This window comes from Choloepus didactylus, chromosome 14, assembly GCF_015220235.1.
Source record: "Choloepus didactylus isolate mChoDid1 chromosome 14, mChoDid1.pri, whole genome shotgun sequence".
In the NCBI taxonomy this organism is placed as follows: domain Eukaryota; kingdom Metazoa; phylum Chordata; class Mammalia; order Pilosa; family Megalonychidae; genus Choloepus; species Choloepus didactylus.
This window is the reverse complement of record NC_051320.1, coordinates 37,612,483-37,756,661: the sequence shown is the minus strand read 5'-3', so window position 1 is coordinate 37,756,661 and position 144,179 is coordinate 37,612,483. Positions and strand designations below refer to the sequence as shown.

General features: G+C 37.5%; 4 protein-coding genes across 12 annotated transcripts; 3 read left to right on the top strand and 1 right to left on the bottom strand.

The window, feature by feature from the left end:
- Positions 1-17,674: 17,674 nt before the first annotated feature.
- CHMP4C (charged multivesicular body protein 4C) lies at positions 17,675-46,221 on the bottom strand. 2 transcript variants are annotated; one of them, XM_037803466.1, is made up of 5 exons: positions 45,889-46,221; positions 24,270-24,447; positions 21,990-22,104; positions 20,190-20,343; positions 17,675-20,006 (listed from the first exon to the last, which is right to left on the bottom strand). In XM_037803466.1, the coding sequence occupies exons 1-5, from the start codon at positions 46,076-46,078 to the stop codon at positions 19,945-19,947; spliced, it is 699 nt and encodes a 232-aa protein (XP_037659394.1). In that variant the 5' UTR covers positions 46,079-46,221; the 3' UTR covers positions 17,675-19,944. The 2 variants fall into 2 exon arrangements, with proteins under 2 accessions (XP_037659394.1, XP_037659395.1); XM_037803467.1 differs by having other exon boundaries at positions 24,270-24,444.
- Positions 46,222-59,015: 12,794 nt separating this feature from the next.
- Positions 59,016-91,793, top strand: ZFAND1 (zinc finger AN1-type containing 1). 6 transcript variants are annotated; one of them, XR_005211679.1, is made up of 9 exons: positions 59,016-59,108; positions 62,000-62,042; positions 62,972-63,011; positions 64,968-65,095; positions 65,178-65,269; positions 65,997-66,118; positions 89,896-90,051; positions 90,178-90,369; positions 90,636-91,793. XR_005211679.1 is itself a non-coding variant. In XM_037803315.1 (9 exons), exons 1-8 carry the CDS (start codon positions 59,054-59,056, stop codon positions 90,318-90,320), a joined length of 807 nt encoding a protein of 268 aa, XP_037659243.1. In that variant the 5' UTR covers positions 59,016-59,053; the 3' UTR covers positions 90,321-90,369; positions 90,636-91,793. The 6 variants fall into 6 exon arrangements, 5 of the variants coding, with proteins under 5 accessions (XP_037659243.1, XP_037659247.1, XP_037659246.1 ...); XM_037803315.1 differs by having other exon boundaries at positions 90,150-90,369; XM_037803316.1 differs by having other exon boundaries at positions 59,097-59,205; positions 90,150-90,369.
- A 5,292-nt stretch (positions 91,794-97,085) lies between these two features.
- SLC10A5 (solute carrier family 10 member 5) lies at positions 97,086-101,063 on the top strand. Its single transcript, XM_037803105.1, has one exon. It carries the CDS (start codon positions 97,253-97,255, stop codon positions 98,561-98,563), a length of 1,311 nt encoding a protein of 436 aa, XP_037659033.1. The 5' UTR covers positions 97,086-97,252; the 3' UTR covers positions 98,564-101,063.
- IMPA1 (inositol monophosphatase 1) lies at positions 97,552-133,592 on the top strand. 3 transcript variants are annotated; one of them, XM_037803107.1, is made up of 10 exons: positions 97,552-97,568; positions 102,238-103,800; positions 106,790-106,852; positions 107,251-107,384; positions 117,899-118,003; positions 119,690-119,735; positions 122,022-122,130; positions 124,013-124,121; positions 131,293-131,444; positions 132,156-133,592. In XM_037803107.1, the coding sequence occupies exons 3-10, from the start codon at positions 106,790-106,792 to the stop codon at positions 132,269-132,271; spliced, it is 834 nt and encodes a 277-aa protein (XP_037659035.1). In that variant the 5' UTR covers positions 97,552-97,568; positions 102,238-103,800; the 3' UTR covers positions 132,272-133,592. The 3 variants fall into 3 exon arrangements, with proteins under 3 accessions (XP_037659035.1, XP_037659034.1, XP_037659036.1); XM_037803106.1 differs by lacking the exon at positions 97,552-97,568 and adding an exon at positions 101,106-102,117; XM_037803108.1 differs by lacking the exons at positions 97,552-97,568; positions 106,790-106,852 and adding an exon at positions 101,106-102,117.
- Positions 133,593-144,179: the final 10,587 nt, after the last annotated feature.

Here is a 144,179-nt window from a genome sequence, read left to right as displayed (position 1 = left end):
AACTCAAGACACGTATCCTCCAAGAGGCCATCCCAAGGCCTCCAACGCAACATTGAAATACGTTTCACATTGCATTGCACTGTCTTTCTGTGTCTGCCTCTCCCCCAACTAGAGTCCTCAAGGTCAGGAACAGTTATGCATTTTTTAAAATCTAATGCCTTATAGAGTGGTGGTTGTGTTGTTGGAGAAGCTGTGGCCAACAAGATAATTTAGAACACTTTGGGGCTTCTTAGCATGTGCCTGGCCCTAGAACAAACCTGTTATATGTATTCTTATATTTTATCTTCATATTGACCCAATGAAGATCATTTTTTTTATACCTGTCTAGCAAATGAAGAAAATGAGGGTCAACAAAGTTAAAAAATTATCTAAGAACATTGTAGTGAAAGTTGTGTTGCACCTTCCAAATACCCTTCGGGAAAAAAGGACTAACTGTCATCAGCTTGGAGTGCTGTCTGTGGCACTTTTCACCCAAGGTTACACCCTCTTTTCAGGGCAGCCACATTCAATGACTGATCCACACGGAGGATCCACTCAACTCAGGACATCATGCCAAAGCAACCCATAGAGTAAGCTAAGGCCTCCTTTGACATTGAATTACAGCTCAACTTCTCCCTCTATCCAATCTTGCTTTCTTCTCTATCTTTTGATGGGTGTTCATGCCAAAAGCTCTCCTTAGTAAACCTCCTGCACCCTATTCATCTCAGAGTCTGCTTCCCAGGGAACTCAACCTATAACAGTTGCATGACTGAAAAATGATCGAGCTAATATTTATTGAACCAGACAGTCTAAGTCAGCAGCTATGCTCTTAACCCACTAGATGGTACTACCTCCTATGATAAACAAGCCTTGTCCTTGCTTATGTTTGTATCCTTGGTACGAAACATGGCATAGGTACTCAATAAATAGTTGTCAATTCACTTTTGTCCTGTTTTTTTTTTTTTTTTTGGTTGGTTGGTTGATTTTATTTTTTTATGGTTCTTGCCCTCAAGAACCTCACAATCTAGTCTATTGCCAAGAAGAGGCAGGCAAATTATCTCAAAAAGTTCATGATTTTAGAGTCAAGTCAATAAATGGTATGTTTAATTACTTCAAACAGTATACAAACATATTGTTAATACTGTTTTATTTATAAATATTTTTAGAAATCCAAAATTTTAGCAATTATATTTCTACTCCTTCAACACAACCCTTATCCCAGTCTTATTTATTTAATTTTACTAATTACCTTTAAAGCCATCAAAAAACAAATCATCTTAAGAAAAGAAGAGCAAAGGTGTTCACAAGCACATAATGATTCCAGATCTTCTAGGGTGTCCATGTCACAGGTTTAAAATCCCTGCACTTTGAAGGCTGAAACCTTTCAATAGGGCAAGGGGCTGTAGATTCTGCCAACAACCGTCTTCAGGAAAGAAACCAGAGTAAAAACAGTTCCAATTCTATTCAACCTCGGTTTAAAAATATGATCTTGAACCTTTAGATCTTGACTAAGAATTAAGCTACAGGAGGGTGAACTTTCAATGGGGACTGGGGGGAGGGTCATTCTTTTCCAATATTTAAGCTGTTGTTGGTTTCATATTCTTTTTTGGCTGGGGTTTGCTTTCTTTCTTTGCAAAAGGGAGGAAGTTTCTTTTTAAAACCTTGTCATTCTGGCTCAGTTTCCCAGGAGCTCATTATATAGTTTTAGGCCTCTATAATTTTTCATTGTCCAAAGTAAGATAACTTTCTAAGAGAAACACTGGTGGAGTGTAATTTACTTTATGAAACACACTCCTTTCACAGTTCATCTCCCTGGGGAACCTGCCCTGCTGGCTCTCTGCTGCCCTCTACTGACAAGAATAGTAAAGAAAGGATAAATTCTTTCTGAGGTTCTACTGGTCTGGTACTTTGTCCTTAAGGATTTCATGCCTGTATTTGTGAGGGAAGCACTGGTACCAGCAAAGATGCAGGAAAATGATTAAGGATTTAGGTTTTGGACTCAAGGAGATCTGGATTCAAATTCTTTGTCTACCATTTAACAATCAGGTGACCTTAGGAAATTGTTTAATCTCTTGGAGTCACTTTCTTTTTTTTTTTTTTTTTTTTTTTAATCTTCATTTTATTGAGATATATTCACATACCACGCAGTCATACAAAACAAATCGTACATTCGATTGTTCACAGTACCATTACATAGTTGTACATTCATCACCTAAATCAATCCCTGACACCTTCATTAGCACACACACAAAAATAACAAGAATAATAATTAAAGTGAAAAAGAGCAATTGAAGTAAAAAAGAACACTGGGTACCTTTGTCTGTTTGTTTGTTTGTTTCCTTCCCCTATTTTCCTACTCATCCATCCATAAACTAGACAAAGTGGAGTGTGGTCCTTATGGCTTTCCCAATCCCATTGTCACCCCTCATAAGCTACATTTTTATACAATTGTCTTCGAGATTCATGGGTTCTGGGTTGTAGTTTGATAGTTTCAGGTATCCACCACCAGCTACCCCAATTCTTTAGAACCTAAAAAGGATTGTCTAAATTGTGCGTAAGAGTGCCCACCAGAGTGACCTCTCGGCTCCTTTTGGAATCTCTCTCTTGGAGTCATTTTCAAATGTACTATTAAAGGCTACTTACAGTAACACCTATTATACTAATACCTACTTCATAACCATGTTTTGGGAACTAAATGAAATACTACATAAGACCCTTTGCACTCAGTTGGCATACGGACAGTACTTGACAGTTGGTGATAATTGTTTCTTCAAGTGCCTCTGTGGCTTTGAGAACACACAAGAGCAAGAAGGAAGCACTTATTAAGCACTACATTTATACAGGTTACTGGATTAGATTTGTAAAAGTGTAAGTATACCCATTTACCTCTCATGACAATCAAATGAGGTCAATAATAATATTCCCTATTACAGCACTAAAGAATTAGAGCCTCAGAGAAATTAAGAAACTTGCCCAGAATTACATAGCTAGATTGTGACCTACCTAAGAGCAGAAACTGTGTCTTGTGTAAATTCACTGCATTGCCTGTTATCAAGTCATCTTTGGTGAATGACATGAACACATGAAAGACTTGAAGAATGTATAAACCAAAAAGACTTATTTCCCACACAGTATAGACTTTGCATAGGTCACATTCAAAGAAACTGGAGTCTGACAAGCTTTCAAGAATCATATAGATTAGTATTATAGATTACTAAAGGTACAGAGAAAAAAGACTTATATACCATTTTACACAGAAACCCTTCTTTAATCTGTTTTAGACATCACTTCTTTTCCCTGGAGTTTCCCACTCATGGAAGCAACTACAAATCTCTTTCTCTCCATACTGCTCTCTTACTACCATCCTGCCTTTCCATTCCTTCCTTCTCCTTCACTTTCCCTCATGGACTCTATATCCCTTGCAAAAATCCTTGTTCCCTGTCTAGGACAATCCCCCGAAAGATTAAGATATTTGCCTAGAGTCACACAGCTAGTAAGTGATAGTTCTACAATTTAAATCTGGGACGGCCACACTCCAGAGCCTGAGCTCTTCCTTATCCACTCTACGACATGCCTCCTTTTAGCCTGAGCACTGACCCAATTCCTACTCTGCAGGATGCACTCAGTTAATATGCTGAATTCAGTATGTATGTGCATGGGGAGTGGAGAAGAGAAAGGAATTTGTGTTTCAGTGATGAATGCAAGAATGATGGTTCTGCAGGAAGTAAAACTTAGCAAAATGTAATATTTAAGGATTTAAAGATGTTGATATTGAGTGATGGCCATGAAAATGATGAAATGAGGAACTCCAAAAGGCTGCTCCTCTGTAAAAGCAATAACAATCTGGCAGGTTCAACTTTTTTGGAACTCTGGAAACTACCCAAAAGCTTGCAGCAACACGGGAGTGCTTATTACAGGAAAATGGCTGAATAAATAATTACAGCAAGCTTTGTGGCATTTTAACTTATCTTAGTCCTATCCCCCCCTCCCCAGCTCAATGGTGTCCTTGAAAATAACAGCCCACATTCCTAGTACCAAAACAGGAGGGAGTAGAATGTACCTCATTTGCAAATTGTCCTTAGTTCTTCTGTCTATTAGCTCTCTGGGAGACCCGCTCAAAAGCCTTTGCGTCTCTCTCTCATTACTGGAACTTGTTTTCTGCTAAAACCACTACCTAGGGGAGTTTGTTGAAAACATTTACAGGTGAATGTCTTAGTACTGCTGCCTGAAACAATGGATAACAGCTGGGACAAACAATAGACTAACCAAAAAGCTCGGGAAGAAAGGCTGGAGAGTGAGATGCATTGGGGAATAAGAGCTTTAAAAAGCTCTGACATGTTTCTAGAGAATCTAGAAGGCCATGTGTATTCCCAGGGCTGTAAGCATGCAAAGGAAAGACTTGAGAAGGCCATAAACTTTTACTTTTGGCTGATTCTGAGGCTTTGTGCAAGCAGGAAGTGAAAGTAGGGGCAGCATTGTAAACTTCCCGGCTCAGTGTTGAAGGTGAGCCCTAAAACACACTCAGAACCCTTCTGCAAATACTGCGATATTTTCTCATTCCAGGTGTTTAAGGACATTTCTGTCCAATTATTAGTTGACTAGTTAATGGAACAGATTTAAGTGGCTACAAACAATAATGAATACCAACTTTACAGAATAAGTTCAAAAAAGTCTCTAAACAAACAAACCAAAACCAAAAGAAACAGAAACAACAAAAAACCCTGGGGAGGGAAGAAGATATGATTTCCAGAATTGTCACATTACAGTATACAAAATGTCCAGTTTTTAAGAATTATGGATTTTTTTTTAAAGTGGTGAATAGAAATTGTCCCTGAAGAGGCCTAGATGTTGGACTTAACAAAGACTTTAAGCTATTTTAAATATGTCCAAAAAGCTAAAGGAAACCATGTTTAAAGAACTAAATGAAAGCATGAGAATGATGTCTCACCAAGTAGAGAATATCAGAAAGAAAAAGAAATTATAAAAGGTATCAAATAGAAATTATGAAGTTGAAAAGTACAATAATTGAAATGAAAAATTTCACTAAACGGGCTCAATAGGAGATTTGACTGCAGAAGAAACAATCTGTGAACTTGAAGATGTCCATCAAGATTAACCAGTCTAAAGAAGACAAAGAAAAAGGATGAAGTACAATGAACAGAGCCTCAGACACCTGTGTGACACCATCCAATGAACCAACATACAAATAATGGGGGTTCCAGAATATGATGAGAGAGAAAGGGGAGAAAAGAATATTTGGAGAAATAATGCCCCAAACTTCCCAAATATCATGAAAACATTAATCTATACATCTAAAAAGTTCAATGAACTCCAAATAGGATAAATTCAAAGAGGCCTACCTTAAGATATATAATCAAATGGTTAAAGGCCAAAGAAAAAGAGAATTTTGGGATCAGCAAGAGGGTAGTGATTTGCATGCGTAAGATGTCCTAATAAGATTAGCTGCTGGCTTATTATCAGAAACCATGAAGGTCAGAAGGCAATGGAGTGACATATTCAAACTGCTGAAAGAAAAAAAATCTCAAACAAGAATTCTGTATCTGGTCATTTTTGAATAATAAATGAAGGAGACATTAAGACATTCCCAGATTTAAAAAAAAAAAAAAATACAAAAAAAATAGTTTAACTGCGAGCTCATTGTTAGCAGACCTGCCCTACAAGAAATGTTAAAGGGGGTTCTTAAGACTGAAATGAAAAGACACTATACAGTAACTCAAATCCACATAAAGAAATTAAGGACACTTGTAAAGGTAACTAGACAGGGAAATATAAAAGATAGTGTGATGTATTTCTGCTTGTAACTCCTCTTTTTTTTCCTATTTAATTTAAAATACAAGTGCAGGGGAGGCGGGGCAAGATGGCAGACTGGTGAGCTGTATGTTTTAGTTACTCCTCCAGGAAAGTAGGTAAAAAGCCAGGAACTGCGTGGACTGGACACCACAGAGCAATCTGTCTTTGGGCATACTTCATACAACACTCATGAAAACGTGGAACTGCTGAGATCAGCGAAATCTGTAAGTTTTTGCGGCCAGGGGACCCGCGCCCCTCCCTGCCAGGCTCAGTCCCGGGGGAGGAGGGGCTGTCAGCTCCAGGAAGGAGAAGGGAGAATTGCAGTGGCTGCTCTTACCGGAAACTCATTCTACTGATTCAAACTCCAACCATAGATAGACTGAGGCCAGACACCAGAGACTCTGAGAGCAGCCAGCCCAGCAGAGAGGAGACAGGCATAGAAAAAAAACAACACGAAAAACTCCAAAATAAAAGCAGAGGATTTTTGGAGTTCTGGTGAACACAGAAAGGGGAAGGGCGGAGATCAGGCCTTGAGGCGCATATGCAAATCCCGAAGCAAGGCTGATCTCTCTGCCCTGGGCACTTTTCCTTAATGGCCCTGGTTGCTTTGTCTATTAGCATTTCAATAACCCATTAGATCTCTGAGGAGGGCCGTTTTTTTTTTTTTTTTTTTTAAATCCTTTTTGCTTTTTCTAAAACAATTACTCTAAGAAGCTCAATACAGAAAGCTTCAAAGAATTGAAATTTGGGCACATCAAGTCAAGAGCAGAACTAAGAGAGCTCTGAGACAAAAGGCAATAATCCAGTGGCTGAGAAAATTCACTAAACAACACAACTTCCCAAGAAAAGGGGGGTGTCCGCTCACAGCCACCATCCTGGTGGACAGGAAACACTCCTGCCCATCGCCAGCCCCATAGCCCAGAGCTGCCCCAGACAACCCAGTGTGACGGAAGTGCTTCAAATAACAGGCACACACCACAAAACTGGGCGTGGACATTAGCCTTCCCTGCAACCTCAGCTGAATGTCCCAGAGCTGGGAAGGGGGAGCAGTGTGAATTAACAGAGCCCCATTCAGCCATCATTTGAGCAGACTGGGAGCCTCCCAACACAGCCCAGCAGCCCAGAACTGCCCTGGGGGGACGGCACTCACCTGCGACATAGCACAGTCATCCCTCAACAGAGGACCCGGGGTGCACAGCCTGGAAGAGGGGCCCACTTGCAAGTCTCAGGAGCCATACGCCAATACCAAAGACTTGTGGGTCAGTGGCAGAGACAAACTGTGGCAGGACTGAACTGAAGGATTAGACTATTGCAGTAGCTTTAAAACTCTAGGATCATCAGGGAGATTTGATTGTTAGGGCCACCCCCCCTCCCCGACTGCCCAGAAACACGCCCCACATACAGGGCAGGCAACACCAACTACACACGCAAGCTTGGGACACCAATTGGGCCCCACAAGACTCACTCCCCCACTCACCAAAAAGGCTAAGCAGGGGAGATCTGGCTTGTGGAGAACAGGTGGCTCGTGGACGCCACCTGCTGGTTAGTTAGAGAAAGTGTACTCCACGAAGCTGTAGATCTGATAAATTAGAGATAAGGACTTCAACTGGTCTACAAACCCTAAAAGAACCCTATCAAGGTCAGCAAATGCCACGAGGCCAAAAACAACAGAAAATTATAAAGCATATGAAAAAACCAGACGATATGGATAACCCAAGCCCAAGCACCCAAATCAAAAGACCAGAAGAGACACACCTAGAGCAGCTACTCAAAGAACTAAAGATGAACAATGAGACCCTAGTACGGGATATGAAGGAAATCAAGAAGACCCTAGAAGAGCATAAAGAAGACATTGCAAGACTAAATAAAAAAATGGATGATCTTATGGAAATTAAAGAAACTGTTGACCAAATTAAAAAGATTCTGGACACTCATAGTACAAGACTAGAGGAAGTTGAACAACGAATCAGTGACCTGGAAGATGACAGAATGGAAAATGAAAACATAAAAGAAAGAATGGGGAAAAAAATTGAAAAACTCGAAATGGACCTCAGGGATATGATAGATAATATGAAACGTCCGAATATAAGACTCATTGGTGTCCCAGAAGGGGAAGAAAAGGGTAAAGGTCTAGGAAGAGTATTCAAAGAAATTGTTGGGGAAAACTTCCCAAATCTTCTAAACAACATAAATACACAAATCATAAATGCTCAGCGAACTCCAAATAGAATAAATCCAAAAAAACCCACTCCGAGACATATACTGATCACACTGTCAAACATAGAAGAGAAGGAGCAAGTTCTGAAAGCAGCAAGAGAAAAGCAATTCACCACATACAAAGGAAACAGCATAAGACTAAGTAGTGACTACTCAGCAGCCACCATGGAGGCGAGAAGGCAGTGGCACGATATATTTAAAATTCTGAGTGAGAGGAATTTCCAGCCAAGAATACTTTATCCAGCAAAGCTCTCCTTCAAATTTGAGGGAGAGCTTAAATTTTTCACAGACAAAGAAATGCTGAGAGAATTTGCTAACAAGAGACCTGCCCTACTGGAGATACTAAAGGGAGCCCTACAGACAGAGAAACAAAGACAGGACAGAGAGACTTGGAGAAAGGTTCAGTACTAAAGAGATTCGGTATGGGTACAATAAAGGATATTAATAGAGAGAGGGAAAAATATGGCAAACATAATCCAAAGGATAAGATGGCCGATTCAAGAAATGCCTTCACGGTTTTAACGTTGAATGTAAATGGATTAAACTCCCCAATTAAAAGATATAGATTCGCAGAATGGATCAAAAAAAATGAACCATCAATATGTTGCATACAAGAGACCCATCTTAGACACAGGGACACAAAGAAACTGAAAGTGAAAGGATGGAAAAAAATATTTCATGCAAGCTACAGCCAAAAGAAAGCAGGTGTAGCAATATTAATCTCAGATAAAATAGACTTCAAATGCAGGGATGTTTTGAGAGACAAAGAAGGCCACTACATACTAATAAAAGGGGCAATTCAACAAGAAGAAATAACAATCGTAAATGTCTATGCACCCAATCAAGGTGCCACAAAATACATGAGAGAAACACTGGCAAAACTAAAGGAAGCAATTGATGTTTCCACAATAATTGTGGGAGACTTCAACACATCACTCTCTCCTATAGATAGATCAACCAGACAGAAGACCAATAAGGAAATTGAAAACCTAAACAATATGATAAATGAATTAGATTTAACAGACATCTACAGGACATTACATCCCAAATCACCAGGATACACATACTTTTCTAGTGCTCACAGAACTTTCTCCAGAATAGATCATATGCTGGGACATAAAACAAGCCTCAATAAATTTAAAAAGATTGAAATTATTCAAAGCACATTCTCTGACCACAATGGAATACAATTAGAAGTCAATAACCATCAGAGACTTAGAAAATTCACAAATACCTGGAGGTTAAACAACACACTCCTAAACAATCAGTGGGTTAAAGAAGAAATAGCAAGAGAAATTGCTAAATATATAGAGACGAATGAAAATGAGAACACAACATACCAAAACCTATGGGATGCAGCAAAAGCAGTGCTAAGGGGGAAATTTATAGCACTAAACGCATATATTAAAAAGGAAGAAAGAGCCAAAATCAAAGAACTAATGGATCAACTGAAGAAGCTAGAAAATGAACAGCAAACCAATCCTAAACCAAGTACAAGAAAAGAAATAACAAGGATTAAAGCAGAAATAAATGAAATAGAGAACAAAAAAACAATAGAAAGGATAAATATCACCAAAAGTTGGTTCTTTGAGAAGATCAACAAGATTGACAAGCCCCTAGCTAGACTGACAAAATCAAAAAGAGAGAAGACCCATATAAACAAAATAATGAATGAAAAAGGTGACATAACTGCAGATCCTGAAGAAATTAAAAAAATTATAAGAGGATATTATGAACAACTGTATGGCAACAAACTGGATAATGTAGAAGAAATGGACAATTTCCTGGAAACATATGAACAACCTAGACTGACCAGAGAAGAAATAGAAGACCTCAACCAACCCATCACAAGCAAAGAGATCCAATCAGTCATCAAAAATCTTCCCACAAATAAATGCCCAGGGCCAGATGGCTTCACAGGGGAATTCTACCAAACTTTCCAGAAAGAACTGACACCAATCTTACTCAAACTCTTTCAAAACATTGAAAAAAATGGAACACTACCTAATTCATTTTATGAAGCTAACATCAATCTAATACCAAAACCAGGCAAAGATGCTACAAAAAAGGAAAACTACCGGCCAATCTCCCTAATGAATATAGATGCAAAAATCCTCAACAAAATACTTGCAAATCGAATCCAAAGACACATTAAAAAAATCATACACCATGACCAAGTGGGGTTCATTCCAGGCATGCAAGGATGGTTCAACATAAGAAAAACAATCAATGTATTACAACACATTAAAAACTCGAAAGGGAAAAATCAATTGATCATCTCAATAGATGCTGAAAAAGCATTTGACAAAATCCAACATCCCTTTTGATAAAAACACTTCAAAAGGTAGGAATTGAAGGAAACTTCCTCAACATGATAAAGAGCATATATGAAAAACCCACAGCCAGCATAGTACTCAATGGTGAGAGACTGAAAGCCTTCCCTCTAAGATCAGGAACAAGACAAGGATGCCCGCTGTCACCACTGTTATTCAACATTGTGCTGGAAGTGCTAGCCAGGGCAATCCGGCAAGACAAAGAAATAAAAGGCATCCAAATTGGAAAAGAAGAAGTAAAACTGTCATTGTTTGCAGATGATATGATCTTATATCTAGAAAACCCTGAGAAATCGACGATACACCTACTAGAGCTAATAAACAAATTTAGCAAAGTAGCGGGATACAAGATTAATGCACATAAGTCAGTAATGTTTCTATATGCTAGAAATGAACAAACTGAAGAGACACTCAAGAAAAAGATACCATTTTCAATAGCAACTAAAAAAATCAAGTACCTAGGAATAAACTTAACCAAAGATGTAAAAGACCTATACAAAGAAAACTACATAACTCTACTAAAAGAAATAGAAGGGGACCTTAAAAGATGGAAAAATATTCCATGTTCATGGATAGGAAGGCTAAATGTCATTAAGATGTCAATTCTACCCAAACTCATCTACAGATTCAATGCAATCCCAATCAAAATTCCAACAACCTACTTTGCAGACTTGGAAAAGCTAGTTATCAAATTTATTTGGAAAGGGAAGATGCCTCGAATTGCTAAAGACACTTTAAAAAAGAAAAACGAAGTGGGAGGACTTACACTCCCTGACTTTGAAGCTTATTATAAAGCCACAGTTGCCAAAACAGCATGGTACTGGCACAAAGATAGACATATAGATCAATGGAATCGAATTGAGAATTCAGAGATAGACCCTCAGATCTATGGCCGACTGATCTTTGATAAGGCCCCCAAAGTCACCGAACTGAGCCATAATGGTCTTTTCAACAAATGGGGCTGGGAGAGTTGGATATCCATATCCAAAAGAATGAAAGAGGACCCCTACCTCACCCCCTACACAAAAATTAACTCAAAATGGACCAAAGATCTCAATATAAAAGAAAGTACCATTAAACTCCTAGAAGATAATGTAGGAAAACATCTTCAAGACCTTGTATTAGGAGGCCACTTCCTAGACTTTACACCCAAAACACAAGCAACAAAAGAGAAAATAGATAAATGGGAACTTCTCAAGCTTAGAAGTTTCTGCACCTCAAAGGAATTTCTCAAAAAGGTAAAGAGGCAGCCAACTCAATGGGAAAAAATTTTTGGAAACCATGTATCTGACAAAAGACTGATATCTTGCATATACAAAGAAATCCTACAACTCAATGACAATAGCACAGACAGCCCAATTATAAAATGGGCAAAAGATATGAAAAGACAGTTCTCTGAAGAGGAAATACAAATGTCCAAGAAACACATGAAAAAATGTTCAGCTTCACTAGCTATTAGAGAGATGCAAATTAAGACCACAATGAGATACCATCTAACACCGGTTAGAATGGCTGCCATTAAACAAACAGGAAACTACAAATGCTGGAGGGGATGTGGAGAAATTGGAACTCTTATTCATTGTTGGTGGGACTGCGTAATGGTTCAGCCACTCTGGAAGTCAGTCTGGCAGTTCCTTAGAAAACTAGATATAGAGCTACCATTCGATCCAGCGATTGCACTTCTCGGGATATACCCGGAAGATCGGAAAGCAGTGACACGAACAGATATCTGCACGCCAATGTTCATAGCAGCATTATTCACAATTGCCAAGAGATGGAAACAACCCAAATGTCCATCAACAGATGAGTGGATAAATAAAATGTGGTATATACACACGATGGAATACTACGCGGCAGTAAGAAGGAACGATCTGGTGAAACATATGACAACATGGATGAACCTTGAAGACATAATGCTGAGCGAAATAAGCCAGGCACAAAAAGAGAAATATTATATGCTACCACTAATGTGAACTTTGAAAAATGTAAAACAAACGGTTTATAATGTAGAATGTAGGGGAACTAGCAGTAGAGAGCAATTAAGGAAGGGGAAACAATAATCCAAGAAGAACAGATAAGCTATTTAATGTTCTGGGGATGCCCAGAAATGACTATGGTCTGTTAATTTCTGATGGATGTAGTAGGAACAAGTTCACTGAAATGTTGCTATAGTATGTAACTTTCTTGGGGTAAAGTAGGAACATGTTGGAAGTTAAGCAGTTATCTTAGGTTAGTTGTCTTTTTCTTACTCCCTTGCTATGGTCTCTTTGAAATGTTCTTTTATTGTATGTTTGTTTTCTTTCTAACTTTTTTTTTCATACAGTTGATTTGAAAAAAGAAGGGAAAGTTAAAAAAAAAAAAAAAAAGAAAAAAGACAAACAAGGATAAAAAAAAAAAAAAAAAAAAAAAAAAAAAAAAAAAAAAAAAAACGATGTAGTGCCCCCTTGAGGAGCCTGTGGAGAATGCAGGGGTATTCGCCTACCCCACCTCCATGGTTGCTAACATGACCACAGACATAGGGGACTGGTGGTTTGATGGGTTGAGCCCTCTACCATAAGTTTTACCCTTGGGAAGACGGTTGCTGCAAAGGAGAGGCTAGGCCTCCCTGTATTTGTGCCTAAGAGTCTCCTCCTGAATGCCTCTTTGTTGCTCAGATGTGGCCCTCTCTCTCTGGCTAAGCCAACTTGAAAGGTGAAATCACTGCCCTCCCCCCTACGTGGGATCAGACACCCAGGGAAGTGAATCTCCCTGGCAACGTGGAATATGACTCCCGGGGAGGAATGTAGACCCGGCATCGTGGGATGGAGAACATCTTCTTGACCAAAAGGGGGATGTGAAAGGAAATGAAATAAGCTTCAGTGGCAGAGAGATTCCAAAACGAGCCGAGAGATCACTCTGGTGGGCACTCTTACGCACACTTTAGACAACCTTTTTTAGGTTCTAAAGAATTGGGGTAGCTGGTGGTGGATACCTGAAACTATTAAACTACAACCCAGAACCCATGAATCTCGAAGACAGTTGTATAAAAATGTAGCTTATGAGGGGTGACAGTGGGATTGGGAATGCCATAAGGACCAAACTCCACTTTGTCTAGTTTATGGATCGATGTGTAGAAAAGTAGGGGAAGCAAACAAACAGACAAAGGTACCTAGTGTTCTTTTTTACTTCAATTGCTCTTTTTCACTCTAATTATTATTCTTGTTATTTTTGTGTGTGTGCTAATGAAGGTGTCAGGGATTGATTTAGGTGATGAATGTACAACTATGTAATGGTACTGTAAACAATCGAAAGTACAATTTGTTTTGTATGACTGCGTGGTATGTGAATATATCTCAATAAAATGATGATTAAAAAAAAAAAAAGAAAAAAAAAAATACAAGTGCATAAGCAATGTTTATAAATCTATGTTGATGGGCACACAATGTATAAAGGTGTAATTTGTGAAAATAATACCATAAGGGGGGGATGGAGCTATATAGGAGCAAAGTTTTTGATATTAGGTTGGTATCAATCTGAACTAGATTGTTATAAATTACGATGTTAACTATAAAACCCAGGGCAACCACTAAGAATATAACTCAAAATATATAGTAAAAGAAATAACAAGGAAATTAAAATATTACACTAGAAAATATCTATTAACACAAAAGAGGACAGAAATGAAGGAACTGAGGAATAGTAAAGACATAAGACATGTAAAGCTGATAGCAAAATGGAAGATACAATAATTACATGAAATGTAAATAGATCAAACTCTCAAATCAATAGGCATAGATTGGCAAATGGATAAAAAAAAAGACCCAATTTTACACTGTCTTCAAAAGACTTATTTTGGATTCAAGGACACAAATAGGTAGAAAGTAAAAGGATATGAAAAGATATTCCATGCAAATACAGTGAAAAGTGATCTGGAGTGTCTATGCTATTATCAGACAAAACAGACTTTAAGACAAAGATGTTGTTATTGGAAAGATGTCAGAAAAAAACTGGAGAACCCTCTAGCTTCTAGAGCTTGTGATAAAGGACATGTTTAGAAATAGACATGAAAATTGGTATCATGTCTTATTAAACTTTAATCCCCATACTCAGCTGGGAGCTCAGAATATAATAAATGTTTAATAAATATTGGTTGAATGAATTTTTGTATGAACTGTAAGTCATTCTCTTATAAATGACAGTTGAAGCTAAAGTTGAAAGTGAGATCTATGAAGAGCATAGAAGGAAAGTAAAACACAAATAACTGGATCATGAAAATATAAGGCAGGAGGAACATTGAATTAGCAAAAGAGAAAGAAAAGCAAGGGTTGAGATAAATGAAATACGGGAAAGTAATAGAGGGAAAATAACAGCAGACTTTCAAAAGAGGGCAGTACACATATTGTATTAATATGGAGAGTACATATAATTTGTATCTAAGCATATACAGATTATCTACACACACACACACACACATAACAGGGGTTACATATCATTGAAATAACTAAGCGCATACATGCCACACATTCAGGGCTCCACAGAGAATCCTAAACTGGGGTTTTTTTTCTGACTACTTAAAAAGAAACACTGAATCTTCCTGATGTCATAAATAATAGCATATATTTCACTTTCAAAAACCTGTAAATACTAGAAATGTTCAGGAGAATCATTCATAATCCAAGGCATTTCCTACTTGCTCAGATCTGCCCACCTCTTTTCTAGATAACAACTCTGTTGCTTTTCCCTGTTTGTATTCCTTTAATGCATTCTAAGTCCTTTCCTTCTGAAAAGTAGCTCAAGTGACTTGTACATAATGAAATAAAAATTCTGGTACACCAAACAACAAATGATAGCAAAGTGACTTTGAAGTTGGAGGAGGATTTCAGCCATTTTAAGAAACACTTTCTCCAAAGGAAACGTTAACATCTGTCTTACATTAAGATGGGGAGAAAGGAAGTAGAGAAATAAAATAAGAAATTGACTAACATTTCATCATAGGGCTGTAATATAATGGTACAAAGATATTAGTCCTAGTTTCTCTGAGTTTTTCCTTTTTTTCCTTTCTTCTTGCTAGGATTGATAACTCTGAAACATCATCCAATTATTTTTAGCAAGACATATGCCATTTTGGTGTATAAACTATTTGCTACTCCAATTTCCACTTAAGTCAGTGTTTAGATATAATGTTTGCCAAGAATAGGAAAACACTATATTTCAGGATTAATTAGTCTCAGTTGCATGGACATCCATTGTCTTTAGGTGGCCAACATACATTACCCCATCTTCTGGTAGAAGCACATCGTTGATGCTTTAAGCAAAACCCCTTTCTTTCTCTCAACTCATTGAGGCTCCAGGTGGCTGACTCCAGAGCCAAGCAGGCCATCCAATGCTCTAGCTCTGGAATTTGAGCAAACAACAACTTGCTCAAAATAGTTAGTAGTTCACTTTTCCATATACCTGGCTACTCGGAAGGAGTTCCTGCAGCAGCAAGGAGCTCCAGAGTCTCCCTAGTTTCTGTCCTTCCTAAGACTTGCATTTTAAACACTTCCTTTGATTCTGGGAGCTATCCAAATCACTTCCAATAAATCAATGTTTGTCTCTTCAGTTAGCTTGAATATGTTTCTTACAACAACAACAACAAAAACCTAACTGATATGTTGGCTAGCATTTTATTTAAACATACAGAACACTAACAGACAAGATAACCAGCACTACCCACCCACTGTAAAGTAATGAGACTGATTTTTAGCAACCATCTAGAATTCATAACTTCCAAAAAAGTTTTCCCATTCTAAGTATGCCTTGTTGGAAACACATCTTGACATCTTATTAATACCCTTATTCTTTTTAATACCTCTTCCATCTAATAATGAGTTACTTTTACAACTTTTCTCTCATTTGTTGCATTTCGTACTGCCTGTCAACATGATTTTATTTCAAAGGGTTTTATTTCTTCTCAGAGTGAAATGTCACCTTATGCAGGAATTTCTTTTATAGTTGATACTTAACATTTTAAAACTTTAAATCATATATTTTCTATACACTCACTGATAGCAAGGAGTTGGCCTTGTCCAGCACTAACCAATAGAAATATAATGTGAGCCACATACATAATTTAAAATTTCTCAGTGGTCATATTAAGAAAAAAAAGAAACAGGTAAGATAAATTTTAAAATTATATTTTATTTGACCCAATACATCCAAAATAACATCATTTCAACATGAAATCAATATAAAAATATTAATGAGATATTTTACATTCTTTTTTCATACTATGTCTTTGAATCTCAAGTGTATTTTACACTTGGAGTACATCTCAATTCAGATGCAAATTTCCGTCAGAAATACTTGGTCTGTTTATAGATTTCATAAATCTTACAGTTGAAAAAGTAGATTCACCTACCCAAGTTGTTTCAAACATACTTAAAGTTTTCTAATAATTGAATCAAGCAAATTTAAATTAACTAAAATTACATGAAATTAAAAATTCAGTTTCTCAACTGCACTAGCCACATTTCAAATGTTCTTTTCATGTGGCTAATAGATACCATTTGGACCATGTGGTACTAGCCAAACTGGCTAAGGGATGTAAGTTTAACTAGGTCAGAGAAGATGCTCAAGCACCTCTCAAACCTCACACACAAGGTTTTGACATTTTAATATTCCACAATAACTTTTGTTATTGAAAGATATAAGAATTCCTCCTTGAAGTTGTTGAGCTTCATCGAACTGTAGGTTTGCAGTTTGCATCAAATTTAGACATTTTGTGCCATTATTTCTTCAATTTTCTTCTGTCCTGTTCCATCTCCCAAGTCCCTCCACCCACCCACCCCCGAGCCCACAACCACCATGCTGGAACTTCAGACACCATTCAGTTACCTGTCTGTTGGGCTGCTTAATATAATCCCACAGCACACTCTTGCTGTGTTGATTTATTTTTTCAGTCTTTTTTTCTCTCTGTGTTTTATTTAGGGTAGTTTCATTTGCTGTGGCTTCAAGTTTACTAATCTTTTCTTCTGCAGTGTCTAATCTGCTGGTCCCATCCACTGTTTTGTATTTTTAATTTCAGATAATGTATTTTTCATCTCTGGAATTTCACTGCAGGTTTTTTTATATGGCACATTTCTCTCTTCATCATGATCATGTTTTCCTTTACTTTCTTGAACATACAGAGTTTATTTTGTAACTGTTTAATGAACATATGGAGTGTATTTATAATAGCTGTTTTAATATTCTTATCTTTTAATTCTATCATTTATATTATCTCTGAGTCAGTATCCACTGATTGATTTTTCTACTGGTTATGGGTTGTATTTTTCTGCTTCTTTATATGTCTGGAAATTTTTGACAGGATGGCAGATTATGAATTTTATGCTATTGGGTGCTAGGAGTTTTGTTGTTTTTGTTGCTGCTGCTTGATTTTTTTTTTTTTTTTTTTTAATTCCTTTAAATATTGGTGGGCTTTGTTCTGGAATGCAGTTAAGTTACTTAAAACATCTGATCCTTTTGAGGCTTGCTTTTACGCTTTTTAGGGGAGATCCAGAGAAGCCTATAGTCTAAGCTATTTGACCCCACTACTGAAGCAACGCCCTTCTGAGGACTCAACCCAATGCCCCATGTATTAGGAGGACTTTCTACTCTGGCTGATGGGAAACAAACTATCTGTGGCCCTGTTTGAGCTCTGGGGACTGATCTGCTTACTGTTTCCAGTGGTTCTTCCTGGTTTTGGTACTTGCCTCGTACACACAAGCAGATCAGTTCTCAGCCAAAGACTTGAGGGGACTCCTCTACAGATCTCCAGAGTTCTCTCTCTGTGCAACTCTCTCCTTTCCAGAATTCAACCCCACAAATTTTCCTCGGCTCAGCACAACTGCCAGACTCTTTGGGTTCTCCTTCCCTGAGAAGGCAAAGCTGTGACACACAAAGGCCTCATTTTACTTGTTTCCCTTCTCTCAGGAATCACAATCCAGCATTGCCTGTTGCCTGCTTTCCAATGTCTTGAAATTGTTTCATATATTTCGTCTAGTGCTCTAGTTATTTGAAGGTAGGAAGGTAAATCTGCTCCCTATTGTTCTATTATGGCCCCACCAAAAATTTAATAGCCATTCATTTAACACATATTTATTGAATGCCTCCTATATCGGGGAAACTATGTTGAGTGCTGGGAGTGCACTACTGAGCTAAAAGAGACACAGTCCCTGCTGTCATGGTCAAAATGGTCTAGCAGGGAAGATCAACAATAACTAAGTAATTGTTCAAGCAAATATGTAATTATAAACAATAATAAGTGATATGAAGGAAAGCAGAGGGCTACGAAAGCATTTAATGGGGATAAGTGAATTAGTTTAGGCAATCAGGGAGATGTCTCCCAAAAGAAGAGACATTTGAACTAAGATTTAAGGAATAAATAAGATTTGTTATCTGTATTGTAGATGGGAAAGACTGCCAAGCAGAATAGCATATGCAAAAGGCCTGTGGCAGAATGGACCCCTTAGGGATCAAGTCCAACATTCAGATTTCCCAATGAAGAAACAAAGGCCCGGAGAGTTTGTGACATGCCTGTCTTACTATGTCAGTACAGAGCAGGGGCTGGAATTCAGGACTCATTAGTGCTGGTCCAGTGCTCTCTCTACTCCATTATATTGCTAAGCACATTGAGGGACTGTTATAACCTTTTATATCGTGATATTTTGTCATTGTGGTGTGCACAATATATTACGGGCAGTGCATAAATATTTTTGTAATTTATTTTAATTTAAAATAATTATGTCAAAATCTTATTCAAGACTTACTTTTAATTGGCTATATTTTTATGTATTTACAAGGAATATGCTATAAAGTGTAAATAAAGGAACAAGAGAGGACAAAACAGAAAAGAATGAACACACTCACACATTTAGTACGCTGAAGCCATAACAGCACCATAATGGCCAGGGAGTGTTAACGTCGCTCCCTAAGTGGCTAAATTACACCCAGGAGATTCTTGCTCAGCAGTGTAAGCTGTTAGTGCTTTCAGACATTTTAGGAAATGAATCCATTGCCCCATTTCAAGCTTAACTGGCATAATAAATGTCAATTAAAGCTCCTTTAAGATTTTAAACTGCTAAACTCAAGTGAAACTGTTTATGTATAGACTTGCACAAGACTTCCCTACAGGAGACACTGTGCATTTACATTTATCTTGGCCTACGTCTCTTCCAACATGAATCCACACAGCAAACTTGCATTCACTTAGAAAAGGAAGTTATTTTGCCCAGCAATCTCAAGCATATCACTCCTAAATGGGTTATAAACTGTGATATGTCTTATGTTAGTGGAATTCAGTTTTCTTTCAACAAGCATGTAGTGCACACCAAGTATGTGCCAAGACTGGAATAGGAAGGTAGACATGGCCTCTCCTCTAAGTCTGGAAGGGTCCTTTAAGATGCTACCAGAAAGTGTCTTCCCATCCCTGATTCCATGTCTACACACCACTCCTTTTGAGCTTTTACTCATGAGGCTTAAGAGGCAATTATTCATTCAGTACAAAGATAAAGCAGGGTCTCCGTTAACTTCTGAACTTGGCAATTTTTTTATATGTCTTTATGTCTAGCTCATTCATTTAGGCGTCAAAAAATTCCATTTTAATTTAAGTAGCCCAAGCTGCCAATTGTTTGATATCATCATCATCTTCTGTTCTCCTAGAAGATGCTGGAAGATAAAGGGATAAAAATTAGAAATTGGTGAGATTCACACTTTCAGCATAGGAAATAAGTATGAATTATGTATTTAAAATATGTATATTTATGAAATCTCGAAAGCCCTAAAAGTGAAGAGCCTCGCTGTTATTTCAGGCAGCTATCCAGTGACAGGTAGTTGAGATTGGTAACAGACCTGCTCGGGATCGATGTGCGGTGGAGGACGTGCTTGGCAATCTCTGGGGCTGTGCTGGGAGGGAGGAAGAAGGCACATTTGGAAGTCGAATATTTGTCATCTTCTTATTTAATTCCTCCTGCTCCAGTTCTGCAAGTTCTGCCATCAACTCATCCTGAACACAGGAGAAAAGAAGAATTATGGAGTTAACGTTTCAAGAAGTGGGTTTCCTCAAACATAACAACAAGAACATCTGCTACCCAATTGATATGTGAGAACCCAGTGAAATGGAATATTTCTTTTCCAACTAAGTCTTTTTGCAACACTGATCACTGATTAAAAAAATGAATGTTTTGGGTATTGCAAATTTGTTGTAGTTAATCTTATAATGCTTCAGTAAACAGTCATTCAAGTCATTTATGCTAGCTGAATATAAAACCTCCACGGTTTCTAGGGAATTTACACCTTGATTGTCATTTTTCCAATATAACTTTTCTCCTTTTGAAAATTAAGAGTTTTTGAAACAGTCTTAATGACTTTAACTGGGTAACCAGGGGAAAAATAAATATTTTATTTGGGCTAATACTATTAAAAATAAAACTAAAGCAGATACACAAACAGCTTAGTATACCAAAAGTAAAACAAATCATAAATACTATGGTTTTAGTTATATCACCAAAGCCAATATAAATTGTGTTGTGTGTTTGGACTGAGAAAACTACAACTCAAGGTCAGTGTACCATATTTCCTTCTTTTAGCAAATATCCAAAAGAGTCTGGGTTAATACGAATCTATTCTCTGTCCCAAGAACCTAAGGGAGGCAAGACTAATTTGAGGTCTTAAAGATATAAATCATCATACGACAGATCTGAGAGGACCTGAGACAGTTCAGATCTAACTGGTTCCATGAATCCTCAGGTGGAGTCCAAGCCCAATCAGAGGCTAAATTTGTCAACATTGAAATTTTGAGGTCATCAAGATTAGAAGAGACTGGGACCTTCTTCTAGTCAATCAACTATATAATTCATTTATTCATTCATTATTCAACAAACATTTAATGAGAACTGACTCCTTACCAGGTGTTGAACTCAGTACAGGGGAGGCAAATTTGAATCAAAAGTCCCTACATTCAAGGACTTAGGCTCAAATGTAGGAAAGAGGCAAATAAACAAATAATCACCCTGTATTAAAATGAGGAAAGAATACATACAGGAAGTCAGATTCTTTGCCACGTTAATCTAAGAATTGGAAATGTTTCAAAATGTGTACTTCCTACTTGTGTGTACTTTGAGCAGAACAATTGAAATTCACAGTGCAGACACCACCATTATACTTACAGTCTATATTACTGGACTGATTAATCCAAATGGAATGTGTTTGTTAATAATGCCACTGCACATTTATTTTGTTTCATAGTCTGAGTAATAAACAGAGGCAGCCTAACCTCTAATTTAACAGCTACAGAGCATGATATGTCTGCTCCTTGCAGAGTAGCAATCTGCTTTGTTTTGCCCAGATGTGCAAGCACTCGATTCCTCATAATGGGGCTACTGAGGCTTCAACCATTACAAGTCACTAACTTTACATAATCACATGCTGCTTCTTCCTTAATAGCTGAAAACTTAATTAGCAGGCTATTTGCCAAACTGTATCAATCTTTCCTTTAAATTAGAGCTACCAACACTTAATTTTCCTCTTAAGAAAGGTATATTTCTAACAAATATCTTTTATTATTCAACTCTTTAAGAAGGGAACCTGCCTGCTCTATATGGTGGATTATAGTAGCCACATATACTGCATTCTTTATATTATGTTACCTACCTCATCAAAGCCATCACCAAATCCAACCCGTTGAGAAAATGCTTCTGAGATTTCTTGGGCGATATCCTGTTGCTCTGTGATGTCTTGCATCAAATCATCTATTTTGTTCAGATCCCTGAGAAATATTTTGTTAAACATTTCAGAATTTCAGTTTAAAATTATGAATTCAGAGATAATACCCAATGAAAAATGAGTTAATGTAACATAAACTCTTAGCTACTTCAATAGGATAACAAAAATTCCTGGTACTGATGACTTTTACTTGAAAAAAAAAAAAAAAGACTCCTTTAAATCAACATTTATTTTCAATATTACGTAATAGCCACTACATTTGGGAGTCACCAGAAATGAGAATATTTTATGATTACATTTTTAAATTTTGTCCAGGAGGGCATACGCAAAATTTAAATACATGCTGCTGTGTATCGACTCTGCAGAAAATGGTGCCACAGCCCACCAAGGACCATCACAACTATGTTAAGCTGTGGTAGCCCTCAGGAACCCCTATCTGACAGCAGTTTCTTATAAAAGCTAAACTCTGCAACTAGAGACCTAATTTCTAGGATGCTAGTAACTCTGGGATTTTGGCTCCTTGAGGGCTTTCCCACAGTTCCTGAAGCTCTGGAAGATCACTAAAGAGTACAGGATTAGGCCTTGTAAGACCTCAGGAGAATCAGCACCTGCGGCAAAGGAATCCAGGTAACCACAGGCCCAGGATGGACAGGTGCTTTGAGGGAAGTTTCTAACACCTGAGCCCCACAGGTCCCTAAATACCAGCCCAGGCTCACAGCATCTAAATGTTAGGATCTGAAGGGCTTATATAGTATCCTGTCTCTGAATCATTCTACCAAATCTGAAACTAAGCCAAACAGAGAACAGAATAAGAGATGTGATAATTTTCCTCATTATTAAGTAAACTAAACACTAAAACTTTGATTCCCAGCAGATTTAATCTATGGGTTTCCTAGACTCTCTGTAGGTAAAAGCTGAGTATTTTGATACATATATTTTATGAGGTAATCAGAAAGAATATATTACCACCCTCCTACCACCCTTTATTTCCAATTCTTAGTAGTGTTTACAATGAATATACTGTGAATATGTTTGTAAAAAGGGGTATAAGAAAGATACAGCTGAAGTTGGGCCTGGGAGTGAATTTTCCCAAAAGGAACACAATGGGATGATGCTGTTAAGCTACCTGAAGAGAAAGCCTATGGATTCAGCAATACATTTTAGCATACTGTTTACATTAGAGGATTCTGACTCTGATAATGGATCTAATGATCTTTAGGAAGCTGCCAAAATGGCATCTGATTGTTAATAAATTATCAAGGTAAGAAAACGTTGGCAAAGGTTGTCTTCATTGACCACATCCTCCCCTTTTTTTGACCTTTTCCCATCCTGTGGAAACTTCTCTACATCGCTAAAGAATGCAATGCTCTTTGGCATCCTTGATCCACACTCCACTATCATGTTTAGTATCAGGAAATAACCAGGTCTCGGGACTATAATTCCCAATGTGAAGGTAAAGCAAATTGCCACCAGTCCCATTATTGCTATGAATATTGATTATTGAGTGCCAGGTAATATGTTAAGTGCATTACATCTAATATCTCATTAACCCCACAATAACCACATGAGGTAAGTACTACTATTATCTTTAATTTCAGATAAGCAAACTGAATTTATAGATAACAAACCTGAATTTGTCCAAGGAATATTCAACAGTGGAGCTAGGATTATAATCCAGCAAATCTGACTCCCAAACCCATGCTTGTATTATTCTATGTCCACGATTCTCAAACATTAGTTAGTATCAGAATCACCTATTGGACTTAGATAAAAACAAAAAGGCCCAGGTCCTGTCTTGCTTTATTAGCTTTCCAGGTGATTCTGATACCTGCCAAAGTCTGACAACTATTCTGTGTTGGTTTCTAACTCTCACAGGTATCTATTTACATTTAAGCCTTTTTAAAATTATAAAATGAAAGTATTTACCGGTGGAGTTTCATGCAATAGTGAGGTGTCTGGGAGACATTAAGGGCCAAATGTCTTTCATGGTCTCTCTGAAGCCACTATAGCATTTTTATGGGGCATGGGCAGGGGTGGGAGGAGAAGCACCATAATTTCTAATCTTTCCATGAGAGAACATTCTACTCAAATATTTCAAACAGACTCAAAAGAACAGACCCATTCCTGCCGAAATTATCACACAATCTCAAAGGCTCTTTCCAATTTGGGGGGAATTTATGACTCAGTAGGGAGACCAAAGTCACTCACATGTTTTCATGAACTGCTTTCATCGCTTTCGCTGCAAAGCCCATATTCCTTAACACCTCAGTGTTGGTGTGCGAGTTTTCCAAGGCCTCTCTCTGGAACTCAATGGTGGAAAGTGTGCCATCAATCTGAGTGAGCTGCTTCTCAAGCCTCTTCTTTCTCTTTAGTGCCTCTAATGCCGCTAAATAGGGAAGAAGCCATGTTTATAAGGAGAGAGCTCAAGTCACTCAAGAAACATTTGCTCAGCTCCCAGTATGGACTCAGCATTGTAGATACCTAAGACTATGCCCAATAAGCCTGAGAAACAGAGGGTGGCATCTGTCCTCTTCATCACTTACTGCCACTCCCGTAAATATTTTGCTATTATTTTCTTCCAAAGATCTGGCAAGGGTAAGAGGCCAGAAAGACAATTTTCATATTCCATAAAATACACCACAGAAATGTTTGTCAATATTGAACTTTTTTTTAAATTTTATTTTGAAATAAATTCAAAGTTATAGGAACAGTTGCAAAAACAATACAAACCCCATACACAGAACTCCAGCATACCCTAATCCCCCTCCCCCGATACCCCGATCCACCAGCTTTAACATCCTGTCACACCACCCTTTCTTTCCCCCCTCCCTCCCTCCCTCCCTCCCTTCCTATCTATCATCCATCATCTATTGCTCTGTCTTCTGAACATATGAGAACAAGCTGCACACATCCTTGAACAAACACTATAATTCACATATACAATTCCCATGAACAAGAACATTCTTTTATGCAATCCCATTAAGCGCAGCTAAGAAGTTTGAGAAATTCAACATTGATACAAAGCTTACATTCTATATTTCTTTTTTTTTTTTTTCCTTATGTCTCAACTGTGTCCCTTTGAGCTTCCTGTCCTCCATCCTCATATCCCACCCAGGATCATCCTTGGCATTCAATTGTCATCTATTTAGACTTTTTTTTTTTTTTTTTCAATTGTGGAAACATACATACAGCCTAAATCTTCCCATTCCACCCCCTCCCTAGCATTCCATTAGTGGGATTAATTACATTTAGCATGTTGTAATGTAATAACCTTCCCACCTTCCATTTCTAGAAACTTCCCTTCACCTCAAACAGCAACCCTACACTCATTTCTTAACTCCCCATTGCCCTTTCCCTCACTTCTCATAACCCATACTCTACTTTTCATCTCTATGGTCATATTCTCTGATAATTTCTTTGTGTTTACTATGGGGCTTAAATTTAACCTCTTAAATCCATAAAAATCTTGTTTTTCTTTGATACCAACTTAACTTCAATAGGACATGTAAACTATGTTCCTATACTTCTCCATTCCCCCACCTTTATATAGTTCTTGTCAAAAATTACATATTTTACATTGAGTCCAAAACCACTGATTTGTCGTTAGAGTTTGTGTATTTTATATCACGTAGGAAGTAAATAGTGGAGTTACAAATCAAAAATTATTGACTTCTATTTGTATTCCATTATGGTCAGAGAATATGCTTTGAATATATTCAATTGTTTTTTTTTGTTCTTTTGTTTTTTTTTTTTTAATTTATTGAGGCTTGTTTTATGTTCCAGCATATGGTCTATTCTGGAGAAAGATCCGTCATCACTAGAGAAAAATGTGTGTCCTGGTGATTTGGGATGTAAGGTTTTATATATGTCTGTTAAAATTCTCTTTATCTCTCTCTCCTTTCTTTCTTTGTCTATCGGTAGGGCTCCCTTTAGTATCTGAAGTAGGGCAGGTCTTTTATTAGCAAACTCTCTCAGCATTTGTCTGTGAAAAATTTAAGCTCTCCCTCAAATCTGAAGGAGAGTTTTGCTGGATAAAGTATTCTTGGCTGGAAATTTTTCTCTCTCAGGATTTTAAATATATCATGCCACTGCCTTCTCGCCTGCATGGTGGCTGCTGAGTAGTCACAACTTAGTCTTATGTTGTTTCCTTTGTATGTGGTGAATTGCTTTTCTCTTGCTGCTTTCAGAACTTGCTCCTTCTCTTCAGTATTTGACAGTCTGATCAGAGTATGTCTTGGAGTGGGTTTATTTGTATTTATTCTATCGGGAGTTCACTGGGCATTTATGCTTTGTGTATTCATATTGTGTAGAAGGTTTGGGAAGTTTTCCCCAACAATTTCTTTGAATACTCTTTCTGGACCTTTACCCTTTTCTTCCCCTTCTGGGACACCAATGAGTCTTAAATTTGGACGTTTTATTTTATCTATCGTATCCCTGAGATCCATTTCAATTTTTTCGATTTTTTTCTCCATTCTTTCTTTTGTTCTTTCATTTTCTGTTCTGTGGTCCTCTAGGACTCTGAGTTGTTGTTCACCTTCCTCTAATCTTGTATTATGAGTGTCCAGAGTCCTTTTAATTTGGCCAACATTTTCTTTTATTTCCATAAGAGCTTCTATTTTTTTATTTACTCTTGCAATTTCTTCTTTATGGTCTTCTAGGGTCTTCTTTATGTCCTTTATATCCTGTGCCATATTCTTCTTCATGTCCTTTATATCCTGTGCCATGCTCTCGTTTTTTGATTGCAGTCCTTTGATTAATTGTGCCAAGTACTGTGTCTCTTCTGATATTTTGATTTGGGTGTTTGGGATTGGGTTCTCCATATTGTCTGGTTTCATCATATGCTTTAAGATTTTCTGTTGTTTTTGACCTCTTGGCATTTGCTTTGCTTGATAGGGTTCTTTCAAGTTGTAAAGAATACAACTTGCGGGGCGTGTGTCTGGGTGGTTAGGGAGGCAGGGCAGCTTTAATAATCAAACCTCCCAGGTGTTCCCAAAGATTCAAGGCTGTTGCAAGAGTCTAAGCCTTCATTTCAGTTTTGCCCCAGATTTTCTCTGCCACTGACCTACAAGTCGCTGGCATTGACGTAGCATCCGTGGGTTTTCCAAGTGGGCCCCTCTCCTCAGCTGTGATCTTCCAGGACCTCTGCTGAGGGAAGGCTGTGCTACATCACAAGTGCACATCATCCCTCAAGGGAAGCCCCAGGCCGCCGGGCCCTGCAGGGGCGTTACCAGCCTGATGTAAAGATGGCTGAATGGGTCGTCTCAACCCCCCACTTTTCGCATAGCTCTGCATTCCCAGCTCCGGGACAACTAGCGGTGTATGCACCCAAGGCCACTGTCCAAGGCCACTGTCCATGGCCGATATTGTGGAGTATGCGTGGTGATGCGGGATATGCTCCCCATCCCACTGGGTTTCTTGGTGCGGCTCTGGGCTGTGGGTACAGCCCTGGAGAGGAGTGTCTCCAGCCCGCCGGGAAGCTGGCTGCAAGCTGCATGGTTTCTTTCTCCTTTTGGCTCTCCCCTCTGCCCCCTGGCCCTGAGGGAATCAGCAGCAGTCTATCCTCCATGCCAGATACCGAGAGGTTGGCACAGCCCACTCCTGCCATGTTTCACTGCGCGGTTCTCACCGTTGTAACTGCAGCCACTCCTGGGTTTTTTTGTTTTTTTTAAAAAAAAAGAACTAGTCTGTCTCCAAATGCCAACCCCTGGTTTCCCCACACTGCAGCATGGCCGTGGGGCTTTCAGCCAGCTTACTCACTCATTTCAGAACGCAGACTCCCCATTTCACCAAGTGCACGGTCCCTGTGGTTTTAGCAGACCTTGTCCAGCTGGTGCATCACTAAAACTGGTTTTCTGGGTCACTTTCTGGTTTTTATCTAGTATTTTTCACGGAGGTGTCTTTTTGCCCTGTCTCACCTAACCGCCTAAGTTCTCAATATTGAACTTTATAAAAAGGATAGATAAATAGGAATAAAAACCAAGCAATTGAAAAATAAAATTTAGAATAGGAAAGGACCTTAATGACTGTTGAATCTAGTGTAGTTTCCTTATTTCAAAGATGAGAACATTTAGACCCAGAGAAGTTAAGTGACTTGCTTGAAGGGGGGCAGCTAGTAGAAGCTGGAACCAGAACTTAGGATGTTGAGCTGCATGCCTTGGTCTGAAAAGACTATGAGATCCAACCATGACTGTCATGAAACCAACACTCCTTGAGTCTCACTCATAAGGATTAGATGGCATAGGAGTGAGAGAAGAGGGTGCTGCCTTCAGAGAATAGATATAAAAATAATCCTGCCGTTAGCACTTTAGCAAGATAAATTTATCTGCTTCACAGTGAAGCCACAAAATGAATCAAGTCTTTCTAACCTTTGCACTGTGGAAGGCAACCTGGGGCGGGTAAAAGGCCTTTAGGCACTATGCAGTAAAAGAGCAGCAAAGAATGTTAATACAAAGATAAATAATAATTAAATGGAATTAGCAAAAGAACTCAAATAGTTTTGTGGTTTCAGAGTAAAGCATGTAAATCTCAATAGATATTTCTGAAATAAGTCCCTCTTCTAACTGTTTTGGTCCATTTTTTCTTGTAATTCCAACAAATTTGGTTTATTTATTCCAGTGCTTTTTGTTTGGTGCAAAGATTCATTTCCATTATAATTTCTTGGTGGATTTTATTATGATATGAAATATTGCTCTCTGTCCCATTTAATATGTTTTGCCCTAAATTCCATTTTGTTTTATATTAAATTGACATTTCTGCTTTATTTCAGTTGCAATGAGCCTATAGTAATTTTTACCTGGACCTCTATTCAAAAATTTTTTTTTTACTTGCTCTCTTTTTGGTACATATGTTATGAATAGCATATTCCTGGAAGGTTTGTGTGTGTAATTGTTTTCAACCTATTCATGATAGTCTCTACCTTTGAATGTAAGATTTTAACTCATTCTCATGTATAGTGATAACTAATATGTTACTGTCATCTCTTTTGTTTTTCTATTTAAGTTTTTTTTGTTTGTTTTTGTAAGGTGGTTCAAAAGACAGGCAAAAGCCAAATGGGCAGGTAACAAAAGTTTTCTTTGAGAGAAGCCTCAGGGCAGGCCCCACTGGCAGAAAGGGGAAAGCTCGCAGTTGGGTGGTGAGATTTCTTTTTATAGGTCTTTTCACCAATCAGGAGGTTACAGGGTGTAAGGTATGTGAACTTTGGCCAATGGGGGTTACACATAGTTTATCTTGTAACTTTGGCAATGCCTGGTTTGTACATTTGAACAGGAGAGGTGAGGGTGGAGGGAATAAATTTGTGAGGGCAAGGGAGGGGGGCAGTGATGGGCAAGAACAAAGAAACTGGCATGAAAATGGGGAAAATGGGGCAGCACAGGAGGCAGGATCTGATCTGCAGCCTGGTTTTGCAAAATAGGGAGATGGGGGAAGGGCCCAGGGCCCAGACTTAACAGTTTTCTTTTTGCTTTCTTGTTTTAATGTAGATCAAATTTTCTTTGTTCATTTTTTTCCTTTAATTAAGTTTATTCTCTTAATGGATACTCTTGTATTAAAAATACACACATATAATTAAACTTTTCTATCCATGTTTAAAATTAATCAGTATCTATAATTTACTGCTCCCAAACAAGACTCCCTTCCCACCCTAAACCCCCAATATTTGATTGAAATAATCTGCAATTTTAATCCCAGAAGATTACCATTTTTTATTACCCTATCAATTTTAAGGACACTTTAAATAACAATTGCATTAAGCTTCATAGACACAATTTCAACAATTATTTACACTGAACTATAATGTTTACTGACTTATTTTTATACTTATTTTCTCATATCCAATGTTGTCCTCTTTCATGGGTAGTTTTTTTTTTTTCTTTTTTTCATCTGACTAGAGTAAATCTTTAAGTATTTTAACAGAAAATGTACAGAGATATAAATTCTCTCAATATCAGTTGGTCAGAAAATGTCTTCATTTTGTTTTGAACCTGAGTGATAGTTTAAATTTTATAGAATTATATGTTCAAAATTATTTCAAAAATTTTAAGGTATTGTTACATAGTCTTTGGTTATCCAACAATTCAAAAGTTTGATAATACTATTCTCAATCCTTTAAAGATCATCTGCTTGTTTCCACTCTGGAAACCTCTAGGATTTTCTTTTTCACTTGAAGATACAAAATTTCATCAGTATAGGTCTAGGCATGTGCCTTTTATTTTTTGCTTTTTCTAGCTTAGCAATCAGTGAATATTTTTATTCTAAAGAATCAAGTCTTCCTTCTTCTAAGGGAAACTGTATTCTATTATTTCTTTTAAGATTTTCATTCCCCTCCATTCTTTCTGTTTACTCTCTATGACATCCCTATTTATTTCATTATCCCCTTGCAACCAATCTTTCTGTATTCTCTCTTTGGAAATCCTGTAAGAAGGATGGTGGATTCCTTAGCTTTGTTCTCCAGTTTATTAATTTACCTCTTTGTCTTTTTGTTTTATATTTGGGAAGAATTCCTCACCTTTATATTCCAGACCATTAATATAATCTTCAGCCATCTTCACTCTACTTTTCTGCCCTTTTATTGATTTTTGTTAAAAAAAAAAAATTTTTAATTTCTATGAAATTTTCTTTGTTTTCTAGTTGCTCATTTTTATGGCAGCCAATTCTTGCCTTATAGATGCAGTATCCTCTTGAATCTCTCTTACGATAATAATACAAATTTTCTTTTTAACATCTTTTATTCCCACATTATTTTTCTTCCTTTGGGGTCACTTTGCTCATTTTTTGTCTTTCTCTTTCAGGTTTTTCTCAAAATTCTTCTGATCTATTACAGGTACATATTTATAAAAGAATAACTAGCATAGTGTAAATAGCTGTCATTGGTGCCTCTAAAAGTTGTGTGGTGTGTTTTCCCTGGGAGGACTCTCTCTTGAAACAGAAGGCTGCCATGGCTCTTTGTAAGAAGTGGGTGAGTGTACCAAAAGGCAGGTTTCTTTCCACAGGTCAAGAGCAAGCAGACAGCCTGGGGATTCTTACAGTCACCAAAGGCATTGCTTTGGGTGGGAACATTTTAATATAGTTCCCCACCCTTCCTGTCACTGCAGAGGTCCAGGGTTACCTAAGGCTCTGCTTTGTTTCTCTCTCTAGCAGCAACACCACAATTTGGGCCCTTGCTGAACAGCACTTACACTTTAATTACAGAACAGCTCTCATTTGTTTAATGTGTCCTGTAGAAAGAACTAAAATGATTTTTTTTAAGTTAACTTGCATAAAGTCCTTCTACAATATCGCATCTTCCATCGCTTAAGAGAGGCTCTGGTTTTACCACATACATGACCAAAGCTGTATAAGGAATTTCTTACCCCTTCTCAGGGAGAATGGCCAGCTGACCCTCTGTGCTATCACTTTGCCTACATTTGTAATTACTTATAACAGTATGTGTAAAATCTATGTTCCTCCCTTCCCTACTCAGAGTTATAAGCCCTTTGTGGAAAGATGCAACCTCCTATGTACCTGTTTTCCCACATTTGACCCAGGTCCTAGTACGTGAACAACATAATACATTACAAAAACTTACATTTTTGAGCATTTGCTATATGCCAAACTGGGGCTAAGAGCTTTGTGTATTGTATGTGATTTATGGAATTTAACTCTCACAATAAGCCCAAGAGTAGATAGTATTAATGGCTCATTTACAGAAGACAAAATGAATGAATAGTAAATGAATAAACTGGATAGTTTTGTGTACATAGAATAATGACAGCATAGTACTGTGGAAAGAGCAAAGAATGTGAATCCTTCTTCCATAACTTAATAGATGTATCTGCTCTTAAGTCACTTACCTCCTTTCAGCTTCAGTTTCCCCATCTGGAAATGGAGATATCATCCCTAGCAGGCTGGATGATTGTAAGAATTAGCATAATTTATGGCAAACACATGGAAGGGACTTAGCAACTAGATATTCCTGATAATGACATTTATTAATTGAGATTATATATTTTATTTCTGAGACCATTCAGCAACAAATTACCCATTTTTCACCATAACTCACCAGAGCAGGATCATAATAGCACAAAACATCTATTTCAACTGGTAAAGTAAATAATATTATTCAGCAGTGTCATCTTCAGAGGCTAAACTCTGAATACACATCTCCACCCTACATACCCAGCAGTGGAATGTTCAGCATGAGTCTCCTCCCTTTCTCGTCAGGCTGGTTCAGTGTCTATATTTATTTGGAACTTAACTGATACCCACTGACCCAAAGTATTTTCCATTTTTTTGAGAAATTCTTGTAAATTCCCCACGAAAAACTATGCCATGTTTCCTAGTGTGGCAGCCCAGGCCCCGGGCCCCCTCCTAACAGGAATGAAGCCCCAGGCATGTAACAGTCTGCATGTCCAGGACACAGGTCAAGAAAGAAAACAAACTCCCCAGAGGGAAAAGAATGTAATCATGGATGTAAAGGGACAGGAGCAGGACAGCACTGATTGTATCATAGTCTTAAACATTAATCTTAGTAAAACATCAGGTCTTAAGCCCCTTTAGTCATTATACTAGAGGCCCAAATGTGCTCATGCTATATGGAACACCTTTGTTCTAAAATCACATCCATATCCCCCCTGCATTCGTGCCCCCTGCGGGGCGCTACCCCTCTGGACCACTGCCACTGGGACTGTCTCCTCTTTGTAAGTCCTAATAACTCTATGCCTGCTTCTGTGCCTGGTGTGTTTTTCTGTCACACAGCGGCACTGACCCATACTTTGCATGAAATCAGTCTGGGCCTGAACACTGAGTAAAAATTAATTTTAGATTACTTTCTAAAAATCCAGAGTCACTAGACATATTTTAATCCTACATCTACTATTTAAGAGCTGTATGACCTTGATTCATGACCTTAACTCCTGAAAGTGACATTCCCTCACTTGAAGAACAACACATGAATACCTAGAAGACAAAGATAGAAGCTTGTGCTCTGAAGTCAGATTATCTGCTTTCAAATCTGTGCTCTAACTCTCCTTAGGTATGTGGCATTAGATAAGTTGCATACTGGGGAAAGGGGATAATAGCTCACTTGGTTGTTGAGGATTAAATGAGATAACATATGTAAAGTGATCAGTGCAATGCCTGGCACATAATGAGTGATTACATACTGATCATCATCATCAAAATCATCATCATCATCATTATCATCTCCTTCAAGGGTTGTCAGAACCCCATGGTGGGAACCACATGGTAGAATGCCTGGCCTTGCAAATTAATATTAAGTTCTGGTTTTAACAAAACTAAAATTATATGCTAACATATAATTTCTGTCCTTCAAAATATTTTGGGGAAATTTAAAAATTCATCAAGAGTTGGAATCCCAATGTACACTACATTTTTGATACTGTAAACTATGGATTGGCCTACACCAGAGTTCCAAATTCAGAGGCAGCAAGGCAGGTGATGAAATAAGTGAAGCAAGGAGTAAGCAAAAAGGCTTCCTTTGTTTCCCACATGAGAGAGATATAGCTACAGAGAGATGTTTCCCTATATGACAATAAAACCAGTGGAAAGGTAATAATTAATGGCAGCTGACACTGGCCTCAGTCTCAGGGAGTCAACAGGAAGAGATGGGAATCCCGGTGACCTGAAGAGCATAAACCTGATCTACTGGGAGCAGAATGGCTCGGCTCCCACCGATGGCTGCTACACAGACTTGCAGGCCCAGGGCTGCCAGACCTTCAGATGTTCAAAAGAAGCAAGAAATCTGGATTTGCATGAAAAATCACCCAATTTTAAATGCTGATTTACAATTTCAAGAAACACTGTGTAAGCCAAACTGAAGGACACCTGACACTTCTTGCGACTTCTGTCTGACACGTTAAGCTTCTGTCAAACATCAAAAACATAAAAGGCTTCTGTTCCAAATAGCCAAGAAGCATATGTGAGGAGTCTCCCCATGAGCTGTTTCTCATATGAAATGAGGTCATAGTCTCATCATGAGTCGGACATGCCTTGACTTGTTTTCTTCTTAATAATTTGGGAAAGAAGCAGCTGTGTTTTCCCAAAGACATGCAAAAAATGCTGCAAATCAAACATTGCTCCTGATTTGGCCAAGATGGACATTTTTCGAGCTATGTAATGAAACCTATGTAGAAGGTGCAATTCGAACTTTTCAAACTTCTTTCTTGATGTGGTTTTAAGCAGCTGGTAAGACCAGGACAACATTTTTTTTCAAACAAAGGTATCTTCTATATTCTTTGGTGGTATCTTCTTTGTCTCCTCATATGACAGTGATGTTCCCCACCAATGGAGCTGCCGAACAATATCCTTTATGTACTGCTGCTAAAGGGACACATGAAGAGTCCTCACTGCAGCCTATTGAGAATTGGGACAGAAAATTTAAGAAATACCCACTTGAACCAAATTTAAACTATGCAACTCTACCGGACTATGCTGCCAGAGAAAAAAGACTTTCAGTCGTCTGTGCCAGATGACTTAAAATAGCAGAAAAGAGTTGGCAGTGTCATTGCTCATAAAATATAAAGGATGCCTTGGTTTCAAAGATCAATCTTTTGTTCTTTTGCTCATTCAGAATACAAAAATATAGGCACTGTAAATCCATTAGGCGGCAAAGAGGAAGAACAATTTAGGAATCCTAAATCCAGTGAGTATAGACAAACCTGTTGGTGAAACATGAAACTGCATTACCACAGTACTTCTCTCATCCAGGAATAGATGATCTCCAGAGAAGGGCTGAAAGATGGGGCTCTGAAGAGTAAGCCCTCTTACGAGAGTGCTTAAGATACATGTCACACATAATTGAATACATTATCTTTTGCTTTTATCTGGGAAGTCTCTGACCATGTTGTTTTATTTGATGATCTGTAATGTCAGATCTGTTCTTACTCATATTCAAGTCATCTCATTAATTAAACAACACCTTCTATTTTTGGCACATTGTTTTAGCTCACAAAAAGCACAATCAGAATAAGCATCATCATAAGCATTTCACAGATAGAATAAAAACAAAATGTTTCTGTTCAAAGTCACAGGTTAGATTTGAAACAGCTGGGGGAATATGAGAAAATTCTAAAGTCATTTGGCCAGGGGCATTTCCCTAGCATTCTTCACTTTTTTAAAAAATTATTCTATATCCATTCATTTTCAGTCACTACAAGCATTTATTGAATGTCTACCACATGCCCGGCATTATATTAGGCACTGCAGGGACAAAGGAATAGGCTACAATCTCAGAGGAGGAAAGATATGAAATGGACATTCAAGCACAATTCATCATTCAGCCAACATTTATTAAGTACCTACTATGTTACAGGCACTGTACCCAGGGGTACTAACTAACATGCACAAGTTAAATCCTTTGCCTCAAGTAGCAGACAAGACATGGAGGAGAGTAATAAGAAACATGACAAGGAGCAGAGGAAGCCCAGAGGAAATTACAAGCTCTCCCTGGAAGGTAAGGGCAGGCTTCACGGAGGAGACAACATCCACGAATCCAGGTCTACAGACATACTCACTCACACTGATCACTGAGGAACACAAATGATGAAACGTATTACACAGAAGATTCCTTCTGTCTCCTACAGACATTCACCCCAATGGCAAATCTCATACTAAATGATGCAAAGTTTCTGGCTGAGATATATTAGAAAATAGGAACTGTAAACCTTAAAATAGAGCAAATCACACCAGCTTGCCTCACCAGTTGAATCTTATATGTAACCCCATATTTTCTGATGTCTCACCAATATTAAATATCATAAGAAAGGTAAATAGACAGCTTAAAGTACACCAGAACACAGCCATGATGTATAGGGTTATACACTGGCAAAGCCTGAGAAAACAATAAAAAGGAATTAGGTTAGACAAATTAAATAAGAGATGTTCTTTGAAGTAGAATATAGCTGTAAGTAAGCCAGTAATATTAGACTGAATTTTGTGTTTAAAAAATTGTAAATTATCTGGCAAGCAGAATTAAACTATTATTGGGATAACATACCAATATATTAATTAAAATCTACTTGATATTCTTTATAAACATGAATTTAATTAACACCAGGCAGGATATATAACTAATTGAATGAATTTTTTTGTACTTGCCACTAGTATTACTGGTAACTTCACAAATTGGTAACCTTTGTCTACCTGCTCTTGCCTAGAATATAACAAAAACAGTATGAATTTGTAACCAGCAGACAGTCACAGAAAAATCCAGAAAGAGGTGATTATGATTAAATCCACAATTAGATATGTATGCCAAGGTATGTAGTTTTATATCATCTCCATATAATAGGGTTCTATCTTCTATTCATAAAAGAAGTATTCCTTGTTCATATGATGTAGCAATAATTCATGGTATTGCGCAAACAGGCCCCTGACTTCTTGTACTCCACCACCTTAAGTTTAAGAACCAACAAACTTTGTCCCTATAACCCTTTTCCGCTCTCCCTGTCTACGATTCTGGACTATTCGTTTGAGATCCTCTTATACAAAAGATTCCTTTCATCTCCTATAGACATTCACTCCACCGGCAAATCTCATACTAAATAATGCAAAGTTTTTGGCTGAGATATATTAGAAAATAGGAACTGTAAACCACTTATGGTCAACAAATGTTGGGAAATAAAAAGTTACAATCCTCAAAGGGACTATTATTTGAAATCCTTTAAGAGTGGGTTTACTTTGAAATTGGTGTTGAACTATATTGTTCTTTAAGTTTTCAAGTAAAAATGGGAGAATACTCAACAAGTCATGATAGGTTACATTAAAATTTTTCAAACTCTTCACAAAATTATCAAACCTGGGCTCCTGTATATATGACCTTTAAAAATATGTACAAATTGGTCTAACATAATCGTAATTCTTTTGCTGCAGTTAACATAGGAGAGGTTTTAAATTAGGATAATATCCTTTGTTCAAACTCCAAAGCTACATTTACTTTCACTTTACAGCTATTAAATATATGGAAAGAACTGGTAATGTAAATAGTACTGCTGAGAAAGACCTGTCGAACAAAGCTATTGCAACAGCATGTGAGATACACCCATCAGGACTATGTAGTATATAACACCGTATGAAGGAACCTGAAAGATTGACTAGAAATTCATGTTTTAAAAGAGAATAAAACTTCTCTTTTTGGTTGCAAAATTTTATACCTCTAAATTTATATTTAAGCCAAATATAAAATTATAAACTTTATTTCATTTAAGCTAGATGTTGGCATTAAATTTTAATTTTTAAACAAAGAACTTAACTTCTATGCAAGGATTCCCAAACTTCTACAAAGAATGATCTATTTTTCCTTTCCTGTAATTTTAAAATCACCATTTTTGTTTGCTTACTTTGGGGGGGGGGGGTTGTTTGGTTTTGATCTGTTTTAAAGGAACTGAGTATGTTGGTATTTTAAGTAGTAGATTGGGGAAGAGTTGGTGGAGGGTGCAGAGAGTGGGGCTTCTAGCTATTTATTCCCCATCCTCTCCCCAAAAATAGCCACAAGTTTGAAATACCTAGAAAAACGTTTGGTGGTGGCTGCTAAGCCTCCCATTGACTAGGATGGGCTTTAACAGTCATTGGTCCAGATGTAGGAGCTCTTACTACTTTAAAGCCATGACCATAAAGATATTGCAACAAACAATCTTCTACTAGCACCACTTGATTGAGATAAGGAATCAAAATCTTTGGTATAGCAAAGTCAATTATTCAAGAAATGGTTTGTTATGTACTTTTTTGTTTAATCCATAGTCTTGCTTTGTTTGTTCCTTCTCTTTCTGCAAACGTTTAAGCCAATCATGTGTTTGTTAGAACTCCTAGGAAATGCCAGAAAAAGTAGATTAAAATTACCACTGTGTACTAAAGGTTCTGGTTCTGGTTTTACTAAAGCAGAAGATTGACAATATGTTTTAAAATTAAATCCTCAATATTATCTGTAGATTTCAGGTATCTATAATAATTTTGTACCTTAAAATTACAAATAGATTCATAGGTACTTAAGCATATTACACAAAAATTAATACCAACTAGAGCAATCATTTTCCTTCCAAAACTTAACCCCAAAGCAAAGCACTGTAACTAAAAAATTCAACATTGGATCTCTTGTCTTATATCTCATTGGTTAGAGTACCGCATGTATTTCTTTTTTGTTATCCTGAAAATGATCTTAACTAAGTAGTACTAATACTGAAAAACATACTTGTAATACTAAGTACATCTGAGAATAAGAGGTACTCTTCTGCCATAGTTTCTTGGAACTGCATAAATTATATGAATTTGGCATAGTTTTGGTATTATAGACTTTCTACTTTATTCTAATTTATTGTGGATTATTTGACAAATATCAAAATAGTATAAATCAAAGAAAATCATATATCTATGCTTACTATAAATATTTCCCAAAATGTGTTACTCTCCAATTTAAAAGGCTGAGCCCTCGATCTTGGGGCTTGCCCTTACAAAGCTTGTAACTGCAAAGGAGAGGATAAGCCTACTTATAATTGTGCCTAAGAGTCACCCCCAGAGAACCTCTTTCGTTGCTCAGATGTGGCCTCTCTAAGCCAACTCTGCAGGTAAATTCACTGCCCTCTCTTCTACGTGGAACATGATTCCCAGGGGTATACATCTCCCTGGCATCATGTGACATGACTCTCAGGGATGAGCCTGGACCCAGCATTGTGGGATTCAGAAAGTCTACTTGGACCAAAGAGGGAAGAAAAATGAAACAAAGTTTCAGTGGCTGAGAGATTCCAAATGGAGTCAAGTGGTCATTCTGGAGGTTATTATTCTTATGCATTATATAGATATCCCTTTTTAGTTTTCATTGTATTAGAATAGCTAGAAGGGAATACCTGAAACTGTTGAACTGTAATCCAGTAGCCCTGATTCTTGAAGACGACTGTATAAGTAAATAGCTTATACGGTATGATCGTGTGATTGTAAAAATCTTGTGTCTCAGACTCAAGATGAGTCAAAAAATAAGGACAAAAAAGTAAATGAATAAAAGTGGTGGGTGGGTGGTCTGGGATGTTTTGGGTATTCTTTTTTACTTTTATTTTTATTCTTAATTTTACTTTTTTTTGAGTAATGAAAATGTTCAAAAATTGATTGTGGTGACATGCACAACTATATGATGATACTGTGAAAACAACTGACTGTTTACTTTGGATGAATGTATGGTATGTGAATATATCACACTAAAATTGCATAAAAATAAGTGAAAACAATAAGCAGAAATTGAACAACTCTAAATGCCTTAAAATTTACCCTAGAACCAAATTATTCAAATTGCTAAATTTTCCCTACAAATAAAAGTAGTGGTTTTTTATTTAAAAAAAATATATATATGGTACTCTATTATCCAACCTAGTGGAATTTACTTGCAGTATATTAATGATGAATGTACCAATATTTATCATACTTCTCCAAATTCATGAAGGGGAAAAACCCAACATATTTCAAAACTAGATATAATGTTTCATAACCTAAGAAACAGTACCAACTAGTTTTCTAGAAGTAGCTACAGCACATCACCAAACTGTCAAAATCTATGCCACCGATAACTGAGAGAATGATTCGAGAACAGAAATACTCTACATTCAGGCTTCAGAGGAATTAGAAAAGACCATGATTGCTAGAAGCCACTAATGGTTCACTAAGATTAAAAATACCAAACTAATAACATATGTTTATTCTCTTTGAGTTACTGGATGCTGAATTAAGGAGAAACCACAGACCATCCACTTGTCTTCTAACCTGACTGAACATCAGAATTACACAAAAAGCTTTGAGGACTACACTCCTGAACCATATTCCAGATCTCCTGAAAGAGAATCTCTTGATGTGACATTTAAAAAGCTCTCCAGATGAATATGATGAAGTTAACACACTATCATTTCATAAGACCAGCATATGTAAGGCAGAAGTATGTAGAGATAGTTTGGATTTAGGAATATAATGCACAAGGCCTATTAGAGTATTCTTGGAGAAAAGTGAAAAGGTTGGAGAAATAAGATGACATAGGCTAGAAATATGGGTTGGGTATATTCACAGCTAGATGAATAACTGAACTCATTTAATGTTGATCTGTCAAACTGGGAATCATGCCTTAGCTGAATCTTAGATGAAACACTCTTGCTATTATACAGAAGTTATCCCAGAATGAAGTCTCTAGTGTCATGCCATAAGTCTCTGGTCCTGTCTTATTAAATATCTTAAAGACCCTGATAACAACAAAAAAGGCTGCTGATAAAATTTTTGGCTTTCTCAACTAAAAGAAATACCTCATTGATAAGAGAGCAAAATTAGAATTCAAAAAAAACTTGATAAATTTTAAGACTTCACTGAAAATAAGACGATGTTCAAAAGAAAGAAATGTAAAATACTGAATGCAAGCTTAACATATATATAAATAAGGGGCAGGGTAAATCTGGCTGGGTGTTTTAACTGTTTCTAAATTCAATGGGGAAAAAGCAAATGATATGGCATCTGAGAAAGCATATGCAAATTTAGGCTGTATTAATAAAACAAAAGAGACAATAAACCCTGGGCACTCTGTGCTGGTCAGAACCTAATGTAGGTAACATGAGTGAAAGTGTAAGTCTGTGTGGGATTCTTGCCAGGGCTCAGAGGGGAGAGGGATGTGGGTGGGAAAGCAAGTAAAAAAACTACAGCTTACGTGAACAGGGCTCCCAGGACTGATTCAGATGTTTTAGGTTCTCCCTTTATGGTTTGACAGGCCAATGGGGAGCTCTTGAGGTGAAGGAAGGAAACTGGGAAGAGAGGTTGAGGGGAGGATCACATTTCCATTGATCCATCTTTTCCAAAAGAAAGACGGGCAGTACACTGGAGAGTAAGGCCTGGCCTAGATATTGGTTGTTAATGTCCCAGGCACAGATCTCATTCTTTTCCCAGGTCCCAGAATGCACAGAGTGTGGTACAAAATATATATATATCAGATGATCAGAGGCAAGCAGGACAACTTACTACGATGTCTGGCTGTAATTTGAACACTGGATAACTCTGAGACCCTTCATAAGCAGTATGGAGTTATAGAACCATATGACCTTCCTGAAAGAAACCTAATTCAGGTGGCTAATGAGGACCTGTCAGAAGCTCCTAGAATATTTCTCAAGGAGGAAACAGAGGGGAAGGTGTGTAGATATTTTTCATCTCAGTCTCTAAGTAACAATGGAGGAGGAGAAAACAATAGGAATCGATTGAAAGAAGAAAACAGTTTAAAACTCACTGAATAAAACATCATAGGTTTTCAAACAGTAATGGGCATCAGAATCATTGACCTATTTGTTTAAAGTTCAGATGTCTGGACCCTACACCTAACCTACCAAATTAGAATCTTTAGGAGCATACTGAGTGCACATTTTAACAGGCACGCTCAAGGAATTCTGATGTAGGTTATCTGAGGACCACATTTTGAGAAACTCTCTTAAGAAAGGAGGTCACCAGGTAAGTTACACCTCCCAGAGGAACTTCCATCAAGGTCCTGCAGTCTGTGGCTGTCTTGTATTACTTGAGCCATGCTTCTGCCCTCACTATTTTGGCATTCAACTGGCTGATGCTGTTGTGCTTGTCTTCACTCAGGCTTTCTGGTCCCCAGTGTCTAAGGGCTGCAGAATCCAGCTTTATGAGAAGTATAATAAAAAGGAAACCCGAGAGGCCACAGATGTTCCTTCCACTGAGCTAAATCAGTGGGACTATTCACAGACCCTTACCACAAGGAAAACCAACCCTGCATCATGATTCCAAGGGCAAATTCATCCTTACCGAAAAAAAACAAACAAACAAAAAAAAAACAGGCGAGGCTTCAAAGCTGAGTCGCTTACACACTGGGGAAGGTCTGCCTCTGTGACTTGTTTCACCAGACACCTGATGAAGAGGTCCATGTGCCTCAGCACCACATTTTCACTGGAATCAAGTGTAATGAAGCTGAGTAGGGGTTTGGGGGCCTGCTGATAACCCCAGACCGGCTCCACCCCTTTTCACAGAATTGCACATTTGGAGTTGCTGCTCAGCCCAGGGCAAGGTAAGCAACAGGGCCAGAGCTAAGGTGAGGAGAGAGTCATCTAGGGTGCAAAGTTTAAGAAGCATTCACTCTCAGGGTTGTACAGGTGTGTCCTAGCCACCTCACTCACCTTGATTTAGACCAGCCCTGGTGAGCAAGTCTCAGGGTGCTAAGGGGTTAACTAGGAGGTGAAAACGGTGAGATTGAGGAAAGGAGACTTACAGAAGTGGTTGCTGTCCTCAAATAGGTGAAAGGCCTTCATGTGACAGTGTAGACTTATTCTGTGTCACTCCAGAAGACAGTTTGGACAATGATTGGAACTTACTAGGAAGCAGATTTCGGCTTTTAAAAAATACTAATTGTTACAACATACCCTACTAAGTGATTTACACAATAATGTTAATCCTCACAACTCAGAGGATCTGTGTTATCATCATCATCATTATGCAGATGAGGAAACTGAGAATTAGAGAGACCAAGCAACTGGTCCAAGGTCACTTAGCTTCTCAGTGGCAGGGCAGGGCTGGAATCAAATCCAGGAATGTCTGCATTGAAGCCCAGGTTCTTAACTGTAACAACAAGTTACTTTCTAACAAATGTGTAAAAATTTAAAAGGGACATTATATTTAAGCAAAAGCCCAATGACCTCTTAATGATACTCTTAAAAGGCCTCATAAGGGAGTTTGGGAAAGATGACCTCTAAGATGTGCCACCAAACCAGGGTGGCAGGAGGAGTTTTCAGTGCTAAGATGCTGATACACTTCAGTTCTTGAGGTGACCAGCTTGGGGCATCCAGAGTTCCCCTCTGCTTGTCCCTGGTTACCCCCTGGTTATCCCAGTAAGACAGAGAAATAATATCTTTGCCCATGGGTGCCATGATGTGAAAAAGTTCAAAAGCACTGCAAAACTAAGAGATCTCGTGTTTCTATTCCATTAACGTAACTATGGATTTAGGTTTCTGATCCTTGCCCTGGCCAGAATCAGCTGAAGAGTCTTTTAAGAAATACTGATGTCTGAGTCCAACCCCAGCCAATTATATTAGAATCTATGGAGACAGGACCCATGCATCGAGGAGGCTTTAATATGTCAGCCAGGATTAAAAACTGCTCTAGCTGGCAGTGCTCAGAAGCAATAGATAAATAATTGATATGTATAAGTAGTTTACTTTTCCACAAAGTAGAGTTAGCAGCTATAAAACAGGAGTTGTATCATAATAATTTGAATAAACTGCATTGAAGAATCTCTGATCTCCTGAAGTTTTTAATAAGATTATAAATCTTGCTACAACTGTTACTCTTTTAGACAACAGGACATTGAAGAGCATGGCTGTTGCAAGCCAGTTTGGTGATGCACACTCTTAGGTTCTCTATGGCAGGTGGCAGTAGTTGCAAAAAAAAGTTTGAGGTAAGGAAAACTAGCTACCCCTGCACACTGAATTATAATGACAGTAAGTTTCAGACTAAGTTCTGCAAATATACTTATTACACAAGCGAACATTTAAAAACAGGCTAAAACAGTTCACTAAACCTGTTCTGTCAGCTCAATGAAGTCCCAGCTCTATGTCCTTTTAGGTGCTCTAATGCACCTTGTATGAAAGACTCTCTGAGGCAGGTTTCTGTGTCCTCAATCAGAAATCCACCTGAGTTGGTAACCATGTAAATTACAGTCATTCTAACAATGGTATTGGGTAACACAGAGTCCATTCAGTACTAAATACATTGGGCTTTATTTTACTATGTGCGTGAAAATACTTCTGGATGCCTAATGGAAAACCATAACTACGTATATATGAAGTCATCTGATTTATCTGGAAGATGAAGATGCTGATATTGACAGTGCAATCAATACATGGCCCTGTGACTGAACTGCTTCCAAAATTTAGATGACACAGGACCTCATGCTAACCATCCTCCTCCCTATCCCAGGGCCACTGTAAACCCAGGCCTGAGTTAGTGCCAGCAAAGCTCCCAAGGATAAGTGACAAAGAACAAACGGTTTTTCTAATACCAGTTGGCTATTTGCACTTGGTACTTGCATCTGTAACTTCCCTAATCATAAGAAGTTTACAGTGATGCTCCTAATTAGTGTTGTCTTTAAATATTTTTGGTGTCTTTATATTTTTAAAGTCTGTATGTGATACACTTTATTACATTGCCAGCTGGAAAACATTTCTGGAAAAAAAATCCATAATATCCATATTATTTTTGAATTTTTTTGTCAAAAAAAGACATTTTTACCTCTTTCTAGAAACATGTTCAATTTTCAAATTTTTTAAACCATTATTTACTGAGCAACCACTGTTGATAAAACTATATATGGATTCAAAATGGATGACAGAATAAAGGGAAAAATACATTTGACCAATAATAAGCAACTGTCAGAGTGCAAATCAAATTAAAGAGGAAGGGCTAAATATCAGAATAGCCAATAATTTTTTAGCATGCCATAATGGCTCTTTATAAAATTGCCATTTAATAACTTCCCAAAATATTTTCGGTACAGCAAAAATAGAAACCAATATTTAGTTCTAAAGAAGGCTACACTATGGACAAAAGTTATATGAAGTAGCTGAGAAAAATGAAACTTGACCTTTTTATGGTCAATAGTAAATGGGTACAAATGCAACAGGCACACTTTTATGGGAAGAGGCAGGGTTTTCAAGTTCAGCTCCAGGAGACATCATTTCTTTCCTGCGTTAAACAAAGGCAGCATCGTTTAGGGTGAGCTAAATCTTCCCAAGGCTTCTTTATGACTAAAGAAGCCCAGCTGAGGATGCAAATGGCCAGGGTTTGGAAGTGAGCAAAATTTAGTATTGCCACTTGCATTTTGAACTGCTGGTCTATTTTGACCTGCTGTTACAAGAGCAAATCACTTCAACATCTGACTGGGTTTTTATATGTGCCAGGGATACTGTTTTGATCTATTCTCTATTTTAGATCGACTCCCTCTAGAGAGAGCCATATACTGAAGAAACCAATTAAATCTGGCAATGTACGAAGGGTTCAACATGCACAGGAGCACCAAGAATCATTACTGACTAAAAGTCCCCTGTGTGTGACAAAGGCCAGTGATAGGAAAATTAATTCCACAACTTTCTTTTTGTAAAAGACCTGAACTACACAGCAACCAACTAAAGTTTCCAACAGCTGAGGAGCAAGTTAAATGAGGATTTACAAGAATATGCTTCACTGGAGATTGACATACAAGTTAAAATGTGTGGATCAATATACAAACATACAGCAGAAAGCTTGATATTTAATGCTGGAGTGTGCAGGGTCTAAACTCAGTGAAGTGAGCTAGGAGCAAAATTTAAGAGGGCACTAAGAAGTCCGTAATCAAAATAAATAATATTTTAATGCAATTTTTTAAAAAAAAATGCAAAACCAAATCCATGATGAACAAAACATCAACATTTTAAATAAATAAGTGTCTTAAGGGGGGATACTGGAGCCAGGGACAAAAGAAAAAAAATCAACAATATGCATCCTGACTTTAGGATTTTGATATTTTGTTCATCACGGATTTTTTTTTTTTTAATTCTGAGTTTCCAAAATATCTCATTCGAATATTATTTATCCTGATTACCGAGTTTTTTTTGACTCTCCCTTACAGTTTATGATCCAGGCGAGTGCCTCGCTCAGCTCACCCAGTCCCTGCCCTGGGGGTCGGTACCAGTTCCTAGAAAGGCTGCAGGAGCAAAAGCTGAAGCAGGTTCCCACCTGGCCGCCTGGAGGGTGGGGGTGCTGTGGGCCCGACTGTCTCCAAGGAAAGCGCTGGAAGTAGGTGGGTGAGAGCTCGCGCCTGGGAGCCAGACCCCGAGCCTACCTCGCTTATTGTGCGTGCCGTGCTTCTTTGCCAGGGTGAGCTCCCTCTGGATTCGATTTTCCAGGTACTCTTGTTTCTTGCCCAGCATCTCCTCAGTCTCCCGAAGTCGGGCCAGGGCCTCCTGGGGGCTGGGAGCAGCTCGGCTCTTAGTAGAGCCTCTCGCTTTAAAGAACTTGCCCAACTTGCTCATGGCTGCCAAGTTAGGGGGTCAGCGGTACCGGGGGCGTCTCCGGAGCTCCCCGGGGCCGCGCCTGGAGGGACAGGTGAGCGAGAGAGTCTGCTGGGGGCCCCAAGCTTGGAAGGTAGAGCTCTTGAGTATCAACAAGTGGTTAAGCGCAGGTGACTCACATTCCTGGGCATTTCCTGGCCGCTGCTCGGCCCCGCCCCTCGGCGCGGCGACCCGGTGGGGAGGGCACCGGAGTCGGACGTCGGCAGGCTGGCGCCACTCCGCCGGCCCTTGGGAATTAAGGACAGCGTAGAAAGAGGTGACAAGACCTGAAAGCGGCAAAGCTGCTGCTTTATCCACGCTGGGGACTCATCCACGGATGTAGAACAAGTTTACGAATGACTCAGAGAAAAAGCAAACCAGCGTCCCAGGGATCTTGTGCCGGGCCTGTGTGTAATAAATGAGCTTTGCTACGTACGCAGATAAGCAACATGCTTTATTTCAAGCATGTGGAGCGTGTGTGCGCGCGCCCGTACACATGCACGCATAGTGTTCCTGTATCCTGGTCTCTGTCCTTGTGAATAAGAATATCCAGATATTTTCAACCAGGTGCCATGTCGTGTGCATATGAGTGTGTGTGTGTGTGCCCGCGGCACTTCGAGGACAGTTGTCTGCCACTGTAAAGAAGATACGTGGGCAAGTAGTTTATTCTAGGAGCAGTTTGTCTCACTGGGCTTGCTTTGCTTGTGTAGAGTCAAGGAAGGCTGCCAGGTGGCATAGTGGATTCTGGATCATCCTTACACAGATTTGAAATTGGTGGAAGAAGGTCATCATCTCTCTTCCTAATGTCAGGACAACTGAACAAGTTTTGTGGTTGCATTCAATTCAGTAATAAGGAATCCCAAGCCTTAAATGTGATTGTCAGTGTATCAGAAACCTTTAATGGGGCTTCCTTGTGTCTGGATCCTTGTCAAATGCCTTTACAGACACACCTAAGTAATTTGAAGGAAAGAATGTCCTAAAGAAAAGAAATAGTCTTTAGTTTATGCTCACTGTCTCACTCCCATCTATTTAAAGCTGGAAGCAGAGTTTGGCAAGAGGACAGCAATAGGTAATGATTACGGATGATGCAATACAGTTGAAAATCTCTGCCAAGTATGCTACAATGGAGAAAAATATGGAATATGTGTTATTGCTTTAGAGGACTAGCCCAGCTGTTACAGCCCTAATTTGAGCAAGATTATCCAACATAATCAGATCCCATTACTAACCTTTTGCTAACCACAGATTGTTTAAAAAAAAAAAAATCCATTACTATGATAAAAATGCCTTGATACCCAAGATCAATGATCAATAACCCAATTTTGTCTGCCATCATACTAGCTCAGAAACTGCAAGTTGATCCACTTTATTCAACATTAGTACAGCCAGCATCAAATTTTGCCTTAGAAATTGAACATTTTCATAGGAGGCTTATGGGTACATATCTTACACACACACACACACACACACACACACACACACACACACACACGAACTTAACATTTCCCAATAACTGTAGTCAACTACCTCTGATTTCCTGCTTGACCATCCAAAGCCCTTATGATCTGTAACATATTTTGTTCTATTCTTGTATTATTATATACTGTAATAAATATAGTATTATTTATCTAAATATTTCATGAATACTTTTCTCAAGTACATTTTAAGTCCTTGAGAGTCAAGAAGTAGCACATATTCTGCTACAGTTCCCATTGCTGGTTAGTTTGACCAGGCTTGTATGTCTACATGTATGGTACTGGAAAGCAAGTAGAGCCTGCCTTCTAGATAGACACCTTCTAGCAACAGTAGTAACAGCTGCTATCTTTTGACCACCTACTCTGTGGCAGGCACATTACATGCATTATCAATAATCCTTACATAAACCTTGCAAAATAGCTATTGTTATTTTTATTTCATAGATGAAGAACCTGAGGCTCAAGTGGCAACTTGGCCAAGTTCACACAGGCAATAAAAGTGGAAGAGATCTTTTTGTTTTAAAGCCCGTGGTCTTTTCACTATTCATGTGACCTCTTTCCCTCTGTGTGGCTTGGTCCAGGGAAAAATTCATTAAGTAGCTATTGAATTAAATAACTTGGGGTGAAAAGGTTATTATGAGGCATTAACTTTAAGAGATTCTAAGAAGCATTATTGAATTTATGAAGTGGTACCTTTAAGTAAGAACTTCTCTAGCATATTAAAACAGTCCTTTGCAATTCACTAAGTACTAAGTCTTGTTGGGAGAACATGGAACAGGTGAGAGAACAGAGGACTTTATTTCTCCTCCAAACATCCATCCATGTTTTCATTCAAGAGCTATTTATTGAGCATCTCTGTGTTCCAGGCATGTGCTAGGTTTTAGGGATACAAGACAGGTTTTCTGGCTCAACATAGCTACAGCTTGGGTTAGGGGAGAGACAGAAGTCAAACAAATTATCTCATGAATAATAGACTATATAAATTAAAGTTCTAATAAATGCTATGAGGAAATCCTGGGAACTAAAAGAAGAAATAATTGAGGAACCTGATCTTGTCTTAGGGGTTCAAAGAAAGGAGACCTGAGAAAGTGACATTAAGCTAGAATTTGATGAATAAAAGGAATGAAAGGAATTCATTCACTCATTCATTCATTATTTTTTCTTGTGAGTGTTATGCCCAACACAGTTCTAGATGTTGGAGATTTGGCAATGAACAAAGACAAAAATCCATGCATTTGTGGAGCCTATTTTCTAGTTATGGGAAGACAGCCAATTAATAAATTAAGAAAATAATGTAATGTATGTTCCATATGGAAAATATAAAACAAGGAATGTTAGAGAATTTAAATTTCAAACAATATGTGCAAAAATCTTGAGGCTAGAGGATTTGGGTTTGAAGGAAGGTCGGCATAGCTGGGGCTTGGAGATAGAAGAGGAGAGCATGGTATAATGGTCTTTAGAGGCAAGCAGAGACCAGGTAATATAGGGCTCACATGATGTGTTAAGGATGTTGTATTTTATCCCAAGAGCAAATGAAAATCAATCATAAATTAAAACAAAGACTCTAATCATTAATTTATAATTCAATGGGAAAATAACCCATTTTACACAATTTAATGTGTAGACCACTTTCAGAAACACTAATGGTATGCAAAGAAAGATATACCCAAATTAAAAATTACTTTCTTCCATTAATATATAAACTCAATAGGGAAAAGATAATACTTGCAAGCAAGCAAACTACCCAAATATATATTAGTGTTTAATGCAGCAGTGGGATAGAAAATAAATTTTTAATTCAATGATTTAGAAGCTGAAAATAACACATTAATCTTCATTCAATACTCATCCTACAAATGTGGTTTCATAAAGAGTTCTCAGCATCGAGTGTATTTTTCATTTTCTAATCTCAATTGATCTCAGCTAATAAGGAGGCTGATGTTCAAAAGAATGATCTTGTTCAGGATGATTTACCATGGTTAAGATGGCAAAGGAAATTGGAAATTTATAGATCTGTTAAAAAGGCCTAGATGTCAGGCTAATTGATACATTTTGGCCACCCCTTGAAATTACATCCATTTTTAGAATGCCAAATGAACTTGCTAAAGCAACAGAAAAATTACCCTTTCAACATACTGCAGAAGCATCATCAAATAGTTATTTATTAAGCAGCTAAACAAGTATGTACACATTCTTTTCATCAGCAATTCTTTGTTTCTTAGAGCCAAATATTCATTGTACATAAAATTCAATCACAATAATGAGTACAAAAGTAGTCATTATGAAAAATAATAATTTTGCAACAATAAAAGTTTTATTGCCGTAATTCATAATGAAGAAATATGGTGCCTATAACTGAGTTTTGTCTGCATAGCTCTTTATCCATGTTTTCTTATGCCTCTGTCCATCCCTGATTAAAAAGAAGTCAAAGAAAGGTGAAATCACTGCCCTCCCCACTACGTGGGATCAGACACCCAGGGGAGTGAATCTCCCTGGCAGCGTGGAATATGACTCCCGGGGAGGAATGTAGACCTGGCATCGTGGGACGGAGAACATCTTCTTGACCAAAAGGGGGATGTGAAAGGAAATGAAATAAGCTTCAGTGGCAGAGAGAATCCAAAAGGAGCCGAGAGGTCACTCTGGTGGGCACTCCTACGCACACTTTAGACAACCCTTTTTAGGTTCTAAAGAATTGGGGTAGCTGGTGGTGGATACTTGAAACTATCAAACTACAACCCAGAACCCATGAATCTCGAAGACAGTTGTATAAAAATGTAGCTTATGAGGGGTGACAATGGGATTGGGAAAGCCATAAGGACCACACTCCACTTCGTCTAGTTTATGGATGGATGAGTAGAAAAATAGGGGAAGGAAACAAACAGACAAAGGTACCCAGTGTTCTTTTTTACTTCAATTGCTCTTTTTCACTCTAATTATTATTCTTGTTATTCTTGTGTGTGTGCTAATGAAGGTGTCAGGGATTGATTTGGGTGATGAATGTACAACTATGTAATGGTACTGTGAATAATCGAAAGTACAATTTGTTTTGTATGACTGCGTGGTATATGAATATATCTCAATAAAATGAAGATTAAAAAAAAAAAAGAAGAAGTCAAAGAACCTAAGGTTCACCAGAGTTAACTGTAAAGTGTTATCTATACCAACCATTTAATGGATATAAAATGAGATGATCCTTCTACCTTAATGCCACCCTATTGTATAACCTACATAGCTTTTCCCAAAGTAGATTCTTATACCTTCCTTTACCTCCAGACTGAGTACAATTACATAAAATTTTGTACTTACTTGAGGAACACACAAATTGTCCCCAGTCCAGCTCATCCTCCTCTTAGTTAATGATAATTCCAGCCTTCCTTTTGCTCAGCCCCCAAATCTTAGAGTCATCCTTGACTCCCTTCTTTCTCTCCCACCGCACATCCAATCCATCAGCAAATCCTATGGCTCTAACTTCTACCAAAACCTGATCACTTGCCACCACCAACACTACTAACACCCTGCTCCAAGGCACTGTCACCTCTCATCCAGATTATTGCAGTGGAGTTCTACCTGACCACCCTATGCCACCTTGACCTTGTTACAGTCGCCCTGAACAACGACTAGAGTAATACTGAGTAAACTCTCCAAGAGCTTCCCACCTCACTCTAATTAAAAGCTAAGGTCTTCAAGCCCCCACATGAAGGATATCCCCACGTCCCTTTGCCCAGTACTTCCCTGTCCACATTTCCTACCATTTGCCCCTGGTCCACTCTGCTCCAGCCATGCTAGCCTCCTCACCTGGACTGCAATACACTAGCCACATTCTCACTACAGAGTCTTTGTACTGGCTGCTCTCCTGCCTAGAAACCTGCCCCTAGATATCTATTTTGCTCACTCCCTTCACCTTCTTTGGGTCTTGATATAAGTGTCACCTTTTCACCCACCACCTTATTTACAATTACAACTTTTACCACCCACCAAATTCCTATTCCCTTTCCCTGCTTTATTTTTCTCTATAGCACTTACCACCAACTATCATACTGTTTTTGCATTTATAATTCTGTTTCCCCTAACTAGAATGCTCTCTTTGAGGGCAGGGATTTTTATTTGTTTTGCTCACCAGTGCATTCCCAGTTCCTCAGACAATACCTGGTACATAATAGGCATTATGTCACATTTGTTGGACAAATGAATGAATAAAAGAATAAATGAATGAATGAAGAAATACCGCATAGGCATAAAATATTCAAATGACAGTTTACCATATGGAAATATTGTGGGACACATTTCCTACCTCTGGGACTCTGTCATCATTCTGATTCAAAAGAGGCACTTTCAGTTCTAAGCATTAAATTTCTGAGATCAGTTTGCAAAGGCTCCCTCAAAATTTCTAGCCCATCTTAACTGGGATGAAGGGAAATCTTTGGACAGATGTTGCACCCAGCATCACATATTGTAAATGTACTCTGTAGAAACTAATTCATATTTTAAAACATTTTATTCCTTTTTAATGATAGGCATTTCAAAAACATAGTAGTGGCTGTTACTGCCCCATCAAAAATTCCTATAGTTCATTAAATTAATTATACTTGAATATTCAATTCATGCCAATACATAATTTAAACCATCATTTCAAAATAATTTTGTTTATACCTTATCAGGACTACTAAAATTACTTCTCAAAAGAATAATTACGTGGGAAAATGTTACAAAGTTTCTCCTGGGGAAAACTGGTCCTAAAAAAGATGATACTTTTCAAAACACACCCAAGCAGCACATTACACACACACAACCGTCACCGTGCTAATAGTGGTACTGGTAGCTTTGATGATGGGTTTTTCTTTGCTTTACAATCTTTCTCATGTCTTCGATTAGGCCCTCAACATTATAAACAGTCTGGGTTTTACATCATACTGCTTTCAATTGCCTGCCTTTGAATAGACCCCAGTTTGCCTCTCTTGCACTTGAAGTGTGACACTCAGAACCAAGCACAGTATTTATTCCAGGTGTTTTTGACCAGAGAGGCAGAGTGCAGCAAACAGTCATGTTCATGATCCTTATTCTGAAGATCATATTTTATTAATGCTTATTAAGATTATAGCAGCTAGATGTTAATTTTGAATTATTCATTCATTGATTCATTTGACAGATTTCTTTAGGTCCTACCATGTGCCAAGCACTGAACAATAAACTGGTGATATACTATTGAATAAGACATAATTTTTTCCTCAAAGGAGAAAGAGGAGACAGATATTAATCATAAATCATGCAAATACAGACTTGGAGGCTGTGATAAATGTTACGAAGAAACAATTCCAGGAAATATGAGAATGTCTATTGTGATAGGTAGAATAACGCCCCTCCCCGTCCACCATATGTCTTTGTCCTAATTCCTGAAACCTGTGAATATATTTCCTTACATAGCAAAAGATACCTTGCATTGTAATTAAGGTAATGATCTTGAGATGGGAAGATTATCCTGGATTATCCATGTGATCCCATGTAATCATAAATGTCCTTATAAGAAAGAAGTCAGAGGGTCAGAGTCAGAGGAGAAGATGTGATGATGGATAGAGAGGTGAAAGAGAGAGCGGGAGAGGTGAGGGAGAGGGAAAAGGACTAGGAAGGGCTTAGCTGGTTAGATCTGCCTTAGGTTGTGGTTTGGCTTACCTTGGCTCCAGATTGTGGGTTGGATTCAGATCTGCTCCATATTTGTCCATTCTGGGGCCCAGATTGAAGTGCAGCAGCTACTACATGTTCTTCTCATGACGGAGCACCAGAGAACTACAGCCAGGCCAAACCACTGAAGCAGTTTAAGGAAGGCCTCTGCCTAGGTCAAATCTGTCAACATTCCACAGACCCAGGCGTCACATGGCCAAGCCCAGTATCAATGTGGTGGTGAAGGGAAGGAGAATGAATATTTGCTGAACAATAATTCAAACTATCACAGCCTGCTAGTTCACAACAAGTTGTAAAATTTCATATTGAGGAATAATAATCTCAATTAACAATTGATATTTTCTATGTTATCCACACTTAGTAATGTACTTCACAGAAATTTTGAATAATGAAGTATTTAAAATCTATGCTATATTTCCTTCCAAGTCTACTTACCTGCATTCTAGTATTTTTCTTACATTATTTTATAAGAGCTTTATTGAGATATAACTCATATACTGTAAAATTCACTATTTTAAGATGCATAATGCCATCGGTTTTAGTATATTCACAGAGCATGTAGCTATCACCACTGTCTAATTTTAAGAAATTTTTCGTCACCCGTCCTGCACCTCCAGAGACATTGTATCTGTTAGCAGTCACATTCCCACTCCTCACAGTCTCCCATAACTACTAATCTACTTTGTCTTTATGGATTTGCCTGTTCTGTACATTTCATAATAAACAGACTCACTCAATATATGAAACAAAAATAAATAAATAAATAAATAAAATAAAATCTATGCTATATAATACAGAATTTTTAAAATAAACCATGCCACTGCAGTTTTCAAAGCTATAATAATAGATTTCATTCACTTAAATATTTTAAAGATTATTATTAAACAATGTAATTTATTTTTTTAAAGAGTATTTACTAAGAATAACTACAAAGACTAAGTTTATGTTCTTAATCACATTTTGGTGTTGCCAAAAAGTTCAAGCCAGAGTTAATTCCTATTTTAACCAACTAAGAAGCAGAACAGGATATCAGAATACCAAACAGATGCCATGAGTGAGATTTTTAAAAACCTTATAGCATTAAGTGAAGTCATTTAATTTCCAAATGCCTTTCCTAAGTGTGCCATACCTTTCACTAGAATAATCTCCCATTCTCTAGCATATTACTTTTAAAAAACATTGTTATTGCAAAATATTTAAAATGTACAGAAAAGTGCATAAACTGTATAACTACATCCCAGGTTACAAAATAGTATGTTGCCAACATCACTGAAGTCCCCACTGCCACCCCATCTATCCTGTCCTGATCAAAACCCCCTTCATCTCCTGCACAGGTAGTCATGCTTCTGAATTTCATGGTAATCATTTTCTTGATTTTCTTTATAGGTACAACTGTATGTATAGACCCCTGTTTTAGTTTCCTAGGATTCTCAAAGCAAATATGATAAAATAGTTCAGTTTAAATAATGGGAATTTATTCACTCACAGTTAAGAGTCCAGGAAAATGTCCAAATCAAGGCATCACAAAAGCAATGCTGTCATCCCAAAGACCAGCTACCAGCGATCCTTGGCTCCTCTGCAACATAGCAAGGCACATGGCGTCATCTGCTGGTCTCTCCCTTCTCTTCTGGATTTCCATGCTTTCAGGTTCTTGCTTTCATGGCCCTCTCTCTCTCTCTCTCTCTCTTTCTCTCTCTCTTCATTCTGTTTATAAAGAACTCCAATAACAGGATTAAAACCCATCCTGAATAAGGTGGGTCACACCTTAACTGAGGTAGCCTTATCCAAAGATCCTACTTACAACAGGTTCACACCCACAGGAATGGATTAGATTTAAGAACATATTTTTCTAAGGCCCATACAGCTTCAAACTACCACAATCCCTAAACAGTATAATTTAGTTTTGCCCCTTTTGGACTTTATATAAATGGAATGACATGGTATGTATTCTTTTGTATTTCCACACAGTGTTATATTTTTAAAATTCATTAATCGCGTTGAATGCAGCTATAGTTCTTCATTTTCTCTGTGGGAAAATATGACATTGTTTGACTCTACCATGATTTGTTTATCTTTCCTACTTTTCATGAGTATTTGGTTTATTTCAAGACTGGGTTATAATAAATAGTGCTGCCATGAGCATTCTTGTTTATTTCTCCTATGTTAATAGTCCCTCAGGTGTAGAGCAACATTACTCTTTCAGGCGATGAGACTGCAAGCACTTTTCCGTACTAAAACTTGAGAAAAATTACTCTGCTGTCATGAGGTATAAAGCAAAAGTCTAAATTTCATTTATTTATGTCACAAATTTATACCAAATGTCTATTATGAGGCCTTAAGGTGTCATAGTAGATTGGAAGAATTTACAGTGATGAAAAAACCACAAATCCAGTCATCAAAGTGTTTATGGCCTAGAAAGAGAGAAGATATGCATAGGAATAATTATAATGAAAGTTAGAAGTAACTAAGTTTAACAGAGATATACAGGTAAAAAGTAAAGAGTCCAGAGGAAGGAGTGACTCCTTTACACAGTGGAAGGAATGAGAGAAAGACTTGGGGAGGAGAGGAAGTTTGAATTTGGTCCTCAAAGAGAGGAAGAAATTTGATTTGTATAGATGGGTGAAAGGACATTCCATGGCCGAGAGAACAGCACAAAGACACAGAGGTGAGGGAGCCAGGGACATAAAAGGAAGCCTCTAGGAATTCTACTTGGCCAGTGCATAGGAGAATTAAGAATATTTTTCATTTATTTATTCAATACATATTTATTTAACATCTGAAACATAAGCTCAGAGCAACTGTATATATACAATGGACAAGAAAAACAGCCATAGTCCCTGCCCTTATGAAGCTTACAGCGTACTGGAGGAAACAAACAATAATCAAATACTTATACAAATATCTGCAAAATTAAGTCTTGGACAAATGCTTTGAAGGAGAAAATGTTAATGTAATGATAGCAGGATTTGTCCTAATCAGGGAGAACAAAAAATTTCCTAAGAAATAAACACTTGAGGTTAACACTAAAGGAAATGCAGAAATGTCCTAGATCTAAAGGGAGGAACAGCATTCCCAGTAGAAAGAACAGCATGTGCTATAGCGAGCATGAAGTATGAAGAGGACTCTGACAGTGAAAGAAAAGTAGGTTGGGCCATGATGATAAATAACTTTAAATGCTAAGCAGAGACATTCTCCCCTTAGACTGTGTGAGCTGGTTGAAGTCAAGGACCATTTCTTATTCAATTCCGACCCAGAGTAGATGTTCAAAACATTTGCTGATAATTAGCAGATATTCAAAACATTTGCTGATTTTATTTTGCAACTAACAGAAGCTACTGAAGACTTTTTGGTCCAGTAAATTATAATACCACCTGGCTAGGGCTAACAATAAGTGTGAAGCAAGTGCATTAGAACAGATGACATATCCTGAAGGACTGAATTCTGCCTGGGCATGCAGTGGGAAGTGAAGCCTTCCCAGATGAAAGGACAACAGAAGTACATTCTGAAGGTGGAGTAAGAGAGAGATATATTTCCCAAGCTTCTCTGATAAGAATGAATGTGTTAAATGCACTTGTTAAAAATATAGTTTCCCAGGTCCCATCCCACAGCCACTAAATCAGACCCATAGGGGATTGGAATTTCTCAATATGCTTTCCAGATAATTCTTATTCTTAAGAAAGTTTGGAAAACTGAAAAATAGAGAGCACTTGAGGGAAAAGTAAAGACGTGCAAAAGCATGGGCATATGCAGGTCCAGAAGTTATATTCAGGGAATTTGAATATTCAGTGTCATTGGACAATTGAGAGCCTGAGGGCCTGAGGGGAAGTGGCTGTTGCTGAGGCTGGAGAAAAAATTGAGGCCAGATTGTAAAAAGCTTTATTGGGCAAGCGAAGGAAACTTTTGACTAATGAGAAAACAATAGAAGATCTAATGCAAGGAAGTGAGTTTTATTTTGGGGAGTTGGATAACTGGAATAATTGGAGAGTATAGATTTGAGATACTTTTCCAAGGCAGAATTGACAGCATTTAATGGCTATGCCCATGAAAGAAGTAAAAAAGGAGAGGTGGAAATGAATCCAAGTTTTCTAATGTGGCAGACTGCCTTTGTTAGGGAGGGGATGATATGGTAGAAAGCATTCCATTTTGGACTTTTAAGTTTTACATGACAACTGACACCAAGTGGGTAAGTCTGACAGTTGGAAACAGAGACCTAGAGTTTGAGAGAAACTCTCAGGACTGGGAGTCTGTGGGAGTCTCTGAAGCTGAAACAAAGGAAATCTCACTTGAGTAAACATGTAAATTCATAAATGGGCGAAGGACAAAAATATGGGGAAACAGACACATTTAAGTAGCAAACAGAGGAGGAAATTAGCAAAGGAGACTAAATAGAGAAAAGGAGGAACTAGCAGCTGTAATGTTAGCTACCCAATTCATTTAATGCTCCCCATATCACCTGGCTAAGTGGACTGGAAAAAAAAATCCATTATTAGACTGATAAAATATATGTATTTGCTACCTATCTAGAACACTCAGTAAAATTCTTGAAAACTTGCTATTAATTGACCCAATCAGCTAAAGTAAACATACAAAAAAATCCAGGTGGGCTACTGATTATTAGATTCGAGAACCCCAGAAGTCTTTGATGCTTGGGTTTTACTCCTGGCTCTTCCACTAATTTGGGCAAATCATTTAACTTCTAAGAATTTGTTATCTTAAACAAACAAACAAACAAACAAAAACTAAGGAGGTTGGGATAAGATATTGGTTGGGATAGAAAGGCAATATCTTAGGTTGCTTCCTGCTCTAGAAGCATTTCTCCAGAGACCCAACCAATTCTGAGATGGAAATCTTAGATTTATTCAGGAGCAAAACATTAAGCACTGATTTCTGTTTCCCAACCCCACCCCTCCCCCTTCCTCAGTGACTACTGATTTGGGAATACCCAAAGTTATATACGAGGCACTGAATACTTTCCAGTTCCTGAAATGAAAAAGTTGTCACTTATCCAAGTTAGTTGTGTCTGGTGTCACGTCAGTGGAATGTCATCCATTTGTACCCCACGGAAGAGCCTCTCCTTCCTCAGTACCTTTAAAATGACTCATCAAGCACGACCTCTCCTAAGCCCTGATGTAATCACCATTAGCTTTCTTCAGGTCCTTGTGTTAAATAAGTATGGGCTCTTGAAGACTGAGGAACTCTATGCAGTTCAGGATGCACTGGGATCCGCAAGAGCTAGATATACTTTGTACCCTGACAGAATATTAAAAAAGGAGGAAGGAAAGGGAGAAGGGGAGGAAAAGGAGAAAAAAAGAAACCTTTACTTAAGCCTAATGACACCATCTCAAGAGGTATTTACTTTAAAACTATATAATCAAGTAACAGCGGGATGAACGATTTAAGAACTGGGCAACCAGCGTCTGTCTCTTTCAGTTGTTTCTTGCAATCCTCTGTGCCAGGCAGAGGAGTTACATTAATTAACAAAACAAGTCCTTGTGAGGCCGTTCCTCATTCTGGTTGCTGCAAGAAAGGAACCGGGGTGTGCAATCTTCCAGAAAGGAAGCTGGGTATTGCCTTAAGGATACGGCGAGGAGCATCTGCTACCGGAAAAAGGCGGATCAAGCCAACTCCTCCTTCTTATGCACCTGAACCTGATTTATTCTTGGCCGCGGGAACTCAACAGAACTCAGCAGGCTTCCGGTCTGTGCACCTCCCCACCCGCGGGCTCGGCCCCCTAGGTCCGCCAGGGTCCCAGCAGGCGCTGCGCGTGAGGTCATATTGCCCCGCCCTCGCCGGCTTCGCCAGCGCTATGGCCGAATTGGACATCGGACAGCATTGCCAGGTGGCGCATTGTCGGCAACGAGGTGATTGGGGAGTCCTCATCCCGGGATGCGGGACACCCAGACTCCGCTCCACCTCCGCGGGTGGTTGAGATGGCTGAGGGAAGGCCGCGGGGCCCGGGTGAGGTTTGAGGAGGCGGAACAGGTGCCTCACTCCTGGATCTGCACTGATATGTGTTGGTGCTTTTTGTGTTGCCGCTGAGCCTTTGAAAGAGATTTGTGGTCTCTGAAGCGAACCCTGCATTTGCTGAAAACATACCTTCCAATATTCACTTTGGTTTTCGCTTGCGCCTTGCCCTAGAAGTCCACGAAGGGCACTGCTGGGTCGCGTATCACCCACTGTTTTCCGATGAGCATGAGAAGGTAGATATTGAGGTCTAGGAGTCGGAAGACTTGGGTTCCCCTCTTGTCCTGCCACTGTGACCTTAGGCAAATCACTGCTCTTTCCCAAACTTTTATTTCTCCGTTACTCATCTGTCAGACGAAGAAGTTGAGTGAGATCGGAAGTTTTTAACCTGACGTTCACGAACTTCTCAGGAGGTGAGCTTCTAGCGAGGAGGCCCTTAGCTTTTATCAGAATCTTGAAGGGAACCTGACCTCAGACTGTTCCATCAGATGATCGTTATGTCTCCAGTTTTATCATTCTTTGATTCTACGATCACTGATTTAACATTTACTGAGCCTTTATTTTACGTGCTGAGACTAAACAAGGGTATAAAATATGGTCTTTACAGAAGAGCGTTCAGAAAACTATCAGCTGCACTTGAGAACGCATTTCTAATAAAGTGATAATCTCTCTTCATTGAGAGATTATGATACAAAGACCTTGTGATACATAGATCAATCTAAATAGCACTGGCTTCAGGATGCCATGCAAACAGGCAAGTTCCTAAAGGCCTGTGGGGCCTGCATTAGAGCCATACAGGACTGCTCAGTCTTTGGTAGCTGGTGTCACTCCAAACGTGTGCCATCGCATTTGGCAATAGGAGGCTTCATCTCCTGTTGCAGCTTCAGTCATTTGTAGTGGGTACTGAATTTCTGTGTTGAGGGCTCTGAGCTTTAGCCTGGTTTTAGTTTGAGTGCTGAAGGGATAGGCAAAAAGACAAGTGACACAGTCCTTGCTAGGTTCTCATTACTTTTAACACTCTGTATGTGTATCTTTCACCACTGACTGTAATTGCCAGCCACTCAGCAGGAAAGAACCTATGTTTCCTTGCAGACCTTTTATATGGAAGCTTAGTCCATTGGGTTTTGACTGTAATTTGCGTATATCTGGTGTGTCTGAGTCCCCGTAATGAGGTCCAGTGCACATTATCTCACATCCATGATGTTTTTCAGCTTCCTTCCCAACTTGAGTCTCTTAAAAGTGTCAGTATCTGAGGTGAGGCCTGGATCTAGCTCTTTTGGACTTGTGAAGAGAAGTTAACTCATTTAGGGTATGTTACGTAGGTTTCCTAAATTTCATTTAGCTTCTGAATGGATAGAAGGATGGTGCCTGGTGTCAGGAAATTAAGTCTTCCCTATGTTTTCTCCTAATATTTCCTCTAACATTTACTTGGTCACCAAAGGCCTCAAGAAAGCAAGTATTTACAAGTTTTCCAGTTTTAAAAAGTTTTGCAGCTTTGCATTCTTCAGTTTCCTTCTCTTGTTGACGAATGTAAACACTTTCTCTTGGTATGAAAAAGAAACTCACGATATCATGCTTTAGTAATAACAATCACAGTTCCTCAAGCCCACTTCTCAGGTGAAGGAAGCAGTGTAATTGGCTTTCTTGTCCCACCAGCAGAATTATCCAGAGGTACCTTTGGATTACAATAGGATTTCTGCTTTCTATTTTGGGTGAAGACACCCTGTAGGATGAGATCTTTTCAGGCCAGTTGTAACTTTTTCTAAAGTGAGACTGAGCAGTGACTTCTGTTTTCACTTTGTAGAAGTGCTGTGATTAGATATATGTAGTCTCACTTGGCTGTATACTGTAATTTGATATGAGGTACATTGAAAATAGCTTAGAGAGTGATTGAGTGATTTTATCTGGTGATTAATGGTCAGTTGCTACATCTAGAAATGGACACTTTCATGTGCTTTCCAAAAGTTCAGTTACTACCTTAGTTGATAAGTATAGTCCTCAACAGCAAGGAAAGAAACAATTCAGGGTAACTTTTGAAGTATAAATCAATCCATATATTGAATTTCTGAAATTATTTTGAAATGTCTCTATCTAGTCACCACAAGGTTTTTCTCAGAATTGAGTACACTCAAAACAAATTTGTTGTGATTAATCTAATTAATTATAGTTACTATGTTACTTTTCTGTCCTTTTACATATAATATATATTTGGTTTTTACAGTTAATCTATGAGGTGTATGTGTGCATGTATAAAACCTAATAAAAGTTTTGATTGTACATGTAAATGCATGTGTCTTTATACATACATACATATATATACACACACACACTATATATTAAACTAAATCTATTGTATATATCCAAAGCTCTATTATTAAGTAATTTGTCTAGTTTTGCTAGGTTAGTTGTCAGTGGAATCAGAATTGAAACTCAAGTCTTTCACACCATGTGCTGGATTTTGTAGTATACAGCCTTCAGAAACAACACCTAGTAAATCTGGAAAGAAGACAAAACAAACGAACCCCCAAAACCCATCAGAACTTTTTTTCTGATTTAGCATACCTACCACAAGTAACATTTATCTCCTGATAACTCCAATCCATTTACATTCTTTCAAAGAGTACTTGAGGTTATGATGAGCTTTGTGTAAGCAAGCACTAGGATAGTGGTCAAAAAGGAAAGTTCTCTTATAGAGGTGGTTCAGTACTTTAAAATTCTTTTTCCTTAAGAAATCTATATCAAAATCAGATACTAACCAGAACATACTAACTTTTCCCCTCAATTTTAGATTTTCTTCCATTCATATGTGATGGTTGTTCAGGAATATTTTGGTAAGTTAAGTTTTTATGCAGAATTCTGGATTAATTTAGTGTTTGTAATATAAGGTTATTTCTAAAAAGCAGAATGATTTAAAATAGTTGTTACTTTAGCTATTGATATTTAATATTTATTATAGTAATCACTTGGGTAAAGAAAACACTGACTAGTCATAGGTTCTGATTACTTGTGCATACATGCAGCTAATCTTAAGATGTCTAGAAATGGGGATAGGAATGAGAATTTTACATAAAAGTTATATTTATATCTTTTAATAATGAGAGTAATATCCACAAAATAAGGAATGTGGTAAAAAGAAATCTATGATTATTGCTCTTTATCTTAGTTTATAAAATGAAAAAAGCACAACCTATATATTCCTTAAATTGGATATCATATGTCATTTTTTAGGATGCAAGATAAAACCTGGGAACTAACCAAGGGTTTTGGAAAATATAAATTCTTTGCTATTAAGTTTTCACATATCAAGCATTTTAATTAATAAACTAGAAAAATGGATTATTTCAGAAGATAATTCAGAAATATTTGTTAGAAGTAAATAAAAGTAATGCATACTTGTAAGTCATTCCGAATTAGAGCATTTCTTTGACATTTCATTACTGACGAGCTTTGAGAAATAAGAGGAATTCTCTGTATTTTCACAGACCTTAAAGCATTCAAAGGAAAGGTCATTAAGAGTAGTGAATTGTTTTTCACTCACATTGAAGTTGAACAATTGTGTTTTAAAAATCTTTAGAGACTGTAGATGTTCCATCTTTCATTTATCTAGCATTTCAGTTTATTATATGTAGAGTTATTAATGTAGTATGAATGTAATTAATCTTAAGGTTACTAAGCATTTAATATCTAAATTTCCAGAGTTATCTTAAAATACGTTATATAACTGTATTTAAATAAACACTTTTTTTTTAAATTATTTAAGCCTGGAACACAGAAGCAGAGAGTCACATGGCTGTTCTGAGGTATGTTGATATTTTTCATATCTGATAAAATGTTTGTACTTATGTACTTTCTTCAGAATTTGATTAGATTTAAAGCCAGTCTGTCCATCACAGATTAAAATTTGCTATACTAAACTGATTAATGTAAAGAGACTTTTTATTTCATTTATATTATTTTTCTGTCTGTTTTGAAGAAAAATTGGTTTCCTTAGTTTGTGTAATTTTCGTATTCTTATTCCTTTATGTTTTCATTCTGTTAGGTAGTTTACTTTACAGCCTTAGGCTATATATTTATAAATATTCAGTGGAATTAATTTCCTCATCATAAACTCCAGTTTTCGTTCACTATTGTGTTTATTTTCACTGGTGCCTGGTGATGGGATTCTGTGTTAGTAAATTTTTCTGGCCCAGTCAGCATTGACCACCAGGAACAAACCTGTAATCCAGTAAAATCCACACCCTAATTCTGAACAAATTGAGATGTTAAAAAGGGCTGGCAGACAGAAACCAAATATCACCTGTATTATTTATACAAACCTGTAATCCAGTAAAATCCACACCCTAATTCTGAACAAATTGAGATGTTAAAAAGGGCTGGCAGACAGAAACCAAATATCACCTGTATTATTTATAAAGGAAAGGTTGAATGATGAAGCTTAGTGTAGAGCCAGATGGGTCTGCACAGGAAATCCAGATTAGGCAGATTTACCCAGCAGTCACAGCAGTCCTGGACCACATAAGATCTCTTCCCTGAGAGCAACTCAATTCCAAGAAGAAAAAGGGGAAGCTGTGCCCACCATGCTTAATGTAATTTTCTCAGATTTGACAATCAGATTACTTTGTCCACGTCCTCTGGCAGAAAGAGGCCAGGAGTTAAATAGAAATCACTCCATCTGGAAAGAAGCATCAGGGATGTGGAAGAAGCATTTGCCTCTAACACTTTTCAGTTGACATTTATTCATGTCCACCTCTTACCAAGTACTGTACCAAGGATTTTCATATCTTTTCTCTCAGTTATAGAAAATTAAGGTTAAATGAGCTTCAGTCAAAATCTGGCCTTTAGAAGTTTAGGTGATTTATCTGGGGTAAATAAAAATTAACGTTGTTAGTAGTATGTGGGGAGTGACTGAAAGGAAATACTCATTTAGGACTATATAGTAAAATTTATATTTCCTATACAACTTTATAAATCTGCCCTCGTGCTTTTTTTTCTTATGATATCATTCAATTCTATGACTGTCTCTCAGATTATTAGATCTCATTCATCAAATAATGAAATCAAAATTGTTTTACTTTCAGGTTAGTGGAACAAATTTGAAGGGATAGTTAATTACAGATCTATCTGTCATGTAGGGGAATGTGCTTTGGTTGTAGTTTTCAAGCAATTATTTCCTTAAATTCTCTCAACTCCAGCAACCTACTTACTTAATGCTCAGAATAGTCTGACTGATCTGGATTTTTTTTTTTAATTTTAAATTTTATTTTGTAAAACCTCGTCTTTCCCAATGTAATATTCTGCTGGTATTAAAATATCAACATAGAGAATAGTATATGGTTATGGGAACTGTTTTTAACCTTCTGTTTCATGGATACATTTATAATTTTTAACTGTTCTTTTAAATATTTAGTCCCCTAAAATCAGGGTAAAAAGTAGATAACAATTTACCATTTGAGATGATTACCAAGCATTATTATGGGGCATCTTGGTACAGGATGCTACAAAGCAGAAAAATGAACAGTTATTTTAAATTTGGCTTAGAGGGTAAATTTGCCTCAGTAGGAAAATTTTGAAATTTCTGAAGTCAACACAGAAATCATTTCTCACACAGACATTTATTATAATCTGTTATGTGTGAATGTGTTACTTGCTTTAATTAATTAAAGCAAAAATGATATGAATACTGCCTACTAAAACAGATTTATTGATTTGCTTTAAATGTGAAAGATAATGCCATATTCCCCTTATTACATTTGCAGGTAACTATAATCAATGAGAAATTGGAGATAGATAAATGTACACCTTATCCATGCTCATTCAAGGACTGTGCTGAAAGAGAGCTTGTGCCAGTTATATGTCCTTATTGTGAGAAGAATTTTTGCCTGAGGTGATCATTTAGACCATTCAAACCCTGTATATCTGTTTAAGTAATAGGCAAATATGTGAACTAGTGTCACTCTTGCTCATAGGCACCGTCATCAGTCAGATCATGAATGTGAAAAACTGGAAATCCCTAAGCCTCGTATGGCTGCCACTCAGAAACTTGTTAAAGACATTATTGGCAAGTATCTAGAAAGTTTGTTTTGCTTCTTTCCTTGTTGCTATACACTCTGTTAATTCCAGAGCTCCTGCTTCTTGTATCTGCTTACCAGTTATGGAAGACGTTGTTAACGCCCTGGTGTTAATAACTTGCCATGATCTTGGGACAATATCTCTCCCGGGTCTCATTGACTAGTGATTATTTGGAAATTGTATGAAAGTAACCCTCCAGATGTTCTCTTCTGCTGGGCCACTTAGATCAGCTGGTGTTTATGAAGCTGAAGTAGTGGTTTGCATCCTTTTTAAATTAAACTCTAAACCTAGTCAACTATCCTGTGAAGGCTGCTGATAATACGAGGTACCAGGAAAGAATGTATATATGAGTTAGACAAGAGTCTGCCAATGTTAGTTCAGCAGAATTTTCATTCTGTATTAAGGATAGTGCCTTTATTAAAATCTTCCATAACTAAATCTTAAAGTTCTCTGTTGAAGTGTTAGTGGTTTCTTTGGATTACTCTGAAGATGAGAAGAAGCATCCAATAGTGAGTTCCTGGATATAAGGATTGCTTAGATCAACCCGGATGTATTTTTCCATTAGTCATACAAATATGTCTGCAATATGAATTGGTCTCTATATCTCAATTGTGTGTAATTTGTGGAAGTTTCAGAACCATAGTTAAAAATATTTTATGATAAAACCCTGGGAAGTCTATGAAAGTTTTTATGTGCTTATACTGCTTATTTCTTAGATTCCAAGACAGGACAAGCAGTGAGTAAACGACGGAAAGGTGCAAAAAATAATGAAACAGCTGCAAAGGTTGCATTGCTGAAATTAAAGATGCGTGCTGATGGGGATAACTCATTGCCACAGGTTGGTCTTAATGATTTTAAAAAAACAAATTGCAAACAGTTGAAACCTCTTTTTACTCATCCCTGATATGTATCATTCCCAATCTTAGATGGTATGTCTTTGCATAGTTTTGTGAGGTTTTGAACTTTATGGAAATGGCAATATACCATCTGTATCCTCCTTCTCTTGCTGTTTTTTTTCAATTTACATCCTGTTTCTAACATTTTCCCAAACAGATACATTTAGTTCAGTTCATTCATTTTGATAGATGCATATTATTCCACAGTTTATCCATTCTCTTAATGAGTAAAATTTAGATTTTTTTCTAATTTTTTTGCTACTAATTTTTTTGACTCTTTTTAATTTTTATTTTGAAATAAATTCAAACTTACAGTAACAGTTGCAAAAATAATACAAACCCCATACACAGAACTCCAGCATACCCCAACTCCCCTCCACTGTTACCCCAATCTACCAACTTTAATATTTTGTCACTTTACCATTTCTTCTTTCCCTCCCTGTCATCCATCATCTATTGCTCTATCTTCTGAACATATGAGAGCAAGTTGCACACATCCTTGAACAAATAATATAATTCACATATACATTTTCTATGAACAAGAATATTCATTTATGTAATCACATTAAGTGTGGTTAAGTTCAAGAAATTTAACATTGATATAAAGCTTACATTCTATATTTCATTTTTTTCTTTTGTCCCAATTGTGTCCTTTTGAACCTTTTCTCCTCTATTCTCAGATCTCATCCAGGATCATTTTTGGCATTTAATTTTCATTATCTATTTAGACTGTCTTTTTTTTCAATTGTGAAAACATACATACAGCCTAAATCTTCCCATTTCAACCCCTCCCAAGCATTCCATTTGGTGGGATTAATCACATTCACAATGTTACAATGCCATCACCTTCCCACCGTCCATTACGAGAAATTTCCCTTCACCCCAAACAGAAACCATACACTCATTTCTTATTAACTCCCCATTGCCCCTTCCCCCACTTCTCGTAACCCATACTCTACTTTTCATCTCTGTGATCATATTCTCTGATACTTTCTTTGGGTTTACTGTGGGGCTTAAATTTAACATCTTAAATCTGTAACAATCTTGTTTTCTTTGTTACCAACTTAACTTCAATAGGACACATAAACTACGTTCCTATGCTCCTCCATTCCCTCACCTTTATGTAGTTCTTCTCAACAATTACATATTTTACACTGAGTCCAAAACCACTGATTTATCATTACACTTTATGTATTTTAGATCCTATAGGAAGTAAATAGTGGAGTTACAAATCAAAAATACAGTAATATTGGTATTTATATTTACCATGTGATCTTTACTGGAAATCTTTATTTCTTCGTGTGGTTTCAGTCAATTGTTTAGTGTCCCTTCCTTTCAGCCTGCACAATTCCCTTTAGCATTTCTTTATAGGACTGATCTACTGGTGATGAAGTCCCTCAGCTTTTGATTATCCGGGAATGTTTTCATCTCCTCCTCATTTTTAACCTCCAGGTGTTTGGGAATTTTCTAAGTCTCTGATGGTTATTGACTTCTATTTGTATTCCATTGTGGTCAGAGAATGTGCTTTGAATAATTTCAATTTTTTTAAATTTATTGAGGCTTGTTTTATGTCCCAGCCTATGGTCTATTCTGGAGAAAGTTCCGTGATCACTAGAGAAGAATGTGTATCCTGGTGATTTGGGATGTAATGTTCCATATATGTCTGTTAAATTTCTCTATATCTCTCTGTCTCCTTTCTTTGTTTCTCTGTCGGTAGGGCTCTCTTTAGTATCTGAAGTAGGGCAGGTCTTTTATTAGCAAAATCTCTCAGCATTTATTTGTCTGTAAAAAAATTTAAGCTCTCCCTCAAATTTGAAGGAGAGTTTTGCTGGATAAAGTATTCTTGGCTGGAAATTTTTCTCTCTCTGAATTTTAATTATGTCATGCTGCTGCCTTCTCACCTCCATGGTGGCTGCTGAGTAGTCATTACTTAGTCTTATGTTGTTTCCTTTGTATGTGGTGAATTGCTTTTCTCTTGCTGCTTTCAGAACTTGCTCCTTCTCTTCAGTATTTGACAGTCTGATCAGAATATGTCTTGGAGTGTGTTTATTTGGATTTGTTCTATTTGGAGTTCGCTGGGCATTTATGCTTTGTGTATTTATGTTGTGTAGAAGGTTGGGGAATTTTTCCCCAACAATTTCTTTGAATACTCTTTCTATACCTTTACCCTTCTCTTCCCCTTCTGGGACACCAATGAGTCTTATATTTGGAAGTTTTATTTTATCTATCATATCCCTGAGATCCATTTTGATTTTTTTGATTTTTTTCTCCATTCTTTCTTTTGTTCTTTCATTTTCTCTTCTGTGGTTCTCGAGGTTGCTGAGTCGTTCAGCTTCCTCTAGTCTTGTACTGTGAGTATCCAGACTCTTTAATTGGTCACAGTTTCTCATATTTCCATAAGATCATCTATTTTTTCATTTACTCTTGCAATTTCTTCTTTATGCTCTTGTACGGTCTTCTTCATGTCCTTTATATCCTGTTCCATGCTCTTCTTCATGTCCTTTATAACCTGTGCCATGCTCTCATTGTTTGTCTTTAGTTCTTTGATTAATTGCTCCAAGTACTGTGTCTCCTCTGAACTTTTGATTTGAGTATTTGGGTTTGGGTTATCCATATCATCTGGTTTTTTCATATGCTTTAAATTTTCTGTTGTTTTTGGCCTCTTGGCATTTGCGTTACTTGATAGGGTTCTTTTAGGATATGAAGGATTATTCAGACACCAATCTCTTAATTTGTCAAATCTGCAGCTTGGTGGCATACACTTTTTTCTAACTGACCAGCAGATGGTGTGAGTCATCTATTCCCCTCAAGTCAGGTCTCCCCAACTTTGTCTTTGTGGTGTGTGGGGGTCTCATTCTTGTGGGGTCCAGTGCACCAAGTTTGGGTGTGTTGTTGGTGCTGTCTGCTCTGAATGTGGGGCGTGTGTCTGAGCAGTTAGGGAGGCAGGGCAGCTTTCATAATCAAACCTCCCAGATGTTCCTGGAGATGTAAGACTGTTGCAAGAGTCTAAACCTTCAGTTCAGTCTCGCCACAGATTGTCTCTGCCACTGACCCGCAAGCCCTTGGTATTGGTGTATGGTCCCTGGGATTTCCGGGTGGGTTCCTCTTCCCAGCCGCGCCCTTTTAGGGCCTCTGCTGAGGGAAGGCTTTGCTACATCACAAGTACGCACCACCCCTCAAGGGAAGCCCTGGGCCACCAGGCCGTGCAGAGGCATTCCCAGCCTGCTGTAAAGATGGCTGAATGGGGTGTGTTAATTTCCCCCTTTTCGCACAGCTCCGCCTTCCCAGCTCCGGGAAGGCTGTTGTCCACGCCTGACACTGGCATGTGTGCGTGCTGCTGGTAACACCCCCTGTCACACTGGGTTTCTTGACGCAGCTCTGGGCTGTGGCCCCGGCGCCGGGCAGGTGCATTCCCAGCCTGCCAGGAAAATGGCTACAAGGGGCATGGTTTTTTTTCCCTTTTAGCTTACCTCTGCCCTCCTCGCTCCAAGACAACTAGCAGTGGGTGCGTGAAAGGCTATCTTCCATGCCAGATATTGAGGCGTTCACACAGCCCTTTCCTGCTGCACTTCACTGTGTAGTTCTCGCTGCCATATCTGCAGCCACTTTTGGGTTTTTTAAAAAAGAACTAGTCTGCCTCCAAACGCCAACCCACGGTTTCCCAACACCGCAGCGTGGCTGCTGGGCATTCAGCAGGCTCACTCATTTCAGAACATGGACTCCTGGTTTCACCAAGTGCACGAGCCTTATGGGTTTAGCAGACCTTGTCCAGCTGGTGCATCACTGCAACTGGTGTTCTGGGTCACTTTCTGGCCTCTATCTAGTATTTCTCATGGAGGTGTTTTTTTGCCCAGTCTCTCTTAGCCGCCATCTTAGATTCTCCCCCTCGCTACTAATTTTTGCTACTGTGAATAGCCTTGTATATTTGTGGGAGAATTTCTCTAGGGCAGTTCCTTTAAAACGCTATAATTTCAGTTACATTTTAAATAATAACTCAGAATTGACTCATCCATTTTTGTGGTATATCCTTCCAATTTTTCTTTAGGTGTTCTGTTATGTCTTTAACATTCTATATTATTTACCATAAATATTTATGTATCTTTCCTTAAGGTTCCTCATAATTTTAGCTACTGTTGTAAATGATATCTTTTTTTAATTACTTATTCCTAATTGGTTACTGCTGATTTTTGTATTTAGCAAATTAACTCTCTTAATAACTCCCATAGTTTGTAGATTTCCTGAGATTTTTTTCATGCTGATACGCCGATCTGCAAATGACAGTTTTGTGTTCTCTCTGATTTTCCCTTATTATTATTATTGTCATTGTTATTATTTGATCTGCACATATTGGCTAGGATCTCTAGTATGTTTGATAGAAGGATCTTTATCTTGCTTCTGACTTTAATGCAAATGCTTCTGAGTTTCACCATTGAATATTATTTGCGGTAGATTTTTTTATATAGCCTTTATCATTCTAACAGGATTTCTTTCTATTCCTAGTTTTTTAGGAATTTATCTATGAAGAGATATTAAATTTTACTTTAAGTTGTTTCAAGCATCTGCTGAGATGATGACTTTTTTTTTTTTCTTTCAGTAAGATAAATTACATTGATTTTTCTGTTCAATCATCTATGTATTCCTGGGATAAATCACAGTTGACCGAGGTATATCAATTTTTATATTCACTGCTAAGGTGATTTACTGGTAAGTTACTTAGTGAGACAAATATCAAGGTATACTTATTAAATTAGTTCAGCAGCTTCCCCTCATCTGTTCTTTGAGATTGTTGGAGAAGATGAGCATTATTTGTTCTTGAAGGTTTGATAAAATGAATTTGTCAAACTTTCTGATCTGTTGTCTTTTTTAAGAGGAGAATTTTGAATACTATTTCAATGTCTTAAATAGTTATTGATTTATTTGGATAATTTATTTTTCTGAAGTCAATTTTAGTAAATATTTTTCTAAAAAATATGTATTTGGTTTAGATTTTCAACTGCTTTCTCTAAAGTTATTCATGGTATTCTCTTATGTTCCAAATCTCTGCTGTATCTACTTAAGTCACCTCATTCTATTCTTAATATTTTAAAAATGAACTTTTTATTTCCCCCTTGATCAGCCTTGCTAGAGGTTTGCCTTTACTATTATTTTTTTTGTTGTTAGTCTTTTGGTTTTATTAACTTCGCTATTGTTTCTTTGTTTTCTGTTTCACTAATATTTGCTCTTATATTATTTCCTTTTCTCTGCTTTGTTTACATTTTTTATGTTCTTTTTTAAGCATTTGATATGTTTAAAATGTTCTTTTCTTTTGTACTTTTCATTCTCACATCAAATGTTTACTTTCAATCTTGCTTGTTTATCTTAGTAACTTTTTATTTTGATATAATTTCAAACTCACAGAAAAGTTACAAGAAAGTTCTAAGAATGTTCCTTACCCTTTTCTTAAATGAACCAATTATTTACGTTTTGCCTTATTTGCTCTATCACTTCTGGTTTGTCTCTATATATATGCATATGTGTGACTGTATATATGTGTATATGTATATGTATGTTACATACACACACGATTTATTATTTAGTATTTGAAAGTTTCAGGCATCATGCCCCTATTTACCCCTGAGTATATCATTCTCTTTTTCCTTAAGAACAAAGATGTTTTCTTATGTAATAACAATACAGTTATCAAAATCAGGAACTTTAATATTGATATATTACTACTAGCTAATTCACAGTCCATATTCAAGTTCCGACAATTCTCCCAATAATATTCTTCATAGCTAGTTGTTCCTCCCCCCATCTATAACCCAATCCAGTATTTTTTTTAAATCTTCATTTTATTGAGATATATTCACATACCACACAGTCATACAAAACAAATCGTACAATCGATTGTTCACAGTACCATTACATAGTTGTACATTCATCACCTAAATCAATCCCTGACACCTTCATTAGCACACACACAAAAATAACAAGAATAATAATTAGAGTGAAAAAGAGCAATTGAAGTAAAAAAGAACACTGGGTACCTTTGTCTGTTTGTTTGTTTCCTTCCCCTATTTTTCTGCTCATCCATCCATAAACTAGACAAAGGGTAGTATGGTCCTTATGGCTTTCCCAATCCCATTGTCACCCCGCATAAGCTACATTTTTATACAATTATCTTCGAGATTCACGGGTTCTGGGTTGCAGTTTGATAGTTTCAGGTATCTACCACAAGCTACCCCAATTCTTTAGAACCTAAAAAGGGTTGTCTAAATTGTGCGTAAGAGTGCCCACCAGAGTGACCTCTCGGCTCCTTTTGGAATCTCTCTGCCACTGAAGCTTATTTCATTTCCTTTCACATCCCCCTTTTGGTCAAGAAGATGTTCTCCATCCCACGATGCCGGGTCTAAATTCCTCCCCGGGAGTCATTTTCCACGTTGCCAGGGAGATTCACTAACCTGGGTGTCTGATCCCACATAGGGGGGAGGGCAGTGATTTCACCTTTCAAGTTGGCTTAGCTAGAGAGAGAGGGCCACATCTGAGCAACAAAGAGGCATTCGGGAGGAGGCTCTTAGGCACAATTGTAGGGAGGCCTAGCCTCTCCTTTGCAGCAACAGTCTTCCCAAGGGTAAATCCTGTGGTAGAGGGCTCAACCCATCATACCACCAGTCCCCTATGTCTGTGGTCATGTTAGCAACCATCAAGGTGGGGTAGGCCAATACCCCTGCATTCTCCACAGGCTCCTCAAAGGGGTTCTACATCTTTTTTTCCTTGTTTTTTTTTTTTTTAACTTTTTTTTTTTTTAATCATCTGTATGAAAAATAAAAAAAATTATTTAAAAAAAATACAATAAAAGAACATTTCAAAGAGACCATAACAAGGGAGTAAGAAAGAGACAACTAACCTAAGATAACTACTTTACTTCTAACATGTTCCTACTCTACCCCAAGAAAGTTACCTAATATAGCAACATTTCTGTGAATTTGTTCCAACTATACCCATCAGAAATTAACAGACCTTAGTTATTCCTGGGCATTCCCAGAACGTTAAATTACCCACGACAACTTATCTGTTCTTCTTGGATTATTGTTCCCCCTTCATTAATTGCTTTCTGTTGCTAGTTCCCTTACATTCTACATTATAAACCATTTGTTTTACATTTTTCAAAGTTCACATTAGTGGTAGCATATAATATTTCTCTTTTTGTGCCTGGCTTATTTCACTCAGCATTATGTCTTCAAGGTTCATCCATGTTGTCATATGTTTCACGAGATCCTTCCTTCTTACTGCCGTGTAGTATTCCATCGTGTGTATATACCACATTTTATTTATCCACTCATCTGTTGAAGGACATTTGGGTTGTTTCCATCTCTTGGCAGTTGTGAATAATGCTGCTATGAACATTGGCGTGCAGATATCTCTTCGTGTCACTGCTTTCCGATCTTCCGGGTATATACCGAGAAGTGCAATCGCTGGATCGAATGGTAGCTCTATATCTAGTTTTCTGAGGAACTGCCAGACTGACTTCCAGAGTGGCTGAACCATTATACAGTCCCACCAACAATGAATGAGAGTTCCAATTTCTCCACATCCCCTCCAGCATTTGTAGTTTCCTGTTTGTTTAATGGCAGCCATTCTAACCGGTGTTAGATGGTATCTCATTGTGGTCTTAATTTGCATCTCTCTAATAGCTAGTGAAGCTGAACATTTTTTCATGTGTTTCTTGGCCATTTGTATTTCCTCTTCAGAGAACTGTCTTTTCATATCTTTTGCCCATGTTATAATTGGGCTGTCTGTACTTTTGTTATTGAGTTGTAGGATTTCTTTATGTATGCAAGATATCAGTCTTTTGTCAGATACATGGTTTCCAAAAATTTTTTCCCATTGAGTTGGCTGCCTCTTTACCTTTTTGAGAAATTCCTTTGAGGTACAGAAACTTCTAAGCTTGAGGAGTTCCCATTTATCTATTTTTTCTTTCGTTGCTTGTGCTTTGGGTGTAAAGTCTAGGAAGTGGCCGCCTAATACAAGGTCTTGAAAATGTTTTCCTACATTATCTTCTAGGAGTTTTATGGTACTTTCTTTTATAATGAGATCTTTGGTCCATTTTGAGTTGATTTTTGTGTAGGGTGTGAGGTAGGGGTCCTCCTTCATTCTTTTGGATATGGATATCCAACTCTCCCAGCACCATTTGTTGAAAAGACCATTATGATCCAGCTCAGTGACTTTGGGGGCCTTATCAAAGATCAGTCGGCCACAGATCTGAGGGTCTATCTCCGAATTCTCAATTCGATTCCCTTAATCTATATGTCTATCTTTGTGCCAGTACCATGCTGTTTTGACTACTGTGGCTTTATAATAAGCTTCAAAGTCAGGGAGTGTAAGTCCTCCCACTTCGTTTTTCTTTTTTAGAGTGTCTTTAGCAATTCGAGGCATCTTCCCTTTCCAAATAAATTTGATAACTAGCTTTTCCAAGTCTGCAAAGTAGGTTGTTGGAATTTTGATTGGGATTGCATTGAATCTGTAGATGAGTTTGGGTAGAATTGAGATCTTAATGACATTTAGCCTTCCTATCCATGAACATGGAATATTTGTCCATCTTTTGAGGTCCCCTTCTATTTCTTTTAGTAGAGTTATGTAGTTTTCTTTGTATAGGTCTTTTACATCTTTGGTTAAGTTTATTCCTAGGTACTTAATTTTTTTAGTTGCTATTGAAAATGATATCTTTTTCTTGAGTGTCTCTTCAGTTTGTTCATTTCTAGCATATAGAAACATTACTGACTTACATGCATTAATCTTCTATCTGCTACTTTGCTAAATTTGTTTATTATCTCCAGTACCTGTATCGTTGATTTCTCAGGGTTTTCCAGATATAAGATCATATCATCTGCAAACAATGACAGTTTTATTTCTTCTTTTCCAATTTGGATGCCTTTTATTTCTTTGTCTTGCCGGATTGCCCTGGCTAGCACTTCCAGCACAATGTTGAATAACAGTGTTGATAGCGGGCATCCTTGTCTTGTTCCTGATCTTAGAGGGAAGGCTTTCAGTCTCTCACCATTGAGTGCTATGCTGGCTGTGGGTTTTTCATATATGCTCTTTATCATATTGAGGAAGTTTCCTTCAATTCCTACCTTTTGAAGTGTTTTTATCAAAAACAGATGTTGGATTTTATCAGATGCTTTTTCAGCATCTATTGTGACGATCAATTGCTTTTTCCCGTTCAAATTGTTAATGTGTTGTAATACATTGATTGATTTTCTTATGTTGAACCATCCTTGCATGCCTGGAATGAACCCCACTTGGTCATGGTGTATGATTTTTTTAATGCGTCTTTGGATTCGATTTGCAAGTATTTTGTTGAGGATTTTTGCATCTATATTCATTAGGGAGATTGACCGGAAGTTTTCCTTTTTTGTAGCATCTTTGCCTGGTTTTGGTATTAGATTGATGTTAGCTTCATAAAATGAGTTAGGTAGTGTCCATTTTCTTCGATGTTTTGAAAGAGTTTGAGTAAGATTGGTGTCAGATCTTCCTGGAAAGTTTGGTAGAATTCCCCTGTGAAGCCATGTGGCCCTGGGCATTTATTTGTGGGAAGATTTTTGATGACTGATTGGATCTCTTTCCTTGTGATGGGTTGGTTGAGGTCTTCTATTTCTTCTCTGGTCAGTCTAGGTTGTTCATATGTTTCCAGGAAATTGTCCATTTCCTCTACATTATCCAGTTTGTTGCCATACAGTTGTTCATAGTATCCTCTTATAATTTTTTTCATTTCTTCATAATTTTTTTCATTTCTTCAGGATCTGCAGTTATGTCACCTTTTTCATTCATTATTTTGTTTATATGGGTCTTCTCTCTTTTTGATTTTGTCAGTCTAGCTAGGGGCTTGTCAATCTTGTTGATCTTCTCAAAGTACCAACTTTTGGTGATATTTATCCTCTCTGTTGTTTTTTTGTTCTCTATGTCATTTATTTCTGCTTTAATCCTTGTTGTTTCTTTTCTTCTACTTGGTTTAGGATTCGTTTGCTGTTCATTTTCTAGCTTCTTCAGTTGATCCTTTAGTTCTTTGATTTTGGCTCTTTCTTCCTTTTTAATATATGCGTTCAGTGCTATAAATTTCCCCCTCAGTACTGCTTTTGCTGCATCCGATAGGTTTTGGTATCATTTTCATTCGTCTCTATATATTTAGCAATTTCTCCTGCTATTTCTTCTTTAACCCATTGATTGTTTAGGAGTGTGTTGTTTAATCTCCAGGTATTTGTGAATTTTCTAAGTCTCTCAGGGTTATTGACTTATAATTTTATTCCATTGTGGTCAGAGAATGTGCTTTGAATAATTTCAATCTTGTTAAATTTATTGAGCCTTGTTTTATGTCTCAGCATATGATCTTTTCTGGAGAAAGTCCCGTGAGCACTAGAGAAGTATGTGTATCCTGGTGATTTGGGATGTAATGTTCTATATATGTCTGCTAAATCTAATTCGTTTATCAGATTGGTTAGGTTTTCAATTTCCTTATTGGTCTTCTGTCTGGTTGATCTATCTATAGGAGAGAGTGATGTATTGAAGTCTCCCACAATTATTGTGGAAACATCAATTGCTTCCTTTAGTTTTGCCAGTGTTTCTCTCATTTATTTTGTGGCACCTTGATTGGGTGCATAAACATTTATGATTGTTATTTCTTCTTGTTGAATTGCCCCTTTTATTAGTATGTAGTGGCCTTCTTTGTCTCTCAAAACATCCCTGCATTTAAAGTCTATTTTATCTGAGATTAATATTGCTACACCTGCTTTCTTTTGGCTGTAGCTTGCATGAAATATTTTTTTCCATCCTTTCACTTTCAATTTCTTTGTGTCCCTGGGTCTAAGATGAGTCTCTTGTATGCAGCATATTGATGGTTCATTTTTTTTAATCCATTCTGCGAATCTGTGTCTTTTAATTGGAGAGTTTAATCCATTTACATTCAACGTTATAACCGTGAAGGCATTTCTTGAATCAGCCATGTTATCCTTTGGTTTATGTTTGTCATATATATTTTTCCCCTCTCTCTATTAATATCCTTTAATGTACCCATACCGAATCTCTTTAGTACTGAACCTTTCTCTAAGTCTCTGTGTCCTTTCTTTGTTTCTCTGTCTGTAGGGCTCCCTTTATCATCTCCAGTAGGGCAAGTATCTTGTTAGCAAATTCTCTCAGCATTTGTTTGTCTGTGAAAATTTTTAGTTCTCCCTCAAATTTGAAGGAGAGCTTTGCTGGATAAAGAATTCTTGGTTGGAAATTTTTCTCACTCAGAATTTTAAATATGTCGTGCCACTGCCTTCTTGCCTCCATGGTGGCTGCTGAGTAGTCACTACTTAGTCTTATGCTGTTTCCTCTGTATGTGGTGAATTGCTTTTCTCTTGCTGCTTTCAGAACTTGCTCCTTCTCTTCCGTGTTTGACAGTGTGATCAGAATATGTCTCGGAGTGGGTTTATTTGGATTTATTCTGTTTGGAGTTCGCTGGGCATTAATGATTTGTGTATTAATGGTGTTTAGAAGATTTGGGAAGTTTTCCCCAACAATTTCTTTGAATACTCCTCCTAGACCTTTACCCTTTTCTTCCCCTTCTGGAACACCAATGAGTCTTATATTCGGATGTTTTATATTATCTATCATATCCCTGAGGTCCGTTTCGATTTTTTCGATTTTTTTCCCCATTCTTTCTTTTGTGCTTTCATTTTCCGTTCTGTCATCTTCCAGATCACTGATACGTTGTTCAACTTCCTCTAGTCTTATACTATGAGTATCCAGAATCTTTTTAATTTGGTCAACTTTTTCTTTAATTTCCATAAGATCATCAGTTTTTTTATTCAGTCTTGCAATGTCTTCTTTATGTTCTTCTAGGGTCTTCTTGATATCCTTTGTACCCCATACTATGGTCTCATTGTTCATCTTTAGTTCTTTGATTAGTTGCTCTATGTACTGTGTCTCTTCTGAGCTTTTGATTTGGGTGCTTGGGCTTGGGTTATTCATATGCTTTATAATTTTCTGTTGTTTTTGGCCTCTTGGCATTTGCTGAACTTGATAGGGTTCTTTTAGGATTTGTAGACCAATTGAAGTCCTTATCTCTACTTTATCAGATCTACAGCTTCGTGGAGTACACTTTTACTAACCAGCAGGTAGCATCCACGAGCCACCTGTTCTCCACTATCCAGTTCTCCCCTGCTTAGCCTTTTTGGTGAGTGGGGGAGTGAGTCTTGTGGGGTCCAACTGGTGTACCAAGCTTGCGTGTGTAGTTGGTGTTGCCTGCCCTGTATATGGGGCGTGTTTCTGGGCAGTCAGGGAGGGGGATGGCTCTAACAATCAAATCTCCCTGGTGTTCCTGGAGTTTTAAAGCTGCTGCAATAGTCTAATCCTTCAGTTCAGTCCTGCCACAGTTTGTCTCTGCTACTGACCCACAAGTCCTTGGTTTTGGCGTATGGCTCCTGAGACTTGCGAGTGGGTCCCTCTTCCAGGCCGTGCACCCCCTGGTCCTCTGTTGAGGGATGACTGTGCTATGTCAGAGGTGAGTGCTGTCCCCCCAGCGCGGTTCAGGGCTGCTGGACTGTGTAGAGAGGCTCCCAGTCTGCTGAAATGATGGCTGAATGGGGCTTTGTTAATTCACACTGCTCCACCTTCCCAACTCTGGGACAGTCAACTGAGGTTGCAAGGAAGGCTAATGTCCACGCCCAGTTGTGTGGTGTGTGCCTATTATTTGAAGCACTTCCGTCACACTGGGTTGTCAGGGGCAGCTCTGGGCTATGGGGCTGGCGATGGGCAGGAGTGTTTCCTGTCCACCAGGATGATGGCTGTGAGCGGATACCCCCCTTTTCTTAGGAAGTTGTGGTGTTTAGTGAATTTTCTCAGCCACTGGATTATTTCCTTTTGTCTCAGAGCTCTCTTAGTTCTGCTCTTGTCTTGACCTGCCCAAATTGCAAGTCTTTGAGGCTTTCTGTATTGGGCTTCTTAGAGTAGTTGTTTTAGAAACAGAAAAAAAAAAAGGTGAAAAAAAAAAAAAAAGCCCTCCTGGCAGATCTAATGGGTTATTGAAGTGCTAAGAGGCAAAGCAATTAGAGCCATTAAGGAAAGATCCAGGGGGCAGAGAGATCAGTTTTTCTTCGGGATTTGCATATGAGCCTGAGGGCCTGAGCTCTGCCCTTCCCCTTTCTGTGTTCACCAGAACTCCAAAAATTCTCCGCTTTTATTTTGGAGTTTTTCTTTGCTGTTTTTTGCTATGCCTGTCTCCTCTCTGCTGGGCTGGCTGCTCTCAGATTCTCTCGTGTCTGGTCTCAGTCTATCTATGGTTGGAGTTTGGATCAGTAGAATGAGCTTCCGATAAGTGCTGCCACTGGAGTTCTCCCTTCTCCTTCCCAGCGCTGACGTCTCCTTCTCCCACGGGACTGAGCCTGGCAGGGAGGGGCGCCGGTCCCCTGGCTGCAAAAACTTACAGATTTCACTGATCTCAGCAGTATGACGTGTTCATGAGTGTTGTTTGAAATATGCCCAAAGTCAAATTGCTCTGTGGTGTCCAGTCCACGCAGTTCCTGGCTTTCTACCTACTTTCCTGGAGTACTAACTAAAACATACAGCTCACCAATCTGCCGTCTTGCCCCGCCTCTCCCCAATCCAGTATTAAGTATTTGTTTTTCATGTCTCTTTAGTCGTTTTATCTTTTCATCTTGCATGACCTTTATGAAGAATAGAAACAAGTTATTTTGTACAAAGCCCTGCAATTTGGATTTGGCTGATCCTTCATCATGATTTTATTTAAGTTATGCATTTTTTTAGCAGGAATGCTACAAAAGTGATATTGTGACCCTCTGAGAGCATCTAGAAGGCGCATAATTTAGTTTGTTCTGTTTTTGGTGATGACCCCTCAATCACACAGTTAAGGAAGTGTCTGCCAGATTTCCCTGCTTTAAAGTTACTGTTTTTCTCTTTATAATGAATAATTAATCTTTGGGAAGATACTTTGAGACTAGTTTTAGCATCTTATTTTTTAAGAAATGCATTGAAGGCTGTAAATTTCCCTTGCAGTAATACAGTAGTTGTATTCCCCAAGTTTTATATTCATTCATTTATTCATTCATTGTAGGTTTTTTTTTTCATTTCCAATTTTATTTTCTCTTTAATTCTTGAGTTATTTAGCAGTATACTTTTGAATTTTCAAACATGGATTGTTGCTGTTTTGCTTTTTTCACTTTTATTAAATTTCTAGTTGTATTGCATTGGAGTTAGAGTCTATATGGTCTCAGTAATACAAAATTTTTGTAGACTTTCTTTGTGATCTAGTTCATGATCATGTTTTATGTTCATTCTGCGTTTACTTGGAAAAAACAAAATTGTTTATTTCTTTGATGCTGGGTCCAATGTAGATACTAGCTGTCTACAAGCTTGCTGATTATGTTGTCCAAACAATTTATGTCCTTACTAATTTTTGATCTGCTTGATATAACAGTTTCTGAGTCAGATTTGTTAAGTCTTTCATTGTGGCTATGGTTTTGTCTTTTTTTTTTTTTTTTTTTTTTCATGTAATTCTAACTGTTTTGTTGGGTTATATATTATTAGGTGCATGTGCCAGCTATTTTATGAACTTGCCTTTTGGTGAATATTTAATTATTATGCCTCTTTTTCTTCCCTTTATTTTCACCTTTTCTGTGTTGTTTTGTTTTAGGGTGTCTCTTGTAAGCAACATTTAGCTGGACTTTGTTTTTTTAATCCAGTTTGATAGTATCTCTCTTTTATAGGTGAGTTGAAACCATTTATATTTATTGTGATCACTGATGCATTTGAACTTACTTCTTCCATCTTGTATTTTCTGCTCAGCATTCTTTTTCTGCGATTCTCTTTCTTGTCATCTATTGTATTGATTGAATGTTCTGTATTTCCTTTTATTCTGCTGGTTTAGAAACCATTGATTATAGTTTTCTTTTTCTAGTAATTATCCTTAATTTTTTTCCTTTTAGAATTTTTCTTTGTTTCATGTTTTTAAAATTTCAAAGGTAGTATCTACTTTTAATAAGCATTAACTATTCAAATATGTATAAAGAAACAAACAAACACATCTTCCTTTGCCCCTCATCTATTTCCATCCCCCTAAAGCAGTAGTTCTCAACTGAGGGTGATTTTGCCATTTGTGGGACATTTGAAATGTCTGGGGACATTTTGGGTTGTCACAACTTCATGGAGGTGCTGCTGTCATCTAGTAGTTAGAGGCCAGGGATGCTGCTAAATATCCTACAATGCACAAGATAGTCCCCTAAAGAACTGTTTGATCCAAAATGTCAGTAGTGCTGAGGTTAAGAGAACCTGCCCTAAAATATACAGTAATATTATTCACATTATTTTGCAACTCTTTATTACTTAAAACATAATAGGGAAAACATCTGCAGCACTTTTGTTCCAGGCACTCTTCTCACATTTTATCCTTGCAACAAGTTTTTGAGTTAGGTACTATTATCCCAGCTTTACATATTAGAAAACTGACTCTCAAAAAGTTTAAGAAACTTTGTACTAATACAGCTAGTAAATGGTGAACTGGGAATTGAAACCAGGCAGTCTGGCTTGGAAGGCCATATTCTTAACCATACTCAACAGTATATCACGGAGCAATCCACAAGTCTATAGATGTAACTTTTCCCCTGAATCTTTGATGTTCATATGTGTACATATAGATATGCGTGTATATATATACATACACTCACCCCATATATATATATTTGTATATGTATGTATATATACACACATACACCTGTATATAATTTTACACAAGTGGAAATGTATTCTATTTATGTAGACAGAGGTATACTGAGTGGGTTTTTTATGGGTATTTGTCACTTTTTTTTAAATGGCGTATTCATTTATTCAACAAACTTTTTTTTTTTTATCACTTGTTATATAACAGACCTTGGGGTTACAGCAGTGAATAAAACAGTCCCTACCCTTATGGAGCTTTATTTCATTGGGGTGAAATATACTAAATATGAAATATAGTATCAGACAGCAGTTAGGGCTGTGAACAAAATAAAGCAGGGTTTGCAGAGATTATATACCCTTCTCTCTTGATACATCCTTCTCATTAATGCTAGTGGAAATTCCTTCAAGTGAGCTGGTATTGCTCCAAATCATGTTCTTTAAGTCACATAATATCCCATAGTGTGACTGCACTGTGGCTTAATTTAGCCATTTTCCTATCAATGAGTGTGCTGGTTTGAATGTATTGTGTCTCCTAAATGCCATTATCTTTGTAGTTTTGTGAGGCAGAAGTTTTGATTCTGGTTAGATTTGCTTGGAATGTGCCCCACCCAGCTGTGGGAGATGATTCTGATGAGATGTTTCCACAGAGGCATGGCCCCGCCCATTCAGGGTGGGCCTTGATCGGTGGAGCCATATAAATGAGCTGACTCAGCGGGGGAGGAAACAGAGTGCAGCTGGGAGTGATGTTTTGAAGAGGAGCAAGCTTGCTAGAGAGGAACATCCTGGGAGAAAGCCGTTTTGAGGCCGGAGCTTTGGAGCAGACGCCAGCTACCTTCCTAGCTAACAGAGGTTTTCCAGACGCCGTTGGCCATCCTCTGGTGAAGGTACCCGATTGCTGAGGTGTTACCTTGGATGCTTTGTGGCCTTAAGACTGTAACTGTGTAGTGAAATAAACCCCCGTTTTGTAAAAGCCTATCCATCTCTGGTGTTTTGCATTCTGCAGCATTAGCAAACTAGGACAGATTTTGGTAGCGGAGAAGTGGGGTGCTTTTGCTGCTGAGTTTGCAAATACCAAACATGTTGGAACGACTTTTTAAATGGATAGGGGGAAGATTCTGGAAGAATTGTGAGGAGCTTGATAGAAAAGGCCAAAACTGCTTTAAAGAGACTGTTTGTGGAAATATGGACTCTAAAGATACTTCTGATAAGGCCTTGAACAGAAATGATGAATATGTTGCTGCAAACTGGAAGAAAGGTGATCCTTGTTTTAAAATGGCACAGAAATTGGCAAAATTGAGTCCTGGTGTCAGATGGAAGGAAGAATTTGAAAGCAACAACCTGGAATACTTAGGTGAGGAGATCTCCAGACTACGTGTGGAGGATGTATCCTGGCTTCTCCTTGCAGCTTATAGTAAAATGAGAGCAGAGAGAGATAAACTTAGAACTGAACTCTTGGGTTCAAAGAAACCAGAAGCTGATGGCTTGGAAAATTACAGGCTTCCAGGGGGTGGAATCCCAGAAGCTACAGCCCAATGTGAGGATGTAACCAAACATGGAACCCCACCGCCATTTCAGTACAAGCCAAGATTGAAAAAGGAGTTAAGCAGAAAGGATTTGTGGAAAGTCCTGTTGTCTAATGGCTTTGACCCATGTGCTTCATGCAAAGCCAACAGAATTTTTGCTAGATCTTTATAGACAGAGCCATTGCCGGTCTGGACTGGAGGAGACAGACAAGGAAAAAATTAAAAGAAAAATCTCTTCAAAGACAGAGCCATGGAGGTTGAGGTCTGGAGTCAGGAGGTCTCGGGCTGGGAGAGCGGAGCAGCCCACATGCATGGGAAGGGTGAGTTTGCCCTGGAGGTCGAGGGTGGGCATTCCACCTCGATGCTCTGGAAGAGTTTTGCCACCTCAGGTCCCAAAGAGGGTGGAGCACATTTCCAGGGAATTGGGGAGAGCCTGGCTGCCACCACACTGTTCTGAAGGGGTTGAGCGTGTGCCCCGGAGATGGAAGGGAATCCGGGAGCTGCTCCGATGTTTGAGGAGGGTGGGGCCGAGAAGGTGGTCTCCCCAATGTGTGGATATGTTGGAGCACTCACCCAAGCATTTGGAGAGGAAACAGCTGCCAAAAAGGCCCTTGGGAAGGGTTAGGCTCCCGCTCTCTCAAGCCCCAAGGATGCAACATCGTTCTGTTAATAACTCTCAGACTTTGAAATCTAATAGAGTTTGTCCTGTGGGTTTTAGGAACTGTTTTGCTCCTATTAACCCTGTTTTCCTTACTGTTTCTCCTTATGGCAATGGAAATGTTTACCCTATGAATGTCTCTCCTTTGTATATTGGGAGTACATGACTTGTTCTAAGTTCACAGATCCACAGCTAAAGAAAAATTATGCCTTAGGACTGGCCATGCCTATAATTGATTTTGATGGGATTTTGTACTTAACTTTTGTTACTGAAATGATTTAAGTTTTTTGTGATATTGTGATGGAATGAATGCATTTTGTATTTGGAAAGACAGTGTCATTTTGGGGTCCAGGGGGTGGAATGTGCCAGTTTGAATGTATTGTGTCCCCCAAATGCCATTATCTTTGTACTTTTGTGGGGCAGAAGTTTTGATGCTGGTTAGATTTGCTTGGACTGTGCCCCACCCAGCTGTGGGAGATGATTCTGATGAGATGTTCCCATGGAGGCGTGGCCCCGCCCATTCAGGGTGGGCCTTGATCGGTGGAGCCATATAAATGAGCTGACTCAGAGAGAAGAAAACAGAGTGCAGCTGGGAGTGATGTTTTGAAGAGGAGCAAGCTTGCTAGAGAGGAACGTCCTGGGAGAAAGCCGTTTTGAGGCCGGAGCTTTGGAGCAGACGCCAGCTGCCTTCCCAGCTAACAGAGGTTTTCCGGACGCCATTGGCCATCCTCCGGTGAAGGTACCTGATTGCTGAGGTGTTACCTTGGATGCTTTGTGGCCTTAAGACTGTAAATATGTAGTGAAATAAACCCTCGTTTTATAAAAGCCTATCCATCTCTGGTGTTTTGCATTCTGCAGCATTAGCAAACTAGAACAATGAGCATTCACTTTGATTCTAGTTTTTGGCCATTATGAGCTATTCTGAGATAAATAGCCTCAATTTATTCTGTGAGCTAGATGCCTAGAAGTGTGTTTGCTGAGTCAAAGGGTGAGTGTAATTTTAATTTCATTATAGGTTGCCAAGCTGCTTTCCAAAGAAGTTGCTACCATTCATACTTCTTTCAGCAATAAATAGTTGATTTTAATGGACTGCTTATAATATACCAAGCATTGTTTTATGGCTCTAGAATTTTTATCGCCTTAAAAAATCTACTCTTCTATGATTTATTAATATCCTCATTTCACGGATGAGTAAACTGAAGTATTGTTTGAGATCACTTGGGGTGGTAAAAGCCTGCTATCCTAACCAGTTCAATATACATACTGACTCTTTTTTAGGATAGTGCCCCTTCTCCTCTTATGGTTACCAGAGCTGTTGTTAACTCTTTTTATTGTTTTCCAGTCTGGTGGCAATAAATTATCTTATAATTGCTTTAACTTGTGTTTCCCTGACTACTGTTCACTTTGAGCATCTTTCCATAAGTTTGTTGGCCATTTGAAGTTGCTCTTCTCTGAATTGCCCAAACACATCCTTTGTTCATTTTTTCTGTTGGGTTGCTCATCTTTTTATTTTGTTTGTTCAATTTATGGGAGCTCTGGTACTATATTAGCAATTAATCCTTTCTCTATAATCAATCTGCTTTGCAAATATTATTTTCAAAGTCTATCAAATGCTTTCTATTATTGCTCTCATTGCAATATCAAAGCTGTGAATTTGCCTAAGATCTGTCTTTTCTTTCATTGCTTTTTTGATTAAGAAGTCTTCCCCTACCCCTAGATTACACTAGGTTTTCTTAAGCATTTTTATTTTCATGTTTTTGTCTTTAATTCATTCAGAATTTGTTTTAGCACATGATATGAGCTAAGGGTCCAGTTTTATTTTCTTCTAGTTATTTGGCTAGTTTTGCCATCACCAATATAAATAAATCTTCTGTTCCCATTGATTTGAAATACTGAGCTATCATCTTCATGATAAGTTAAAATTTTTATATAAACCTGGGATATTTGGATTTCCCAATTCGATTCCACTCATCCATTTTTTTCGTATACTGTTAATACCAAATTGATTGGTGCGGGTTAGCTTTATAGGATGCTCTAATATCTGGTATAATACAAGTCCATCTCATTTTTCCATATTTTTCTCAGCAGTTTTGAGCATCCATGTAAACTTTATGATTGTTTTATCCAAATTGAAAAAAAACTTCTGTGGGATTTCATGGTTGTCACAATGGAACAAGATTGTGATTATAAAGACTCCCAACAGATACTGTTAAAGAATATAGACTCTTTAAAGGTAAAAAAGGGAGAACTGAGAGAAATGATAATATAAAGCAGGAGAGAGCATAGTATGGTCTCAGCCACATTATCAAATTTTTAATTTTAAAAGTTTGTTTTTTTTCCTTCTACTGCCTTAGATTTTCTAGGGATACAATCATACCCCATTAGCAAATAAGGATGGCTTTAGCTTTTCTTTTCCAATTATTATACCAGTTATTTAATTTTCTTGTACTACATTATCTAGAAGCTCCAAGATAATGTTGAATAATAAAGGTGATAAAAAACATGTGTTTGCATCCCTAAGAGATATATTTAAATATCAGATTTTCTTTCAGTGTCCAAAACTACTTGGTATCACTATCCCCCTAAGTAAGACAAAGAACTTAACATGCTTTATCCACTTGAATATCTCCCCATCATCTTTGTAAATCCACAAAGATTATTAAGTCTATAGCTATTTATATCTACCAACATATATATGTTTGGAGATGCTCCTTCCTGTTGGGCTCACTTTTGTATTTGCTAAAGTACATTCTTTATTAGTTCATTCAGTAAAGGTCTTTGAGGATAAACTTTATTAGTCTTTTTTGTCTGACAATGCCTTTGTTTTGCCCTCACTTTTTTTTATAATTGAGTTTTATTGAGATATATTCACATACCATACAGTCATCCATGGTATACAATCAGCTGTTCACAATACCATCATATAGTTGTGCATTCATTACCCCAGTCTGTTTTTGAACATTTTCTTTATACCGGAAAGAATCAGAATAAGAATAAAAAATAAAAATGAAAAAGAACACCCAAATCATACCCCCCATCCCACCCCTATTTTTCATTTAGTTTTTGTCCCCATTTATCTACTCATCCATCATACACTGGATAAAGGGAGTGCGATCCATAAGGTTTTCACAATCACACTGTCACCCCTTGTAATCTACATTGTTATACAATCGTCTTCAAGAGTCAAGGCTACTGGGTTGGATTTGGGTAGTTTCAGGTATTTACTTCTAGCTATTCCAATACATTAAAACCGAAAAAGTGTTATCTATATAGTGCGTAAGAATGTCCACCAGAGTGACCTCTCAACTCCATTTGAAATCTCTCATCCACAGAAGCTTTATTTCATTTCATTTCACATCCCCCTTTTGGTCAAGAAGATGTTCTCAATTGCCCTCACTTTTAGCTAGATTGTCCATTAAACTCATCTTTTAATACACAGTTCATTAGCTGCTGTTATCTATTGTTGGGGAAATGTCTTCTTGTCAGTCTTATTCTCATTGCTTTATAGGTAATCTATATTTTTTTGGTGGCTTTTCAGACTTTTTCAATGTTTCTAGTGTAGATTTATTTTTATTTATTCAGTTTGGCACCTGAGGCACATTTTAAATTTTGACTCCTCTTTTCACTTTTAGAAAATTGTAGTCATTTTCTCTCTGAATATTGCTTCTTCACCATTTCTGTTACTCTCTTCTGAAAGTTCTGCTAGATACTGTTTGGGAATCTCAGTTTATCCTATAAGTTTAGTAACAGCTCTTTTGTAATTTCTATCTTTGTATCTCTGGGCTATATTCTGGGTGACTTCCACAAATCTATCTTCGAATTTATTAAGCTTTTAAATTGAAGATTATTGAAGTTTATCCTGTTTGAATATCTTATTTCAGAAACTGTATTTTTCATATTTCTAATTAGATCTTCATGTCTTATTTTATTTCTGCCTGTTTTGGTTTCATAACTTCAGCTTCTTCTTTATGGATATTATATTCGTCTCCCTGTACATCCTGAACAAACTTATTTTAATGTGCTTTTCAAGTTTGGTTATTTTCACTTTTCTCTGTAATGAGTTAACCTTCAATTTTGATTTACAGATTCTACATGGTCATCTTGAGTTGCAGGTTTTTTTATGTTTGTCTCCCTCCACTCACCTCTCCCTGCCTAACAACTTTTCATTTTCTTCTACCTGTCCCACCTACCCAGGACCCCCCATTCCAAATCAAAGCCTGAGACTGGCAGTTTGAGCTTCTGCCCTACAGAAATTTTCAGATTATTACAGATCCATTTACTTGGCTGGGACCCTTCTTCGGTCACTGTCAGGATATTATATCTATGCTCTTCTGCCTTCCTAAACATTGGTTTATATAAGCAATATCCCACGTTAACATTCTTCAGTAACTTCTTCAGCCTCCTTTTCTAGACATGAGTCCCACAATAGCCTTTGCTTCCAAGCAGTGAGCCTGACTCAGGTACTTAATCTCCCATGTAGCGCTAATATTCCTATCAACCACAAGGACAAACTCCTGGCTACCTCTTCCTCTTCTGAAGCCTGCAGGCCTGTGGCTACAGCCCTGCCTATAGCTTTAAATTTGTTTCATTTTTCATCCTCAGACATACTTATTTATTTATTTTTAGGTGAGACTGTAGCTTTTTAATTTGCTCTTTTCCTATTTATGTTCCTGTTATTTTATTTTTAGAACATGAACTGTTAGGTTTTAGTGTTTGGCCCAAAGCTTGAACATCCAATAACTTGTTTGTGTGTGTCTGTGTGTGTGTGTATTTTTTAATGTGTTTTATCTGTAAAAACAGACTTCATTGGTCTTTAACAAATCTGAATTCCTTACGGGAATTGTGTTGAATCTGTTATTTTTTAAGATAGCTGTGATCTTTTCCCCACAGCTTTAGGTATGCTCTACAGAGCTACTTTTAAGTGTGAAAAAGTTTTGTTGCAGCAGGAATTAATTTGTAAAGCTGGCGCCTTTTTTTCTTACAGCAATTTTTAGTAATCAGGCAAGATCAGAGGCCAAGAACATTTGTTCCTATTCTTTCTTTCCTGCATCTGTTAATTTAGCAAGAAAATACAATATGAGGAAAGCCGCTAAGGTATAGAATACTAGAGGAAACATCTCTGAATCCCCACTCTTTTGCTGAGAAGGTACTTAACTAATTTTTTAAGGTCTAGTTCTCAAAATTTACACCTGTCTCCAAGTCACATAGTGAGGCCTTTCACTTAAAAAATAAATGTGTCAAATCTTTCAATCACAAGTGTAATAATTCTCAAACTCCAACTGGTTTTAATCAAAGCCAGAATTTTTTTTTCTCATAAAATGAAGAGTGCAGAGATTGTTCTGTTCTCAGGGGTTGACCAAATTCAAAGACTCACATGATGTTGAAAGAGTCCATCTGTTTTCTTGACTTCTGTCTATGCATTGAACTTATTCTTTTCCATTTGAGGCAACTTTTTCCACATTGGGGCAGTGGGGGATGGCTGTAGGCAATTCCACATTTAATTCAACAAGTCTTAACTAAGAAAAGGAGAGCTCCTCACTACCATCATCACACCACCCCTCCTCCCACCCCTCACACCCCATCCCCCCCACCCCACCCCCAGCTTCTGTACATACAGGAAAAGACCCTGATTAACTAACTTAGCTATCTTTGCAACACTATTATGTCACCAAGTGTCATGTGCCCATGCATGTGTGTGGATGCTGGAGGACTGTGATTGGCATTCCCACTAAAATTTGCAATCATTAGAGGGTAATCCTTTGACCAGAAGAAGAGAGGAAGGGATGTCACCAGACAAAAACACATGTTTATTTCATGTAAGTAATTTGTATTCTCTTTGTCTTTACAGTCAGAAAGAATTTACTTTCAGGTTTTCTTACCTAAGGGAAGCAAAGAAAAGAGCAAACCAATGTTCTTTTGCCACCGATGGAGCATTGGAAAAGTCATAGATTTTGCAGCTTCTTTAGCCAGTCTTAAAAATGACAATAACAAATCAATGGCTAAGGTAACAGCTGGTTTTAATCATTTTAACCTGAAAAGTTATAGGATACTTTATACAAGCATGTTTGTTTATTACAGTATGATTTATTTTTCTCTTAAAAGAAATTAAGGTTATGTCACGTTACTTCAGGAGAAGCCTTACCCTTGGATCATACTTTGGAAACATGGATTGCTAAGAAGGATTGCCCTTTATATAATGGTGGAAATATTATCTTGGAATATCTTAATGATGAAGAACAGTTCTTAAAAAATGTTGAATCTTACTTGGAATAGCCGCTCAAGGATTCAAGCCAGAAATCATAAGAAAACTTCTGTGTACATAGTTAAGTCAATTTATTTTAATATGATTACTTTATATTTTTTATTTTTAAAAGTTGATTTTTAATTTATTTTCATTATGTCATAATTTATATTATCAGTTTTCTGTTAAATTTAATTTGTTTTTGTGTTTTAAAGTTTTTATGAACTATTTATGAAATATTACTCATTTATCAGCAAATTCTTGTATTTAATCAGCTTTTCTAGGTGATGCTGTGTTACCAACAACAAAGGTGTATTTCTCATTTGTTTAATGTCATCTCTTTGTTGGCTGTTACTCTCCTCCATGCCATCTTTACTCCAGGATCCATGCTGAAGGAGCAGCCCTTTTCCAAGGACATGGCCGTTCTTTTGTCAGAGGAAGAAGGAGATGGCAGACATAGGGACTGATTCTTAGAAGACACGCGTATCACTTTTTTTTTTTTTTTTTTTAGCAAGTCACATGGCCAAAAGTTCATGGTGCCAGGAAGTAGAGTCTTACCTATGTCACAATTTGTGTAAATTGATGTGTGTATGTGAATCATGGAAATTTAAGAGAGAATCTCATTCAGTCTTCTAAGATTTTGAATGAAGAATCTGAGGCCCAGGAAGGGAAATGAATTCTTGGTGTCCCCCAACTACTTTGAGGCAAATACCTGACAAAGAGACCCCTCCAGTGGTGTTTACCTTTTTGTTTGTATGAATATATTACAAATGAGAATAATGGAGTAGACCAACTTAAGTATACTCTCTCTCTTCACACAAAAGCAAAATGCATGCCAAAAGTAATTGCATTTTACCAACAAATTGAAATTAATGCTTCTGACTGATGCATTTTTTCTATACCCAAAAAGTACTTTCTATAGAAGAAACAAATTATTTTTATTTGCTCTTTGTCTAATTTCTATTATAATTGTCTTGGATGTGTATATAATTGTCATGGACATGGTTTTAGGTTTTATTAAAAGAACAAACTCAGAATGCTCATTTGGTCTATTTCATTCCTAATTCTGCATTCTTCATATTGTTTTCGTGTGGGGAGTGGTGATAATTTCAAACTTATATCAGGTGCTTATACATTCATACATTGACATGGTTATTTAAGTACCTACTAAATACAAGGATTTGTTTCAGATTGCTATAGAGGGCACAACAAGGAGATATAAGGATGCATATAGCTGTAATACAAAGCAATGTGACAGATGCCAAATGAGTAATATAGATAGCAAATAAAGCCATGTTCCACTTGCACTTCTATCAGAAACTAAAACCGTTTCATAATACATTAAATCCTTAAGTATGTTCCGAGATACCAGAAAGTTTTAATCCAATCTCATACCTTAGGATCTATCACATAGTAAGTGATCACCACATCTCATGAATTGAACTAAAGCTAAATGTTTTCCAGGAAAAAAAAAAAAAAAAACTGGTCAGGGGAGAAAAGGTAAGGCTAGCAGAGAGAAAGAAGAAAAGAGACTGGAGGGAAGGACTTATATCAGTAGGCATACCTGTTTTAAATTAGGGTAGGTCCCAAATAGTGGAGCAAACTAGTCTGGAAGAGGTTTAGGTACTAGCATCCTCAGAGGCTCTACAGACTGGGCTCCAGCTTGGCAACAGTCTCCTACGGAGAAAGTTGTGGGGGAGAGAGAGAATATCAACTCTTCCAGCTTCCCATTTCTAAAGTACTCTGAAATCAGACAATTTTTTTAGACTTTCTTTTAGGTCTTTCAGTTGAATATGCTTCATGAAATTTTAGGGTCTGTGTCCTTACCCCACCCTGGTATCTTTCTCCCTCCTTACATATACCTAAAATTATAAGTAGAAAACCCACAAGTAGAAAAAGGGGGTTTTAAATTCAGATAGTTCCAACAATGCTAGGGTATACATGAGCTTCGGTTTAAATGTAATCAGTCAGTAAATATATATGAATGATAGATTATCAGATTTCTCAGCTCTGCCCTTGCCCACCCACCAGCATCCCCATTTTCAGATGACAAGAAGGCTTAGAGAATCTGAGGAAGAAAGGAACAGGTTGCAGATAGAGGAATCTGGGAACAAGAAAAACTTTACACATGTTGTTTATATACCTGGGCGACAAAAATTGTGGATTAAGATGGTTGCATAATTGTAAAAAATACTTCGTTTCATAAAGTTCCTGTTTTATGTTTGTTTTTTATTTTTTAAAGTGAGAATTTAACTGAGGTATCACAGAAACAGATTAATTCTGTTCTATAATCAACATTGGTACAATGTATCTTGTTTTACATAATGTGGTACATAGTAATAAAATTTGAAAAATCTGCAGTCTTCTGCATTTGAAAGATTAACCTATATAAACAATAGAATTTGTAAAAACTTGTCAAAATGAACAATAAAAATGTCTATGACAATTTCTGAGGGACAGATATTTTATGATCTTAATAGAAATTGTCATTGTTGTATTTAACACAAATGCCTCATGATTACATGAAGGGTCTGCTGAAATGGTGATGTTTAGAGACTACTGAATCCGTAGGCTCAATAGAAGACAAGTGTAATGTTTTTGTTTTGTTTTTTTCTGAATGGTATCAAAACTCCCTCCCCTTGCTTGGGGAATACACCATTGGGTGAGTCTGTGGGTTGACATCCAAAAAGCCTGTTATTTTTCCTGATCCTTAGCAGCTGAGGCACAGACATGGGTCAATTAAATGTCCTGAGCTGTGACTAGGGAACAGTGTGCAAAGAAAGAATACAAATTAGAATTTGTTCCGTAGCTTTCCATTGCCCTGTGGTGGCAGGGTCCAAGTGTCGAGCAATAACAGCCCCTGACCAGGCTGTACATTATGATGCAGTTCCAGTAACCTACTTACTTGAGGTTCTCAAGCTAACTGGTAGTGATCCAGCAGCTTGTTTTCTATTTAAGGACAGCAAAAACAAGTTTCTGTTTTTATCTGACAAGTAGTCACTCTTTAGAGTTGTAGGAAAACTACTCAATGGCCTATGGGTGCAGCCAAATCAGTTGTTTATGTAATCTTCAGTTTTCTACTAAGTAACAATAACGGGCCACCCAACTAAGCTCCAGGAGAGCAGAGACCTCTTCTGGCTTGATCACTATTGTGTACCAAGCTCCTATCTCAGCAAACATGTAAAGCAAATGTTTGATTTTGACTTGAATGAACAAAATAGTAATGCCCACCTCAGTATGCTTCCTAAATGTCTTTTTTTTTTATTTTGAAATAAATTCAAAGTTATAAGAACAGTTGCAAAAACAATACTAACCCCATACACAGAACTCCAGCATACCCTGACCTCCCTCCCCCAGTACCCCAATTCAGCAACTTTAACATGCTGTCACATCGCTATTTCTTTCCTTCCCTCCCTCTCTCCCTATCTATCATCCATCATCTATTGCTCTGTCTTCTGAACATGAGAGCTAGCTGCACACATCCTTGAACAAACACTATAATTCACATATGCACTTCCCATGAACAAGAGCATTCTTTTATGCAATCCCATTAAGCGCAGCTAAGAAGTACAAGAGATTCAACAATGATACAAAGCTTACATTCTATATTTCCTTTTCCTTATGTCTCAACTGTGTCCCTTTGAGCCTCCTGTCCTCCATCCTCCAATCCCATCCAGGTTCATCCTTGGCATTCAATTGTCATCTATTTAGACTGTCTTTTTAATTTTTTTTCCAATTGTGGAAACATATATACAGCCTAAATCTTCCCATTCCATCCCCTCCCTAGCATTCCATTAGTGGGATTAATCATATTTAGAATGTTGTAATGCTCTTTCCCACCAACCACTACTAGAAATTTCCCTTCACCTCAAACAGCAACCCTACACTCATTTCTTAACTCCTCATTGCCCCTTCCCCCATTTCTCTTAACCCATACTCTACTTTTCATTTCTGTGGTCATAATCTCTGATAATTTCTTTGTGTTTACTGTGGGGCTTAAAATTAACCACTTAAATCCATAACAATCTTGTTTTTCTTTGATAGCACCTTCACTTCAATACGACACATAAACTATGTTCCTATACTCCTCCATTCCCCCACCTTTAGATAATTGTCTAAAATTACATATTTTACATTGAGTTCAAAACCACTGATTTGTCATTAGAGTTTCTGTATTTTATATCATGTAGGAAGTAAATAGTGGAGTTACAATTCAAAAATTATTGACTTCTACTTGTATTCCATTGTGGTCGGAGAATGTGCTTTGAATATATTCAATTTTTTTTTTTTTAATTTATTGAGGCTTGTTTTATGTCCCAGCTTATGGTCCCTTCTGGAGAAAGATCCGTCATCACTAGAGAAAAATGATTGTCCTGGTGATTTGGGATGTAAGGTTCTATATATGTCTGTTAAAATTCTCTATATCTCTTTCTTCTTTGTTTCTCTGTCGGTAGGGCTCCCTTTAGTATCTGAAGTAGGGCAGGTCTTTTATTGGCAAACTCTTTCAGCATTTGTTTGTCTGTGAAAAATTTAAGCTCTCCCTCAAATTTAAAGGAGAGTTTTGCTGGATAAAGTATTCTTGGTTGGAAATTTTTCTCTCTCAGAATTTTAAATATGTCATGCCACGGCCTTGTCGCCTCCATGGTGGGCACTGAGTAGTCACTACTTAGTCTTATGTTGTTTCCTTTGTATGTGGTGAATTGCTTTTCTCTTGCTGCTTTCAGAACTTGCTCCTTCTCTTCAGTATTTGACAGTCTGATCACAATATGTCTCCAAGTGGGTTTATTTGGATGTATTCTATTTGGAGTTCGCTGGGCATTTATGATTTGTGTATTTATATTGTGTAGAAGGTTGGGGAAGTTTTCCCCAACAATTTCTTTGAATACCCTTTCTAGACCTTTACCCTTCTCTTCCCCTTCTGGGACACCAATGACTCTTAAGTTTGGACATTTTATTTTATCTATCGTATCCCTGAGATCCATTTTGATTTTTTCAATTTTTTTCTCTATTCTTTCTTTTGTTCTTTCATTTTCTGTTCTGTGGACTTCTAGGACAATGAGACATTGTTTAACTTCCTCTAATCTTGTATTGTGAGTATCCAGACTCTTTTTAATTTGGTCAACAGTTTCTTTTATTTCTTTAAGATCTTCTATTTTTTTATTTACTCTTGCAATGTCTTCTTTATGCTCTTCTGAGGTCTTCTTTATGTCACTTATATCCTGGGCCATGGTCTTCTTCATGTCCTTTAAATCCTTTGCCATGTTTTCGTTCCTCGATTGTAGTTCTTTGATTAATTGTGCCAAGTACTGTGTCTCTTCTGATATTTTGATTTGGGTGTTTGGAATTGGGTTCTCCATATTGTTTGGTTTTATCATATGCATTAAGATTTTCTGTTGTTTTTTGCCTCTTGGCATTTGCTTTGCTTGATAGGGTTCTTTCGAGTTGTAAAAAAAGATACCAATCTAATTTTTCAGAAACACAAGTTGGTAGTGTATACTTTCTCTAACCAGCAGATGGTATCTGCGAGTCACCTATACCCCTCAAGTCAGTTCTCCTCAACCTTGTCCCCGCGGTGTGTGGGGAAATGATTCTTGTGGGGTTCAGTTGGTGAACTCAGTTTGGGTGTGTTGCTGGAGCCGTCTGCCCTGAATGTGGGGTGTGTGTCCGGGTGGCCAGGGGGGAAAAGCAGCTTTAATATTCAAACCCCCCAATTTCTTGGAGATTCAAGGCCGCCGCAGGAGTCTAAGCCTTCATTTCAGTTCAGCCCCAGACCCTCTCTCTCGCTGACCCACAAACCACTGGACTTGGCATAGCATCTCTGGGTTTTCCGAGTGGGCCCCCTTTCTCAGCTGTGATCTTCCAGGACCTCTGCCGAGGGAATGCAGTGCTACGTCACCAGTGTGCATCGTCCCTCAAGGGAAGCCCTGGGCCGCCAGACCTTGCAGGGGCGCTCTCAGCCTGATGCAAAGATGGCCGAACAAGGCATCTCAACTCCCCCCCCCCCTTTCACAGTTCCTCCTTCCCAGCTCCGGGACAACTGGCGGGGCTCTGGGCTGTGGGCACTGCCTCGGGCAGGAGTTTATCCAGCCCTCCGGGGAGCCAGCTGCAAGCTGCGGGGTTTCTTTCTGCTTCCGGCTCTCCCCTCCACTCCCCTGGCCCTGAGGGTATCTGCAGCGGGCTATCCTCCAGGACAGACACCAAGAGGCCGGCTCAGCCCTCTCCTGCTGTGTTTTACTGCGTGGTTCCCACTGTCACAACTGTAGCCGCTCCTGGGTTTTTCCCTTTTTTTTTTCTTTTACAAGAACCAGTCGGTCTCCAAATGCCAACTCCTGGCTTCCCCACACCGCAGCACGGGTGCGGGTCTTCCAGCCAGCTTACTCACTCATTTCAGAATGCAGACTCCCTGTTTCACCACGTGTACGGTCCCTGTGGTACTAGGAGACCTCGTCCAGCTGGCGCATCACTGAAACCGGTATTCTGGGCCACTTTCTGGTTTTTATCTAGTATTTTTCATGGAGGTGTTTTTTTGCCCTGTCTCACCTAGCCGCCATCTTGGTTCTCCTCCTAAATGTCTTTTAGACTTTTGGATCTTGATTACTTTTAGTGTAGATTTTCCATAGGAAGGGCCTGAAGTCAAAAGTGATGATTTCAAGATTTTAAGTTAGGTAAGTAGGAGACTTGTTTTTTTTTTCATTGACAGAAATAAGGAAGTCAGGAGGAATGAGATTAGGTTTCTGTTGGGATTAATTGAACCTGTTAAATGGCATGGCTTTTTATTGTTCAAAACTACAGGTTAAACAAGTTGTGTCACTCAACTCAAAGTCCAGTCCCTCCTACTGGACTTTGATCCAGCAAAAACAAATGTTATCCAACCCAACCTCAGACTTTCATTGGAAATACCTGTAAGAAGGCTGTTCTTTTTGTTTTTTAAACTGATTTTGCCTATAAAATTTAAGCTTTCAAAATGATTAGAAAACTTTTTATTGTTCTGCTCTTGTTTGTGACTCTGGGAGATGCACAGCAGTCATTTATCAGTTTCCTGAATATAGAAAAGACTGAAATACTATTTTTTGCAAAGACCAAAGAAACCATCATCGTAAAGTCAAGTTACAAAGATAAATGGCCAAACTCCAGCTACCTCCTCATGCAGTTAGAAGATCCTAAAGTGTTGCAGGTGGTGAATGTGACCAAAATCTCATCGGATGTTACAAACTTTATCATAGACTTTGTGACAGATGAAGGAGAGACAAATTTGACCATTCAACTATGGGATTTTGAAGGTAGGCAAGAAAGACTCATTGATGAAATAAAAAATGTGAAAGTCAAGGTACTCAAACAAAGAAAAGACAGTCTTTTTGAGGCATCAGTGCATATTGATAGAAACATCCTGCTGCTTATTCTCCCAATGATACTGTTAAATAAGTGTGCATTTGGTTGCAAGATTGAATTGCAGGTGCTTCAAAGAGTATGGAACAGACCTCTGCCAATAATTCTTGGGGCAGTTATACAGTTTTTTCTTATGCCATTTTGTGGATTTCTTTTGACCCAGATTTTAGCATTGCCTAAACCTCAGGCTTTTGGATTTGTAATGACCTGCACATGCCCAGGAGGGGGTGGGGGCTATATGTTTGCTCTGCTTCTAGAAGGAGATATCACTTTGGCCATTTTGATGACTTGCACATCTACATTATTGGCCCTGATCATGATGCCTGTCAATTCTTATATATACAGTGGGATGTTAAGGTTATCAGGAACACTTCATATTCCTGTTTCTAAAATTGTGTCAACACTCCTTTTCATACTGATACCTATATCATTTGGAGTAATCATCAAGCGTATGATACCTGAAAAAGCAAACTTCCTAGAAAGGATAGTTAGACCTCTGAGTTTCATTTTAATGTCTATAGGGATTTATTTGACTTTTAGAATGGGATTAATATTTCTAAAAACAGTTAACCTAGAGATACTTCTGTTGGGTCTATTAGTTCCTGCCTTGGGTTTGTTGTTTGGGTACTCCTTGGCTAAAATATGTATGCTACCTCTTCCTGTTTGTAAAACCATTGCTTTTGAATGTGGGATGCTAAATAGTTTCTTAGCCCTTGCCATTATTCATCTCTCATTTTCACAGTCCAAAGCAGACTTAGCTTCTGTTGCCCCTTTTATAGTAGCTATGTGTTCTGGATGTGAAATGTTACTGACTCTTCTGGTCTACAAGGCTAAGAAAAGATGTATTCTTACCATAGAAGAGAGAAGAAAAAAATTTCCCCTGGTCTAACAATAAAAGCATTACTAAATTCCTACTCATGGTAGGATTCAAAGACTCTAAAATGGTGCCAGCTCTCAAGCCACTTTGTGATCTGGTTGAAAACTCAACATTAGAAAAACAAAACAAATACACACACACACATAGGAAAACAATATATTTATATACACATACATACATGCTAAGCACCCAATTAAGTGGTACAGACAGTTAAATGTGCTGTTCAGAGAAAAGAGACAACTTTTCAACTAAGAGTTGGTTTGGGGATGTTTTATAGAAAAGGATTTGAGTACATTTTATTATGGTTTCTTAAACATGAAAGGATAATTTAAAAATATCCTCTCTGTAGTGATCATGATGTATCCTAAGTTTTTAAGGAAGGAGGGTCCACATAATAGGCCTTTAATAAAAACTCAGTGAATGAATCTGCCCATTCCTATTTGGATCTCTCATTGGCCCATCAGAATCAGCATGTCTTAAATGTAGCATCTCTGCTTCATAACTGCTTCTTCCTACCTTCCACATCTCCCACTAAAGACATTAGTGTTAACCCTGAAACACAGGGTCATTCCTCTCCCTCTCCCTCTTTCGCTATTTCCTACAGAAAAGTTCCTATAGTATCTTTTTTATCAGTCTCCTCACCATTCCCAGTGCCACCACTTTTGTTCTGCCCATTATATAATACTTCTTCCCTAAACCATTCTGCTTTTAGCCAGTCTGTCCACCCTCCAACTACTGTCAGAATTATCTTCCTAAAGTCTAACTTTGATCATGTAGTTTCTCTGCCACACAACTTTTTTTCCTTTTGAATAAAGTCTGTCTTCCTTAGTAAGGCATCTGTTATACTCTACTGTCTGACCTCAATCTAGCTTTACAGTTTTGTTTCCTCTTCCAATTTCTTTGCACTCCCATCAAAGAGGATGACTTGGTGCCTCATAAATATGCCTTTGTGCTGTTCCTGCTACCTGAGAGATCTACTCAATTTCTATCTAAATCTTAACCATTCTTATAGACCTGGCTCAAATAACCCGTGCTGTGAACCTTTTGCTAATCCTCCCTACCTGCCTGAAAGAGAAATTTTCTCTAAATTATTTGTACTCATAGTATTTTGCAATCCTGCTATTAATGTTCTTGTTTTATCCTTCCTATTTGCTGTAAATCCTTGAGCATTAGAATTTTGTTCATTTTGATACTCCCCATATCTAACACAATCTCTTCTATGTGCTTATTCAAATAAAGTGTTGAAACATAGAATAGGGTCCAAATGAATAATACTCTTTATATACCACTTTTGAATTTTTAATGGAAATTTTTAGCATCTATTTCCAGATCTCTTCTACAAAAAGAGTGTGGACATCAAGAATTGGAAATATCACTCTAAATAATCCCGCTTCCCCCATTCCCTAGCCTTGTGACTTTAGGCAAATTACTTAATCTCCCTGAGGTTCAGTTTCCCCATCTGAAAAATGGAGATAATGGTGTCCATCAGATTGTCATCAGGATTAAATAAGATCTTATGTAACAATGTGCTTAGAACAGTGCTTGACATATAGTAAGTGCTCAGTAATTTAGCATCTATTATTTCATCAGTTTAAACCTTTGACCCTGATATATTTGTTATTGATTTGAAATATCAATCTGATTATTAGATATGGAGCATAAAACTTTTAAACATTTTTTGTCAGTGTCATTCACCATCTTGTCCTTAATATTAGGGAATTTTTGTTTTTCTTGTCAGTTGATAAGACAACTGAAGTCCTTTTTATCTAACTTCACCAAATCCAGTATCTGGAACCAAGATTATAAAGACCTGGATTGAAGTGGTGGTGGGTGGTTATTATTCACTTTATGAAATTATTATTGCCTATGTGGAATAGTTTACTACTAACTCCTTTAAACAAAAATCTCAACTCAGGTTTAAAATATAATTAAATTTTTGCAAATTTAACTTGCATACATTTTTATGAACATATTTTACTGATTGGGAACAAGAGACCTGCCTTTCTAGTTGCATTTCTATCATTAATCTTGTGACTGCAAACAAAACACTTCTATGTACTTTTCAGTTTTCAGATTTGTGAAATGAAGAGATTTGACTGAGATTTAAGATCTTGACATTATAAGCCTGTAATTCTTGCATAACACCGTAGGACCTAGCACCATTGGCAGGGAAATGGGGTAAAGTGAAGAAGAAAGCTCAGGTTGATGAGAATAATCACACAGTGCTGCAGCTTTCTAGTTAGAGCACAACCAAATGTAATCTGTTTGAAGGCAAGGACCACATACTATTCTTTGACTTCCATACAGTGTTTAGCACAGTGCATTGTGAATAGTTGCTCATTAAACATTTATGAGAGTAACTGATCAATATGACCTATAAAGGTCAAGATCATGTATTCTGGAGCCAGACTATGCCTGTGTCTGCAATCCCAGTTCTGTTACTTGTATCATGGAAGACTGAGATTTTACTTGGTAAACCCTGCCTAAAAATGTCAAATGGGGGTGAACTTACTCAAGTTATTCTTTTTTTTTTTTTTTAAGAATGAGTGGCATGAAGTAGACTTGCCTAATGAGTTGAGTTCATACCAACTACTTTACACAGCCACCATGATTGGTTTGACAAAAGATCCAAAGGTAGATGGGCTAAGCTAGTTTTTTTAAAAAGTTTCTTTCCAACCCTTAAGAGAAATGACTCTATGATACTCTGTACCAAGGATAACAATTATATGACACACAATACCTATTTCTGAGAAAGCTGTTGGGATCATAAGGGGCTGCCAGTGTCTTAACCAATATCTGCAATTACATCAAGATTAAATCCTGTTAGGGATCCTGGAGTTGTTACCAGAGAGCACCTGCACATTGTACATATAAATTTGATCATGTTTTATCAAAGCCCACTGAACAACTATTAACTGAGAGGGTCTTGGTATGTGGGATGTGAAATTTGTTAGTGAAAGGAGCTTCCATTTAAATGTAGTCAGCTCCAGAGACTAAGTAGAATTAGCAAGATGGCCAAGATTGCTTGGGAAGAATCACCGTAGTGGCTCTCTTGCTTATACAAACACAGGGCAACTGGGCACCTATTGAGCATGGGGAAGAATGAAACCAGACCACTTTCTGGCTTAATAAAGGACATCCTACCTTGAAACCCCTTCATGTTCAGTCAGGTCACTAAGGAGGAAAAGTATTGGATCTCACCTCTTGGAACATTTAAGTTCATGTGGCAACTTGGCCTAGTTTTGGTGTCTAGTTATTAGGTCAAGGAAGCACTGGCCTGATTGTTACTGTGAGGACATTTTGTGGACTTAAATCATAAATTGATTGCATCTAAGACTGAATACATCTACAAGCAAATGAGGAGATTGCCTTCAACAACGAGAGAAGTCTCATCCAATCAGTTGAAGGCCTTTAAAAGGAGTAATTATTTCAGCATTCAGAAGGGAGAATTTCCATCTCTACTTCAGCCAGCCAGCTTCTCATTGGGAATTTATCAAAAACCTTCAGTGGAGTTCCCGTTTACAACCTGTCCTATGGAATTTGGACTTGCCCATCCCCAGAGTCATGTGAGTCAATTCCTATAAAAAAATCTTAAATTTATATAATATATAAACATATACATATGTTGTCTGTCTGTTTTGTTTCCCTTAAGAACCCTGACTAATACACCTTTCTTTCATTTTGAGGTTTAACATAAGTAGAACCTCGCTCATGGATGGAAGCCACCTAGACCTCCCTATGTGTTGGACAGATTCTTCAATTCACCTTCACCATGGCATTTGGAAACAGAATGCCCCTTCTAGACTGAAGAAACTCTTGGAATTACTTGGGAATAATTGTGAGGCAGCAGCTGAACCCCTAGAAAAAGACTATACTCCCTGCTCATTTGACATAAGGAAGTTGGAAATGGTTTTAACTTGAAGGAATAACAGATTTGATCTTATGACTATCTTAGTTCATATTCCTTACACTGGGATTTTATCAGCTTTGCCAAATTAGTGTTCATTTACAGGAGGTTTAAAGATGACTCTGATTGGCATTTCTGAAAACACCCGAAAATTTTTATTTAGTTAACAATCTACAGTTGTCAATATATAGTACGCAAGTTTTTTTTTTAAAGACTGATAACAATGAACCAAAAAAAAATTCTGAAGGTATTTTTTTTTTAAATCAGGAAAACAAAAGCATCATTTGCCAGATAAATGGCTGTATCCAAATCAGATATTTAAGGCAGAATTCTTGAGAAAAAGACAAAGATCTGGCTTTTTATGAGGTTTGAGGATTGGGTCCACAATTCATATCATTCATCCTTGAGATGTGTTTCATTTGCAGAATGTTGATTACAACACTCCATCTTTTGATGAAATTAAGGGAAGCAATCATTTCACAAGGAAGTTGCTGAATAACCTGCTTTCTTGGACATGTTGTGGCTACAAATGCTATACTTGTGCAATGTTTTTTACTTGATAATGGTAAGAATACATATACTAAGATGCCAGACTTGTTATTTCAAGAAGAGGAAACATTTTAAGGACCACAATATTCCCATCAATGTGTCATGCATTCATTCCCACTGTGGACTTTGGAGTCCGTGTGTTCCACTCTCTGCTCTAGTTGTGTGACCTAAGGACAAATTACCTAACTTTTCTGAACCTCAGTTTTCCTCATCTGTTTGATGAAGCTAACCATACCTTCCTCGCGGAACTGTTGCAACTAATTAAAATAATACATATAAAAGCACTTGGAGGATGGCAAGTCCTCAACAAATAACCAAATGAATTATTTAGAATAGAGGCAGTGGGTTCTGGCCACCAATTATAAAAAAATAAAACAAACAAAAACCAAACATTTCATACCTAGTATAGGTTTAGCGAATAAAAGTTGCACAATCGGAGTCATACCTTCAATTTGTGCTTTGCCAAAATGGTACTACAGAATAAATGAAAAGAAGAAAAAAGTGAAAAAGGAAAACGAGGGTGAGTGGAGAAAAGAAGAATTGGTAAGCTAAGTAAAGAGGAAAGGCCAACAGAACTAAAGAAGTTAGAAAAGTTGGAGGTGAGAAGCTGGAGCTACTCCCAGGGGCAGCTTGGGGCGGGGCTTCCAAGGCATCTACGCTCTGTGTGGGCGGGGCGTCAGGAGGCGGGACTTCCTGTCCTGGGCGTTCCGCTCTCCCTCCGGAAGATAGGATCGGCGTGATTCATCCCACGGCAGAAAGGGGTACCCCCTAAAAGCCCACCTCACACGCTAAGGTGAGACACTAGTTCTCGGGACCCCGCGCAGGCCTTCGTGCGTTCTTGGCGGGCGACGGGCGCTGAGGACCTGGGCGGTTCGTCGCGGCCGCCTGCGGCTGGCGGGAGTGGGCGCGGTGGGTGGTGCGGGTGGGCGCCCAGGAATGGAGGCCGCGGCTGGGGCGGTTCTATCCCTTCGGGGCCATCCGGGGCCGCCGCCGAGTGACACCCGGAACAGTCCCGACTTGTGTGTAGTGGTTTCGCCCACGCGATTTTACTTAATACTCGTGGGAGGTTATGTAAAATAACCCTCCCCAGTTCATTCTGCCGACACCCAAGAAGCTCAGAGAGACCTGGACATTCTCAGGGTCACGTCGTCCCAAAGTAGTTGATGGGGCAGCGCCCCAGATCCCCTTAGCGCCGCTGGGAATAGGTGACAGCGAGGGAAGTGGCGTGGCTCTCATCGCTGGGAACAGTTGGAGACGTTTATAATGTTTATGGTTTTGGGAAAATGAAGGTGAATAAAATATGACCTCTCCTTGAGAAGTTTACAAACTGGTTGAGAAGAGAAGGCATGCACACAAAAGACTAAATTGCAAGGAAGATATTGCTGAGTGCTCTAAGAGCGATGTACTAAGTTTTATACGGGCTCTTCCAGGGCAGAGCTCCCTCCTGTGTGTCATTGAGACACGGGACCTAAGTTGTTGCCTACTCAAATGACTTACATATTTGTATCTGCAGTCCATACCTTTCCTCTGGGCTCAGGATCCATATACTCAGCTGCCTGGTTGATATCTTCTTTTGGTTTCACAAAGGCCCCTAGTCCTCTAATTGAACTTTTGATCTCCCTATTTTCTACCCGAATCCCAAACTTGACTCTTTTCTCCATTGCTCCCTGATTCAGTTGATGTCACCATTATATCTCCATTTAGTTGCCAGAGTGGGAAATCTAGGCATCATGAAGCTCATCCTTTCCCTCAGACCCCATATGCAACCTGTTAACTAAGTTCCCGCAAAGCAAGTACCTCTTGACTCTCCCTCTCCACCCCACCCCCAGACTTAATCCAGCCATCAGTTCTCCTCGGCAGTGCTGCATCCTAAATCTAAATTTCTTTAAGTAGTCTACTCACACCTACCCTCTGCTCTTCCCTCTACCCTGCAGCCCGTTCTGTTTTGTAGCCACAGTAAAATGATCCCTCATGGTTCTGCAAATCAGAATCAAAATCAAAATCAAAATCCTTATGTGTAAGGCCGTGAGCAGGGTGATCACTATCACCTCCCAGGCTCAACTTGTTTGCCTTCATCTCTGTGCTGTGGTACCACGCTTAGGCCGCTCAGTTTCTCTTCAGGGACCAGGCATCCTGCACTTATTAGTTAATGCCTGTTCTCTTGTCTTTCAGATCTTGATTTAATCATGCCTTTAGGGAAACCTTATCTGATTCCTGAGAACAGGTCGTAGTTCCCCTGTTATATGCTTCTCTCATACGTCTCCTTCTTAGCCTTTATTACGGTTCTGATTTTGCAAGTAATCTGTGATTTTTTTTTTCATGTCTGACTCCCCACTAGAGAGGAAGTATGAATGGGGCCTGTTTTTCCTCACTGTGGTACAATGCACAGCATATAGTAGGTATTCAGTAAATATCTATTTAGTGATTAAACAAATCATGACTTCTGGGTAGAGAGTCCCTAGAAGACAGGATAGATTTGAAATGGGCCTTGAAGAATTAGTGGGAGTTTTATAGGTGCTGTTAGAGAGTGAGGGGTGTGAGTGGATTGAGCAAAGTTTTTGGCAAGAAAGCAGATGTATCCTGAGAACATCTAGTTCTGTTAAGAATTGGAATCAGAGTGAATGAGAATGGAAAAAAGGATTTGGATTCTTGAAGGGCTCTAAGCAGTTATGTTTATAACTCAAAAGGTGACTTTCTTTTTAAGTTTTTAAAATGTTTCTATCAGGAAGACAAAGCAAGTAGCAGAAACAGCTCAGTGTGTCTGTCCTTTCCCTGCTCTCCTCTCCTCTTTACTTTCCTATAATGTGAGCACCGTGTTAAAGAATTCCGAGTCGTCTTTGGGATGAAACTGTGTCAGTTATTCTTCCGTAGACAGTTGTATGGGAAACAGAAATAGGACTGCTTTATAAATGATCCCACACATTTCTGAATCTTACAGCTTAAAATTCAGTGTGCTAGGTACTGATTTTAGTGTGTGGTCAAGCAGAGGTAGGTTATTTTAGTTTTCTCTTCAGAAGTCGGGAAAGCTAGACAGTTCAAAACACAGATATGTTGTTTTTTCCATTTCTGAAATTCAGAGAAGTAAATTCCTATCCTTTTTTTTAAATTTAATTTTTATAATCCTGGAATTTTCTTCCTTCAGAATGTAGAAATTAAAAGAAAGAGCAATAGAAAGAGCAGTGGACTTTAAAATCAGAGTAGGGTTCAAAATCTGACTGTCATCTAGTCTGTATTACTTTGGGAAAAATTATTTATCATCTCTGAGCCTTAAGTTCTTCATTTTCACAGACTCATTAAAAAAAAAAATAGCTCTCTTGTGTAAAGCACCTAATATACTACCTGGCATTCAGTTAGTGCCTATGCATTTTGCTCCTTCCCTTCAAAGTTTCTTTTATTTCAGTATTCCAAGTGTCTTTCTCTTATTTTCACTTTATTCTCTACCCAAATGTGCACCTATCAATTTCTTGTGCCCTTTCTTCTCCATTCCCCAGTGTTTTCAAAAAAATGTGATGTGGCATGGACACTTTGGAAGAGACTTTCATAAGGTATTTTTGTTATGAAAATGTACAGTACAAGTGGACTGATTTAGATAAAAAGTGGCTTTTATTGGGTCTAGGAATGAATTTTTAAAATAATTGAATTCCAGAATAGGAGAGGGATGAGTGAAAAGAAATAAAAATATGTTGGCTAATTGAGATCCTTTTTTGAACTAACTTGTATAATTAAGGCTTTTTAAGTTTTGTAACTGCTTTGTGCTAATATGTGTGAAATTTATTCACAAGATGGCTGATCCTTGGAAGGAATGCATGGATTATGCAATAACCCTAGCAAGACAGGCCGGAGAGGTATGTCAGCCGTAATGTGATGGTTGTGTACAGTGTGTTGGTTGCACTGTTAAACAAAACATGCTATTTTGATTAAATCACATTTGTTTTCATTTTACTAAACACTTTAAATAGCGTGAATACCCCAGATAAATAGATATTCAGTTCTGTTGAAAGCTTTTTTCTGATAACCTCACTGTTGTGAATCTCAAACAGGATGTAAGATTATATGGTTTTTGTATCTAAAAGGTCACAACCACTAAAGGCTTATTTTATAGTCATTGTGGTATGTAAGAAATTCTTAAGAAAATTCAGTTAAGACTGGTTCAGTGTTTTAAACCATTTTCTGTATTTCACCTTTAGTCTGACTTAAAATTAGTTATGCCTTTTCTATTTGCTAACCAAACAAATCTTTTTAGGTGGTTCGTGAAGCTCTAAAAAATGAAATGGATGTTACGATTAAAAGTTCTCCGGCTGATTTGGTAACAGCTACTGACCAACAAATTGAAAAAATGCTTTTCTCTGCCATAAAGGAAAAGTATCCATCTCACAGGTATTCCTTTTTTCAATTTCAAATGATAAAGTGTAACTGGGTTGGAGTCAATTTACTAAATGAGACTTTTGATTCTAGACACAGACACTGACTTTAGCTAACTTACCCTGAAAAGGAATTTATTTAGAGGACATTAGGGTGGCTCAGGAATCCTGAGAGCTGGGTGCAGGCAAGAAGCATGGGAGGAAAGCATGCCAGGCTGCCACAGGAGCCATTGCTTAGGATGCTGCTGGGAGCCTTTGGCTTCACTCTTGGCTGTGATAGCTTTGAATATTCTCTACCTAGCTTTATTCCTTTACCTTATTACCTCATTAGCTCAAAGTTACAAATCCCGACCAGGAACATCTGCTTGCTGAGCTTAGGCTTTATGCCCATGCTCCAACTGCCAGGGAAGAAGGAGAAGGAATATTTGGATTCCTTCAGAATAAGAGGAGTGTTTGGATGCTGGGCAGTCAGGATGACAGATGTCCACTACAGGCATGATTCAGAAGCTCAGTTTTATTCTCTATGTTGTAAACTTCTCTGTATAGTTGAGTGGCTGTATCTTTAGGGAGTCTGAGAGAAAATGTTCAAATTAGGGCTCTTTTATAGGCCCAGAAATATAGAAGAGATAATTGTCATCATTTTAAAACTTTAGCATTTTCATTGTCTGCATCTTCCTTGTCATGCCCAACTCTTTTTAGCTAATGAGAATAAAAAATGTTTAATGCTATGGCTAAATATACTTTCTCCCAATAAAAAGCTTTGCAGCTAGGAGAAAAGGAGATAAAAGAAGATCATGATAATGATTATTAGGATAATTTAATGTTGAATAAAGGAAAAGAAATAAAAAAGAAAGTAGGGAGAAACAAACCCAAGATGGCAGCATAGGGATGGATTCAGTCTGTCCTCCAGGGCAGCTAGTAAATAGCTAAGAACTGTCTGAAACAACAGTTTGGGAGGTTCCAGAGACCAGAAGCACATCGTACACCAGCCAGGAATGAGTGGAAGAAAGAGACTGATAAATTGCTATAAGTAGCTGTAAGTAGATCTCTCCATGTTGTGGAGGCTGGTGCCCATCCCCCACTGGCACAACACTGGCTGGAAATAGAAGCCCTCTCTCCTAGGATCAGGAGTAGGGGGACTCAGCCAGGCACCAATTGTGGCTTTTGATTAGCAAATTCAGACTGCTGGATACCAGCTCCAAGCACACATAAATTTACAACTCACCCAAGAAAGAATGAACCCAGCAGTTCTGTTTCAACTCCAATCTCAGCAGGGGAGGAAGCAGGGCAGCTAGAGAGACATAGAGGCTTCTCGAGGTGGCGGAGATCAGTTTGTTGAAGGGAGGCTCTGCCCCAAGAAAAGAGGAAGACAGGGCTCTTGATTGGCAAACTTGGGGTGCTCTTGAGACTCCAGGTCTGAGAACAACTATATTTTTTAAACAGTCCATTAAAGAAAGCAACTGGCAGTCTCTGTTTCAGTCCTGCCCCAGGCAGGTGCAGAAGTGGGGCTGATTAAGAGCCTCAGTAATCTCTCAGGTGGTGGACACAGGTTGCTGAAAAATGGTTCTTCCCCAAGAAAAAGGGGAGGGACAGGGCCCAGTGCAGGTAGTGGCTGTTATTTAGAGAATTTATATCCCAGGGGCAGGTATACCAGCAACAGTTTCAACTAGCAAAAATCCATTGGCAGCCTCTGTCTCAACCATGCACCCTTCAGGAGCAGAGTCAGCTGAGAATTAAAGGTGCAGTACCATATTGAGATTGGGGCGTTGCGGGCTGAAGAGTGCCATCTTCTGGGCAGGACAGGAAAAGCACAGAATCAGAAGATTTCATAGAAGAGATTGGCATCCTTGGTACTGACCTACACCCTCTTCCTGAGTCCTGGACCTTTTCTTGTCTGGGAAACACTGGCTAAGGTAGGTCCTCTCCAGAGGGACCCTCCTCCCAGAATCAATCCCCCAGGTAAAAGTAGCTAGGGATAATGAAAGGAGTGTTAAAAACATATAGAACAGAATAGATCAGCATTCCTAGAGAGGGAAGAGGGTAGAGGAAGCTTTTTCCTGTGGGTGAAACAATTGTATAAATAGGACAATCTAAAAAATCATACCACATATGCAGGGCAAGAATCAGATAAATAGAGCTGAAAAAATTCTGATCAGTTAAACATTAGCTGCTCTAGAGGTCTAGAATAAGTTGAACCAAGTGTCAAAGAAGAAATTATAGCACAAAGCCGATCAAGAAAACCCTAGGCAAGAGAAAGAATGTGACCTCCAGAATAAACTAATCAAGAAAATAAGCTGCCTAGACACCAGCAAAAAACTCACAAGTCACACTAAGAAATACAAAGATATAACTCAGTCAAAGAAACAAACTAAAACTTCAGATAAGATACAGAAACTAATTAAGGAGTTCAAACAGATCTAAATCAATTCAACAAAATGAAGGAAAATGTGGCAAAAGACATGAAGGATATAAAGAAGACACTGGGTGAGTGTGCTGGTTTGGATATATTATATCCCCTCAAAAACCATCTTCTTTAATGCAGTCTTATAGGGGCAGACTTATTAATCTTTTTAATTAGGGTGTAACCACTTGATTGAATGTTTCCATGGAGATTTGACCTCACCCATTGGGGCGGTGGGGTTCTTGATTAGTTCACTAGAGTATTTAAAAGAGAAGCTAAGAGCCGACACAGACCCAGACGCTTGCTGATGCTTTGAGATGCTAGCCCTGTGTTTGCTCTGGAGAAGCGAAGAGAAGACAAAATACCCTAAGAGCAGTTGAGAGAGACTTTTGGAGAGACGCTTGGGAGCTGATGCTTAAAGATGCTTAAAGATGCTTGGAGATGCTTGGAGATGCTAGTCCAGAGACATTTTGGAGAGGGCCATTTTGAAACCAGAACTCCGGAGCAAAGGATCAGCAGACATCAGCCATGTGCCTTCCCTGCTAACAGGTTTTCCGGATGCCATTGGCCATTCTTCAGTGAAGGTATCCTCTTGTTGATGCCTTAGTGTGGACACTTTTATGACCGTAGATCTGTAGATTTGTAGCCAAATAAACCCCCTTTATAAAAGCCAATCCATTTATGATACTTTACATAATGGTAGCATTAGCAAACCGGAACAGTGAGCATAAGAATGTGAAAGCACTCACAAAATAACAGAACATAAGAGAATGAAAGGCACAACAGAAAAGATTAAAAATACAATTGAGATGTACAACAGCAGATTTGAAGAGGCAGAAGAAATGTTAAGTAAACTAGAGGATAGGACATCTGAAATCTTAGATACAAAAGAACAGTAGGGAAAGAATAGAAAAAATTGGGCAGAGTCTTAGGGAATTGAATGACAGCACAAAGCACATGAATATACATGTAATGTGTGTCTCAGAAGAAGAAAAGATAAAAGGGCAAAAAGAATATTTGAGGAAATAATGGTTGAAAATTTTGTAACTCTTATGAAAGATCAATGTACAGGTTCAAGAAGTGCAATGTACTCCAAACAGAATAAATCTGAATAGACCTACTCTCAAGACAAATGCCAAAAGACAAAGAGAATTCTGAAAGCAGCAAGAGAAAGCAATTCGTCATCTATAAGGGAAACTTGATAAGACTAAGTGTGGCTTTCTCATCAGAAACCATGGAGCTGAGAAAGTAGTGGTACTGAAAGAGAAAAACTGCCAGCCAAGAATTCTATGTCTAGCAAAACTGTCCTTCAAAAATGAGGGAGATGGATGGATGAGTAGATAAATGGGGACAAAAACTAAACGAAAAATAGGGTGGAATGGGGGGGATGATTTGGGTGTTCTTTTTTATTTTTATTTTTTATTCTTATTCTGATTCTTTCTGGTATAAGGAAAATGTTCAAAAATAGATTGGGATGATGAATGCAAAACTATATGATGGTACTGTGAACAGTTGATTGTACACCATGGATGATTGTATGATATGTGAATATATCTCAATAAAACTGAATTTAAAAAAATGAGGTAGAGTTTTAAATAGTCACAGATAAACAGAAACTGAGAGAGTTTGTTAACAAAAGGCCTGCCCTACAGGAAGTGCTAAAGGGAGTGTTACAAGCTGATAGGAAAAGACAGGAGAGAAAAATTTGGAGGAGAGTGTAGAAATGAAGAGTATCAGTAATGGTAACTAAAAGGGTAAAAGGAGAGAAAAAAATAAGGTATGATGTATAGAAGCCAAAGGATAAAATGGTTGAAGAATGTGTGCCTTTACAGTAATACATTGAGTGGGGATTGAACTTCCCAATCCAAAGAAGTAGACTGGCGAAATGGATTTAAAAAATATGATCCATCTATAGTCTGTCTACAGGAGACTCAGTTTAGACCCAAGGATGCAAAGATGTTGAAAGTGAAAAGTTGTAAAAAGGTATTCCATGCAAACAGTAACTAGAAAAGAGTGGGATAGTTATTCTACAATCAGACAAAATAGACTTTAAATGCAAAACTGTTAGAAGAGACAAAGGACAATATGTATTAATAAAAGGGGCAATCCACCAAGAAGAAATTACAATTATAAATATTTATGCACCTAGTAAAAGTGCCCCAAAATACATGAGGCAAACACTGGCAACACTGAAGGGAGAAATAGACAGCTCTACAATAATAGTTGGAGACTTCAGTACACCAGTCTCATCAATGGATAGAACATCTAGACAGAGGAACAGTAAGAAAACAAAGATCTTGAATAATATGGTAAATGAATTAGACATAACAGATATTTATAGAACAATGCACCGCACAAACAGCAATATATACATCTTCTCAAGTTCCCATGGATCATTATCCAGGATACATCACATGTTGGGTAACAAATCAGGTCTCAATAAATTTATAAAGATTGAAGTTATACAAAGCTGATCATAATGGAATAAAGCTGGAAATCAGTAACAGGCAGAGGACTGGAAAATTCACAAATTTATGTAGGTTAAACAACACACTCTTAGTCAGTGGGCCAAAGAAGAAATTACAAGAGGAATCAGTAAATATCTTGGGACAAATGAAAATGAGAACACAATATATCAAAACTTATGGGATGTAGCAGAGGCAGTGCTGAAAGGGAAATTTATTGCCCTAAATGCCTTTATTAAAAAGGAAGAAAGAGTTAAAATTGAAAACTTAACTGCACACCTGGAGGAACTAGAGAAAGAACAGTAAACTAACAGAAGGAGAGAAATAACAGAGGAAAGAAATAATAAAAATTAGAGGAGAAATAATTGAAATTGAGAATAAAAAACAATAGAATCAACAAATCAGAGTTGGTTCTTTGAGAAAATCAATAAAATTGACAAATCCTTAGCTAGACAAACAAACAAACAAAAAAAAAGAAGATGCAAATAAAATCAGAAATGAGAGGGGGGTACATTCCTACTGACCCCACACAAATAAAAGAGATCATAAGAGGTTACTATGAGCAACTGTATGACAGCAAACTAGACAACTTAGATGAAATGGACATCTTCCTAGAAACATATGAACAACCTGCACTGATTCTGAAAGAAATAGAAGACCTCAGCAAACCAATCACTAGTAAAGGGCAGTCATCAAAAACCTCTCAATAAATAAAAGCCTAGGACCAGATGACTTCACTTGAGTTCTAGCAAGCATTCTGAGAAGAGTTAAAACCAGTCCTGCTCAAACTCTTCCAAAAAATTGAAGAGAAAAGAACACTACCTAACTCATTCTATGAAGCCAACATCACCCTAATACCAAAGCCAGACAAAGACATTACAAGAAAATTACAAACCAATTTCTCTAATTGATATAGATGCAGACATCCTCAATAGAATACTTGAAAATTGAAACTAACAGCACATTAAAAGAATTATAGCAACTGTGTCAAGTGGGTTTTATCCCAGGTATGCAAGGATGGTTCAACACAAGGAAATCAATTAATGTAATACACCACACTAACAAATCAAAGGAGGTTTTAAAACCACGTGATCATCTCAGTTGATGAGGAAAATGCATTTGACAAAATCCAACATCCTTTCTTGATAAAGACTCTTCAGAAGATAGGAATAGAAGGAAACTTCCTCAACATGAAAACTGCATATACAAAGAACCCCCAGGTAACATCATACTCAATGGGGAAAGACTGAAAGCCTTCTCTCTAAGATCTGGAACAAGACAATGATGCCCACTGTCATCATTGTTGTTCAGTATTGTGTTCTAAGTTCTAGCTAGAGGAGTTGAGCAAGAAAAAGAAATATAAGGCATCCATATTGGAAAGGAAGAAGTCAAACTTTCTGTGTTTGCAGATGACATGATCCTATATTTGTAGAGTCCTGAAAAATCTACAACAAAGCTACTAGAACTAGTAAACAAGTTCAGCAAAGTGGTAGGATACAAGATCAGCATGCAAATGTTGGTAGGTTTCTATACATTAGTAATGAGCAGTCTGAGGAGTAAATTAAAAAAATTATATTCACAATAACAACTAAAAGAATAAATTTTCTAGTAATAAATTTAACCAAGGATGAAAAGAACAAAACCTTGCTAAAAGAAATCAAGGAAGACCTACATAGATGGAAGGACATACTGTGTTCATGGATTGGAAGACTAAATATAGTTATGATGTCAGTTCTACCCAATTCAATCTACAGATTCAATGCAATACCAATGAAAATCCCAAGAGCTTACTTTGCGTAAATAGAACAATCAGTAATCAAATTTATTGGAAGGGTAAGGTGCCCTGAATAACTATAAACATCTTGAGAAAGAAAAATAAAGTTGGAGGTCTCACATTTCCTGACTTTAAAGCATATTCCAAAACTACAGTATTCAAAACAGCATGGTACTGGCATAAAGATAGATGTATTGACCAATGGAATAGAATTGAAGTTCAGTAATAGACTGTCAGATCTATGGTCAATTGATTTTTGCCAAGGCAGCCAAGTCCGCTCAGCTGGAACAGAATAGCCTCTTTAACAAATGGTGCTGGGAGAACTGGGTATCTATGCAAAAGAATGAAAGAAGATCCTTGTCTCACACCTAATACAAAAATTGACTCGATGGATCAAAGACCTAAACACTAGAGCTAGGACCATAAAATTCCTAGAAGAAAATGTAGGGAAATATCTTAAGGATCTTGTGGAAGGAGGTGGTTTCTTAAACCTTACACCCAAAACACAAGCAGTGAAAGAAGAAATAGATAAATGGGGTCTCCTCAAAACTGAATACATTTGCATGTCAAAGGACTTTGTTAAGAAAATTAAAAGGCAGCCTACTCAATGGGAGAAATTATTTGGAAACCACGTATCTGATAGGGATTTAATAATCAGAGTATAAAAAGAAATCCTACAACTCAACAATAAAAAGACAGACCGCTCAATTAAAAAATGGGCAAAAAGATGGAAAGTCAGTTCAGAGTCACTAAAAGCATGGGGTTTGACCCCCTTTCAATATGAGCAAGTTAGGGTGCTCACTGTCTAGACACCCCTATAGTTGGAGAAAGACGTTAAGTGAGAGGAAGGGGTAGCAAAAGACAAGATAAGATTTAACAAAGGTCTATGAATACTGAAACTTTATATAATTGTAGATTTTTTTTGGATGCTGGGGTGTTGGAAGGGCTGGAAGGAGGTAAATGACATGGTGGAACTGTAGCCTATAGCATCCTCTGGGATTTGCTCTATAGCTGTTCATTGAATTGTGCCTTGAAGGTCTTCATCTTTCTTTATATACCTTGTATTGTATAATAAGGAAAGAACTGAAACTGTGGAACTGTAACCCATAACAATTTTTGAAATTACCTATATGATGCTTCTTCAGTTGTACATTAAGAGAAGACACCTTTCCATATGTATGTTATATTTTACAATAATGGAAATGGCTGAAGTTGTGGAACTGTGACCCATGACATACTTTGAAATTTGCTCGCTAGCTATTTGTGAAATCATACTTTGCAAGTTATCACTGTCATGTATATATGTTAAAGCTCACAATAAAAAAAAATTAAAAACAAAAACAAAACAAAACAAAAATGGGCAAAAGACATGGATAGACACTTTTCCTAAAAGGAAATACAAATGGCTGAAGAGCATATGAAAAGGTGCTCAACTGCACAAGCTATTAGGGAAATGCAAATTGAAACCACAATGTGATACCATTTCACACCTACTAGAATGGCCATTGTATATATAAAAAAAAAAAAAAAACTACAAGTGCTGGAGAGGATATAGAGAAATAGGTACCGTTAGTCACTGTTAATGGAAAGATAGAATGGTACAGCCCCTCTGGAAGGTAGTTTGGCAGTTCCTCAGGAAGCTAAGTATAGAACTGCCATATGATTCGGCAGTCCTGTTACTAGTTATATACTCAGAAGAACTGAAAGCAGGGATATTAATAGACATTTGCACAGTGATGTTTATAACGGCATTACTCACAACTGCCAGTAGATGGAGACAGCCCGAATGCCTGCCAGCTGATGAGAGAGAAACTGGCATATATGATGGCATATTATGCACCTATAAGACAGCAATAAAGTCATGATGCATGCAACAACGTGAATGAACCTTGAGGATATTATGTTGAGCGAAATAAGCCAGAGACAAAAGGACAAATATTGTGTGGTTTCACTAACATGAACTAATTATAATGAGCAAACTGTAGGAGTTAAATTCGAGAGCATGGGTTATCAGGGTGGAGATTGGACAAATGATGCTTAAGGAGTACAGAATGTTTAATAAGGTTGATTGTAAATGTTTGGGAATGGATAGCACAATACTGTAAGTGTAATTAACAATGCTGAGTGCAAATATGGTTGAAAGGGGCAGGCTAGGGTCAAGTGTGTCACTAAAAGGAAAGCTAGAGGTTAAAACCTGGGACTGTGTAACATAGCAAAATCTATAGTGGGCGTTGACTGTTAATTGTAGAAATACAAGAAAGTTCTTACATGATCAAGAATAAACATACATCACTATTACAAGTGTTAATAATAGAGTGGTATATGGGAAAAAATACAGTTCACAGTAACATTGTAATATTCTTTCATTAATTGTATCAGAGGCACTACACCAAAGCTAAATGTGAATGATGAGGGGAATAAGGGGGATGGGATTTTTTTTTTTCCAGAAGAAATGAAAATGTTCTCATATTGTGGTGGTGAATGCATGACTATGTATTTATACCAAGAGCCATTGATTGTACACTTAGGATGGATTGTATGGTGTGTGAATTAAAAAAAAGAGTAAGAAAGGAAAGAAGAAAACTAGTGAACTGAGACACCATTTATGGAATTTACGTAAGATTTATTGGATAGCATGTTTTAGGGGGGCATGTAGACACAGTAATTTTGGTAGGTGATTTTCTTTCTCATTAATTTTTTTCAATGCAGTTTTATTGAGATATATTCACACACCATACAAGCCATCCGAAGTCAATCACTGGCTCATAGTGTCATCACATAGTTGTGCATACAACCCCGTGATCAATTTTAGAACATTTTCATTACTCCAGAAGAGAAATACAAATAAAAAAGAAAACCCAAATCCTGCTATATCCCTTATCCCCACCCCGCATTATTGACCCATGGTATTGGTATGGTACATTTATTACTGTTGATGAAAGAGTATTAAAGTATTACTGTTCACTATAATCCATAGTTTACAATTGGTACATTTTTTCCCTATATACCCCTCTATTATTAGCACCTTCCAGAAGTGTTATTCATTTGTTCTAATTCATGAAAGAACTTTTTTATATTTATACAGTTAATCACAGGCATTGTCTTTCATTGACTTTTGATCATATTTATTTAATGTTCTCTGTATTAGTTATCTCATATAGATAAAACTTTCAACTCCAGACCACATTTATCTCATGGTTTCCTAGGGTCAGAAATCTAGGAGTAGCTTCACTGGATGATTCTGGCCTGGGCTACCCATGAAGTTACAGTCAAACTGTCAGCAGGGTTGGTGGATCTGTTCACTTGTGTGAATGTCAGCAGGTTTCAGTTCCCTGTGGGGGTAGGCCAGCGGCTTCCCTCGGTGCCTTGCCATGAGGTCCCCTCCACAGGGGTGGATGGCTTCCTCCAGGGCAAGAGAGAACAAGAAGGAAGCTGCAGTGTCATTCTATGAATCATTCTCCAAAGTCACATACTATCATTTTTCTTTATCTCGTTGGTTAGAAACAAGTCACTAAGTCCAGCTCGCACTCAAGGCAAGGAATATTTGACTCCACCTCTTGGAGGAATGGGTATCAGAATTTGTGGACATATTTTAAAAATCATCACATTTCTTTAATGATTTTTCACCTGCATCAAATGCCCTTTTCGGGTGTGTGTGCACGTGTGTACACATGCTGAATTCTGTTACTTTGTATTTGACTCTGCTCTGGGGGAAATAAAACTTTCTCACTTTCATCAGTTTTTACACGATGAAAAAGAGGAGCATCAATAAAGAAGTGTCGTACACAGAATTCCATTGCTTTATAGTAGACTCTAGCTAAAGAAATGTTGTGGTTTGAAAATTGATGCAAACAATGTAAAGACTGGGAGTTTGTCATTCTTGCTTTTAGTTTCATTGGTGAGGAATCTGTGGCAGCTGGGGAAAAAAGTGCCTTAACTAACAACCCCACGTGGATCATTGACCCTATTGACGGAACAACTAACTTTGTACATAGGTAGGTGTTAACATTTTTAATATTTGATTACTGTTTGTATACAAACCAGATGGACCTTTAAGTACTCTGTTCAGGAACATGTATACTTTAGAAAATTTTGTAATTGTTTATGCTTCTTTTGAATAAGGAGTAGATAAAATATAATAGAACAAAATATATTATGCAGAATTTTCACCAGATGTGAAAAAGGGAAGAAATACTAATGTTGTGGATTTGTCTTGTGCTATGAAGTGCCCTATTCACCATGCTTTTTTTCACTTTTTGAGCCACATTAAAATATAGGCAAGCAACAATGTTTTTACTTAGAGGGTTTAGTGGCTTTTTTAAGATCAATGAAGAAAAAATTGAAGGAATTATTATTGGAGTGTTGCGTCTATAGAAAGAGAGAGAACACTATTAAAATCAGCATGAGTTTTAGGGTGAACAGACTTGGGTTTGAATCCTGTCACTTTACTATTGACTTTCTGACCTTGGTCAAGTTACTTAATCTTTCTAAGCCTAAATTTTCCTATGTGTTAGAAGGATATATTAATGCTATCTGCCTTATAGAATTGTTTGTTGTTCTTATTCAATGAGTACTACAATTTATATAAGAACTTACTCAGTATCGGGGTTGACACAAAGTATATTGTAACTCAGAATATTTTAACTAGAAGAAAGCCTGACAGAATGGCCAATGAGAATTAAAATGAATTCTGTTTAAATAAGTAGTCTAGTTTGGTGGGATTACACATAGGTATATTTGAAGTTGCCATGTAGATGCAACATATAGAATTGTTAAAGTCTATAAAGCTAAGATCTAGATTTTATATGTGATAGAATGTTATAGCTTTTAAATGTGGAAAGATGCTCATGGTATATTGTAACACAAGAAAAGATTATAATATAGTGTGTACAGCATGGTCCCATTTTTGTTAAAATAAAAACTCAATACTAAATATTTTTAAAAGACGTTATTTTCAATAGTTATGTTGAACCTATTTTGTCCATTTTCTTGATCTTGATTCTCTTATGAATCAGAAATTACAACCCATGTATTCAAAGTGCCATGCAGCCATACCAATAACTGTGGCAAACAGTTTACTTTTCAGATGTGAATCTCCAACTTTGGTGTTAGAATAGAGACAGGTAATTTCTTCTGTACAATTCTGTAGCTGTGTTTATCATGGGTCCAGGCTCTGGGAGAAATGACCAAGGAAGAATTTTTTTTTTGTTTTTTTTTTTAACCATGCTCAATATATAAAATGAATTAAAATTTTTTTTTAATTTACTTTTATTAAATTTTTTTTTTACATTGTTACTATATTCACAGTATTCAATATTCAAAAGGTATAATGGTATACAATACAGTGTTCCTCCTACTTCTGTCCCATTTCCCAGTACCCAGCTCTGGAGGTGACCATTGTTAACAGTTTCTTGTAAATCCTTTCAAACATGTGTCATGCCTATAGAAACAACTTGTAGGTATGTATGTATTTTAAGTCTACTGCCCTTCCCCTCTCCCCCAGTTTATACAAAGGTTCACATACTGTACACACTGTTCTACATCTTGCTTTTTTCAGGAAGACTATTTATATGCAGTTGTCTAAAGTTTTGCAATAAATTATATTATGAAAAAAACAAATATTTATTGAAAATAAATTCTATTTTGGTAAATTTGTATGTGTGTATTTTTTTTTCTTTAAGATTTCCTTTTGTAGCTGTTTCGATTGGCTTTGTTGTGGATAAAAAGGTATGTTGTTTTAAAATTATGATTCGTAAAATGCCTTGCCCTCATTTTCTGAGAAAGTAAATGTGTTTCCTTAATAAATTTAGGTTTGCCTCTGCATTCAATTTATATAACTGCATTATTTCAAATATAAGCCACCTGACTGTTAAAATTATCATGATATTTTTTCCAATGAAGAAAATTTAATGTTTTCTGAAAAGCAGGAGTTACATGGAAAAAATACACACAAGTAACTGAAATATAATTCAGTATTTAATCACTGTTATATACTTTAATCACCATTATATAACATATATATGTGTTATATACAATATAGTCTGCTATTATAGGAAGTGTGATCTGGAATGCTTAATGGAAGTGGTGAGATTTGAGCTAGAAATGCTTTAATAGAGGTCAAATGAAGGGAGACACCGAAAGACCAGGAAGTGGCAGGGGCCTAAGTATGGTAGGAAAGTGCAAAGTATGTTCAGGAATCTAAACATAATTCAACCCTTGCTATATCAAAACCCCATAGAGTAAAATCTGTAGCTAATGCATTTCCTTGCTCTTTGGCTATTTGATTGGTCAGGCAATGAATGATGTTTACTAACATCTTGTATGTGATGTATTTGATCTGAATGCGTGCAAAATATGTAAGAAATCTCTAAAAATAACCCAAATTATTACAAATGAAAGCTTAACTATGGAGTTGTGTTAATCAGTGAGAAATTACAAGGAGCTAAGTAAGCATCTAGCATATAATTAGTCCTGGGCTTTGTGCTATCTCTGTCCTTGAACTCACAGTTCACTGCAGAAGTCAGATGTGGGAATAAATGATAATGTGTGGTGGAACTATGAAAAAATACTGTCGGAACAGAGAAGAGGATGTAACTAATTCTACTGAGAGAGGGTTGGGGAAATCTTCATAATAGAGGGGGTGGTCATTTCAGCTGAGTCTTAGAAAATTAGGGATTCACCAGATAGAGAAGGAAAGCAAAATATTTTAATTAGAACAGGTTAGAGAAATTGAGGAGGAGGATGTGTATGGTGAATGATAAGATGTTCATAGTGAGTGAAACACTGGAAGTGGTAGGAGCAGAGGTTGATGAGGTAACCTGTAGCCATATTGTGAGACATTGCAGCCTATCCATGCCAGAAGATTTAGACTTTGCTTTTAGGCAGTAGGAAACCAGCAGAAGTTTATAAGAGAAGAGTGACAGATAATTCCAGCAATGTAGAGATTATACTGGAAGGACAGGTGATTCTGAACTGGGGGTGGGGAAGTTGATGGGGCAGTGAAACTAGTCAAGAAAATGCCAGAATCAAAAAGTGTTTTTAAGATAAATTTGAAGCAGGAGACTTGTGGAGAAGGAATGGAATGTGGTCAACCAATGACTGATTTTTGCCTCTTTGGTTGAGTTTCTGCAAGACTAGATTCTTACCTGTGATGAGGGGTTGTTGGTAGCCAAAACTGTAAGTGATAGTAGAATTTATGGACTGGAAAGATTCAACCTATAAGAATATAAAGAATTAAAAGGGAAATGAAAGAAGGAAAAAAAAACTCGAGCTACACAACTTTTAAGGGCTAGGCAGAGAAGAAGATTCTAAAATAATGAAACTGACATGGATTAGTGAATGAGGTAGGAGAATTAAGATACTGCCTGAAACATGGAGGTGATTAGGTATTGAGAAGTGATGGTCAGCAGTCTCCAATTCTTCAGAGAAGGCATTTAGTCAGTGAGAGTTCATTGGAGATCTCTGAGGGGTGTTTTAGAGGAATGAGTGATCAGGGCAGAAGCCAAATTGTAATCAGAGGAGAACAGGAGGTGCTAAGTGTAGTCTACTCTTTGGCAGTGGAGGGAAAGGGACATGTTAGCATCTTGAAGTGGTTAAGTTAAGGGAAGGTTTGATAAGAGAAGGAAAGACATAGGAATAAGGTACTAGGAGAGAAATCCAAGAGAAGAATCAATTGATGGAGCAGTTTTTCAGAGGATGTGTGAAGGGGGCAGGATTCATAACATAGGAGGAAGGATTCACTTTTGAGAGTAGGAAAGATCTCTTTATCTAAGGCAAGAGGGAGAAAGGTTAGGTGGGTGCTCTTAGGATTAGAAATGGATGGAAAGAAAGTCAGGGATTTCAGATCTGACAGCCTCTTCTGAGTAGGCTGGATATTAGCATTTTACATGTACTACAGTTTAGCCACTTGAACACTTAGTATACCAGATTTTCTTGTTAGTTTCTTAGAAAAAGTATTGATTTAATGAAAAAAAAATACTCAGTTTGGTAAAAGAAACTTGTTTCCTTCTGCAGATGGAATTTGGAGTTGTATATAGTTGTGTGGAGGATAAAATGTATACAGGCAGGAAAGGAAAAGGTGCCTTTTGTAATGGTGAAAAACTACAGGTTTCACAACAAGAAGGTGGGTTTATCTTTAATTTTTGGTGGGATTGCTATTATGTACTCTTATTTTATTTTATTTTTTATGTTAGCCTCTGGAGTTCTCCAAGTGTTAACTAATTCCTAAATGGTGTTTATTTACTCTTCATTTTAAAATTTTGAGCTCAGTTTTCAATGTGGTTATTTTAGTTTCCTGGCTACTAAACAATGGGTTTACTATACAGTGGGTTGGTTAACAGCTGAAATTTATTGGCCAACAGTTTCAGAGGCTAGAAGGCTTGCTCTCTCTCCTGGGGTTGGTATCTTCTGGCTGGCCAGCAGTCTTTGGGTTTCTTTGGCTTTTGTGTCACATGGCAATGCACATGGCAGCATCTCCTTTCTCTTTCAGGCTCCATTGACCTCCAGCTTCTGACTGCTCCCCGTGGCTTCCTCTTTGTGTCCAATTTCCTTAGCTTATAAGGATTTGGGGCATATTGGATTAAGGCCCACATACATTTCAGTTAGGGCACACCTTAACTAATAACATCTTCAAAGGTCCTATTTACAAATGAGCTCACACCCACCGGACTGCGGATTAGGACCTGAACATGTCTTTTGTGGGGAGTATGATTCAGTCCCCAAAAGCAGTAGCAACAAACAAACATTAACATTTCAGGCTCAGCATCGTGCTTAATAAGACCAGTTCTCTGCCCTTGTGCGAGTTCATGGTTAATTGTTTCGCCATTGCATTTCCGATTCTTTGTAGTATTCCTCTTATCTGATGCTATTGGGACCAATTATTAGACAGCAAATAGAAAAAAAAAGTTTGTTTAAAGCTAGGAATCACTAAAAATGATTAAAAATTATACATCTACATTTTTATGAGCTAGATGATGGGAGTTTTAAGTCTTCTTTCTCTGCAACTGCTGATAGAAGTTTTGAATCACCTATATATAAACCACATCCAACATTTTCCACAGTTCACCCTTTCAGATTCTTTCAAATGCAGCAAAAACTTAAACTTGGAAAACAATCTGAGTTTAGAATCCTTCCAGACTTAGATCATTTTTCCCCTCAATCTTTTATAGTTGTCTTGTCCACAGTTAATTTGAGAGTAGATTTTTAGTTCATTTCTTTTTTATTAAACTCTAAGACCCAATGATTAACTTCAAAGATGGTAATATGAAAAAATGTACATCTTTGATTTGAAGGAATGTGTTAGTTTCTATAGAAACAACTCTTTATATTCATTTTTTGTTTTATATAATACTTAATTAAATTGTGTAATTATTAAAAGAAATACAGTTATAAACATGATTGGGAACAAACATATCTAGTAAGCATACAGTCTCAACTAGTGGGAAGAGATAAAGTGTGGGAGTTTACTAGAGAATAGCCTGTTAGCCAAGTCTGTTGAGTATATCATGAGCTTCAGTCAGGATGTTTCAGAGGGAATGGAGAGCATTGGATAATCTGTCAAGTTGGTAAATGGACTTCATGTAAGAGAACTACCACTTATTTTTAACTTTATTTTAGTTAATACTGCTGTTTTATTTCAAATCTATGTATAAATTTTTTATTGAATTTAATTTCTAAATTCCACTTTTTTACATTTAGGGTTTTTTTGGTTTGTTTCCTACTAAAGTTTTCATGCATGCAGGAAAATCAATTATACTCTACTTTTTGGGGGATGGCCTAGAATGATAGACTCTTTGATAATTATAAAAATAATCACTTGGGGATAATAAATTTATCAGAATTGTTATATTTAAAGGCTTAGAAAGAAACAAATTTGATAAAATTAACACAAGGTATAAAAATATCCTATTTTATTCTGAATTACAAATGTCAAAATTTCCCCCAGGATTCTAATTATTAAAATGTAATAAACATCTAATCTGCTTATTTAAAATATTCTCTTTTAGATATTACAAAGTCACTCTTGGTGACAGAGTTTGGCTCTTCCAGAACACCAGAGACCATAAGAATTGTTCTTTCTAATATGGAAAAGCTTCTTTCCATTCCCATTCATGGGTAAGCTCTTTTCATTTCCCACCTGATAATTTTTTTTTTTTTTTTAAATTTCTTAGGTGCAAAGTTCAGAACCTAATAAATTATTCCAAATTTCTCCCAGCAACACCTTTCCTGGAATTAGTTCTCTGGGTTGGACCCCCTCAGTTGACTCAGATAATTTAATATTTTGGGGAATGAATGTCTCTTTAGAAATGAAATATTTATTACCACACAAGGGATGAGTAACCTAATTCTAATTTTGTAATATAATTGTTTTAACTTTTAATTTGAAAATAATTTCAAACTTACAAAAAAATTGCAGAAATAAAACAGTATAGATAGCAATAGTATATCCTTTACCCATATCCACTTACTATAAACATTTTATCCCATTTGCTTTGTCATTGTATAATTTTTGTGCAAGTGTGTGTTTGCTCTTTCTCTCTCTCTGTATGTGTGTGAGTGTATACACACACATTTTTTCCCAGAACCATCTTAGGGTAAATTCTATATATATCATAGCTATTTATCCCTATACTCTTCAGTCTGTTTCCAAATAGGAATATTCTCTTTCATGACCCCAATACAGTTACTGGCTTCATAAATTTACTTTTTATCTAATTTGCTATCTGTATCACAATTTTGCCAGTTGATCTAATTATGTCCTTTATAGTTTTTGCCCTCCAGTACATGACTCAATCTAGGGTCAGGAATTAACATACAGTTGTCTTATATGTCCTTTAGCCTCTTTTAATCTGGAAGGTTTCCACAGCCTGAGTTGTTATCCATTTCTTCTAGGTTTTCAAATTTACTTGAATAGATGTAGGCAAGCAATCTTTTTTTTTCCCGAGTTCATCCATATCAATAGTTATTTCTCCCTTGTCACCACTTCTTTTGTATATGTGTGCTTCTTTTTTTGTATTCATTAAATTAGCTAATGATTTGTCTATTTTGTTTATCTTTTCAAGGAATCAGGATTTTAATATATTAATTTGATCTACTGTTTTTCTCCTCTGTACCTAATTATTTATTTCCTTCCTTGTGCTTTCTTTTGGCTCACTTTCTTGTGTCCTGATTTTTTTTTCTTTTTGAGTGAAGAATTGATTTATTTTCATTTTTTTATTTTTATTGATAAAATTTAAATTTTATTAATGACCACTGCTTTAAATGTATCCCATGGATTTTGATGTGTAGTGTTTTCATTATAATTATTTTTCATAAATATTCTAATTTCTGTTTGTATTTTCCATCTCACCTTCAACTTGTGTTCTTTAATTTCCAAGTGGTTGGGCCTTTTGGTTTTTATTTCATTTTCAATTTGAAGTTTTATTCCATTTTAATATTTTTGCTTTATGGGATCTACTGATGTTTTCTGCATGCTCTAGTATATAATCAAATTTTGTGAAAGTTCCGTGTGCACTGAAAAGTGTATTTTCTCTATTTTCAGGGTATAATATTTGATGTATAATCAAAAGATTACCTTATTATGTTGGTTTTTTTTTGTTTTATTTTTTTTTTTGTCTATTTGATCTGTCTCATACTGAGAGGGATGTGTTAAATCTTCTATTTTTAATGTGGTTCTATGTATTTCTCCTTGCAAACCTTGTAGGTTTTATTTTATATAGGTGAATTCTAAGTTATTTGATCCCTAGATATTTGTAATTGTTATACCTTTATTGTATAATTTTAACCTTATAAAGTTCCTAATGTATTATTTTCCTAGCTTCTGAAACAAGTACCATACAATGGGTTGGGTTGGCTTAAACACTGGGAAATTATTGGCTCACAGTTTTGAGGCCAGAGGAAGTCCAAAATTGAGGCATTAGCAAGGCAACACTTTCTTTCAGAAAACTAACATTCTTGGGCTGGCTGCTGATCATCCCTGGTCCTTGTGTTTTCTGTCATTTGGCAGTGCATGTGGCACATCTTCTCCTTTCACCTCCGGATTCTACTGACTTCCTGCTTCTGGCTTTTCCCCCCTTGGTTTTCTCTATGTGACCTTCTCTATTCCCTTCCAGTAATAGGATTAAAACCTGTTGTAAATTAGTTGGGCCACACCTTAACTGAAGTGATCATCCAAAGGTCCTGTTTACCATGAATTCGCACCCATAGGAATGGATTAAGGTTGGGGTGCATAACTCCAAGCCAACACACCTAGTCTTATTTAATTTTATTTTCTTGAAGTCTATTTTGGTATCAGGATTACAATCCCTGCTTTCTTATTGTTTCCATTTGACTGGTAAATGTTTGTCTACCCTTTTGTTTTTAGCCTTTTTGAATCACTGCATTTTAAATATGTCTCTTGTATTCAGCATGGAGTGAGTTTTGCTTTTTTTCCCTTTAAAAGATAAATTAGGCCTGAGTATTTATTGATGTGACTGTTTTATTTGGTCTCAATTCTGTCATTTTTTTCTTATTTTGTAATTGCCATGTGTACTATGTTAGAGTCACTATATTTATTTGGTGTGTCTTGTCTGCTGGTAGTTTGCTTTGTTTTAGTTTCTTTCGGTGTTTGTGCAAGTTTGCATTTTAATCTGGGCAGTTTTTTGATATTGAAACTTTTTCTAGTGCCCCCCAATCCTCTCTTTCCTTTCTTAGCCTTTCATTATCTGTAAATGTGCTTTATATAACAGTGATTTTTTTATTCTAATTTCTCCTTTTTCTCTCCCTTTTCATCCCATTTTTAATGTTACATTCTTTCTACTTTGTTAGTATATATCATTTTTACATGTTATTCTTCAATCCATGATCCTACCCTTTGATTTTAGTTCTACAGTTAATGATATAAAATGCTCACTACCTGTCCTTTTGGGAAGTTTTTCCAGTCACGTTTTGATTGGATGAAGTTCATTCTCTAAGGGATTCCTTGGGAGGGACACATGTGCACAGTATTCCGTAAGCTTTGGAACTGTCCACACTGTTTTTCTGTTTTGAAACTTGAAGGATGACCTGGCTGGATATATTATCCTTAATGAAAGAAAGTACAAACTAAATTTCTTGGCAATACTATTTCACTGTTGCCTTGCTTTGTATCAGGTTTTTGAAAAATCGGATGCCAAGCCAATTTTCTTGCCTTTGTAAATAATTTCACCTTTTACCTGAGGCTCTGAGAATTTTTCTTTCCCCTTTATTTTCAGTCTCTAAAGGCTTATAGTTTTATCTGGGTTTTTCCAGGAGGGTAATAGGAAGTTTCAAATCAAGATGCCACCTTTGTTCTCCAAACCTTGACGTCCTCTTGTAATATAATTTTTGTGAGGAAATTAGAAGCAAATGTTAATATAGTTACATATGTTTATCCTTGAAATTTCAAGAAAAAACTAGAGGTTTTAATGTAGTGAATGGCTGTATTAAATAGCATTTCTCAGACCATTATTTTAGTTGTTTGCATGAAAGTAACAATTAAAAAAGCTGTTGAACACCACAGGTTTTTGTGGTTTTATTTTGCCACCAGTTGTTCCTCCCATTTTCCATCTGAAAATAACCACCGTTGAATCATAAGACTTTTTTTTTAGTTTTTATTTTTTATTATTTTTTATTTTTTTATTTTTTTTTATTTTATTACTTTATTTTATTACACTGGATAAAGGGGTTGTCAGTCCCAATGTTTTTACAATCACACGGTTACACGATAAAACCTATATAGTTATATAATCATTATCAAAAGATCAAGGCTGCTGGATTACAGTTCAACATTTTCAGGTATTTTCTCTGGTTACTCTAATTCACTAGAAACTAAAAAGAAATATCTATATAATGAGTCAGTAGTCATAATCATTTGTTAAATTCTGGGAGTCTTTTTTAAAAAAATCTACTAGCTAAAAATAATTTATACACTACCAGACAAAAATGATTTGCGATTTACCAGCCCTCTACACCCTAACTTTACAGAGTCTGGGTCTTAATCGATGGGCAAAGTAGGACAAGCCAAGATTACTTCCCCTAGAACATCCGATGACACTGAATGAGCTTCTTAGATAATGCTCCAGTAAGACATTGACAGAGTATGAAGCAATCTTTTTGTCATATTTTTAAAGTTCTAGATAATTTTTAGAAAATATTTCTGTGATTTCACTCTCTCCTGACTTTGCTTCTGTTTCTTTTTCAGTATCTGTGATGTCTCTTTCTCTGCCTCTCTCTCTCTTTTTTTTGTTTTGAAATAAATTCAAGATTATAGGAACAGTTGCAAAAACAATACATAAGACTCTTAAAGAACTGATCAGAGGTCATCCAATAATCCAGCTTTATTTTGTAGCTGACTGAGGTTCAGAGAGGTGAGATGGTTGCCTGAGACCACACAGCTTGATGGAGATGTGACTTAGAACCCTGGCTTCTGGACCTTTTCTCTTTCTCCAGTATTAGCTTCTCTTTTTAACACTGAGGACATTCAAAGTATAGTTTGACCATTATACACACTATAATTTTGGGTTGTAAATCTGTGATGTATATAGTAATGAGTAAAGTAAAAGAAAAGAGTTGCTGTCAAGTAGCTACAGAACCTCCCAGAATGGATTCCTTGAGGGAAGAGCAATATTATTTTAAAAGCAGCTGTTGCCGTGTGATCTTTTGAAGCAAGGACTTGGGACTTTAACTGTGGGCAGTAAAGTGCTTATGTTAGCCGTAAAAGAGCTGTAAGTGCTTTACAACTTAAACCTTTTTTTTTTTTTTTTGCCATTGGCTAAAGTAAAATATAAAAAGAGACCTTTTATTTCCAGCTTTTTCCAAAGTACAACCAGGGAAATGTTATCAAGGAAAAGTACTGATATTGATTTCTTTTTATGATCTTTTACATTCAGCTGACTCTTCAGTTTTCCGTTGTGATTTCCGAAAGGTTACTTATGCAAAACAAAACAAACTAAAAAGTCATAATCTGAGTGAATGCCTTAAACAAATAGAAACAGTGTAGTAGGTTTCTTCCTAATTAGGAATAGACTTTTATGAGGCACAGTAAATCATTGTAGGTCCATTTCCTTTGTTTAATTTGGGGGGATTGATTTAGATGAAATGCATTGTGTCTGTTTATATAATGTTTTCTGGCATCATGGTTTAGGAAATAATTTCATCATAAGCATAGCTGCTCTTTATTGAGGACCTTCTGTATGCTAGGCACTCTGCTAGGTGCTTTACATATATTATTTGTAATCATTACAATGGTGGTCCAAGAGTAAGTGTTGGTTTCCCAGTTTAATGATGAGAAAGCTAAAACTCTAAGAGAAAAGTTTTTTAAGATTACAGTTTTTAAGCTGCAGAGTGGGAAGCAAACTCAAAGACACTTTTTACTCTATATAATGCTAGTTCTGTAAGAGGATCAGAGTAAGGTAGGATTCAGAACATGTTTGCAGAATCTAGACCAAAGCCTGAATTGCTTGACCATCTCTTTTGTAATATTTGACCATAAGAGAATATGCTCTTGCTGACTACAAGACTCATTGCCCAAGAGCCCGTGATGTTTGTTAGAATAGAAGAACTGCTACTAGCAGGTCACCACTGTTGTTCTTCCCATCTAGGATTCTATTCTGGCTGGAACACCAAAGGATTATTTGTGAAAGATCTTGGTATTTGCTTTCTATGACATGAGATATGAACTATCACATACCCTATATGAAAAGAGGGGGGAAAACCACTAAAGTTAACTTGATTTCATTTATTTGGGGAACAGGGTAACATCGTGGAAATTTGTGCAGTTGCTAGCTCTTTCTTAGATTTGATATGCAGTAAAAACGTAATGCAGTAAAATATATTCCAAATCAGAGGCAGCATGTAATTCTAATCCTTTTTTAAAAAATTGTTTTGGCATAAAGGATATACTCAAGAGAATATTTATTTTTATTTTTAGATACAAAAAAAATACTACATTAGTCATTAATTACCCATTATTTCTTTTAAAAAAATGAAAGAAACTGAAGGATCTTGGTGAATAAAACTCACTAGCCTTCTTTACAGAGGTTTAAACAATTGCAAAAGGATTTTGAGGAAAAGCCATTTGAAAGTAACATGCAACTGTGATGACCCTTTTCGTATAAACACTTCAGTGTGCATTTCCTTTTTAAAAAGGGTCATTCTCTGACATAAACATGATACAATTATAAATACCAAGAAATTAATGCTAATATTTTACCTAATATAGAGATTTTATTCGCATTTTTAAAAATTCTGAACCAAGATCCAACCAAGAATCACACATTGCATTTAGTTATCATTTCTCATTAGTTTCCTTTAATCTGGAGCAGTTAGTCTTTCTTTGCCTTTTTTGACCTTGATATTTTGAAGAATATTGCTGGTTATTTTGTAGAGTGTCTCTTTATTTGAGTTTGTCTGGTTTCATCATGATCGGATTTAGGTTCTGCATTTTTGGCAGGAATGGTGCAAAAGTAATGTTCTGTTCTTTTCACTGCATCGTATCAGGAGGCAAATGATATGTTTGATATTAACTTTGATCTCTTGGTTAGATAGACCAATGTAAAGTTACTCTTTTTTCCATTGTAATTGTTATGAATCTTATGGGGAGCTGTGGTACTATGTAAATATCTCACTTCTCATTAATCTTGCACCCAGTAGTTATAGCATTTATTGAATCTTTCTTGTATCAGTTATTACTATAACGGTTACCAAACCATGTCTACATTTACCTTAATGTGGCATATTTCCATGAAAAAGTTTCTGTGGGAAGGCAAACATGGAGTGGAGTAGCCTTCCCAGGCAGACCTTGATCTGTGCAGAGCTGGGGTGTGTTGTTGTGCCTGAGACACATGCAGTTAGGGATGACTAGTAGCATATTTCCACCCCACCTTGAGAATACTTGTTTGTGGGGCACGTAGTGTGTATGCATAAGTAAAACATTGCAAACTGTAGTCCGTGGGTTTAGACAAAATATGGATGTACATGCATACCATTACAATAGAATTATAGTATTTTCTTCAGTGTTTTTTTTTTTTTTTGAAAATGATGCCATTGATGTACTGATTATCTTATTGAATGATTGTTTTGTGAGGATTAATAACTGCCATTTCTAGTACACCATGAAAACTAGATTTTACGTATTTTCTTTAAAAATTTGATACCATCTTTTCTTACATTTATCCCATGAAGTGGTTCAGGTTATCTCAATCGACACCCAAAATAAACTGAAGTTAAGGAGAAATACCTTATTTGAAAGGGCTGTTTCTCCAATCGTGTTTTTAAATGTATTTTTTAGGATTCGGGGTGTTGGAACAGCAGCTGTTAACATGTGCCTTGTGGCAACTGGAGGAGCAGATGCGTATTATGAAATGGGAATTCACTGCTGGGATATGGCAGGAGCTGGCATCATTGTTACTGAAGCTGGTGGAGTGCTGATAGATGTAACAGGTAAAATACTGGGATGATAAAGCATTTTCTCTTCCCATCTGTTGGACTTATTTTCATATATGGCTGTTGTTTCTTTTTATTTTTAAACCTTCGATTTTATTGTACTTTTAACTCTTAAAGCAAAAGCAAGCCAGGTAATTTTTTTGCAGTGTCAAAATAACAAACATTGGGAGATAGAATCAAGGATTAAGACACCAATGTTAGTGTGGGACTGACTTACTAAGTGGCTAAGCCTCTTCAAAAGTGATGGTGTAATTTTTAAAGTGAAGGGTGAACCTGGGTTAAGAGAATTCACACATGCTTCTGGGAGAAAGCTAACAAAAAAAAAATAAGGAAATTGGAAGGAGAATGCTGTGAAAATTCAGTGGAGCCAAACAGTATAGTCAAACAGTAAATACTCCTCCAAAATAAAGAAGTAGTAAGAGTAACAACAATAGTGCACAAAAAAAGAAATAGAAAGAGGAAAGATGAGATTTTTCACACTAGTATGAGCTGGATCATCCCAAGGGTGTTTATTTAAAAAAAAAAAAAAGATACATTTATCTACTGCCAAAGCCTAATCTTGCAGTTTTGTGACAGGGTAGGTTTTTAAAAGATAACTGAAAGTATTAAAATATTATGATTAACTATTAATACACACTGCTATACTAGTTTTACATGAATTATTTTTGTATAAGATATAACCATTTTCCATATTTGATTTGATTTCAGGTGGACCATTTGATTTGATGTCACGAAGAATAATTGCTGCAAGTAGTAGAACATTAGCTGAGAGGATAGCTGAAGAAATTCAAATAGTACCTTTTCAAAGAGACGATGAAGATTAATTTCAACAGCCTCACTTATACAGTCACATTTGCTTTTCCCCAGATTTGATGACATATGGGCGGTGGTACAAAAAATTAAGACATCTGTTTCAGATAGGCAGTGTGTTTGGTTTAAATTGTCTTTTATGTTCAGATTGGAAAATTGGAACTTGTTCCATATTTTACTAAGACTAGGTATGCAAGAATAGATGAAATGTTTGTTTCATTGTTTTAAAAAGTTTTATGGGTAAGATTTCACTTTGGGAAAAATTCCGAGGCAATACAGTGCATGAGACAGGTATCATATCAACTGGAATAGTTAGCGAATTTGAGTTTCTAAGTGTATATAGTTCCCTGTAGTATTGGCTTGCTATTTAGATACATAAGCACTCTTTAATTAGAAAGTTACCTTTTTGGAAATATTTTTTTCTCTTTAGTCCCAAAAGACATTTTTAATTAAATTTGTAAGGGTATAATGAGTACCTTTTAGACCAAGGCTCCTCTCTTTACAGAGAACCTTATTTGTTTTATTCACAGTATATACATAGCTGTCCAGCAGTACCTGTCAAACAGTAGGCACTCCAAAAAAAGGTGCTGAAAGAATGAATATTTTAAGGGCAGCATAGTTGCAACAAATTCATAAAAGTAGTGAGCTTATCATTCCATACTTTTGCTTTAGGTATTTTTGAAGAAAAACCTATCTAGTTATCCTTTTTAACATTTTACATTACATCCCATTTTACATTTCAGATTTCCGTACCATTTCACATTACCATATCACCAATTATTTCTTATTGTACATTTCTGCAATTAATACATTTTCTAAAGCACTGCATTGCAGTATTTGTGTGGATTCACTTTAAAGTGCCCATATAAGAGGAAAGAAACTGTTTTTAAAAGGCACTCTCATCAGGTATCTGATATAATTAGATATGGTATATCAGTTTACTAAATTGAATATTTTTGTTTTAAGATGTTTACACCGATTTTGTTGTGCACAGGAAACCTGGAACCTGGCAAATATACTGTATCGTTAATATTGAACTGTTTGTTTTCTTTCCAAACTCCCTCTTTATTTCCAGGCTGGATTTTATTTTAAATATTTCTTAAAAGTCTGTGGCTTATCAAACTCAGAAAGAAAACTGTACTGTTTCATAGATATTTTTAAAGATTAATTTATTGTTTGGCCTTGTTGCTTGACATGTGAACAGACAATTAAGGTTTATTATAGGCTTTTGTGAGCCTTGTATTTGGTAAAATGGAAAGTGCTTCTATAAAGTTTTCAAGGTAGGGGGTTATTTTATTGTGTACATCTAATACATTAAAGACATATGATACTAAGGCTTGAGTATTATGATTACTGTATTTGTAGAGTTGATAGTATGTACTTAAAACATCTCATACTGAATTATTCTAAGACAGGTTGTTATTGCAATTAAATTTATTTTAATTAAGACCATCATGAATAACATTTTAAACAAAAAGTATAATTGACATTTCCATTATTAAAGTTTATAGTTTACACTCTTTTTAGTGATTTTGTGTTGGGTTAATATGTATTGCATTTGTGATTGAATATTGTTTTAGTCTCCTTAGCTGCTTAAGCAAATACCATGCAATGGGTCCGCTTAAACAATGGGAATTTATTTGCTTACAGTTTTGAGGTTAGAAAAAGTCCAAATCAAGGCATCATCAAGGTTGTGCTTTCTCCATCAAGGTGGCGTTCTAGGGTTGCCTGCTGGCGATCCTTGGTCCTTAGCTTGTCACATGGCAGGGCACATGGCGGCGTCTCCTGGTCTCTCCCTTCTCTTCCGGGTTCCATTGAATTTCAGTTTCTGGTTGTTTCCTGTGGCTTTCTCTCTCTTTGATTAAATTTCATTCGGCTTATAAAGTACTCCAGTATTAGGATTTAGATCCATCTTGATTGAGGTGGGCCACTCCTCAACTGAAGTAACCTCATCAAAAAGTCCTGCTTACAATGAGTTCACACCCATAGGAATTGATTAAGTTTAAGAACTTGTTTTTCTGGGGCACAAACAGCTCCAAACCGTCACATATATATGTCCTTATTTTTTTGCCTGTAATTTTTCTAACTTTTAAAAGACTTAAAAAAGTTTCCTTTAGGTAGCTTTTTCATCTTATTGTTCTAACTGCAATTGGATATTCTGTTGACAAAATTTCTTTATACTTGGAAAAAGGATGATTGACAACTAAATTATCCAACAATAATTTGAAAATAATTTTTTGAGTAACAGGACTTCTTAGGCTTAATAGTTATATGTTATATAGGCAGGGTACACCAAATTCCTCTCTCTATACACACACGTACACATTTATATCACAGACATACTAGAACATCCCTCCCCCTATTTTTTAAAACAAAAATTAGTTCATTCTATCAGGTACTTTCTTGTGAAGCATTCTTTGGTCCCATTTTTATTACTAGCTGTTCTAGAAATGGTTTGCAATGCCTGGGTCAGTGTTTGCCTGTGAAGTACATCATCGTGACTCAATCGTTCTTAATTTCAAGATCTAGTCTAGAGCCTAGACATCATGTTTAAAAAAAGAAAAAAAAAATGGTCATTTCAAACTGTTTCCATTTGCCTCAAGCTTGTAGGCCTATATTTACTGTGCCTTATTTAGGAAAAATATCTACTTTTTATTATCTAATCAATGTATATATTTAAAAATCTAAATACTACTACAAAGCTGAGAGTAAACAGCATTTTTCTGTTCCATCCATCCCACATCTTAGTTTTTCTCCCCAAACTCTTTTAGCAGTTTCTTCTAGTATTTACTTCTATCTTTTAAAGTAATAGATATATTCTGCTACATCTTTATTCATTGGCTTTATACTTAGTCTATTAACTTGCTTTTAGGGAAGATGAAGTTTTTATACTCTTAACTCACCGTCACCATGCTCCCTTTACCTCCTCCTTTCCATCTTTCTAGTATAGTGATACCTAAATTTTTTGATACATTAACATTGTGTTTACCTTATTACTTTTATTCACCAGTTAGCTAACTATTAATTAGCTAATTAGCTAAATGTACTGTGATTACATTTGCTTGGCTGGGCAACTTATTGTTCTTCCTGAAATTCTCCACAGTATTGTGAAACTTCACCACTTTCCATCCATTCAGCCATAATCAGGTATCCTGTTCTATTAGTACCATTTTCTTTTTGTTCCAGAGATATAACTTTTGGGACCTTTTTCCTTTTCTTCCAGTCTGAATTGATTGCTGACTAGGTGCACTGCATAGAAGTCCTTCTGTGGCTTCCCCTTGCTTCTCTTATGTTGGTTCCTCTGTGCTTTGTATCTTTTTTGGTTTATTTTCTTATTTTGGTGAATCCATCTTTCATGTACTATCTGTGAAAAAGTAATTGGGAGATACAATTCTCTCTTATCAGAAAATGTCTATTAATGCTTAATGCTTGATTGATAGTTTCTTTAGGTCTTGATTGATAGCTTCCTTGCAGAAAAATGTGAAACCCGGCAGTATGAGAGCAGAAACAAGAAGGCAGAGTGTCCCCTTGTTTGACCTCAGCTGGGAACATGCATGTCAGACAACTCAAATTTTTACTGACCTGTGCATGTCTGCTATTAACTACAAAAAGCACTGCAAATATTCATTTTGGGTTACAAATAAGTTTTAGCGAGAAAGTTTGCCTGCAGAATCTGCAAATAATGAGGATCAACTATCTAATTTACAATAACAGTGTCACTGCAGTAAGGAAAGGATGGTCTTTTAATAAATGGTGTGGAATCAATTGAATGTCCATATTTTTTTTAAAAAAAGAATTTTGACGCCATCACACCATGCAAAAAATAAATTCCAGATGGATCCTAAACTTAATATTAGAAATAAGACAAAAAAAACTTCTAGTGGGTAACAGGAGTATATCTTCCTGGCCTTGGTAGGCAGACTCTATAAAGAGGACACAAAAAAACATTAATCTAAAAGAAATATGATAAATTGGACTATATTAAAATTAGGAATTTCTGCCCTCAAAATACACAGTTAGTGAAAAAGGCAACCCATAGAGTTTGCAATACATGTGTCTGACAAAGGAACATATCCAGAATATATAAATATATTCTAGATATCAATTTTAAAATCCAGTTACAACATAGGCAAATAAATAAATAAATTTGGACAAATACTACACAAAAGAATATATCTAAATACCCAAGAAGCAAACACAAAAGTGCCCAAGCATCATTAGTCATCTGAGAAACAAATTAAAACAATGGGGATATACTATTACATATACCAGAATGGCTAAAACAAATCAAAATCCTAACAACAAAAGCCAAATAACCTCCCTGATGATACCAAGAGTTGGTAAAGATGTAAAGCACATGGCTATCTCCTACACTCTTCATGGGGATATTACATGGCTAGACCACTTTGAAAAACTCGGGTAGTGTGTACAAAAGCTAATCATATGCTTTCCCTGTGACCCAGCAGTTCTGCTCCTGGGTTTATACCCAACATAAATGTGAACATGTTCACCAAATGGCACATACAAGTATGTTCATAGCTGCATTATTTGTAATAGCCCCTAACGAGAACCAATTCAAAAATATATCACCAATGGAATGGATAAAAACAATGCAGTATAATCATACAACAAAATGCTATACAGCAATGAAAAAGGAACCACAGCCGCACACCATAATATGGATGATTTCCAATCTGGCTCAACCTCTGCCACACCAATGCTCCTTTTGGGGTCACCAGTGATGCCTTAATTACAGAAGTGAAATTCTGCCTTTTAGTTACTTGATCTCTTTGCAATTTTTCCCAATGCTTGTACTCTGTACTTTAAAAATCACACTTTTAAAATTCTCTTTGATCACTTCTCAGTCTCCTTTGCTGACCTTCCTTCCTCTGGTAATGAACTCTTCTCTAGAGTTCCAGCCTTGCTCTTATCTTCTGACTTGGTCATCCACCCTGGGGGAACTCATGCGTGCCTGTGCCTTCAGCTATCACATCCATTCCACTGCCTCTTGTCTAGGACCTGTGTTTCCCTTCTGTACTCTCTGCTGAATCTCCAACTCCTTCCTGGACATCCCCTTCTGCATGTCAGCTCGACATATCTCAAACAAAACTAATTTTCCCCTCTGTCAAATTAGAACCTGTTGACTTAATTTTACCCTTTCCCAACTTCCCCACATCCAATTTGTCATATCCAAGTTTTTGTCCCCACCTAACACGCCCATTGAATATTCCAGCCAGACTGAAACACTTGCTGTTTACCGCACCTGTTCATATGATAGTCCATCTGACCAAAATGCTCTACAATAACACTCCTCCCACCCACCCCCTTTTTTTTTAGATCACTGGAGGTATGTTTTATTTGAATATTTTATTTTTAGGGGTTTGCGGTGGTCTGTGCTCAATAAATATTTCTTGATGAATTCATGCATTAGATCAAAAAGTTATTTAAAAGTTTATTCCCTCCTGCCCTTTTGAAAAGGCAAATACCTAAAATTAATGTGTTCCTGAAGCTTCTGTAAAATAGGCATATAGACACATAAGTAACGTATACATAGATGTTTAAGCTCCCACGAGTAAAGAGACAGTAACTATCTTACCTCAGTTGCCCTGATGCTGAATATAATGCCCTTCCCTACCTCACCCATCAGAGCTCAGCACCATGCCTGTAGCCAATATTCAATAAATATTTGTTAAACATAAAACAGAATAGTGAATACATAGAAAAATGAAACCAAGTCAAAAGGTAGACCTGTAATGCACAAGACAATGATTTAGGTTCCAGGGCTCTAGAGAGAGGGTAAACCCAACACAGAAACCCATATGATTTGAGGGATGACAAGTTCATTCCTTCCAAAGGTCATGCCTTTCAGTACCAACTTGCTTCCCCCTGCTGGATTCAGAAGTGATATTTATTTTTTATTTTTCTCTAATATGCTCCCACCCCTTTTTTTAAAAAGTAATTGTAGAAGAGCCTCCAAGTCACAGTGGTTCCCATTTCCCTGGGAATTGTCCCAACACATAGGGCTGTGCCAACTGTGGCCCTCCCTGCATATACCGTGTGGCTCTACCCCTTGGTTTATTCAGGAGTGGATATCTGACCCAAGCAGGGCACATGACATTTTCTAGGGAACTGGGAACTTTGAATCCAGTGACAGAGGTTGGGAGTGATTGGATGTAAGTCATGTTACAAAATGCCTTCGATCAGCATTGGTGAGGAAGTGGTGGTCCTCAGGCTAAGCTGGGCATCAGGGAAGCTGTGCTGGCCGTGCTCCACCCCACAAGCCCGCCTGTTTAAGAAGAATAGACTAATTTTCGAGTCAAACATCTCATTGGTTGTTGGTTTCCTTAAATCTCTCATAAATATTGTTCTTAATTCTTTCTTAGCATTTACTGAGCAGACGTACCAGGCATGATGCTAAGCACTTGGCCTTAGTGATCATATTTAATCCTCAAAATGCCCCCAAGAGAGGTTACTATCTCGTTTTACTGAGGAACGTTGATGTTCTTTAATTAGCCCAATTTCCCTGATCAAAGTGAAATAAGCAGTGAAACTCACAGCTGGAGTCCACAGACTTAACCCACTACTCAGTGGTTCTCAATCCTGGCTGCATGTTAGAAATCACTTGGGAAGCTTTTAAAGCAGGCCATTCTTTGGGCCGCTACCTCCAGTGGCTCCGATTTACTAGGGCTGGGGTGTGGCCAGGCCATCTGTACTTTTTAAGTTTTTCAGGTGATTCTAATGGACAGCCAGAGTTGAGAACCATTTTGCTGCCTGTATTACTTCCCAAAAGTAACTGATTTCTTAGGAGTAGCCAATACACCCATCAACCCACTCACCCACCTCCACCAACCTAAGAGGGTGTTACTGTATAATTTGACGCCTTGAAGTGAACTGTTCTGAGTCATTCCTTTGCCACCTGGTGAGCCTGATTTGAAATTATTGTACCAACATTTTTATTTCCACAAATAAACACTAGATGGCGAACTACACACAGGAAATCATCTTATGTTAAGCATTTTCATATCCGAAACTTTATTTTTCCTCCAACTAATCTCATTAGCTGATATTTGAGCTTAATAAAATATTAAAACCAGGGGAATTCTTTCATAAATTGAATTACTCTGGATTATGGGTCAACTCACATGCCCTTCAACAGAGCCAGAGATAACTTGTGCATACTGTAGACTAGATTTTAGTTGTCTTCCAGCTTTGACATTAAAAAGGGTTTCATTTGGAGGCAGAATGGAGTAGCCTTTCTGGAGGTCACTGTGGTAGCTCCACAAGAAGCTCAGTATGTCGGGCCATAAGGTACTACAACCTCATTATGGGGTATGTATTTGAAAGATCGAGAGCAGAGACATGAATGGACACTTGCACACTGGTGTCTATGGAGACAGTATTCATGATTTGCAATGGGTGGAGGTGGCCTAAGGGTACACTGACTGAGGAACAGAATGGTGAACTGTGGTGTGTGCATACAATGGAATACTGAGACACACAACGAGGTGAATGGATCCTGTAGACAGCATGTTGAGTGAAGTATGCCAGAAACCAAGGCAAACACTATAATGCCTCACCGATATGGACTATGTGTAAACTCAGAATTGAATCTTAGAGTACACCCTAACAGGGAAATGATTATTGTAATGGTCCCTAGATTGTAAGCTCTTACAGCAGTCAAATCTTTTCCTGAATTGTAATGGCTGTCTCCAAACTCTGAGATGTTGATACCTTAGTATATAACCTGATTGGTCTCTGGAATGCTGGGTATCCGTGTTACACCTGAAACTCAGAGCTAGAGCTTGGCAGATATGAATATCAGTATTAAAGCATAGAGCAACTGTTAAAAAAAAAAAAAAAAAAAAGCTGAAATAGAGCCCAGACTTCAATTAGAGATATGTATAAAGCAGATCTGATTAAGACTAGAGTAAATCCCGCAAAAGGGTAAAGGTTGAAACTGACTGTGTTAAAACTTCAACTTCCATGTGAAACCAAGGGAAGAGATGTTTACTTGGGGTAGGATCTATATTGTCTAAACAATATAACTTCTACAGTCAGTTTGTTCAAACACTACAATTACATGGAATTTTGAATAGCAAGTGAGCTATGGTAGGTCTGTATAGATTAGAATGAAATAGCAACACATCCTAAAGTAATTTGGGTGGAGAATAAAAATACATATTTGGGGCCGCCCTGAAGAGCTGGGGGAGGATGCAGAAGTGTTGGGCTTCTTCACCTGGATTGTTGCTGATGTTCTCACCAACATTGGGGACTGACGGCTTGATGTGCTGAGCCCTCTCTCTTGGGGCTTGCCCCTATGAAGCTTGTTGCTGCAAGGAGAGGCTAAACCTGCTTATAATTGTGCCTAAGAGTCTCCCCCTGAGTGCCTCTTTGTTGCTCAGATGTGGCCCTCTCTTTCTAACTAAGCCACCTTGGCAGGTGATCTCGCTGCCCTCCCCCCTATGTGGGACCTGACTCCCAGGGGTGTAAATCTCCCTGGCAACACAGGATATGACTCCTGAGGATGAAACTGGACCCAGCATCATGGGATTGAGAACATCTTGACCAAAAGGGGGATGCGAAATGAAACGAAATAAAGCTTCAGCAGCTGAGAGATTTCAAATGGAATCGAGAGGTCACTGTGGTGGACATTCTTATGCACTACATAGATAACACTTTTTAGGTTTTAATATATTGGAATAGCTAGAAGTAAATACCTGAAACTCCCAAACTCTAACCCAGTAGCCTTAACTCTTGAAGATGATTGTATTAACAATGCAGCTTACAAGGGGTGACAGTGTGATTGTGAAAACCTTGTAGATCGCACTCCCTTTATCCAGTGTATGGTTGGATGAGCAGAAAAATGGGGACAAAACCTAAATGAAAAATAGGGTGGGATGGGGGGGGGTGATTTGGCTGCTCTTTTTTTATTTTTATTTTTTATTCTGATTCTGATTCTGGTGTAAGGAAAATGTTCAAAAATAGATCAGGGTGATGAATGCACAACTATTTGATGGTACTGTCAACAGCTGATTGTATACCATGGATGATTGTGTGGTATGTGAATATATCTCAATAAAACTGAATTTAAAAAAAGTAAAAAAAAAATTACATGATCTGATTTACAATTAAATGGATTACTTTAGCAACTGAATGTAATAGACTGTAGGAGGGGCTAGAGTGGAGCAGGATTCAGAGCTACTGCAGTAGACTAGGCAAGAGATGAAGTTAACCTTTAAGAATATATTGAATATCTTTGTTTAATATTTAACAGGATATGATATAAAATTATCTGTATACAATTAAAAAAATAGATTGGGGTGATGAATGCACAACTATAAGAGGGTACTCTGAACAGCTGATTATATACCATGGAAGATTGTATGGTATGTGAATATATCTCAATAAAACTGAAAAAAGGGGGGTTCATTCATCATAAACATATAAAACCAAATATTTATCTTTTATTATCTTGTTTGAGAACACTCTTCTACCAATAGATTTCAACATCCCTATTAAATAATTGACACCCTAAGAAAAATGCTCACAAATGCGCTGCTTTACTTAGGGAGCTTGTCACACCTCCAGCAGTGCAGAACGGAAGGAAGCTTAGAGAGTACTATACGCCCACTTTTGCTTTACTTTCAAAACTCGATTTGCTTGGATGATGGAGATGGGGAGAATGGGTATGAGAACAGCACAAGAAGCATATTAGCATTATCATTGATTCAGTCTCTCACAACTGACAAGACACCTTCGCATTAAGGATCTCGAAGTGGCAGCAATTTGTCGAGCCCCTGGACACACCAGCTGGGGCCCCTCTTTGGGTCCCCATCTGGGCATTCCCAGGCAGCAGGACAGGGCACATCTGTGGAGCTGTCTGGGGTTCTCCAAGCAGCAACGGGGGGAGAGTTCCATTCTAAAGTTTTTTCACTACCTTAGATTTTCAAGTGTCAGTCCTTTACTATCACTCATCTGACTTTACATATGATGAAAAGTAAGAGCTGAGAGATTAGACGTTAGATGTAACTTCCTCCAGGCAGCTCTGTCTGACACTGGAGTATAGATTTGTTTCCACTCCTGAGGATTCCTAATGAGTTCTGCATTTCCTCATTCAGACCATTGTGTTATAATTGCCTTTTTTCTTGGAGGCAATCTTTTGCTCACTCTTGTATTCTCATCATCTGGCATAGTGCTTGCCAAATACCAGGTCTCCTATTAATATTTGGAAATGAATGAGATCTTAATATCTAATAGCACTCCTTTTACACAATTTTGTTTCCAGTTTGAGAGCAATAACTTTATGCACACCTGCAAAAAAAAAAAAAGTGTGTAAAACCCACCCAAACTAGAAAAACAAAACACCAAACCATCATATTTCTTGATTTGTTAAAACAAAACACAACCAACCTATAAAGCACCCCCAAAGTCCTGGGATTCACTGCAGATTCAAAATGACAGGATGTGAGATGTAAAAAATATACCACAATTTAAGTGTCTTCTGCTACAAATTTTAAACAAATGAAACTTTACATGATCCTGATAATTAATTGGACCTTCACCATGTTGAGAACTTTAAATTATGTGGGGCCTCTAAAATCAGACTCAGGTCTTCACAAAGAGTGGTTAGCTTAACGGGGATCAGCTCACTTCAAACCTTTCCCCCAGCGTCCATCACAATACAAGTCCCAGAAATGATATACAATTCCTAGAAATAAACTATGAAGATAAGATTAACTAGATTACATTCCTCCCACACTATAGTTTATAGATGAATTTCTGTGCTCATATAGGCTTGTAGCTGGTATGCTTTTGCTGACATATTTACTAAGCGTTTCTTAATTTTGTGTAAGTATGAAGATAATGGAATTGAACAGATGTAAAATCCTTTTCAGTTCCTTTCCTTGTTTAAGCCAAACTGGCTGTTCCAACCCAACTAAGCCCCAAGACTGAAGAACATGCCAGGCAAGGAGTTAGACGTGAGTTTAATTAGGACTTACGAACAGCAGATGGTTCCACGGCAGTGGCCGGCCGGGAAAGATGGAAATTAATGCTCCGCAAAGAGTGGGGGCTGCCAGGGGATGGTTTATAAAGGTTAGGACAAAGATAGTTCATAGGGTTTGAGAAGAGAGTTTCAGCAGGGTCTTGGGACACAGGGTCTTGGGACCCAGGGGTGTGGAGATTTGATATCAACAGTGATCAGGGGAAGAGAGTCCTGATGCTCTATTTATAATACCATTTGTACATTCTTTCACGGCCTGGGAGGTCTGATGACATTTAAAATCTGTCCCAGTCAGGTAGGCAGCCATATGCAAGAACTCACTTTCAGTATGAAGGGGAGGGGTGCTGGGCCCTGGGTCCCCACACTAGCACGTGTGCGCACGCACACACACACACACACATACACAGTTTCTGGAGAATATTATTTTTTGTCCCACTCTCCCTCACCAAATCACAACATCATTACTTTCACATAACTATACGAAGACCTATTTTAAAGGTTATTATAAGCAATAGCCCATGGCCCTCTGAAACTCATTCTTTCTTCTCTGTAAAAATGTTCATTGTATCATTTTTTGTGTGTCACTGCTAGAAGAAAGCCCTCTATGATCTTAATATAAAAAATTCAAATACTGACATTAAAAAAATAAAAAATGTTTTTGCCCTGAGTACTTGGTCTGTTTTTATCTGAGAGATCAGTGGTTCCCAAACTGATTGCTAAAACCATAAATTCCAGAATCTCACTACAGATCAACAGGATTTGAATTTCAAGTAGGGCCTGAGGGTTTCTAGTTTTACTAGCTCTTCAGGTTAAGTTAGATGCCCACAAAAGCTTGGGAATCCCTCTTAGAGGTGGGAATCATATAAATGACTAGGTTTCCCTTCAGACTTAGCCACTAGAAAACTTACAGACAAATTTGT

What these genes read in the sequence shown, in the direction of transcription:
- SLC10A5 (XM_037803105.1), top strand. Translation starts at nt 97,253, where the DNA reads ATGATTAGAAAACTTTTTATTGTTCTGCTCTTGTTTGTGACTCTGGGA.
- ZFAND1 (XM_037803315.1), top strand. Translation starts at nt 59,054, where the DNA reads ATGGCCGAATTGGACATCGGACAGCATTGCCAGGTGGCGCATTGTCGG. An exon ending in AGTCACATGGCTGTTCTGAG is followed by an intron (nt 63,012 to 64,967) that starts GTATGTTGATAT and finishes TTACATTTGCAG; the next exon opens with GTAACTATAATCAATGAGAA. An exon ending in GAGAAGAATTTTTGCCTGAG is followed by an intron (nt 65,096 to 65,177) that starts GTGATCATTTAG and finishes TCTTGCTCATAG; the next exon opens with GCACCGTCATCAGTCAGATC.
- IMPA1 (XM_037803107.1), top strand. Translation starts at nt 106,790, where the DNA reads ATGGCTGATCCTTGGAAGGAATGCATGGATTATGCAATAACCCTAGCA. An exon ending in ACAGGTTTCACAACAAGAAG is followed by an intron (nt 122,131 to 124,012) that starts GTGGGTTTATCT and finishes ATTCTCTTTTAG; the next exon opens with ATATTACAAAGTCACTCTTG. An exon ending in AGTGCTGATAGATGTAACAG is followed by an intron (nt 131,445 to 132,155) that starts GTAAAATACTGG and finishes ATTTGATTTCAG; the next exon opens with GTGGACCATTTGATTTGATG.
- CHMP4C (XM_037803466.1), bottom strand. Translation starts at nt 46,078, where the DNA reads ATGAGCAAGTTGGGCAAGTTCTTTAAAGCGAGAGGCTCTACTAAGAGC. An exon ending in CGGCACGCACAATAAGCGAG is followed by an intron (nt 24,448 to 45,888) that starts GTAGGCTCGGGG and finishes TTCCCTATTTAG; the next exon opens with CGGCATTAGAGGCACTAAAG. An exon ending in TTGGTGATGGCTTTGATGAG is followed by an intron (nt 20,344 to 21,989) that starts GTAGGTAACATA and finishes TCCTGTGTTCAG; the next exon opens with GATGAGTTGATGGCAGAACT.